The 142,647-nt window shown below is 44.6% G+C and overlaps 10 protein-coding genes, 3 long non-coding RNA genes and 2 pseudogenes across 18 annotated transcripts in view; 6 read left to right on the forward strand and 9 right to left on the reverse strand.

The window, feature by feature from the left end:
* LOC120645314 (scarecrow-like protein 33) overlaps positions 1-3,194 on the forward strand; it is a 20,958-nt gene extending 17,764 nt beyond the window's left edge. For both annotated transcript variants that reach the window (XM_039922116.1, XM_039922117.1), the window contains 2 exons: positions 258-505; positions 1,131-3,194. In XM_039922116.1, coding sequence (XP_039778050.1) covers positions 1,191-2,960 — 1,770 coding nt within the window. In that variant the 5' untranslated portion in view covers positions 258-505; positions 1,131-1,190 and the 3' untranslated portion in view covers positions 2,961-3,194. The remainder of the gene's footprint in view (positions 1-257; positions 506-1,130) is intronic.
* LOC120646004 (scarecrow-like protein 14) lies at positions 3,193-4,715 on the forward strand. Its single transcript, XM_039922703.1, has 3 exons — positions 3,193-3,489; positions 3,571-3,717; positions 3,804-4,715. Exons 1-3 carry the CDS (start codon positions 3,193-3,195, stop codon positions 4,713-4,715), a joined length of 1,356 nt encoding a protein of 451 aa, XP_039778637.1.
* Positions 4,716-35,531: 30,816 nt separating this feature from the next.
* LOC120645315 (UPF0161 protein At3g09310-like) lies at positions 35,532-37,095 on the reverse strand. Of its 2 annotated transcripts, none has more exons than XM_039922119.1 (5): positions 36,917-37,095; positions 36,740-36,814; positions 36,127-36,183; positions 35,881-36,021; positions 35,532-35,771 (listed from the first exon to the last, which is right to left on the reverse strand). In XM_039922119.1, the coding sequence occupies exons 1-5, from the start codon at positions 36,990-36,992 to the stop codon at positions 35,713-35,715; spliced, it is 408 nt and encodes a 135-aa protein (XP_039778053.1). In that variant the 5' UTR covers positions 36,993-37,095; the 3' UTR covers positions 35,532-35,712. The 2 variants fall into 2 exon arrangements, with proteins under 2 accessions (XP_039778053.1, XP_039778052.1); XM_039922118.1 differs by having other exon boundaries at positions 36,127-36,186; positions 36,917-37,092.
* Positions 37,096-55,884: 18,789 nt separating this feature from the next.
* LOC120646427 (mRNA-binding protein puf3-like) lies at positions 55,885-56,675 on the forward strand. Its single transcript, XM_039922998.1, has 2 exons — positions 55,885-56,339; positions 56,437-56,675. Exons 1-2 carry the CDS (start codon positions 56,090-56,092, stop codon positions 56,487-56,489), a joined length of 303 nt encoding a protein of 100 aa, XP_039778932.1. The 5' UTR covers positions 55,885-56,089; the 3' UTR covers positions 56,490-56,675.
* On the reverse strand, positions 56,630-57,646 carry LOC120646426 (thaumatin-like protein). The gene has a single exon (XM_039922996.1). The coding sequence runs from the start codon at positions 57,524-57,526 to the stop codon at positions 56,735-56,737; it is 792 nt and encodes a 263-aa protein (XP_039778930.1). The 5' UTR covers positions 57,527-57,646; the 3' UTR covers positions 56,630-56,734.
* Positions 57,647-64,882: 7,236 nt separating this feature from the next.
* On the reverse strand, positions 64,883-73,011 carry LOC120646005 (annotated as a pseudogene).
* Positions 73,012-76,132: 3,121 nt separating this feature from the next.
* LOC120645318 lies at positions 76,133-80,475 on the forward strand. The gene is made up of 3 exons (XR_005664228.1): positions 76,133-76,239; positions 76,350-76,529; positions 80,213-80,475. It is a non-coding gene; the product is annotated as an uncharacterized LOC120645318 (long non-coding RNA).
* LOC120645317 (ribulose bisphosphate carboxylase/oxygenase activase, chloroplastic) lies at positions 77,500-79,565 on the reverse strand. Its single transcript, XM_039922120.1, has 4 exons — positions 79,347-79,565; positions 78,812-79,225; positions 78,573-78,658; positions 77,500-78,465 (listed from the first exon to the last, which is right to left on the reverse strand). The coding sequence occupies exons 1-4, from the start codon at positions 79,380-79,382 to the stop codon at positions 77,706-77,708; spliced, it is 1,296 nt and encodes a 431-aa protein (XP_039778054.1). The 5' UTR covers positions 79,383-79,565; the 3' UTR covers positions 77,500-77,705.
* A 3,648-nt stretch (positions 80,476-84,123) lies between the features above and the next one.
* Positions 84,124-85,086, reverse strand: LOC120646428. Its single transcript, XR_005664426.1, has 2 exons — positions 84,590-85,086; positions 84,124-84,354 (listed from the first exon to the last, which is right to left on the reverse strand). It is a non-coding gene; the product is annotated as an uncharacterized LOC120646428 (long non-coding RNA).
* A 311-nt stretch (positions 85,087-85,397) lies between these two features.
* Positions 85,398-87,018, reverse strand: LOC120645319 (ribulose bisphosphate carboxylase/oxygenase activase B, chloroplastic-like). Its single transcript, XM_039922121.1, has one exon. It carries the CDS (start codon positions 86,886-86,888, stop codon positions 85,488-85,490), a length of 1,401 nt encoding a protein of 466 aa, XP_039778055.1. The 5' UTR covers positions 86,889-87,018; the 3' UTR covers positions 85,398-85,487.
* A 182-nt stretch (positions 87,019-87,200) lies between these two features.
* LOC120645321 lies at positions 87,201-113,972 on the reverse strand. Its single transcript, XM_039922124.1, has 2 exons — positions 112,812-113,972; positions 87,201-87,464 (listed from the first exon to the last, which is right to left on the reverse strand). Exons 1-2 carry the CDS (start codon positions 113,571-113,573, stop codon positions 87,357-87,359), a joined length of 870 nt encoding a protein of 289 aa, XP_039778058.1. The 5' UTR covers positions 113,574-113,972; the 3' UTR covers positions 87,201-87,356.
* Positions 113,973-125,984: 12,012 nt separating this feature from the next.
* Positions 125,985-128,911, reverse strand: LOC120645322 (very-long-chain aldehyde decarbonylase GL1-11-like). 2 transcript variants are annotated; one of them, XM_039922125.1, is made up of 7 exons: positions 128,593-128,911; positions 128,379-128,516; positions 127,219-127,364; positions 126,976-127,095; positions 126,631-126,843; positions 126,423-126,503; positions 125,985-126,355 (listed from the first exon to the last, which is right to left on the reverse strand). In XM_039922125.1, the coding sequence occupies exons 1-7, from the start codon at positions 128,620-128,622 to the stop codon at positions 126,283-126,285; spliced, it is 801 nt and encodes a 266-aa protein (XP_039778059.1). In that variant the 5' UTR covers positions 128,623-128,911; the 3' UTR covers positions 125,985-126,282. The 2 variants fall into 2 exon arrangements, with proteins under 2 accessions (XP_039778059.1, XP_039778060.1); XM_039922126.1 differs by lacking the exon at positions 126,423-126,503 and having other exon boundaries at positions 126,004-126,355; positions 128,593-128,832.
* A 576-nt stretch (positions 128,912-129,487) lies between these two features.
* LOC120645324 lies at positions 129,488-136,442 on the reverse strand (annotated as a pseudogene).
* On the forward strand, positions 131,904-135,296 carry LOC120645325. Of its 3 annotated transcripts, XR_005664231.1 has the most exons (5): positions 131,904-134,039; positions 134,410-134,521; positions 134,611-134,789; positions 134,884-134,989; positions 135,120-135,296. It is a non-coding gene; the product is annotated as an uncharacterized LOC120645325 (long non-coding RNA). The 3 variants fall into 3 exon arrangements; XR_005664230.1 differs by having other exon boundaries at positions 131,906-134,039; positions 134,884-135,296; XR_005664229.1 differs by having other exon boundaries at positions 131,908-134,039; positions 134,611-135,296.
* A 999-nt stretch (positions 136,443-137,441) lies between the features above and the next one.
* LOC120645320 (mitochondrial uncoupling protein 1-like) lies at positions 137,442-140,576 on the forward strand. The gene is made up of 9 exons (XM_039922123.1): positions 137,442-137,639; positions 137,777-138,001; positions 138,195-138,273; positions 138,376-138,509; positions 138,607-138,705; positions 138,801-138,905; positions 139,249-139,326; positions 139,886-139,972; positions 140,115-140,576. The coding sequence occupies exons 1-9, from the start codon at positions 137,559-137,561 to the stop codon at positions 140,148-140,150; spliced, it is 924 nt and encodes a 307-aa protein (XP_039778057.1). The 5' UTR covers positions 137,442-137,558; the 3' UTR covers positions 140,151-140,576.
* The last annotated feature ends 2,071 nt before the right edge of the window (positions 140,577-142,647 follow it).

Raw genomic sequence — 142,647 nt, forward strand, 5'->3', positions numbered from 1 at the left:
AGAGTTCAGAAAAATTATCAGAAGTAGGTTCTTGCACGCTGCATGAGTTATTGCACTTGTAACAAATTGAAAAGTGACTTCTTTTTTCAAAAGTCAAGATATACGGGTATATTTGCTACCAGCGAAAAACATTGGCAATTTCTAGAAAAGAAAAACATTTTCAAGGTTTTTCTGGACCCCTTTATGAATGGAACAGACAAAATCCTAAGATCAGTCGTATAAAATTGTTCAAACCATAATCTTGCTGCTTTTGATAGGACAATGGCCAAAGGATGGCTCCAACACCAAGATAAATGGGATGGTGCCTCGTTGTCTCTATTTTTGTCAATATCTTTTCTTTGTCCTTGTGTGCAAGCAACCTCTTGACATGTCAAGCTTTGGTGGTGATTCCAATACCCAGTAATTTGGATCAGTGGAGAGCAAATCAGAAATAATAATATCTTCACTTGGGACAACACATATTCAGGCAGCGTAGATATGTTGCAGCTAATGAGCTAAAGTTCTGGTAAGACACATACTGCTTGCCGTGAAACTCTTCTTTATTATGTGTTTCTGATCATCAATACCTTATACTAGTCTAAGCTTATTTAAGAAATAAATCTCAGTTACTCCCCCGTAAGTATGGCCAAAGTCTATATAAATCCATAAACTATTTCTTGGTTCAACTTACTCCTACAACTATATCAATTTGTCTAATTGACCCCTTAAGAAGATTTGTCTTTTTACCCTCTATACACAAGTGGAGCTCCTGCGCGTTCAAGAAAAAGAAAAGAAGTGGAGCTTTAAGTAAAATGTTTTTGAGATGATAGTGGACCATAACTTATGTCAAAAAAAAACAATCATGTATCCCAAGAATTAATTTACATTTAAATGCGCTTAGCATCTCAAGAATAGGTAGAAGAATATATTAGTATCTTTCCTCTGCGTGTGTGTTGGGTTGTTTTATAGATTTTGGTTTTCTTGTTCTTAACTACTTATCCTTTTATTCCTTGATAAAATCGTCCCAGCCTAAGAAAAAGATACTAGTATCTTTGTTTGTTATGTGCAGTAGCCAGCTATTATCTCCTCTATATCCAAGCAACATTCAGACCATTAAACACTTGCACCTAACAAGGTCTGTTCTTCTACAGCTTGAGCATCACCACCACCACGGACGAATTCTTTCTGAGGGTCTCACAATCTTGTCACCAATGGACACTGATGATAGTCAGGATTCACTCTTCCCTGATGACATGGTCCTCTCCTACATCTCGCGTTTTCTCATGGAGGATGATACTGAAGACAAAATCTTGCGCGGAAACTCTGATCACCCTGCACTTCTCCAGGTGCAGGAGCCCTTTGCCCAAATCCTCTTCTCCCCTTCCATCAGTGCAAACAGTGACAACACCACACACAAGTGCAACATGGAGGGGGCCAATAATTTATTGCAGGGTCGCAACGGCAATCAGTGCACTCTCAGCTCAGCCTTCTCCAAGGGTGAGGATGCAGCGGGCGCATTCTTGAAGAGCATTGAAGAGGCAAGCAGGTTTTTGCCAAAAGACAATGGCATTAGAAAGGACCAGCTGGTGAACCAAGAATGTGTCAATCATAGGGTAATCAAGAAGAGGTATAACAGGGACGAGCATCATGAGAGGGAGGTTTGCAGGGCCAGCAAAGCTATGATGATGATGGAAGAGCTTGAAGAGATGTTCGATAAAATGATGCTGCGCGGGTACGAAACATGCATCAAGGACATGGAGAAGCTGCGCAGCGCCAAGGCCGATGAGGCAATGAATGATAAGAAGAGTGGTAGCAAGATGAGGACTGATGTGGTGGACCTATGCACATTGTTGATTCGTTGTGCGCAGGCGATGGCTGCGGGCAGTGTCATGACCGCGCAGGAGCTACTAAAGCAGATAAAGCAGAATGCATCATCAACAGGGGATGACACACAACGGCTGGCTCAATGTTTCTCCAAGGGGCTGGAGGCACGTCTAGCAGGCACAGGGAGCCAACTTTGGCAATTGCTGACGGCAGAGGGGCCCTTGGTCATAGAGTACCTACAGGCCTACAAGTTTTACTTGGCAGCCTGCTGCTTCAACAGGGTGGCCCTCTTTTTCAACATTATGACCATTGAGCATGCCATGGCGGGGAAGAGCAAGCTTCACATTGTAGACTACGGTCCCCATCATGGGTTCCAGTGGGCAGGCTTGCTCCGCTGGATGGCAAATAGGGAAGGTGGCCCACCAGAGGTGAAGATAACTGCTATAAGCCGCCTCCAGCCGAGGTCCTGTCCATCTGAGGGGATTGAGGATACGGGGCACCGGCTTGGCAAGTGTGCACGTGAGTTTGGTGTGCCATTCAAGTTCCATTCCATCACCGCAAGGTGGGAGACAATTTGCACCGACAACTTGAAAACGGATGCTGATGAGGTGCTTGTCGTGATTGACCTCTTTAATTTCAGTATCTTGATGGATGAGAGTATCTACTTTGATAACCCGAGCCCCCGGGATACTGTCCTCAATAACATCAGGAAGATGCGACCTGATGTCTTCATCCAGGGTGTTGTCAATAGCTCATATGGCACCTCCTTCTTAGCACGTTTTCGGGAGGCTCTGTTCTATTACAGTGCACTTTTTGACATGTTGGATGCAACCATCCCAAGGGAGTGTAAACTGCGGTCAGTGCTCGAACAGGGCATGTTGGGGCACTCTGTGCTGAATGTCATTGCCTGTGAGGGTGTGGACCTGGTGAACCGTCCTGAGAAGTATAGACAATGGCAGGTGAGGAACCAGCGGGCAGGCCTGAGGCAGCTGCCACTGAAACCAAACATAGTTAAGGTACTGAAAGAGAAGGTGATGAAGGACCATCATAGGGACTTTTTTGTCGGCGAGGATGGCCAGTGGTTGCTGCAAGGGTGGAAGGGGCGCATCCTCTATGCCCACTCTACATGGGTTGCTGAAGACGCCATTTCTGAATGAATGAATACTGAGTGATACCCTTTCTCAGATCCCTGTGAAGTAAATAATACTGCAGGGGCGCTGAAAAGCATTTAATGCTGATATATCATAGATATTCTGGTATGGTGGTAATCAGGACCTACAGTGACAACTGCCAGGTGCTACTCTCCATGTATTTGTGGTTCCCTCTTTGCAAATCCCCGAAGACCAAATGATGCAGCGTGCCTCAGGAGGAAGACGGAACGCTGTTGCCATGGAGGCCGCCGGAGCACAACACCGTGTGCGTATCAGCAGCACGGACCTGCTGAACATGGCGTTCCTCAGGGGCAGGGAGGAAGCCAGCAAGCTGTTGCCCAGAGACGACAGGCTCGTCATCAGCCCGGAGCCTCATCACATGGAGATCACCGGCAGAGCAAGCAAGCTGATGGCGATGGCCGCGCCAGCAGACGACGAAATGGTCGCCAGGATGACGGCCAGCGACTGTGAGCTGCCCAAGGAAGAGATGGAGCACCTGCGCGCCGCCATGGCGGACGAGGCGGCCGCCAGGGATGCGTGGCGGCGGCGGAGGAAGACGAAGCAGCAGCAGCAGCAGCAGGTGGACATGCTCACGCTGCTGGTCCGCTGCGCGCAGGTGGTGGACGACGACCGCCGCGGCGCGCGCGAGCTGCTCCGGCAGGTGAAGCAGCACGCGTCGCCCACGGGGGACGCCACGCAGCGCCTGGCGCACTGCCTCGCCGCGGCGCTGGAGGCGCGTCTCGCCGGCGCGGGGACGGGGACGGCGAGCCCGCCGCCGCCGCTCATGACGGCGGCGGCGAGCCGCGCCGAGTTCCTCAACGCCTACCGACTCTTCGTGGCCACCTGCAGCTTCGAGAAGGTGGCCTTCACGTTCGCCAACCAAACCATCCGCCGCGCCGCCGCCGGGAGCCCCCGGCTGCACGTCGTGGACTACGGCCTCCACCTGGGGCTCCAGTGGCCGGGCCTGCTGCGGCGGCTGGCGGCCAGGGATGCGGCCCGCCGGAGGTGATCATCACCTTCGTCGACCTGCCCCAGCTGGGGTTCCGGCCAGCCAGCCGCATCGAGGAGACCGGGCGCAGCCTGAGCGCATACGCCCGCGGCATCGGCGTGCCGTTCAAGTCCCACGCGGTAGCGGCGGCGAGATGGGACGCCATCGGCGCCGACCAGCTGGGCATTGCCGTCGACGACCCCGGCGCGGTGGTCGTCGTGAACAGCCTCTTCAAGCTCGAGACGCTGGCCGACGACAGCGTGGTGGTGGACGGCGGCCCGAGCCCCAGGGACCGGGTCCTCGCCAGCATCCGCGGGATGCGGCCGTCCGTCTTCACCCACGGCGTCGTCAACGGCTTCGCCGGCAACTCCTTCCCGACGAGGTTCCGGAAGGCGCTCTTCTACTTCTCGGCCGTGTTCGACGTGCTGGAGGCGACGATGCCGAGGGCCAGCGAGCGGCGGCGAGTGCTGGAGCGCGACGTGCTGGGGCCGTGCGCGCTCAACGTCGTCGCCTGCGAGGGCCGCCACCGGACCGACCGCTTCGACTCGTACAGGCAATGGCAGCTCCGGAGCCGACGCGCCGGCCTCCGGCAGCTGCCCTTGGACAGGGAGGTCGTCGGCGAGGTTAGGGACGAGGTCGGAAAGCACGGGTACCACAGGGACTTCGTAATCAGCGAGGACCACGGGTGGCTGCTGCAGGGGTGGAAGGGACGCATCCTCTACGCTCACGCAAACTGGGTTGCAGATGACGACGACGACGCATCTCGTCCCTGACTATACTCTACTACTAGCCCTTTTCAAGAGAAAACTGAATCAAGTTTTTTTTAAAAAATATGCACATTTTATTTGCTTCTCGATTACATTTCCAAAAATTCATGTAATTAGCACCCGTTCAAGCAACATATATAAGTAATATAATGAGCTACACCTAAAGGAGATGTGATACAAATCGGACTGATAGTTCTTCTATATATGCTTTAGATTTTCATCACAAACTTCTAATACTACTCATATCTCACATTAAAATACTCTTAATATTACCCGCAAAAAAAGTACTCTTAATATTGCTGGGCAGTGGGCAGTGTAAGAGCCCATGTTGATGGGTTAGTTGAGATAGCGGATTCGGTGTACTTTTTTTTTCCATTCTCTGCTTTAATTTTGAGATCATTGGCACCTTATGTTAGCATGTAAAGCTTATTAAAATATGTAGAGTTTCGAGTAAAGTTCATCACCGGTTCCTAAATTGATACCACTGTGTCATCCATGTCCCTAAACTTGCAAATCAACGTTTAGGTTATCAAACTTATACATTTGGGTTATCTCGGTCCTCAAACTTATTTGGATGTATCATCTCGAATCTTAAACTTAAAAGTCACCCGTTTAGATTCTCAAACTTGTTCAGTTGTATCATCCCGGGGCCTAAGCTTGATTTTGAGTCTCATCTAGGTCAAAGCAATACGATCTAAAAACTCTATATTAAAAAAGAATTCATAATTATTTTTTTCATATAAACTCGAATGAAGACAAACTTTATATCAAAATTATAGCCCTTGATGCGATCTACAACTCTCTAGTTGAAAAGTTTTTGAATTAAAACTGTTTAGGGTCCCAAACTATTGCCGTAAGTCTATAGATTTTGAAATTTAAAATCTAAAAATAAATTTTGGGCACTAAACAACTTCAAATAAAAAACTTTTCAACTACAAAGTTGTAGACCATGTCGAGGGCTATAATCTTTACATAAAATTTATCTTCACGCGAGTTCATATGAAAAAGTTATGAATTATTTTTTAATATAGAGTTTTTAGATCGCCATATTTTGATCTAGATGAGACTCAAAATCAAGTTTAGGACCAGGATGACACAATTGAACAAATTTGAGGGCTTAAACGAGTGATTTCTAAGTTTAGGGACCGGGATGATATAGTCGAACAAGCTTGAGGACCTAAACAATCGATTTGCGAGTTTAGGGATCGGGATGACACAACGGTGATGGAGTTTACTCAAATATGTATGCAAGTTATCTCCCTTTGTCGTCTTCAATAAGTAAAAGAAACGGGGTTTGTTTCAATGTCGTCTTTTCATAATATTATATGGGTGCTCTATGCAGTAGCTAGCTGGCAATCATTATCAAAAAGCATTGTGAATATAGTCAGCCATCGTCTCATTATGCAAGCAGCATTGGAGTTGAAAAAAGACATCGCATGCTTGATGAATCACCTGGTATTTTCTCAAACATTTTCTAAGGGGACACATTGCATTGTGACGAGGTCTGTTCTGTTCAATAATGCATATTAACCAAGGTCATGGACATCGGATCTGTACAATTGATCGACATGGCCATCACCCCCGGAGGAATTCTTCATGGAGGATCTCATAGAGCAGTCACCACCGTCCCCTTCCATCTTCCTTCAGGTTCCAATGAAGCCTGATGGCAGTGGTGAGGGCGACCACCATGCCCCTACAGACATGATTCTCCCTTACATCTCTCGCGTGCTGATGGAGGATGACATTGATGATAAGATTTCTGATCACCCTAGGCTACTCCAGGTGCAGCAGCCCTTGCTCAAATACTCTCATCCTCTTCCTTTGGGACTAACACTGACAACACAGCTAGCAGTAGTGGCGAAAGCACACTCGACTCAGCATTATCCAAGGGTGCAGATGTTGTGAGGGCATTCTTGAAGGGCATGGAAGAAGCCAACATGCTATTGCCCAAAGACAATGGGGTCAGAAGGGACGAGCTTGTGAATCAAATAAATGGTCAATGAAAGCAGCAGTAAGAGTGGATTATTCAAGAAGAGGTATAATAGCGATGAACATCTAGAGGAGGAGGAGGAGGTAAGAAGGACTAGGAAATCTCTTATGATGATCAAGGAGCCTAATGATATCTGTGCCCATGAGATGTTAGAAGATATGATGTTGCATAGCCATGACACATGCATCAGTGGCATGGAGAAGCTACGCATTGCCATGGCCAAAGAAGTAGAGAAAAGTAGCAGGACGAAGGGCGTTAGAAAGGCGGTGAGGAATGTGCTGGACATACACGAATTGCTGACCCTTTGTGCGCAAGCAGTGGCGACAAACGATCGCAGGAGAGCACATGAGCTGCTTAAGCAGATCAAGCAACACGCTTCAGAAACCGGGGATGCCACGGGCCACGCAGCGGCTAGGTCAATGTTTTGCCAAGGGGCTGGAGGCAAGGTTAGTGTGCACGGGAAGCCAGCTTTCGCAGTTGCTCATGGAAGATCGCCTCTCAATAGCGGACTTCCTCCACAACATCAGGAGGATGAGGTCACATGTCTTCATCCAGAGCATTTTGAACTGCTCATACGGTTCCTCCTACTTATCACGGTTTCGTGAAGTGTTGTTCTATTGCAGGGCAATATTTGACATGTTTGATGCAACCATGCCACGGGAGAGTAAATCACGAGTGGTGTTGGAGCAGGGCTTGTTTGGACGGTATGCGCTGAATGCCATTGCTTGTTAGGGTGCGGACCTGGTGGAGCGTCCTGAAAAGTATAGACAGTGGCAGGCAAGAAACCAGCGGGCTGGACTGAGGAAGTTGCCACTAGAACCAACCATTGTAAGGTACTGAAGGACAAGGTTAGGAGATGCCACAAGGACTTTTTTATTTGTGAAGATGATCAATGGCTGCTGCAAGGGTGGATGGGGCGCATCCTCTTTGCCCAGTCGACATGGGTAGCTGAAGGCGCCTCTTTGGGATAAAGATTTTGTTATTTTGGTACTGAATGATACCACGGCTGCTTTCAATGACTGTTTTGTTACATTACAGACGATGCATCTGGTATACGTGCATTTATGAATTACATCTGTCTATGAATTGTGATTTTCTATTTTTCAAGTGTCCCCGTATAGTATAGCCACCAACTGATATCTTTTTGGTCGTGGTTTCAATCAGTATGTGCATACAGTAAGTGTGATTTACACGATCTTATCCGCATGATTTGATTTAACCAAAATAATATGAGTGTTTGCATCAACCCAATCATTTATGTGCTATATTGTACAAAACCACCTTGCACTATACTTGATTCTTGTTTTCTTGATGTGATAAAAGAACACTGGTCTATTTTCATGTGCGTTGAGGTTGTCTTTTCTGCCATTCACCACGATGTCTCCAAAAGAGAAACACTGTGCACGACCATCAAACAAGCAGCTGTGGAACAGCAAGCACCAATGCATGTCCACTAATGCATAGTGTTCTTTGAATATAATAACAACACTATGCATGCATATGGAAGGCACTATATAAATGCTTGTTTAATTTATTTAATTAGCTGTGCATCCTATAATCACTTATTCAACGCAGTGAGGAGAGTATTTCAACCTAATAATTCCCACTTCTTTATTCTATCAAGCATCACACTCATATATTTTATAATAATACTAATACTAATAATAATACTTATTATTATTATTATTATTATTATTATTATTATTATTATTATTATTATTATTTCGACAATTTCCATGGGCCACTTTGTCCCACAGGAGGAAGATGCACTGTTCATAAGTAAAGTATCTCATATACGGCAAATTATTACACGTCTTATTACTGGAAAATTTCGCATGTACATGTTAGAATAATATTCACAGTTTAGACTTTTTGAACTCTGAAAAAGAAAGAAAATGGTAAAAACTGTATAGGTATCTAGTTGAACCATAGGGGCTAGTTTGGTAGAGGTTCACCCTCTTCTGATTTTCTATGGAAACTGATTCTCTAAGAGAAGTGACTCTTCATAATTCTCTATGATGAATTTTATGAAAAACATATCATGTGTGAGGATTGAATTAGGAGAAACTACTTTTTTTTTCAGCTTACAACCACTTAGTTCATTTCAAAGAACCGCTACACAAAATCAGCATAGAATCAATTCTCCTTGAAAACCTGTTTAGCATAGCTCCTCCTGACCTCCTGGATTCGAGAAGCTGCTTTGGGAGCTATGTCAAATGTGATGTGACATGTGCAGATCTAGCTAGAATGATATATCTTAAGTTTTGTGCAAATTAGCAAAAAATGAAGGTTAATTTTTTTTAATTACCTAATTCAGCTCTTTCCTCACTTATCACTTAGGCTACGAGCACCGATTCCTTTTAAGCTATTTTTTTGGTGCAAGACAGCTTAAATACGGGAGCTTGGGTCCACAATCTGACGCAGCTAGTGGCCCTGTTTGGGGGAGCTGCAGCTTCTCCAAAAGCTCTATTAGGAAAGCTCCAATTGCTTTTCCAAGAAGCTGCTTTTCAGAGAAGCGAACTATGTTTGTTTGGGGGAGCTTATGAAAATGCGCTTATCAGCACAAGAGGGAGCTCGGGCGGCATGGCCGTTAAGGCCTCAGGGGAGGGAGCTCCAGCCGGCCACGAGCCTCGGCCGCGCCGCCTGTGGCAGAACCGCCTAAATTATCCCGGCTCAAGTGCGTAAACCATCACCATAAAGGCAACATTAGCTTAAACGCACTTCAAACGGAACAATTTTTGGTCTGTCGGGTAACGTCCCGATACAACCACCGATTCTCGGATCGAACAAGCATACCTCGCACGAAGGCGAGTCCAGAGATATTACAACCACAAATTTTACAACACAGGCAAGTTCAGTAGTGATTACAAAATAGTTCAAACCATTATTACAAAACCAACTTAAGTAAAACAGTTCTACAAAACATAATTATAAGTTCAGAGTCTAAACAGCGGAAGATGAAACACGATTTCTACAACACGTCGCCAAAAGTATACCAAGCTAGCCCAAGCCGGGTATCACTCGTCATAGTCATTGCCGGCCGAAGACGTATCCCATTCTACGGACCAGCCAGGAGGCAAAGCGCAAGGATAGGTCAAGCTAGCGATCTGATCCTCAAAACTCATACCTGAAAAAGGATTTCAACAGCAAGGCTGAGTATTCTAATACTCAGCAAGACTTAACCGACAACGGGTATAAGTAGCCCACCTTAGCTAGACTATGCAAGGCATTTGTAAGGCTCTGGTTTTCCTTTGCTGAAAAGCAATAAAGAGTAGGTCCTTACTTTCAAGTTTTAGCTTCAAGATTCTAGTTGATTAACCATTCTATGTAAGCATCTACTAACCAAACATGGTGGAACTTCTAAGCAAGCATCAAGATTAATAAGAATATTGTTGCTCTTATTACTCTGTGTGGCAAAGAGATCAAGCAGTCTCATTTCATCGTGAGAGGCGGACGATTCTGAATCGAAATTCAACCTTGCAAGGGTAACCTAGCACACACGTCTGGAATACCGTCGGGTCATTCCCAAACAACCGTTAACCTTTCTTTCCGGCTTGTGGATAGTGCCACTCTCCCCGACTACAGGGCTCCAAGGCCGAACCTTGTCCCTAGAAGTCGTAGTGTTGCGCAACATAAAATAAAACCTATCCCTACTGAGAGAGTGGGAGGTATATACACTCCCCGGTCCAATCGGCTACTAGGCTTGCCGCGTACCATATTTACGGCATGTGACTAGTACTTTCAAAAACTTAACCAGCACTACCACACACCGCGACCTTAGCAAGTTTATCAACACAGACGGGGTATCACATAAGGTCATGATATCGAGCACAACCCTGTCCGTAGTCCTTATATTGATAACAGAAAGTAAACAGGAAATTCCTATAAAGCTCGCGAGTGACAGGCGATCACTCGACTTTTACCGTTCCTATAAGCTTAGCAATTACTCGAACTCAAGTCTAGTGTTCAGTACATTGGTTCCTAGGATCATGCATCTAGGTTTTCAATTCAACTCCTATGAACTGTAAATGCACAAGTAAAATAATACAGTAAATGAAATTAATTTGAAGTATAGGTTATGTCCGGGGCTTGCCTTCTCGGTAATTGCTAACCATTTCAGCGCTAGGCTCTTCCGAACTTTGGTTCGGGGCTTCAGTTAGTTCCGCAGTGTTCACTTGAGCTTCGAGATCACCTCCGTCAGATTCCGGAATCAACTCGTACGTCCCGTCTGACAAAGTAGTCGTATCTATATGTAATGCAAGAACAACATTATAAATAAACATGGGCAATCGTTTATAGAGTAGTTAAATAACAAATTTAACTACACAAGGCATCATGATCAACAGCACAAAAGAAGTTGACTAACTTAATAAACAAGTGGGGGTGATTTCCTATACCATTAAGTCATGGTTTACAAATAAAACAACAACTCAGAGTACAAATAGTAATAAAATCTACCAAAATTACACTAAACAGAACATGAACAAAGTAATCTACCCTGTAAAATTCATGCCAAGACATTTAACCATTTAAACACAATAAATCATTTACTCAGATAACATCTAGAACAAGCAAGAATTACACAGGTCAAACTAAAGAAGATCAGAAGCTCAAAATTTAACATGAGATCTACACAGGGATGATCTAGCTACTGTGAATTTTTCATGATTTTATATACACGGAATTAATTCAGATAAATTAAACAAAACAGACACCAGTTTAACAAGATTCAATTTTAACTCCTATTCTAGCCATGAACTGAAGCTTAAACTTCCTGGACAAACTAAACTACTCAAAAAGAACATGTCAAAATAAAATCATGATTTATTACAAACAGAAACTATTTACCATAAATAAAGTGTACTAAACAAAGATTAAAACAAATAAATAGCTACACAAGAGAACTGACCATGAAATTTTTATAGAAAAGCTAGTGTTACATAAGTAAACTACCACCAAAATTTCATAGCAATATCAGCTTTCAAGCACCAGATAAGAAAAAGATTAAACATCTAGTATTTCTTTATCTAGTGACACAAAACCATTTATACAGCAAAAACTTGCAACAAACACCTACCATATTATGGTTCTACTGCATAGAGCTCTTCAAAAGGATTCCAAAACATCAAGATTTGCTATTTTACGAATTTTCTATGAATTGATCTAGAATTTCAAAGTTCACTGAAAATATTACAAAGCAGCCCCTACTGGCACTATTCATCTGAGTCTAGGCCTATGCAAATAACCCCCTGGGTTTTCTTTCCTTTCAACCCGAGGTCCCTGGGCCGGGTCAGAGAGGGGAGGCGGCGGTTGACCGGCCGTTTCCCGGCGAGGGGCTCACCGGCGGCGAGAGGGGAGGGGTGCGTGAGCTTCACGGGTGCAAGGCGCACCTCTGGGTGGCCTAGGGTTGCGCGGAGGGGCTCGGAAGCGGCGGCTCGGCGGAGCAGGGCGGGTCGGCGGCGGAGGCAAGCGACGGCGAGGGTGCTCCGGTGAGGTTCAGGCGAGGGGAAGTGGCCTGGGAGCTGCGCGAGGTCGAGGCGGTGCTAAAGGTGGGGGCTGTAGGGGTAGAGCGGGTCTGGGGTGGCGGCTCCGCGGCGGGGTGAAGCTTGCCGGCGTTCGGGGTGAGCGGCGGCGGCGTTCTGGGGCGTGGGGTTAGGGAACTGGCTAAAAGAGGAGGGGAATAGAGCGCGGGGCTTCTTGTAGTGCTCAGGCGCGCGAAAGATCGAGAGCTGGGCCTCGGGTTTGGGCTCTCCACGGCGGCGTCGCGGTGGCGGCCGCCGGGGAGGTTCTGGGCTCGGCGGGGGCGCGTGGCGAGGGGTGGGGGCTCCAGCGCGAGGCAACAGGAGGGGGAGGAGCTCGCCGGCGACGCGTGGGAGCCAGCGCACGGCGAATTGATGGCCGGGAAAGCCGGGAAGGCGTCGGCGGGCGGCGCTGTCGGTGGCCGGCGGCGAGAAGCAGAGCAGAGAGGGGGAGATGGTCATAAGGGCGATTTTGCAATTTCCAAAAGTTCCAGGGACCTTTCTGTAAACAAGCAATAACTTTTAAACCAAAGCTCAAATGGAAAAGTGCCCAACATGAAAGTTGTTCAACTTTTCAAGATCTACAACTTTTATGTTGTGCAAAAATTTATTTGACCAAAGATTCAAGAGTTAAAATTAAAAATCGTTGAAGGATTTTTGAATTCCAGGAATTTTGTCTTTTTCAAAGCAATTTCACTTCAAATGTAGACCTTTAAGCAAAATTGACTACCATGCATTAAATGCACTGAAATTTTGCACAAACACCCTCCACTAAAACTATAATTACACAACCTATTCAACACAACTGCAGAAAGGACCTTGCATAAAATCATAATTACACATATACCCTTTCATAATTACAAAAAGATCCTTTTTAAGCATTTCAAGCACATGATGCAAAGCAAACCTACACCATTACTGTGCGGACACTTATTTAATTACTGTGCAAACACCCGGGGTGTTACAGCCTTCCCCCCTAAAAAGGAATCTCGTCCCGAGATTACAGGAAGAAAAGGGTGCAAAGAATTGGTACCTGGATTGGTTCTAAGAAAGTCGGGAAAGTTTCTTTGAAGAAAATTTTCAGTTTCCCAAGTAGCTTCTTCTACCGTATGCTGATTCCACTGGATTTTGTACATTTTAACTTTCTCCCTTCTAGTACTTCTTTCTTTTGTGTCAAGAATCTTGATTGGATACTCCGTATAAGATAGATCGGATTCAATTTCGATATCTTGTGGTTCAAGGATTTCAGTAGGTACCCTGGTGCACTTCCGAAGTTGTGAGACATGGAAGACATCATGAACGGCGGCCAACTGAGATGAAAGACGAAGTCGGTAGGCAACGGGTCCACAAGTTTCGATAATTTCAAATGGTCCAATGTATCGGGGTGCTAATTTTCCTTTTAAGCCAAAGCGTTGAACACCTTTAGTAGGAGATACTCGCAAATATACAAAGTCTCCTACCTCGAATTGTAAAGGATCTCTCCTTTTGTCTGCATAACTTTTCTGTCTTGATTGAGCTGCTTTAAGATTAACCTGGATAATTCTGACTTGCTCCTCTGCCTCCGAAACTAAATCTGGCCCAAAAATTTTGCGTTCTCCAGCTTGTGACCAATTCAAAGGAGTTCAACACCTTCGACCGTATAATGCTTCAAATGGTGCCATTTGCAAGCTGGATTGATAGCTGTTATTGTATGAAAACTCTGCCAGTGCTAGGCACTTAACCCAATTCTTGCCGTATTGAATAACACATGCTCTCAACATGTCTTCAAGGATTTGATTGATTCGTTCAGTTTGCCCATCTGTTTGTGGATGATAAGCCGAACTACGAATCAATTTTGTTCCAAGGGATTCCTGCATTTGCTCCCAGAAACGTGCTATAAACTGAGGCCCACGATCAGAAATAATCGTCTTTGGAATGCCATGTAAACGAACAATCTGATCGAGATAAATCTCTGCGTACTTCTTGGCAGAATAAGTGGTGTGTACTGGAATAAAATGAGCGGTCTTGGTGAGTCTATCAACGATTACCCAAACAGAATCATGCCTATGAGGAGTAATGGGTAAACCAACGATAAAATCCATACTGATGTCCTCCCATTTCCAGGATGGAATAGATAAAGGTTGGAGAGTACCAGCTATTTTCAAGTGACTAGCTTTAACTCTTTGACAGACATCACACTCAGAAACATATTTAGCGATCTCTCTTTTCATTCGAGTCCACCAGAAATTTTGTTTGAGATCATGGTACATCTTGGTACCACCGGGATGAATCGAGAATTTCGAAAGATGTGCTTCATCAAGGATTTGCTTTCTAAGCTGATGATCCTTAGGTACCACCAGTCGGGATTCAAACCATAGAACTCCCCTATGATCCACTCTGAAACATTTATACTTTGCTTCTCCTTGTGATAACTTTTCCTTGATGACCTTGATACCCTCATCATGTAATTGCCCCATGATGATGCTATCATGAAGTGTAGGCTCAAGGGATATATGGTTCAAACTTCCTTGAGATACCATTTCTAGGTTTAACTTCATCATTTCCTGGCATAGAGTTTCATTGAATGGTTCTACAGATAGACAGTGGCATTGTGACTTGCGGCTGAGTGCATCCGCAACCACATTAGCCTTTCCTGGATGATAGTGCACTTCTAGATCATAATCCTTTATCAACTCTAGCCAGCGTCTCTGCCTCATGTTGAGATCAGCTTGAGTAAAGATATATTTGAGGCTCTTATGGTCAGTGTAAATATTACAGTGAGTTCCCATAAGATGATGTCTCCACATCTTAAGAGCGTGAATAACAGCTGCTAATTCCAGATCATGGGTCGGATAATTCTTCTCATGATCCCGGAGAGCTCTTGATGCATAAGAAATAACCCGGTTGTCCTGCATAAGCACACAACCAAGTCCCGTACCCGACGCATCACAATAGACATCAAAAGGTTTAGTACTGTCCGGTGTAGACAATACTGGAGCGGTAGTTAATCTTGCTTTAAGAGTTTGGAAAGCTTCTTCACACTTATCATTCCAAACGAACTTCACTCCCTTCTTTAATAACTCCGTCATAGGCTTGGCTATTCTGGAGAAATCAGTAATAAACCGACGATAATATCCAGCTAAACCAAGAAAACTGCGAATTTGATGAACTGAAATAGGACATTCCCAATCCATCACTTCTTGTACTTTAGTTGGATCAACAGATATACCATCACTGGAGATAGTGTGACCTAAGAATTTCACACTGTCCAACCAAAATTCACACTTGGAGAATTTGGCATAAAGATGATGATCTCGTAATCGTTGGAGAACGATACGCAAATGTTCAGCATGATCTTCTTCATTCTTGGAGTAGATCAAGATATCGTCAATGAAAACCACGACGAATTTATCCAGCTCCGGCATGAAGACTGAATTCATCAAGTACATAAAATATGCTGGGGCGTTGGTAAGACCAAAAGACATAACCAAATATTCATATAGTCCATATCTGGTAGAGAAAGCAGTCTTTGGAATATCACAAGGCTTGATCTTTATTTGATGGTAGCCAGAACGAAGATCAATCTTAGAGAAAACCTTAGCTCCAGCTAACTGATCAAACAGAATATCAATGCGGGGAAGAGGATACTTGTTTTTAATAGTGACCGCATTGAGTGGTCGATAATCAACACATAGCCTCAAACTATTGTCTTTCTTCTTCACAAACAGGGCTGGACATCCCCAGGGTGAAGAACTGGGACGTATAAAACCTTTGTCAAGAAGGTCTTGGAGTTGGACTTTCAATTCTGCTAATTCATTTGGAGGCATTCGGTACGACCTCTTAGAAATAGGGGCGGTACCGGGTTGAAGTTCGATAACAAACTCGATGTCTCTATCAGGAGGCATTCCAGGTAAATCATCTGGAAATACATCCGCATACTCCCACACAATAGGGATATCTTCAAGTTTAATTCCTTTTGCGGCATAAGCACAAGAGTTAATATACTCTCGTTGGGGTAGATAGAGTATGGTGGCTCCTTGATGTGGTGAATCTATCTCGACAGCCCGGGAAGAGATATCTAATAGCACTTTATGTGTAGTCATCCAATTCACGCCTAGAATAACATCCATGCCTTCTAAATTTAGCAAGATCAAGTCTGTCTTTATCAATTTGCTACCCAGCTTAATTGGCACACATCTAGTGATTTGATTGGAAGCTATCTTCCCACCAGGGGTTGTTATCATAAAAGATCCCTTAGTATGACAAAAATCCAATCCTAATCTTGCTCCAAATTTGGCACTTATAAAACTATGCGTTGCACCAGAATCAAATAATATGACTGCGGGTTTATTGTGGATAGAGAAAGTACCCGTCATTACTGGTGCTCCTGCTGGAAGGTCTGCAAGAGTAGTGAAATTAACTCGCCCTTGCCGGACTTGCACCATTTGCCTCTTGCCCTTGCCCTTGTTGTTGTTGTTGTTGTTGTTGTTCTGATTAGGGTTTTGCCCTGGATTATTCCTTCTGGGTTGTGGACAATTCTTGGCAAAATGAGAAGCACTGCCGCAGTTGAAACATCGATTATTACTATTCCCACTATTGAACTGTGGGGCATTCGGCCTTGGGCTAAACTGCTGCTGTTGCTGTTGCTGAGGCACTGGAGGTCTGAATCCTCCTTGTTGCTGAGGCGGCCTAAAGACAAACCTACCCACTGGGGCATTTCTTTGTGGAGGCCTAGGTGGAGTATTTTGCACCAGGCGATACCTCGGTGGCTGGGCACTCGAGGGTCCCGTTGGTGCCTTCCGCTTTTTCTCAGCACGATGTGCAGCAATACAATCTTCCTGTGTAATGGCCATATTAACCAGCTCATTATAGGTATTGGGCTGAACCAAGTTTAAACGTTCTTTGAGCTTAGTATTGAGGCCACGACGGAAACGATCACGTTTCTTGGCATCAGTATCAGCATGATGACCCGCATATTGGCACAGATGATTGAAGGTCTGTGCATATTGAAGAACAGTGCGGGTTCCCTGATCTAGAGCCAAGAATTCATTCAACTTTCTTTCCATTAGTCCATCCGGAATATGATGTGATCTGAATGCAGTTCTGAATTCCTCCCAAGATATGATATGTTCAGCAGGCTGCATTTCACAATAATTATCCCACCATATACGTGCAGGACCGCGAAGCTGTTGGGCGGCAAAGGGGGCCTTGTTCGCATCAATACATGGTACCGCTAACAAAGCAAACTTGGAATTGATTGTACGAAGCCATGCATCGGCATCCAATGGGTCATCAGCTTTGCTGAAAAGTGGAGGTTGGGTACCAAAGAATTCCTGGTAACCCGCTGGTTGTGCCTCCCTTCCTCCATACTGTTGGCGTGGCTGATTTTGTTGCCCTTGGACTAGCTGGCGAAGCAGCTCTGTTTGCATGGCCATTAACTCGGCCAGATTCGACGGGGGTGGCGGTGGTTGCTGAGATCCACTGCCAGTTTCACAACCAAAGCCATCAGGCGTTCCGCGTGTATGACCAACCATCTGTAATCATGGAAGACATCCATTAGATACATATTTCTCGCTTCCAAAATCAATGGTACATGCAATGATCATACATTTGGATAAAACAACATCAGCAAAAATGTAACTAGATGCGGTGTAGCACAATGTGCACAACACATAAATGTGCAACCCACAAAAATTAAAACTGATCAGCTGCTAGATAGCTTCATGCTCCATCGTATAAAGACTCAATGCTGAGAGCAAAGGGTAAAGGAAATAATCTATCAATTCGCTCTTCCTTGCTATGTGCTATGTTGCTAAACAACAGAGATCATAGAAGGGGTTGGACTAAAATTTAGTCTCACAGATTCAACATGCTAACATTTGATGAACACATATGCCACAAAAATTTGCAACCTCTTGTATTCATCAAAGGGCGTGAAAAATGCACAAATAAAGAGATTTGCTAAGTAGAAGATTATTATTTCCAAACTGGTAGTCGCTACTTATATTACATCCAAAGCAGCCTTGTTCTTACAACCTAACATCGCTTAACCTTACCACATATAATACAACAAGTGGTACTCCTCCCTAAGGCTATTTTACAATAACATCTTCCCTATATACATATGCTACAACAAGAGAACACAACTATCTAGGACAAGTCTAAGACGCCTAGAAGTCGTCGAGGTTGCCCACAGAAGAGGCACTGCCGGAAGAAGAGTCGTCCGGCTGAGGGTTAGGCTCAGCAAGTGCGTGCTCTGAATCTAAGTCAGATACTCCCTCAATCTCCTCTGGGTCCTCCTCTGCTGCTGCAGGCTCAGCTGGGGCATCTAGTTGCTCCTGGAGCATACCAACATGTGCTAAAGCATCAGCCCAATCTGCTTGCAGCTCATTCACCTGTGCCTGAAGAAATCCGATAACTGTGTTGCGCTGCTCTATCTCAGCACCATACTCCACAGCCTGATGCTCAAACTGTGCAATAGCAGTGTCCCTCCCAGCAACGGCATCCTGAAGTCCCCCAATCTGAATATCCTTCAGACGAAGACCTCGCTGAAAACTCTGGGCCAAGTCTATCACCTGGTCCATGTGTCGCTGCTGAAGTATCTGGTAGTGAGACTGGGCATTCATATATCTGACTACTGCCTCGATAGTCTCATCCGCTACATCTCCAATCAAGTGCCCAAAGTGTGTGACCCTGAACAGCCACTCTGCATCGCCAGTACGGACTGCTGGAAACAAACCAATAGGATATGCTGCTACCTCCTCGGGGTGGTGCTCACAAAAAGTGGTGATAGCGTTGAGAGCTGCTTTCTCAAACGCATCCACAAGACGATACCCAATCACCTCAATCTCAATCGGTGGCCACTCCAAGGTGGGGTGCTGAGGAATGGTCATCTTAACTCTGTTCTTCTTAATTCCATCCTCCGAAAACTGGCGTCCCGTGTACTGGGGTGGATCTGGGTAGTGGAAGATATGAAGTGAATCCCAAAGAATCCTCGGAAAACCCTCCCAGTACAGACAATCGGTATGAGCATTTCCCTCCTCATCCCAAAAGATTTGGGAACAAGTCGCCATCTGAATCAAAAAGGATTCAAATGTGAGTAATGCAATTATCTCAAGACTTCTCAAATAAAGCTTTAAGAAGACTGCGGTAAAACAAATGTGATTCTAATTCACAAGATGATATGATTCCAACTCAAAGAATAATAAACCACAATTGGTACTGGTTCATCATTTGAGATTCTAAGGAATGAAAAGATCCTTATAACAACAAGATGGGGCTTAGGAGGAAGGCATGACTCGAAACCATATTTTTCATCCAAGGAAACCTATGCATTTTACAAGTATGCTTCTAAAATCAGAGTTTCACTCACTCATGGTTTAAGCACATTAACACTTATCTTATAAGGATTCATACTAGAAATTCCTTAACAAGCTCATGTAGCAACTGCAAATATTATGAACCAATTAAACATCAACCAAATATGTATGCACTTCCTAACCGTCCTCACAAGATAGACAATTGCCCACTATGGTTGGGCTTACGGGGTTAGCACGGTGGTATACATAAATACGGCTCTCCCTATATAGCTAGTCGATACATTCTAACCGTTCTTATCTTAACAAATCGCGGTTAGTGTTCCTGCAGAAGATTGACAGAACATAAATATATATCCCCAATGAACCTTTCATGCCAGCACTCATGAAAGCGTTCCCAGACATTACCGCTCACTATAGAAGCGGCAGCCATACAATTTCCGCCGTATGGCCAACGTTAACATACGCTACTTAGTGGCGTATTCACTTGTTCCTTTACTCCCAATATAGTCGACCGAGATCGGTATATTGGCAGCAGCTCAAGTAAGTCACTGCTTGAGCGCAGCGTTCGGTTCGCATCACCGACGGGAAGGTCAGACTCCCTCAGCTGACTGAGTACACTTTACTCCCAATATAGTCAACTAATAGTCGGTATATTGGAAGCACCTCAAGTAAGCCACTGCTTGAGGGCAGCGTTCGGCTCGCATCACCGACGGGAAGGTCAGACTCCCTCAGCTGACTGAGGATCCTTACCATCTTACCTCACGTAGGTGCGTCGTTACAAGAATTAAGAGTTGCTTGTGAGTATGGTTTGACAAAATGTAAAGTGCTGGAAGTCAGATAACATAAACCATACAAAAAAATAACCACCTAGTAATTCCCATAAATTCCCTAGGACTTTACGTTCTAAACACAACTCTTAACGAATCCAACGTAGTTTTCCGAAATTCTTTATGGTTCCAATTTTATATGGAAAACGATTTTTAAGGTTCCAACACCTCTGGTATATGCTTGTAGCTCTGATGCCAGCTGTGGCAGAACCGCCTAAATTATCCCGGCTCAAGTGCGTAAACCATCACCATAAAGGCAACATTAGCTTAAACGCACTTCAAACGGAACAATTTTTGGTCTGTCGGGTAACGTCCCGATACAACCACCGATTCTCGGATCGAACAAGCATACCTCGCACGAAGGCGAGTCCAGAGATATTACAACCACAAATTTTACAACACAGGCAAGTTCAGTAGTGATTACAAAATAGTTCAAACCATTATTACAAAACCAACTTAAGTAAAACAGTTCTACAAAACATAATTATAAGTTCAGAGTCTAAACAGCGGAAGATGAAACACGATTTCTACAACACGTCGCCAAAAGTATACCAAGCTAGCCCAAGCCGGGTATCACTCGTCATAGTCATTGCCGGCCGAAGACGTATCCCATTCTACGGACCAGCCAGGAGGCAAAGCGCAAGGATAGGTCAAGCTAGCGATCTGATCCTCAAAACTCATACCTGAAAAAGGATTTCAACAGCAAGGCTGAGTATTCTAATACTCAGCAAGACTTAACCGACAACGGGTATAAGTAGCCCACCTTAGCTAGACTATGCAAGGCATTTGTAAGGCTCTGGTTTTCCTTTGCTGAAAAGCAATAAAGAGTAGGTCCTTACTTTCAAGTTTTAGCTTCAAGATTCTAGTTGATTAACCATTCTATGTAAGCATCTACTAACCAAACATGGTGGAACTTCTAAGCAAGCATCAAGATTAATAAGAATATTGTTGCTCTTATTACTCTGTGTGGCAAAGAGATCAAGCAGTCTCATTTCATCGTGAGAGGCGGACGATTCTGAATCGAAATTCAACCTTGCAAGGGTAACCTAGCACACACGTCTGGAATACCGTCGGGTCATTCCCAAACAACCGTTAACCTTTCTTTCCGGCTTGTGGATAGTGCCACTCTCCCCGACTACAGGGCTCCAAGGCCGAACCTTGTCCCTAGAAGTCGTAGTGTTGCGCAACATAAAATAAAACCTATCCCTACTGAGAGAGTGGGAGGTATATCCACTCCCCGGTCCAATCGGCTACTAGGCTTGCCGCGTACCATATTTACGGCATGTGACTAGTACTTTCAAAAACTTAACCAGCACTACCACACACCGCGACCTTAGCAAGTTTATCAACACAGACGGGGTATCACATAAGGTCATGATATCGAGCACAACCCCGTCCGTAGTCCTTATATTGATAACAGAAAGTAAACAGGAAATTCCTATAAAGCTCGCGAGTGACAGGCGATCACTCGACTTTTACCGTTCCTATAAGCTTAGCAATTACTCGAACTCAAGTCTAGTGTTCAGTACATTGGTTCCTAGGATCATGCATCTAGGTTTTCAATTCAACTCCTATGAACTGTAAATGCACAAGTAAAATAATACAGTAAATGAAATTAATTTGAAGTATAGGTTATGTCCGGGGCTTGCCTTCTCGGTAATTGCTAACCATTTCAGCGCTAGGCTCTTCCGAACTTTGGTTCGGGGCTTCAGTTAGTTCCGCAGTGTTCACTTGAGCTTCGAGATCACCTCCGTCAGATTCCGGAATCAACTCGTACGTCCCGTCTGACAAAGTAGTCGTATCTATATGTAATGCAAGAACAACATTATAAATAAACATGGGCAATCGTTTATAGAGTAGTTAAATAACAAATTTAACTACACAAGGCATCATGATCAACAGCACAAAAGAAGTTGACTAACTTAATAAACAAGTGGGGGTGATTTCCTATACCATTAAGTCATGGTTTACAAATAAAACAACAACTCAGAGTACAAATAGTAATAAAATCTACCAAAATTACACTAAACAGAACATGAACAAAGTAATCTACCCTGTAAAATTCATGCCAAGACATTTAACCATTTAAACACAATAAATCATTTACTCAGATAACATCTAGAACAAGCAAGAATTACACAGGTCAAACTAAAGAAGATCAGAAGCTCAAAATTTAACATGAGATCTACACAGGGATGATCTAGCTACTGTGAATTTTTCATGATTTTATATACACGGAATTAATTCAGATAAATTAAACAAAACAGACACCAGTTTAACAAGATTCAATTTTAACTCCTATTCTAGCCATGAACTGAAGCTTAAACTTCCTGGACAAACTAAACTACTCAAAAAGAACATGTCAAAATAAAATCATGATTTATTACAAACAGAAACTATTTACCATAAATAAAGTGTACTAAACAAAGATTAAAACAAATAAATAGCTACACAAGAGAACTGACCATGAAATTTTTATAGAAAAGCTAGTGTTACATAAGTAAACTACCACCAAAATTTCATAGCAATATCAGCTTTCAAGCACCAGATAAGAAAAAGATTAAACATCTAGTATTTCTTTATCTAGTGACACAAAACCATTTATACAGCAAAAACTTGCAACAAACACCTACCATATTATGGTTCTACTGCATAGAGCTCTTCAAAAGGATTCCAAAACATCAAGATTTGCTATTTTACGAATTTTCTATGAATTGATCTAGAATTTCAAAGTTCACTGAAAATATTACAAAGCAGCCCCTACTGGCACTATTCATCTGAGTCTAGGCCTATGCAAATAACCCCCTGGGTTTTCTTTCCTTTCAACCCGAGGTCCCTGGGCCGGGTCAGAGAGGGGAGGCGGCGGTTGACCGGCCGTTTCCCGGCGAGGGGCTCACCGGCGGCGAGAGGGGAGGGGTGCGTGAGCTTCACGGGTGCAAGGCGCACCTCTGGGTGGCCTAGGGTTGCGCGGAGGGGCTCGGAAGCGGCGGCTCGGCAGAGCAGGGCGGGTCGGCGGCGGAGGCAAGCGACGGCGAGGGTGCTCCGGTGAGGTTCAGGCGAGGGGAAGTGGCCTGGGAGCTGCGCGAGGTCGAGGCGGTGCTAAAGGTGGGGGCTGTAGGGGTAGAGCGGGTCTGGGGTGGCGGCTCCGCGGCGGGGTGAAGCTCGCCGGCGTTCGGGGTGAGCGGCGGTGGCGTTCTGGGGCGTGGGGTTAGGGAACTGGCTAAAAGAGGAGGGGAATAGAGCGCGGGGCTTCTTGTAGTGCTCAGGCGCGCGAAAGATCGAGAGCTGGGCCTCGGGTTTGGGCTCTCCACGGCGGCGTCGCGGTGGCGGCCGCCGGGGAGGTTCTGGGCTCGGCGGGGGCGCGTGGCGAGGGGTGGGGGCTCCAGCGCGAGGCAACAGGAGGGGGAGGAGCTCGCCGGCGACGCGTGGGAGCCAGCGCACGGCGAATTGATGGCCGGGAAAGCCGGGAAGGCGTCGGCGGGCGGCGCTGTCGGTGGCCGGCGGCGAGAAGCAGAGCAGAGAGGGGGAGATGGTCATAAGGGCGATTTTGCAATTTCCAAAAGTTCCAGGGACCTTTCTGTAAACAAGCAATAACTTTTAAACCAAAGCTCAAATGGAAAAGTGCCCAACATGAAAGTTGTTCAACTTTTCAAGATCTACAACTTTTATGTTGTGCAAAAATTTATTTGACCAAAGATTCAAGAGTTAAAATTAAAAATCGTTGAAGGATTTTTGAATTCCAGGAATTTTGTCTTTTTCAAAGCAATTTCACTTCAAATGTAGACCTTTAAGCAAAATTGACTACCATGCATTAAATGCACTGAAATTTTGCACAAACACCCTCCACTAAAACTATAATTACACAACCTATTCAACACAACTGCAGAAAGGACCTTGCATAAAATCATAATTACACATATACCCTTTCATAATTACAAAAAGATCCTTTTTAAGCATTTCAAGCACATGATGCAAAGCAAACCTACACCATTACTGTGCGGACACTTATTTAATTACTGTGCAAACACCCGGGGTGTTACACCGCCTAGGGGAGCTCGCCCCGCCAGGTCAGAGCCCCGGCCGTGCCGCACAGGGGAGCGCGCCCCACCGGCCCCGAGAAGCGGCCGTCTCCACCCAGGGGAGGGAGGACGTGGCGGCCGCGGCGACGGCGGCAAGCGAGGGAGGATGCGGCGGCCGGCCGGCCGCCGCAGGCGAGGGAGGATGCGGCGGCAGCAACTCGGGGCCAGGGAAGATGCGGCGGCCGCGGCTCGGGGCGAGGGAGCGCCGCCCAGGGGAGCTCGCCCCCGCCGCCGCCGAACCTCGGCCGCGCCGCCCGGGGGAGCTCGCCCCCGCCGTCAGGGGAGGGAGCTCCGGCCGCGCCGCCCTGGGAGTTCGCCCCCGCCGCCGCCGGGCCCCGACCGCGCGCCCAGGGGAGCTCGTCCTCCTCCGCGCTGGCAGGAGCTAGTTCTCCTCTGCGCCGGTGGCTGAAGCGTCCCCTCATAAGTAGAGACAAAATGTGATACAAATACAGTCCCAGGAGGCTGATAACACATTTATTCAACAGATGGTTCAGTCACCGTACAAACCTCCGAGGAGGCGGACACTCGATACAAACGATAATAAGAAGTAAAACAGCTACGGTGGTAAACCAAAGCACGACCCAGACAGTTTCCAGCTCGGGCTCAGAGTAATGTGCTAGCAGAAGCATCTTGCAAAGGGCCAACACCACTGGCAAGGTTGGGTGCGGACGCAACCTCTACTCAACGTCTTCAACAACGAAGTCTGGATCTTCTTCTGAAGAAAAACCACAAATATATATTGGGTGAGTACAAAAATACTCAACAAGTCTAACCCTATCCACGGAGGGGGATAACACAGATATGCACAGGATAATTCAAGGATAAGGCTGAGGTTCATTTGCAGTAAAGCTAGATTTTACACATGCAAGGATTTATTTTTGAAAAAGAGTTTTCTCAAACTGATTCTTTACTAACCGAGTAATAAACGAGGTTGATCCTACACAAAGAATCCAAGTTTTAATGCTACCAGACTCCTCATCCGCAGTAGCTCACGGCACAACTGCCGGACACTCTTCCCAAAACACTCATGCCAACCCAACCCAATCCCAGAAGAAGTGCTAGTTGTGTGACCAAACTGTAACTCGCCCAATACCTTAGTGTCGGTGCAGATCCCAACAAAGTCATTATCCACCTTAGCTAGACCTGACTAGCCAACATGGATTCCACCAAGGGGCCATTGGCCTAACACTGAGGTTTAACCGGGGCATAAGTCACTACGACCTTATCCCTTCTCCTTGGTCACCTGCTGCTCTCAGCTCTCCTGATGGCTATCAGACTAACTAGTGGGGTTTATGCTAAGCCGTTGCCACACACAACGATCGAGTAGTTTGCACGATAGTTGAGTTAGGCAAGATAACACATCAACTCGGTCTTTAATTGTGACAGGATGGATATCTCCCAACCCTCTTGCTCTACCACAACGGTACGAGCCTCCAATGTATGACAATCCACCTAGGGAATGCCATTCATCCATTCCATCTTAACATCCTTTTCTTTAGTTTCCAAAAATTCCACATTTTCCTTTCCCACACACTCACTCGTTTTCCTTTTATAAAACCAGTTGTACCACGTTCGTTGTGTCGTAATTTAAACGCAAGTTTCTAAGCATTCTAGCAGCGATTAACATCCAAATAGAATAAATCATATTTAGACATCAATCTAGGTGGTCAAGGAATGGTTATAACAAATCAAGGGGTGGCTATCCAACCGCATTTTCAGCAGTAAAAGCATATGCAATTTTGTAAAACAGGCCAATAGGTTGTGTTTATAAAACTGGGTCGAAATATGCAATCAAAGGATGAGATTGAACTTGCCGTCTTCAAAGCCTTCCGGGAGTTCCTGCTCGCGGTACGGTTCTTCAGGCTCCGGCTCGCGGTACTGCTCGGCGAACTCCTCGACGGGTTCTCTCTCGTTCACACCGGTATCTATGGCGCACACGAACAAACACACAATAAATAAAAAAAATAAAGGTTTTATCATCGAGCTCGAATCAAAAGAATTTGGGTTATGGAGGTAGGAATAATATTTTTGGGAGATTTTCTAATGGCACGGCTGAAAGTATATTAGAAATGGCGTGGTAAAGTGTCGGGGTGATTGAAGGATTTTTGGCGCATGAGATGATAGGCTTAACGAGGTGTTTAGGGGCTAACTAAGGATCCAGGGGCTTATTTGTAATTAGTTTTGAGAGTGAAAGGACTTGATTATAATTTTGGAAAACATCCGGCCTACTCTGGAAATGTGCAGGGACCGATTGGTAATTATCTTGAATGGGGGAAGGGTTGATTTGGAATAATTAAAGATGGAGGGGGTTTCTTTTAAAAGGGAAAAAATAGAGAGAGAGAGGGGGGCTCTTAATAGAATAGAAAGGGAGGGAGGGGCCTAATGGCAAATCTGCCCTCTTCTTCCTCCTCTCTCCCGTGTTCCTCCCGTGAAACAGAGGAGGGCAAGGAGGGGGGGCGCCCCATGGGATCCGGTGCTTCGTGGCACGGCGGCGGCCGGGAAGAGGGGGAAAACGAAGAGGAGGCTGAGGGGGTTCGATTTTGGAGACTCCGGGCATGAGAAACGAAGGGAAAGGGGGTCCGCCCCGAGCAGCCATGGCTGCGGCCATGGGAGCTCGTGGGGAGCTCAGCTCAGGCAGGGAGAGGGCTGGCGCGAGTTGGGGCAGGTAGAGGAAGGCGTAAAGCTACTTACCCTGGAAGGAATCGAACCAAGACGGCTCGACGAGGCATATCGATGGGTAGTCTGTCCTTTTTTTCGAATCGAGGCTATGCCCCATTTCCATTGGCAAATGGAAATATAGAAGGTTCACTCCAGAAGGAGATACAAGAAAGAGGGGCAAAGAAGCCGACCGAAACGCACAAGAGTTCTAAAGATTGAACGCAAGTCTAGGAGGATAACGGTCCCAGGATTCCTAGGATCCAGAGAGTCGAACAAGGTTCTTATTACAGCCACAGAACAGGACTAAAGGACTGGAGAGCTCAAAAGAGAAGAGCCACTAGAAGACGTCGAACACCAAGCTCCAGAGATCAGCAACTGCAACAGATCAAAACCAACGTCTTCATTCATTCTTCTGCTTCCTCATCGTCAACAGGGTCTTCCGCTGGAGCAAGAAGTTGAAGCTCTGTTTTGCTGCATGACTCTATGAGCTCAAGATATCAACATCTGCACACCTTCCAACAATTTCTCCTGAAACTCTGTTTTGTATAGACCTGTCCAATATTTCATATATGCACAAGCTTGTATTAGAATCTTAATCGGGTTCTTAACCATTTTTTTTATCAAAACACGCTCTGTTTCTACTTTCCCAAATGGCCCAGCAAATCGCTGCTAGCCCAAAGGTATAAACAGGGCTCCCATCAGGTAGCCAATTCTTAATCCAATTATAGTATTGACCCAAATCTCGTGGAATGTTAGTAGCACCCAGGAAAGTACCAAAGATACCCCAAACCACTTTGGAGATTGGGCATTGAAAAAAAAGATGATCGCGAGACTCAGAATAAGAGCAAAAGTAACATGCTGGGTCACCCAGCTAGTTTCTTCTAAGCAAATTGTCCTTTGTTAGGACAGCATTTTGTTCTAATAACCACATGAATATTTTGATCTTGTATGGAAGTTTAGCCTTCCAAATGTGCTTGAAGCCTGGCCCCTCATCCCCTTGAGAGAGCCAATCATAAGTGGATTTTGTGGAGAAAATGCCATGTTTCTTATTCCACCTCCAGCAGACCTTATCAACCTCATCAGTAAAAGGGTAAGAGTATATCAAGTTTATAGTCTCCAACCATTGTTCAAAAAGAAGGTTTGAAAGCCATCTCCGAAAGAGGATATGACCTTTTTTCAGTAGGAAGTCTTGTACAGAAATATCTTTCTCAGAACATAGGTCAAACAGGATGGGTTGCACAGTGCAAAGAGGCCTGGATCCAACCCAAGTATCTTTCCATAAGGAAGTCTGAGCACCATTGCCAGTTCTGATTGATCTCCCCTTCAAGTAGATATGTCTTACTTGAAGAAGATCCTTCCAAACTGGAGAATCATTCAATTTCCATTTTATATTACTAATGATACCAGAAGTCATGTATTTAGCCTTCACAATATCCTGCCAGATACCATTCTCCATTTCCAGTCTCCACCACCATTTACACAGCAAACTAACATTCATGTTTGAGATATTCTTTATACCCAAACCACCTCTTTTCTTGCTTTTACAGATTGTTGTCCATCTAATCAGATGGTATTTTCTTTTCCTTCCACCTCCTTGCCAGAGAAAGCTTCTTCTTTGTTTATCTAAAGCTTTTATAATTGTTTTGGGTAGAAGGTACATAGACATGTGATAAATAAAAGTAGTTGACAAGGTTGAATTAATAAGGGTCACTCTACCAGCAATGGACATGGAGTTACCTTTCCATGTGGCAAGCTTTTTCTCATTTTTTTCGACTAGAGGAAGCTAGTCTTTGGTGTGTAATCTTCCAGGGCTGACAGGCACCCCTAAGTATTTTAGAGGAAAGCTGCCTATTTGGCAATTAAACAACTCTGCATATTGAATCTCAAGGAAATCATCTCCATGGATGAGGATTATTTCACTTTTAGAGAAATTGATCTTGAGTCCAGACATCAATTCAAAGAAATAGAGTAGCAATTTCATATTCTGTGCCTTAGTAATATCATCTTGTAAGCACACAATAGTATCATCGGCGTACTGTAGTAGAATCACTCCCCCAGGTATCAAATTGTCGGCTAGGCCAGTTATCAGGTTTGCCCTTTGGGCTTTCCTAACCATCCTGGCCAAGCAATCTGCTGCAAAATTGAAGAGAATGGGGGGAGAGGGGGTCTCCTTGTCGAACTCCTTTGGAACTAACAAAATAGGGGCCCACTTTTTCATTAAGTTTGACACTCACAGTGCCTCCAGTAACCACTTTCTGAATCCAGGAGCACCACAGTGGAGAGAAGCCACTCAGCCTTAGAACTTCAAATAAGAAGGCCCAGTTTACTTTATCATAAGCCTTTTCAATGTCTAATTTCAACACTACCCCTTTTTTCTTGTTTCTCTTGGTTTCATGAAGGACCTCATGAAGAGCTAACACCCCATTCATAATATTCCTATCCTTTAGGAAGGCTGATTGAGTATTAAGGATTATCCTGGCAGCCACTTTTTCTAATATGAGAGTAAGAACTTTGGTAATGAGTTTATATAAGCAGTTCAACAGACAGATTGGTCTGAACTGTTGAATTTTCTCAGCTTCTTGAATTTTGGGTAAGAGAGTAATAATGCCATAATTGATCCTGCTAACATTCAAGGAGGCCTGATAAAATTCTTTAAAGATCTCCATAATGTCAGCCTTCACTATATCCCAACAATGTTGATAAAATTCAATCGGGATGGAATCAGGGCCAGCAGTTTTATTTCTCTCCATCTGATCATTTCTCTCCATCTGATCAAGAGCTGCTTTAACTTCAGCTACAGTAAAAGGTTTTGTCAATTCCTCATTTTCCTCAGTGGTCACTGTTTCACCTTCCCCCCATAAGTCAGGGTCGATTTGAAAGACATTACCTATGTCTAGGCCAAAAAACCTTTGTAGTATTTAGTTGCATGTTTGATCAAACTATCAACCCCTTCAATTATAGTAGAGCCATCTTTAAGAGACAGAATTGTGTTCTTCCTTTTCCTTGCATTTGCAATCCTTTGAAAGTATTTTGTATTAATATCACCTTCATGAAGCCATTTTTCATGTGATCTCTTATACCAGTACAATTCTTCCTGTTCCAGGATTGACAGCATTTCACTTTTCAAAAGCATCACCTGTTGTAATTGGTCTGTGGAAAGGAATCCACCCTCCTCAACCAATTCAAGGGATAGAAGTTCCTCCTGAATATCATTCTTTCTTTTCCTTTGCTGCCCTCGAGCATTAAAGCCCCAGCCTTTGAAATATTGTTTAAACATTTTCAATTTGCTTTGAACCATCCCTAGAGCAGACTCAACAAAACAGGGTTGATCCCAAATTTCATGTACTTTTGGTAGGAAATCAGGGTGTTTGAGCCAAGAAAGCTCGAACCTAAAGGAAAGATTGTTCATGTGTTTATTGTCACCAGTAGTTAGTATCAGTGGGTTATGATCAGAGACATCTCTTGGTAATTCAAAGATAATAGTTCTGGGATACATATCTTCCCAATCTTTGCTTATCAAGAATCTGTCAAGTTTTTCCAAGGTTGGATCATCTTGATTGTTTGACCAGGTGAATTTTCCACCTGACAACTTGATGTCAATCAACTCTTGGGCCGAAATGATAGAATTAAAGACATGAGAATGTCTATGTAGCACACCACTCTTATTTTTCTCAAAAGCATATCTGATGATATTGAAATCACCAGCACACACATAAGGCTCCTGATTTTTACTGCAAAAGCTAGCTAATTCTGCCAAAAACTCCATTTTATTTTCTTCATGTGGAGCCCCATAGACATTGAGGAAGTTCTATTTCATTCTTTTTTCCTTATCATACAAGTTTAATTGCAGAATATATTTGCCCTTATGAAAGGAGCCCACATCAAATCTATCTGTGTTAATCCCACTCAAAATTCCTCCAGATCTTCCTTTTGAAGGAATCCATTTCCAAAGATATAAACCAGCTGGATCTATGAGTCTAAGAGTCCTATCATCAATATTAGATTGCATTGTCTCTTGTAGGCCTATGAAATGGAAGTCATATTTAGAAATCAAATATCTGAGAAATGCAGAGACACCATATTTTTTAATGCCTCTGCAGTTCCAAATTAGACCTTTCATTTATTTGTTCTTTTCTTATTTTTTGGGTGAGTAGGAGAAACCAAAATTGGGCTTCCCAACTTGGCCTCCCCTTTTTTGGGAAGCTTGCAAGGATTTTCCTTGCTCCCCTTCTTCTGATTCCTTTTTCCAGATAAAGTCAACCGTCTCACAGATTTTCTGTGCCTTTTAGGTGTGACTAAAGTGAAATCATCATCTTCAGATTTTTCTGCCTCCAACCACTCTAACAGAATTTGCTCACTATCCTGGATTTCCTGATGGGAATCAACTTCTTTTTCAGTATTTAACTCAGAAGAAGTAGATAATCTAGTTTTTTCTTGAAGAGAAAGTCTAGCAATTTCAAGGTCCTTCAACATATTAATAGATTCAAAATCAGTTGCATCCATATGAACACCCATTTGTGTACCTTTACTCATAATGATATCATCATCAAGAACAGAGAAAGATTGGAGAAGTTAGTAGATGTACCTTCATTGTTTCTTTTATTTGTAGACTTGTTGTTCTTCCAAGCTTCCATCATATTCTTCTGAATTCTCTCACTAGTCCTCCTTTCATCTCTTTCCTTCCTGAGCATCTCACAAGGATTCATCACCACCTTAGCAGCCTGGTTTAATGGGTTCTGAGCACCCAGAGTGGTATCCACTGTCCCAGTGTGTGTTCCTTTGATTTCAGAGATTTGAATGGTAGATTTCTGTCTCTTTGCATTGTCAAAGATATGCTGATTCACCATATCAACCTCCTGGCCTGATAAGTTAGTGGCCATCCATTGGGCTTCCTTGTGTTTAGAAGACTCTCCTTCATTGCCAAACATCTTGTTCACTTGTTCAACAAAGCCTTCACTTTCATCACTATGTTCCATGTCTCCTTCTCATTGTCATTTTGTGGTTCATAGATTGCAGCAGGAATGATCTCCTCTTCTGAGAACAATGGGAAACAGTTGTTTTCCACATTGGTCATAGCACAACCTTTGTCTTTTGTTGCCACTGTCTTGAGAGAAACTGATGGAAATAAGTTACCAGGAGTAGAGCCAACTTTCTTGGATAAGTAATCCACATGTCCACATGTGTTTCCACCTTTACCACTACCTCTTGGAGTACCAGCAGATTCATGTCCTTTCTGTGCTTCAGGCCTCATGGAGTCTTCAGTCCTCATCTTTTTCTGACTAGGTTGGCTTTCATGATCCCCAACCTTGGTAGCAACATTCTGTGTGTTATGACCAAGTTGATCACTAGCCTCCAGGTCAAAGAAAAAGTCATAGATGAAAAGACCCAGATTACATTCAGCTGAGGAAGGGACTTTTGTGATATCCCTACATGCAATTTTCACTCTGACAAACTCTGGTTTAAATCTGGTCTGCTCATCTATAGCCATAGTTTTGCCCCCTAGACCTCCCACCTTTGAAATTGTACGAAGACTTCTCTGATCAATAGGGATGCCACTGACCTTGAACCACACTTGTTGTAGTTGTCCCTTAGCACCCATGGATGAATTCCAAGGTTCTATGATCATCAATTCATCACCTTCTTTCACCCCTAACTTGAATCTGCTATAGTCATGCACCATCTTGGCATTTGGAAACCTCATGTCATATTTGTTCTTTGCTATTGCTCTTGCTGACCATTTCCAATACTCATGACTGATGATACTACAGAATTCATCCTCAATTTGCTTAGCAGTCAGTTCACCCTTAACCACAAATATTATGGCAGTGCTGGATTTGTCCTTGGATGTCTTCATATCAATGTGTTCATCTATATAAAAGAAACTCTGGTCTGGAACTTGCGCAGCACACAGCTCCGGGCCCATATTCCATAGGGGTTCTTTCTTGCAATCTAGGGTACCATGATTAGCAAAACCGCACATCTCACAAAATTCTCTCCTCCTACAATCCTCAGATGTATGATTCTTCAAGCCGCACACAGAGCAACCGGATTTCAATAGGGGATTTCTGTTGGTATGTACCTCGGAAGTAGCAGATTTCCCTTCGTCTCTGGTTTTGCCGGCCTCCATCTTTCTTTCGTCTTTGGATCCGAGTTGCTCAGCAGCGCGCTCCCAGGCTGAAGATGAAGAATCGCCACGGAAAGCTTCCTCCTCATCGGACTTAGGGTTACCTTTGCTACCATCAGAACCACCACGAACATCCTCCCGTTGGTTCATCCGATCGCCAAGCTCTTGTCCCGCTTCATCTGGTCTGCGCCCGTCACGCCCTTGCCCTTGCCCTTGGATCCGCTGCCAAACATTGCCTCTAGCAGCATCTCTGCCCGCTCCTCGACCAAACCGGTCTCTGCCGAACCCACCCCGTTGATTCATCTCAGGTTGAGACTGAAGAACTTGGGCGTAAGATTTGGGGGGTGAACTAGAAGGAGATTTCTGAGAGGAGTTGCGAAAGTACCCGACGAATTTGGCAATACAACTCGAATCGAAAGAAGGGGGGACTGGATCGGGGTTGCTTCTATCCCTCTGATTCAGAAGGATGTCGACATCGGGCTGGATTCCAGCACCGCCCCCGAAACCCTCATCCTTGTTCACGATCTCGCCGCGTGTCCCTCTCCTTGGATCAACGCCCAACACACCCTCCCGAATCGGGCATGGCGGTGGTAATCTGACCCTCATCGTAACCGGATTCCTTCCGAATCCTGTCTTGTGGGGATCCACTGTCAGAGGAAAACGAACCTCAACCGGAGCAGGTTTCCCGCCCAGCGAAGTCGCCGCCGCATCCTTCGGATCTCCGGCCGATTTCCAGCGAAAATGAATCGGAACATGCCTCAAGGTCACCGAGGATCTCTCAAGCTTCTCGAGAGGGAAACTTGCCTCTGATTTCGCTCTGCTAAAAGCTCGCGAGGATGAATCAACAGGGAAGGAGAAGTTCCCCTAGAGAGAGCGCCCCGGAGGAGGCACCCGAAACATCTTCCTCCAGTTTGCTCGGGCGATCGGAGCGGCGGGGATCGACGGCGGCCCATGGGTAGTCTGTCCTATGTACGAAAACTGGGGAAACCGAAATTGGAGCGAGGGGGAGGATGGGCGGCGTGGCTGGACAGCTCGGCGAGCTCGATAGTGGCGAGGAGCTGCACGAGGGCCTATTTATAGGCGCGGCAAGGCGGTGGAGGGAGGGAACGCGGTGGCCGGCCGTCTGGCGGGCATCACGCGGCCATTAATGGCGCTCGGAGCGTCGCAGAGTGGCGGAGAGGCGGCACAGGGTGACGGGACAGCTCGGGCAGGCGCGAGCGGCGCGGCGGGCATCCGGGGTGCGTGGAGCAGTGCCTCGCGTGCTGCGCCTGAGTGTAGGGGGCTGTGTGTGGTCAGCGTAGGAACACAGGGAAGGAGAGGAGGAGGAAGGAAAGGAGAAGGGAAAAAGAAAAGGAGAAAATGAGAAAAGGGAAAACAGGAAAAAAGAGGAAAAAAGGGGTGCCGTTGGGATTCGCGGCGACAGTCGCGAGCCGGTCATGGCGTCAACGAGAAGCGATGCGCACGAGAAACAAGAAGAACAGGGAAGTTAGACGGTGACTGATCTCGGTGTCGGGATGGAGAATTGCTGGAAAAGATTTGAGCTCGGCGACGAAAATATTTTGAAACACATTTTTAGCGAGTGATTTACTCGGGTGAATTTTCGGGATGTTACAGTGGCCAGCGTGGATGGGAGGTGAGGAGCGGCGGTGGCTGGAGCAGAGGGGAGGGGAGGGGCGCGGAGGGAGAGGAGGGGCAGCGATGGCCGGCGTGGAGGGGAGGTGAGGGGTGGCGGTGGTCGGCGCGAAGGGGAAAAAGAAACAGGGAAGGAGGCGGACGACGGGACGAGCAAAAGCTTGGGAAGCGACTCCAGACTTGCTTCTCCGCTTGCAGCGTTGGACCATATTATGTTCACGTGTGTGCTAGCCCGTTTCATTTGGACGTGCCTCAAAGAAGCCTTAGGATGGGTTAGGATACCAAATAACTTGGGAGACTTTTTGGAAATTTGGCTTCCAACGGGGACAAGAGACTACCAGCTCAAACTTTGTCTTTTCCTTTTTGTTTTGGGGGCTTTGGACGACAAGAAACAAAAGCTCCATCGATCGGGTCTTCCCAAAATCACCTACTGAGACTTTGTTTAAAATTCTTTCCTTTCTACAGAAATGGAGGCCGGTACTGAAAGAGCACGATCGCAAGAAGCTTGAAGTGCAGACCCAGCGGGTGGTGAACTGGTTGGGGGAATTCACAAGTATCCCGAGGAGCACGGGGGCTGAAGACCTGCTTTGATTTGCTTCTCTCTTTCAGTTTTGTACCTCTCTGGAAAATTGTGTAAACTGGTATCCCCAGTTTTTTTATTTTCAGCACTTCTTGCTTGTAGCGACTTTATATGCTTTCTATAAAAGCAGGGTGAACCCTTTCTCTAAAAAAAAATGCTACTTGACAGAATTACATAGATAATCCAGATCCTTATACTTTCAACTGTGGCATGGGTTTAATTTCAGTTATGTACAGAAAATCTACTGAAGGTCTGCAACTGAAAAATTGAACCGCGTATGTTGCAAATACCAGGCATCATTGCAGAGGTAGATCTTCCTCACCAAACCACCTTGGAGGATCATACCCATAACCGCCTGCATGTACATCAGATAACACAGGGCTGAAGTCCCACAAATATGATATGATGCAGACCTGAAAATGTTGAACAAATAGTAATAACTAAGCACCAATAGAACATCATACCAAGCGGATTACAGCGGCACAGACGCCAAGCAGTCAAGATGGTACCCTTCACAACACCATATCTTTTGTACGCCTGCATAGAGTACTCACTGCAAGTTGGCACATAGCGGCAGCTTGAAGGCAGTAAAGGCGATATTTCCCCTGTTCACATAGAGCTGGGCTGATGAGCAATCCATACAGAGATGTAATTGATCTTAAATCAAGCAGAGGACACAATCAGACTGCAAGCTGCAAATATGAGCTTACGTTTGTAAAACTTTAGCATGGATAGTGCCACATTGACTCCCAAATCCTTGACTTCCTCTGCTGAGAATCACGTGCACAGAATGTAGTCAATCAGGCCTGTTATGCAGTTCTACAACAGAAACACAACTAATTTTCTAAGAAACAATGTCCAATGTGTCATCTTCGAAGTGTCCTTTATCTGGGCGTGCTCCCAGTCCTAAATTCATGTTTCAGAAGAGCATACATGTCCCGCAAATTTAGGCAGCATTTTTTTGTCAGTGATTTACATCAGATGAGATCTTAAAGCATATTAACTTCCTCCTCATTCTGTGCTCCTTGCAACTGATTCACTTGGGGAGAAACCCCAAGTAAAAATAGTGGAGCCAAGTTCCAAGCAATACACCTAACGCATCCACACGAAACTACAGGCTGGAAATGAATTGAACTACAGTGCTGGTCTAGAATGGAATAATGGAGGCCTGTGCAAGACAAGCTAGTATTGACTAATTAACTAATCTCAAGATAAGAAATTGAAATTGTGACCAAAAGGAAACACCAAGTACTACTGAAGTACTCTGTAAAACCATCAGATAACGATTCCTGGGATTCCCCAATCAGATGCCACTATACTGACCTTCGTCGTCAGCAGCACAGCAGACTCTCCACTCCGGAATCTTTCTCCTCTTCTGGTACGAAGCACCGAAAGAAACTAGAAGCAGGCATGAGATTATTAGTTAGGGGAATAATAAAAAGGAGAAAAAACCGAATAAATCTTTAACTCGAGCGACCAGAGTGGGACGAGGAGGTTCACCGGTGCTTCCGGCGAGAGGTCGCGCAGCCGAAACAGGCAAGAGGGAGGCGGAGGTGGAGGGGACAGCGGCGGCCATGGCGATGGCGGCGGCGCGCCGGGGCGGAAACGCAGGCGAAGGTGATTGGTGAGTTTTTTTTTCACAGATTTTCCTTTTCTCTTTCTCGTTGGCTCTGTTATTACTGGATGTCGGATGGATATAGACTTGTTCGCAGGGTTTGGGCTTGATGATGTTTCTAGTTACATGGGCCTCACTTTGGGCCAACTTCGTTAGCTAGACGCTCTTCATTGTCAAAAGTCTATTTTACCTCCTCCAACTATTACCAAAGTTTGATTTTCCTCCTACAACTATAAAATCGGGTATTTCACCTCCCTCAACTTTTCAAACCATCCATTTTACCTCCCCCGAGCGGTTTTGAAGACTGTTTGCTACAGTAACTGTAGTTTTGTCTTTTTCTTTTTTTTAAAAAAAATCAGTTGAATCTTTGAAAAATCATAGTAAATCACAAAAAAAATTATAAAATAGAAAATCCAATTTTGTTGGACTCCACATGAGTAGATATACGCAGTGAATATATTATATGGTATACTTTCGTACAATTTTTTTACTGTAACTTTAGATATATACTTTTCTGTAATTAATTTATAGCTACAGTTTTCGTCGTCCCACTATGGTGAAATTTTTATGGTGAGCTAATCATTATATGATTGAGCTGTAGTAAAAATTTTATGATTATTAGATCATGTTTGACTGATCTATAGATTTATCTATATAAACTAGATAAATCTATAGAAAAATCTAGACGAATCTATAGATAAATCTATAACTCAGTCATACATGATCTAATAATCATAAAATTTTTACTATAGCTCAATCATATAATGATTAGCCTACCATAAAAATTTCACCATAATGGGACGACGAAAACTGTAGCTATAAATTAATTACAGAAAAATATATATCTAAAGTTACAGTAAAAAAATTGTACTAAAGTATACCATATAATATATTCACTGCGTATATCTACTCATGTGGAGTCCAACAAAATTGGATTTTCTATTTTATGATTTTTTTGTGATTTACTATGATTTTTCAAAGATTCAACTGAAATTTTTTTAAAAAAGAAAAAGACAAAACTACTGTTACTGTAGCAAACAGTCTTCAAAACCGCTCGAGGGAGGTAAAATGGACGGTTTGAAAAGTTGAGGGAGGTGAAATACCCGGTTTTATAGTTGTAGGAGGAAAACCAAACTTTGGTGATAGTTGGAGGAGGTAAAATAGACTTTTGCCCTCTTCATTTAACTAACTTTAGGGTGTTTTTGGTTGGACTTTTGACCCAAAGAGCTCAAAAGTAGTCAGATGTGCTTTTGCCCCCAAAGAAGCTTTTTCGTAAATTGGTCAGCCGATACGGCTGTCAGGTTAGCAGTGTGTGCATGCATGTGAGGGGCAAGAAGAAAACGAAAAGCGCATGCATGCACATAATTTCAAAATAAAAAAGATCATATTTTTAAAATCAAGCATCAAAATCCAAAATCCGATTGCACATGCGTGTTTGTTTCAATAAAAGCTTTAAAATAAGATCTCACACCACTATGTTTTAGTGTTATAATTTTTTGAGAGAAAAATATTTTTTTCGCGTATTCTAATTTGCTTACGATATTTGTAAAAGTTGCTTATGGGATTACATAATGTTACTTTTGCCTGCCTGAGTTTAGTTAAGTGGATATTGGTGTTCATATTGATATTGTGAAGATAGACTGTTTAGTATCCATAGCGGATAAGGATAAACAATTTTGTTAGGTAGGTGAATGTTGATTGCATGATCAATAGTGGGCAACTTTAGCAGATTGGTTGAGTATTTTAACTAATTTACTTTGGCATTTTTTCTTGTACATAAAGTAATTTATGGGTATTGAAAAATATTGTCGAAATATATTCAAGTGGGATCTTGTTTTGAAGATCTCCTAAAAAAATGTACAATTGTGCAGTCGGAATTTGAATTTGATGGATCGTTTAAGAACTACAATTTTTTTAGTTTTAAAATTGCTTGCATGTGGCGCTATACCGTGGTAGTAGAGGGTGAATTTAGTCTGCCGTACAATAGCGCTAACGCACGACCGGCCGTAATAAAGTCATTGCCAAAAAAATTACCCACCTACCACTGATTATAAAGATACCAGTTCGCATTCTATTTTTCTCGTCCTTCCTCTCACGACCCTGCGCCTGCTCGCCGCCGCAAGCTCGCTTTGTCGCCTCGTCGCTGTCGTGAGCTCCCGCCGCCGCCTCCACGCCGCCACCTCGAGCTCGCCCCTCCACTTCCTCGTTGTCGCCCCGTCCCTCCGCCGCTGCGAGCTCGCTCCGCCGCCGCGAGCTTCCCCACCGCCAAAAGCTAGCTCGTCAGCCACCGCCGAAGAGGGCAAAGGCGAGCTCCGCTGCGCGCACTAGTCGCGGGCACGGGCTCCGCCCCTAGGCGAGCTCGGCGGCGCGATCTCCTCTTCGAGGGTCGAGCTCCGCCGCGCGGGTTCCTCCCCTGGGGACGAGCTCCACCGTGCGTAGCCAGCTTCGGTGAGAGAGGGGAAGAGATAGGAGAGAGAGGAAGAAGAAGATGATGAGGTGAGAGAGAGAAAGATGTAATCGGTTTCTATGACATGTGGGGTCTACTTGGAAGTGAAAGAAACTTTACCCGTAGCCATAGCTGTTCAACCAAACACAACATCTCACGGCAGCTGTTCCAAAAATCACAGTCCACAATAGCTTTTCCAAAAGCCGCAGCCCAACCAAACGCAAATATACTCCCGGTAGCGCGCGCGGCTCCATGCTGACCGATCGCAGAAGCGGCCTCGTGCGTGTGGGCCCACTCGTTTTATTTTTTCGCCCGTCTATTGGTGGTTATATAAGATCCAATTTTGCTAATTATTTTCTTTTTTTCCTTTTCTTCTAGAAGTTTGCGATCCAATATTTTTTCCATTTGTTCTAATGAAATAATTCGTTCCACTGGAACATTTTTTTTCCTCCCAATGGTAAGATTGAATCCAATTGATAATATTTTTTTAATTTTTGTTTTGATGGAACGTTTTTATTTGAATGGAACAATTTGTTCCAGTCAAAGGGGCTGGGAGCCGGCAGCCCGAGAAGAATTAGCGGCCTACCAAAATTTAATCCCCCCTCTGTTCCATTATTAAATTTTCATTCTAATGCACAAGATTGAGTTTATGCATATAATTGCTAATAAATAAAGCAAATCATTTTCACCGTGAAGGAAACAACACACATTTTACTCAATATGGAAACTTTTTTAAAAAATAAAATAGTAAATAGGACTATAGTGGTGATTATGCTTATGCATGTGCTGCAAATTGAAGAGTTTGGACTTTCGAAGTGGACAAAGTGACAGTTGGGCAACTTTTTCATCTCTCTCCATCATCAAGCTAGCCAACCTACAATACTTAGGACTCGTTTAGTTCCCAAAAAAATTTCTACAGTACCCGTCACATCGAATATTTGTACACATACATAGAATATTAAATGTAGTTGAAAAAATAACTAATTACATAGTCTAACTGATTAGCATGAGATAAATCTTTTAAACCTAATTAGTCTATAATTAGACATTAATTATCAAATAACAACGAAAGTGCTACAGTGTCAAAACCTAAAAATTTCGCAAACTAAACAGGGCCTTATCTTCATTTGTCCCTCTGTACTGCCAGGAACTGTCAAAGTACTTAACTACTAAAAGAGTAAAAGTTATCAATTAGGATGCATTTAGGTACCAAATTAATATAAGGTTACATTATATATAGGACCTTGTTTTTTTTTAAAAAAAAGTATATACATTCGCTTTTGACGTAATCTAAGTCAGCATGCATGCACCTTTCTGCTGGCTAGGATCACATGGTTGTCACATTGTTTCCAACTAACAAACTCACATGCTAATTAATGTATGATAACATGATCAGAAATTAAAAATAGGGTACGTACATAGTCAAATGAGTCATCATATTCTCTCAATATTTTAGTTGTGGGTCGTCTATTGACACAGACACTCATCTCATATAGTATTATACTATTACACGCTTGAATTCACCCGACAAATTAAGTATCTGATGAATAATAATAATTCTCAATTAAATCCATGCATCTCTGGCACCGGTCAAACCGGCCGGCCGCCAGTCATCGTCTGACAAAAAAATTTGTCGGTGTCTAAATAAAATATACTGATCCTGAATTAATTTGATTTGAATGTGCGTGCTCATGTATGCTCAAATGATCAGTGTCAATCGTAACAACTAAGCCGGTGAACGTACACATGGCAGACAGCCCATTCAGATTATAGTACTTTTCCGAAAAAATATGACAAATTGAATGTTTTAAGTTGAATGTTTTGCACGGATTTCCTTGATTATATATATAGGTTAATTACACTACCACGGTCGCGAAAAAGGTTAATTACACTACCACACATAGCATATACATATATCTCCTTTTAAGTTGAATGTTTTGCACGGATTTTTAATTGAATATTTTGCATTTATTTATGAAAATATTAATATAAGTGAAACCAAGGGCATGCGCATTTTTTGTTTTAGCACATTGATTAATTAATCTAATCACTCTCCTGATTCCTCAAAAATTAAATAATCTAAGCGCTGTTGTAGGAGGCAGGCATGGCGTGTGTGCAATATATACAACGCTGCAGGGTGCACATCACATGAATTTACTATCTTGGAGTTTAATAATTAGTTGACGTTGAAGCTTAATTCAAAAAAAGCATGCATATATATATGCACATCTAAACCATAGATGCCTGGTTCACTGAATCCTGCAGAGATCAATATATAGAATGTAATATACAATGATAATGCTGCTTTCTAGGTTCATGTTCCTAATCTCCTAGCTAGCAGATGGAGAGCTAGGCAACGCCACTTGCAAAAGAAAAAAAATAGTACTAGCTCGATCGATCTCAATGCAACCAGCAACTACGAAAACCATTCAGTTTTGAACTCACAACTAATAAAACCGACAGTTCCCTTTATAATCTTGGCTCTCTAGTATTTAAGCTGAGTTTTTTTTTTGAAGAAATTTGCAGGAGCACTGCACTGTCATTCAAGAAGCTAGGATGAAGCAAGTCAAGGAGTCTTACAAGATTGATATTACATAAATGATAAGACACTCAAGCACCGAAACTAGGAAACAAAAAAGAAAAGGAGAGCTAATCGATCATTAAGGAAACTACTTTAGATGAGTTTGGTGTGATGTATACAAGGACAAAATTAGTTTCGCATTTTAATTTATAGGCAAATTTATAAAGAAAACTGACTTTTTTGCTCACACTCACACTCACACTCACACTATGGAGTACGTAGCATATACGACAATTAAGTATATTGTTACAATTTCTTTACCTTCAGGAGGCCGTGGATTAATTACATACACATGACCCATGCATGGCCATGAGAAGCAGCCATGTGCTCCCACAGTATACATCGATCGATAGCGTCCTTGATCATGTATTGTAATCTAATAGCAGTGAGCTGAGCCAGCGATGAGATGCTGCATCACCGGCAGGTAATGTTAATTTTAGTTTTAATTAGGAGGCCTGCCTGCTGGTTAGCTTTCTTGCTTGAAGATGCATGCATATGCTGCATAATTAACTCTGCAGATTCTTCTTCTTTTTTTTTCTTTTTCTTTTTTGATAGAGAGAAGACATGCAATGGGTGGCAACTGCAAAGGCCGGGGTCTCCATATGCATTCATCAGCTAGCTGTGGAGAAGACATCCAGGCCTGTCCGGCTATAAATAGAGAGCTCGCTGCCGCCTGCGGGTGCTGGTGGCACCAGGATTATTCCATCCAAGCCGCCAATGCAAATCATCCCCTAGCCTGCCTCTCCTGCTCTGGTAGCTACTTGTTGCGCGTGTGAGGAATTGAAGGATCGATCTGATCTGATTCTGAGGAGGAGGAAGAAGATGTACGGCGGCGGCGGCGGCGGCGGCGGCAGTTGCAGTCGTTCCAGGAGTTGGGACGACGACAGTAAGACGATGTGGACGACGACGACGAAGCTGCCGAAGCCCAAGGGGGGAGGAGGAGGAGGAGGAGCAAGTACTGGGCGGAGGGGCGGCGGCGGCGGCGAGGAGGCGAAAGGCAATAAGCTGCGGCGGTCGGTGTCGATGGGCGGGCGGCTGGCGAGCGCGGCGCGGGAGCAGCGGGCGCGGCTCTACATCATGCGCCGCTGCGTCTCCATGCTCGTGCGCTGGAAGGACTAACAGCTAACACAGCTGGTTGCATGGTTGTGTGTTTGGGCCAGGCCAGGCCCAGTTAGTACTTTCCTTCCCGTTGCTACTTTCATTTCATTTCCGAGAGATGGGCCTCCGATCAGGCCGTTAGTTATTTGTTGCCTTACAAAGGCAGGCAGGCCATCCCGCTTGTTGTGTGTGTAATGTTTAAGGTTTTAAATCTCCGGCTATAGCTTTCGCTATCTCCAGCTATAACTGTTTGAGAGAGATTTAGCTAAGATTTTTTATATACAATTTAGCTCTTAGCTACCGCTATAGCTATAGCCCGCTATAGCCGGCTATAGCTCGTTTTTAGACACAGATAGTTAAATGACTTAGCCCGCTATTTAAAACATTGGTAATGTTTTGTTGGTTCTTGGTTGGTTGTACTCCCTGTTAAACAAAACCAAGGAAGAAGAACAAGGCTCCGTCCCAATTCCATGGTCATCAGATGCTGTCGTTTGCGCAACGGAAATGCATACAGCCATGGCTCATCTCCACGATACACCATCAGTTACAGAAATAAAGGTTGTGGCTATGGTGGGCGCGTGTCTCATCTCTGATCTGGCCGCATCTGCTGGCTGCTGCTACACACTCCACTCCACTGCACTCCACTTGTATGTGGCCTGGGACGACGATGCTACAAAGCCATGGCCAGGCACATCGGTTACTAGTTACTACGGACGAGCAGGAGCGCCTTCGCAAGGCCGGAGGAAGCTTCGTCGCTGCGTCGTTGCCCGGCCAGGGACGCCTCCGGTGCAGTGCTCGCCTTCCAATGGCAGTAGTGGTAACTGGCCTCGGCCTTTCGGCGATGCAGGCCGCGCGGCTCAAGCAGCCCCGCCCGGGATGCCTGCACTGCAGTTACTGTGTGCTCTGGTGTCTGCTAGTGATCGACGACTACTACTGAATTATATTGATGCATCCAACTGGATCAGTGTATATATCTTCAGTCAGTGTAGAGACTAGCTAGAGACCCTGGCCGGGGCAGCCTCTCTGCCTGAAACCACCGTTACATGCATTTCTCCATCTCATCATTCTCATCAGAGAATCGAAACCAGCAGCTAGCTAGCAGGAGGAGGGGATTTCTCTACTCGATCCGCCATCGTTCTAGGTGCGTTAGTTCCCGGCCGAATTAATCATGCATGCATCTCTCTCCCTCCGTCTATCTTATTGCAAATCATCATCTGCTTCTGATCTATTACCGATCCGGTGCAGTGGCTGTGCAGTCAGTCTCCCTCCAATCAAAATTCATTCATATATTGTTTGTTTACATGCATGAACCAAAAAAATTGCTTTTTTGGCGTGTGTGACGTACTCGTGCACGGTTAATTATGTTGTTTAGTTTACAGCAATAAGCGAAGCAGCTAATGGATCCATACAACCAGCAAGGAGGTTCGTCTTCCTCCAACAGGAGGGCTGCTGGGGCCGATGGTGGCGGACGACGTAACAACAACAAGCACAAGCAGGCGGTGGTGAAGCCGGAGGAGCAGCAGCCCAACACTTACCGCTTGTTCCCGGAGGAGGACTCCGGCCTCCACCTCCATCGTTTCTTCGCCGCAGATCAGTGGCAGCATCCACCTCCCTTTTCCCTTTAGAATGGGGATTTCCCTTCTCTTGATTCCTTCCCTCGTCCCAAGCTCTTGATTCCCATCGTCGGGCACCAGGCTACACGCTCGCTGTTAGTCCAGGGGCACTGTCTCTGCTGAGGCCACACGTGCCATGTGTGGGCCCACCGACACCGTTGGTTCACAAGTGTGTGACGTGGTGGTCCGCACCTCTAGACACCTCGTCACCCATGTGCCGCGCCACCTCACTGCATCATGGACAACCTCACCATCCATATTGCCATTTGTGCCACTAAGTCCCCAAAGTTCAAAATTGATTGCCTACAAGAAGAGGAGCTCATATATGGTATTCGAGGAGGTTGGGATCCCTTAAAGGCAACGACGGTGGGTGGCCTTCTATTGACATGGTGTTCTACCAACGTGACAGAAGAAAGAGACAGGATCGGAAGAAGAAGAGAAGAATCGATTATCCCACTTACACATGGGCCCCATGAGTTAGGAAAGGTACGTAGAAAGGGAAAAGGAAAAGGGATTTGCTGGAGCATTAATCCCTAATATACTGAAATTGTGAAAGGGGATTCCCCTATAACCTAAAAAAGGGAAAGGGGATATATTGGAGTTGCTTTAACAACTCTTCCCACTATTACAAAAAACTTAACCGAGGCGGGCAAAAGGCATTAACCGAAGCGGTTTTTGCAACCGCCTCGGAGCCATCATCACAGTTAATCGTGATATTAATGGAGGCGGTTTCCATGCTTGCCTCGGTTAATCAAATACAACAACAACAACAACAACAACAACAACAACAACAACAACAAAGCCTTTTGTCCCAAGCGAGTTGGGGTAGGCTAGAGATGAAACCCAAAAGACACAAAGGTCATGGTTCAGGCACGTTGATAGCTAGTCTCCAAGCGCTCCTATAAAAAGGTAGCTCCTCAGAGATATCCCAATCTTTAAGGTCTCTCTTAACTGACTCGTCCCAAGTCAGCTTAGGTCTATCTCTACCCCTCTTTACCTTATCAACATGCTTTAGCACCCCACTACGCACCGGCGCCTCCGGAGGCCTCCGTTGGACATGTTCAAACCATCTCAACCGATGTTGGATAAGTTTCTCCTCAATTGGTGCCACCCCTACCCTTTCCCGAATAGCTTCGTTCCGGACTCTATCCCTCCTTGTGTGCCCACAAAACCACCGTAACATCTGCATCTCTTCTACACTCAGTTGCTGGACATGTCACCTTTTTGTAGGCCAACATTCAGCACCGTATAACATCGCCGGGCGAATCGTTGTCCTATAGAACTTACCTTTTAACTTTTGTGGCACCCTCCTGTCACAGAGGACACTAGAAGCTTGACGCCATTTCAACCAACCAGCTGAGATTCTATGGCTAACATCTTCATCAATGTCGCTATCCTTTTGTAGCATCGAACCTAAATACCAAAAAGTGTCCTTATGGGCCACCACTTGCCCATCGAGACTAACGTCACCACCCTCATGCCTAGATGCGCTGAAATCGCACATCATGTACTCGGTCTTGGTCCTACTAAGTCTAAACCCTTTTGACTCTAACGTGCGTCTCCACAGCTCTAACTTTCTATTTACCCCTGCTCTACTCTCATCCACTAGCACCACATCATCAGCAAAGAGCATACACCAAGGGATATCACCTTGTATGTCCCTTGTGACCTCATCCATCACCAAAGCAAATAAATAAGGGCTCAATGCCGACCCCTGATGAAGGCCTATGTTAATAGGAAAGTCAGTGGTGTCGCCACCACACGTCCGGACAAACGTCATCGCATTCTTGTACATATCTTTGATAAGGGTAATGTACTTAGTTGGGACTTTGTGCTTCTCCAAGGCCCACCACATGATATTTCTCGATACTTTGTCATACGCCTTCTCGAGGTCAATAAAGACTATGTGCAAGTCCTTCTTCTGCTCCCTATATCTCTCCATCAATTGTCGTATTAGGAAATTCACCTCCATGGTCGACCTTCCAGGCATGAACCCAAACTGGTTTTGGGTCACACTTGTCACTCTTCTTAGGCAGTGCTCGATAACCCTCTCCTAGAGCTTCATCATATGGCTCATCAGCTTAATCCCATGGTAGTTAGTACAACTATGAACATCTCTCTTGTTTTTGAAGATCGGTACTAATATACTTCTTCTCCATTCTTCAAGCATCTTGTTTGACTGAAAAATAAGGTTAAAAAGCTTAGTTAACCATACTATCGCTCTGTCACCTAGGCATCTCCACACCTCAATGGGAATACCATCAGGGCCCATCGCTTTACCGCCCTTCATCCTTCAAAGCCTTCCCGATCTCTGCCTCCTGAAATCTCCTCACAAAACGTCTGTTGGTATCATCAAAAGAGTCATCTAGCTCAAAGGTAGTGCCCTCATTCTCTCCATTAAACAGCTTGTCGAAGTACTCTCTCCATCTGCCCTTGATCTCGTCATTCTTCACTAGAAGTCGATCCGTCCCATCCATGATGCGTTTGATTTGGTTGATGTCCCGTGTCTTCCGCTCGCGGATCCTAGCCATCCTATAAATGTCCTTCTCCCCTTTCTTCGTGCCTAGTCGCTGATACAGGTCATCGTATGCCTTACCCTTTGCTACACTCACCGCTCGTTTTGCAGCCCTTTTCGCTAATTTATAGCCCTCCATGTTGGCTGCACTCTTGTCAAGGTGGAGGCGCTTGAAACATTCCTTCTTCTCCTTAATAGCCATTTGCACTTCGTCATTAGACCACCATGTGTCTTTCCCTTCCTGTTTACCTCCCCTACTCACGCCAAGTACCTCTGAGGCCACCTTCTGGACACATGTCACCATCTTTAACCACATGTCGTCAGCATCTTCTCCTTCTTCCCAAGGCCCCCCACCTAGCATCCTCTCCTTAAACGTTTGCGCCTCTTCCCCTCTAAACTTCCACCACTTCGTTCCCATAATCTTGGCACGTTTGTCCCGGTGGACACGTACCCGGAAATGAAAATCCGCCACCACAAGCTTGTGTTGAGGGACAATACACTCCCCAGGTATCACCCTACTATCTAAGCAATCCCATCTATCCTCCCTCCTAGCAAGGATAAAGTCTATCTGGCTCGAGTGTTGTCCACTCCGGAAGGTCACAAGATGGGATTCTCTCTTCCTAAAAAGGGTATTCGCTATCAACAAGTCATAGGCCAACGCGAAGTTAAAAACATCATCCCCTTCTTGACTCCTGCTACCATACCCAAAACCCCCGTGCACCTGCTCGAACCCTACATTAGTCGCACCCACATGACCGTTGAGATCTCCTCCTATGAGGAGTTTCTTGCTGACAGGTACGGTACTGACCATACTATCCAGATTTTCCCAGAACTGCTTCTTGGTGCTCTCACTAAGTCCTACATGAGGTGCATAGGCACTGATCACATTCACAGCCAAATCTCCAACTACTATCCGGACCAGGATAATCCGGTCGCCTCGCCTTCTAACATCTACAACTCCATCCTTAAGGCTCCTATCGATCAAGATTCCGACACCATTTCTACCTGATGTTTCCCCCATGTACCAAAGCTTGAAACCAGTACCCTCAACCTCCTTCACATTTTGGCCCTTCCATTTAGTCTTCTGAACGTAAAGAATATTTACACACCTCCTAATTGCTACATCAACAAGCTCCCGCAACTTACCCGTTAGGGACCCTACGTTCCAGCTATCTATATGAATCCTAGTTGGCTCGGCTAGCTTCCTTACCCTTCGCACCCGTCGAGGGAAGTGCGAAGACCCTTGCTCATTTATCACTATACCCGGGCGTAGATGTAGCGCGCCACTCAGTTGACGACCCGACCCTTGCTCACTTATCATCGTACCCAGGTCACGATACGACGTGCCATTGGTGGGGTGGCGGCCCGGCCCTTGCCCACATATCACCACACCCGGGTTCCGATGTGGCGCGTCGCTCAGAGGGCTACGCCCCAACGATGTTATTATGGGTTTCATATCCATTTGAGTGGCTATTTTTTACGCTGGTTCGCCAAACCTACCGCAACCCTCCTCCTTTACCCGGGCTTGGGACCGCCTATGTTGAGACGACTCGAGAAAGTCTTCTAGTCAACACAGGCGGAGTTCGGTTAATCAAATAAAATAATTAAAAAAAGAAAACCTAAAATAATTAAAAAAAGAAAAGCCCAGCGAGCCCATCTGAGCTGCGTCCACCGCCGGCCGCCACTTCCGACCACCGTATCCGCCGCCGGCCACCACAGCCCGCTGCTGCCCGCTGCATCCGCCATTGGGAGGTCGGATCCGGCCTCTGCGTCGCCGCCGAAGTTGAAGGTGGGGGCACCGCTGGATCTGAGGTGGGGGTTGGAGGGGCGCGTCCCCATGTTGTCCTTCGCTGCCGCAGGAGGGGTCGCGGCCCCCATGCCGACCCGGGCTGCCGCCGGAGTCGGAGTGCCTGTGCTCCCCACTTCTATTTCTTGTGTTTGCCTTTTTTTTACATGTATTTAACAGCCTTATCTTCAAGGGCGAACCTCCTAGTAGGGCAAGGTAGGGTAACTACCCTACCTAACTACGGTGGTGATGCACTGTTCCTCCTAGAACATGATGCCTTCCTAGAGTTGGAGAATGTGCTCCATTGCTGCCTACATAAGCTTGTCGAGCGACATCGTCATTTTAAAGAGAAGAAAGAATAGCAAAGGGTATTGGCCCAATACAGAATGATGTAATCTATGAGAAGTAAAGCCTAGGCCCAATGTCCAACAAGGAAATTTCTCCCCTATTGTGAACAATTTGGCCTTGCAATTTCTCTATGTATTCATTTGCGATATCTTCTTATGTATGTTGCATTTGCGAAGCATCACCACTCCCCAAACATAGAATGAATTGGCGGTGGAAGGCATGGATGGCCATTTGCCCAACCATTAGAGGAAAGTGTCTCTGCTGAGGAGGTTAACACCAATGCAGAATCTACAAGCACGATGCGTGAACGATGTTACTGGTCAAGCAAGGACAAGCACATCGTGTGGGCACCGGCAGTAGGAGAGGACCGGGGTTAGGTCTCCCCTACCTAAATCTTGGGGTTTATCTGCTACTACTCATCTTCTTGTCACGAGCTTGATATGGTGAGGTGGATTCACCATTGGATGTAAATGACAATGACATCAAATATTCTAACAAATCTTGTCATGGGTTCGAACTAACAATAACACAATGAAATCAAAATGAATCATAGTCGTACAATGCTTCTCACGCCCATATACACCATTCTGGCATGGGTGAGAAGCTGCTACATGGAAACACGAGCATGAAACTTACATCGATCTAATACTACGATTCTACCAACATTTTCGCATCAAGGGTTGGAACCTTATCATTTGTTTCTCATCAAGGTGTTACATTGTGATCACTCAAGGGTCTATTGAGCTAACAGAAGCCATATGTGGAACTAAATGTGTTAATTTATTTCTAGTATGGTATTATCAATTAGTGTTGGCACCACATCTTCAAAGGCAGACCTCCCAATAGGGGAACCACACTACCTACCGGCAACAATGATGCGTTATTCCTCCTGGAACATGATGCCTTGCTGGTGTTGGACAAGGAGCTTCATCGTCAATGTCTGCATCGTCAATGTTAGCAGAGGGCCAAGGTTAGGTCAGCTCGACCAAAATCTTGGGGTTACTCTGCCACTGCTCATCTTATTGCCATGAGCTCGCATTGCTGAGGTGTATTCACCACTAGATGTAAATGACTATGATATCAAATATTCTGACAAATCCTGTCATGAGCTCGGACTAACGATAACATGATGAAATCAAAATGAATCATAGTCGTACAATGCTTCCCACACCTACCCACACACCATTCCGGCATGGGTGAGAATTGAAGATGCTACAAGGCAACATGAGCATGAAACTTACATTGTCCTAATACTTCAATTCTACCAGCATTTTTGCATCAAGGGTTGGAACATTATCATTTGTTTCTCATCAAGGTGTTACAGTGTGATCACTCAAGGGTCTATTGAGCAAAATGAAGCCATATGTGGAAGTAAATGACTTAATTTAGTCATTTACTTCTAGTATGGTATTATCAATTAGTGTTGGCATCGCATCTTCAAAGGCAGATCTCCCAGTAGGGGAACCACGCTACCTACTGGTAACAATGATGCGTTATTCCTCTCAGAAGATGATGCCTTGCTGGTGTTGGACAAGGTACTCCATCGCCAATGTCTGCATGCATCGAGTGGTTTCATTTGAGAGAGAAGAAAGAATTACGAAGGGTATTGGCCCAATCTAGAATGATGTAATCTATGAGAAATAATCTTGGTGCAATGTCCAACAGGGAAATCGATCCCCTTATGACTGATTTGGCCATGTAATTTTTCTCCCCTTTCATTTGCGTTATCTTCCCATGTCTATTGCATCCACAAAGCACTTCCCAAACATAAAATCGGCGATGGTAGGCACATGCACCCATTTTCCCAACCATGGAGGAAACGTGTTTATGGAGGAGGTTGACACCAGGTGTGGAGTTCACAAGCACAACATGAGTTCTCGATCAAGCAAGGCCAAGCATGTTGCACGAGCACTGGCAGTAGCGGAGGGCCAAGGTTAGGTCAGCTCGACCAAAATCTTGGGGTTGCTCTGCGACTGCTCATCTTATTGCCATGAGCTCGCAATGCTGAGGTGGATTCACCACTAGATGTAAATGACTATGACATCAAATATTCTGATAAATCTTTTCATGAGCTCAGACTCATGATAACACGATGAAATCAAAATGAACTATAGTCAAACAATGTTCCTCACCCACCCACACACCATTCTGGCATAGGTGAGAATTGAAGCTGCTACAAGGCAACACGAGCATGAAACCCACTTCGTCCTAATACTTGGACTTCTAACTACACTTTTGCATCAAGGGTTGGGACCTTCATTTGTTTCTCCCTAAGGTGTTACTATGTGACCCCTCAAGGGGCTATGGAGCATAAGGAAACCATATGTGGAACTAAATATCTTCATTTTATGGTATTATTAATTCATGTTGATGTCTCATTTTCAAGGGTAGACCTCCCAGTAGAGCGACCACCCTACCTACCGCAAACCTTCTTGGAGGCATTGTTTTAGGTCTCTCCCCCTTCACAAGCACTGAAAGCTCCGAGCGAATCAACTTTGATTCTAGCAGATGATGGTGGTGGCGTTTCAATGTTGTGTGCCTACATGCAAGTGTAACTTTGGAGCTACCTTAACAGGAAATTTGCTACCACACTCATTGTTGTAGTGTGAGGACACAAGGGAGGTTGTCTGTTTGGTGAGTAAAAGCATCAGATTGCCGCTAAGAATGGACTGAGAGGCAATAATAGAAATTGCATATGATTTTTTCTTTCATTTGTGCACTCTTTCCTCTTTTATTTGTGCTCAACCATTGAATTGAATACATTGTAAGAACTTGGCTATGTGATTGAGGTCATAGAGACCGGTTATTTTTACATTTTCTAAAAAAATCTAGAAATCCACCCTATGTCTTCGTGGCAAGAGATCCTTCAAGGCATCGGCCCATGTGAATATTAATGAATGAGTCTCTCAGGGGTAGTGTTAGAGTGAGCATCGGAAATTAGCCCCCAACCCGCTATACCCACGAGCCGGCGCCCTACCAGGCCTACGTCCACCGGAGCCCAACCAACCAAGTTGTTAGAGTGTGCAACGGAATCCAGCCCGACCCGCTATACCCACGAGCTGGCGTCCTATCAGGCCTAGGTCCACCGGAGCCCAATCAACCAAGGCCTCGGGCCTAACTCAACCCAAAAGACTAGTCTGATGGGTGAGGACTGCCCCACCTTATATGTTGAGATCCCCCATCGTCAATTTCCGATGTGGGACTAAATCTAACAATTATCTCCCCCATCATACATTGGGCCCAACTCTTTCATCACATACAACCCACGTGATCTCCTGGAAGACGTTCTACCAGGCTCCATGTCCAACTCTCCAGTCACACACAACCCGTGTGACCTTCCGGAGACGTTCACGGGCTCCCCCGTCACCATATGACCCCGGAGATTATTCCAAATTTTTTAACCTTTAGCTCTGATATCACTTGTTAGAGTGCGCAGAATGCGGGCCGAATTCCGCTGCGCACTCTAACAGGTAGCCATCTAGATGATTCACCTTATCTAGTGGAAACCAAAATCATTGTCTGTCTATATTTACGCCTCTTATGATGGTATGTCTTCAAGCTCTTGCAGACGGATGGTTGTCATGCCCTTCTTCTGTGTCATCTCTTTTTTTAAAAAAATGGTTGCCATTACTACCTGACATGCATTGATAGAGAAGGATAAAGAATTAGTTGTACACAAAGGAAACAAAAAAGGAGGCCTAAGGCAACAAGAACAAGAAGAGACGGTCAATCCGACGGTCCAGGGGTGATGCCATTTCGCTCCCGCAGCACACCATGTTGTTGCCTCCTTTATCTTCACGGGAAGGCCTTCCATAGTTGTGAACTTGTGCCTGAAGATCCTCGCATTGCACTCATTCCATATCTCCCAAGCACCAAGTTAAATTAGCAATTGGAGTACCCATATTGGTAGGTTATCGGTATTGCCAACCGCACACCTTCAATGGGAGACTTCATCAAAATGCACCCACACCCCACAACATCCCTGAAGCGGCCTACTGTCCATTGTCGTACGCCCACCCAAATCTTCCTACTATAGTGGCAATAGGCAAAAAGATGTGTCATCTTACTCCTTAGAGGATAGGTATTCATGCCTGACCCATGTAAGATTGGGATATTTTCAAAAATAATCTTTATCAATTTGACGCACTCCAAGGATAGGTGCATGTCCGCCCCAACAGTAGTGATTGCATGTCTTTTATTTTTTTTTGAGAATACACGGAAGAAATGCATATATTTATAATAAGAATATAAATTATTCTAAAAAAGGTTGCAACACGAGCCAGCCCCTATAGGTGCTCTCCAAGTCAACAATACAATGTGAGGTGTACTCTATGAAAAAACTTAAACTGAGACTAGCAATAAGGTGATCCTGCTCCCAACTATTGCCACAATTCTTTTTTTCACCTGCAAAAAACTTTCTCGTTGCCTTGCCCACTCTGCGAGATATGTGGTTTATAGATGCAACCATCATATCTCCTAGAATATACTCCCTCCATTTTCGTTTATTAGACGTATGAGCATTTTGTGCTTTTCTTCCAATATAAGGCGTGCACCCTCGGGACTCCTCCGACTCCAATAATGATGGTGCTCGGTCCGAGCTGAATTAAATCGCGGAAGCCATGCAGGTTTTCACGGTGGGAAAAACAAGCTAGCTGCATGAGGCCATGCATGCTTTCCCTAGAATCCAAGCAACATTTGCATCCAGACATGCAAATCTCCACAGCATTAACACAAATCTTGGTCTCTGTGATCCTTCTTGGTACGCCTAATAAACGAAAACGGAGGGAGTATAACCTCTCCAAGGTTGAGCCTTGGAATTTGATCGGGATTGGTAAATACATTTCCAATGAACGGTGGCTCCGCCTTAGATCTTGTTACTTGTTGAGAGTCAATACTATATTTGAAGTATAGGGCATTGTATTTTTCTTTGCATGTGGTATGGTCCTGTGTTAGAAAAGGAGCGCGATATTTTTGAAGTATAGGGCATTTTATTATGGGAAAAACGTAGATCAATTTGTAGGAAAATTTACTTTGAGAAGCTTGCCGTTCGTTATATTATATTATATAGTACTAAACCGTTGCTATTATTTCCTCCTCAGGTCGATCCAATGACGTCCACAGCAGCTCAGGGCCAAATGAACAATGCTAAAATATACGCCGTGCCTACTCGTGGTCCTGTCGTCTTAGGGAGTCAGGTTTCAGGTGCCCAGCAGGGAAATGTTGATGAGCAAGACTTTGAAGAAGTTCCGCTGAGAGAGGAGGATACCATGAAGATACACGAACATTTAGTTAGGGTCCATTTGGAATGTTACTGTGCAGCGAACGACCTTGACAAGACCGCTTCTGCAGGACTCCTTCAGCAGGCTATTCAGGGCATGAAGACTCACTATGCTCCTGATGCTCTGGAGGAAAATTATGGGGAGACTGCAGCAGATGCAGATACTACTGCAATAGTTGTTGGACAACCAAGAGCTTCTTCTGTTTCCCCTCAAGTGCAGCATCATGTACGACACAGTCACCGGCAGCAGATTGTGACAGCTCCAGTGATGAACACTATCAGTCTCAGGAACATCGAGGGCCAAGTAGCAGATTATTGGTGCGCGCCCTTATTATTAATCACTCTTTAATTAATTGAATCCATTGCTGCGACTTGCGATTGGAGTACCTTACTGCATGCGACTTGTGCAGTGTTCATCCCAAGGGGAGCCGAATTGTACAGCAGGCAATTGAGGTGGCCACCCCGGAATGGTCTACAGGGAAATCACGCCACGTGTCCGTTCGCTGGCTGTCGATGTCTTCGGAAATTACGTGGTCCAAAAGGTTAATTTCTATTCATATAGTATACATTTAACTAGTATCATGCATCAGAGCGTGAACAACGACCAGATTCTTGAGTATGGACCGCAGTCCTTGAATTGAAGAGGAAGGCCATCAGCAATCTTGTGGAGCATGTGTTATCCCTAAGCTTTCACATGTACGGCTGCCGGGTCATACTATACAGAAGGTAAACTAATTAATAACCATGCAGCACAGTATGTATATACAAATTTCAGATTTCTAGATTGATATGTAGTCAGTTGTTTTGCATGCATTTGCTGTCCCTGTTTGATCATCAGGCCTTGGAAGTAGCAGAACTGGAGCAGAAGGTCGCGATGGTCACAAGCAGCAGGTGCGGAGATGTGTTCATGACCAGTTCGCCAACCATGTCATTCAGAAGTGCATAGAGTGTGTGCCTCCAAAGCATGTCAAGTTTATCTTCCGGAGCTTCTGCGGGAAGGCCAAGGACGTGTCCACAAACGTCTACGGCTGCCACGTGATTCAGGTATCGTTAATTGGTTGATTTAATAACTTAATTAATTTGTCAGCAGGTTCATCATCGACTATCAGTGCATTTGGTAATAATATTTGGTGCTAATTTGGATAGTCGATCTTGTATTGCAGTGTGGTGTGTGCCCAGAGAGTGCTAGGCTACTGCGACAACCCTGCACGTTGGCGGCGGAGATCATAGATCAGGCCGCTAACAATCTGTCTAAGCACGTGTATGCAAACTACGTGGTGCAGTACCTGATAGAGCACGGCACCCAAGCTCATCGGTCAGCCATGGTGGAGAAGTTTGCTGGCAGCGTGGTGCCCATGTGCTACCAGAAGTTCGCCTCCAATGTGATCGAGGCATGCCTGAGCTTCGGGACCACGAGGACCGGCAGGCCATCACTCGCGAGATCGTCGACAATGGAGGCGGCTGCTTGGACATGACGATCAATCCCTACGCCAACTACGTGATCCAGAGGATGGTGTTCATGGCGGAGGAGGAGCAGGTGCGCCTGCTGGTGGATGAGGCCAGCAGGAATGTGGCCTACCTGAGGAGGTACTCGCATGGCCAGCACGTCCTCGCCGCCATGGAGAGGTTCCTCAGCGCCAAGGGTACGTATACATACGCATCTTGAGTCCTGATGATGACCTGCTGTCGCCCTGTTCCTGACTGACATGCTGGCTGCTGCTGCTGGTGTTGTGGTTGCAGCGGGGAGGCAGGTGTTTCTGGTGCCTCGTCCACCACTCCTGACCCATCAGTGAAGAAGACGAGCTGATGAGCGATCGTCCATCGTATTCATCCATGTCGTTGGATACATCATCGATCGCTACTCATGATTTACTATGAATGATCAGGTTTATTTCAGACTTTGATCGCGTCTCAGTACTAGTGACTGTTACTGTGTGTATGCATGCCGCTATGGTAGGCAGGGCTATATTATTTATATTGGAACAGACAAGACAACAGACAAAGCAAAAATATTCTACTAATTAGTAAGTAGTAGCAGTTATTTCCTGGACGTTGGCGGCGGGCAGAAGGTGATGAGGTAGCGGGTGGCCTTGCATCGGTTGAGGGAGGTGGCGTCGTCGTAGGCGTAGCTGTAGGCCTTGGGGCAGACGGCCTTGAAGACGCGCGCGAACACGGTGGGCCGGCACCGCCCCGGCGACGCGTACTCCCCCGTGCAGCAGTAGCGGTCGCCGCCCATGGCCCCGCACGCGCTCCGGCACCCGGCCACCTTCCCCTCCCGGTCCCTCACCTCCAGCGCCGCCGGGCAGCAGGCGTTGAGGTCCGCCTGGCACCCGGCCACGCCGCACCCGGCGCCGCCGCCCACTGGGGACATGGACACCGGCGCGTTGAACCCGTCCACCAGCGACACGTCGTAGAAGTGCAGCGGCGACCTCGGGGTGCCCAGCGTCATCTCCACCACCGTGGCCGGCGCCGCGCCGGCGCGGCCGCCGCAGCGGAGCTCGCCGCTGCAGTCGCCCGTCGCGCAGCCGCCCCGCCCGCGGCCGTCGAAGGAGCAGCCGCGGCGCGGCCACACGCGGCCCGACCAGCCCAGGGGCACGTCGAAGGAGGTCTCGTCGCCCGGGGCCAGGTGGAAGCCGCCGGACTGCGGCGTCGGGTGGCCGGCGGTGCCCAGCAGGCCAGGCCAGATCGACTCGGCGCAGTTGTTCACCAGGATCAGCTGGACACTGCCGTTGCTGGCGCCGCCGCCGGTGACTAATGCCGCCATGGACATCAGGAAAACTAGGAGGGAGAGGAGTTGGAGGTTGGCCGCCATAGAGGCAGATGAGGCCATGATACGTGCCGCCTTGCCTGTATGTAGCTTCTGCTAATCGATCCATGAGACTGCAAATTAAGCTTAGCTATATGCATTCTGCGAGGATTTTTAATTTCCAAAAGGAAAAGAGAGAAAAGATGCCAACATGCAAAGCGTTGCGCCGGCCGGGCCGGGAGCTAGCTAGTTAAGTAGTAGTCGTTACCTTTGGCAACTAAAAATAAAGGTTTGATTGGCAACAAGCAGTGAATGATTCTTCTGTCAGAGTGTCGAGCCCACAGCTCTATCGATCATGCAGTTTAACTAGTGATACCAGATTGATTATAACACAAGCCACTTGCTGCACTGGTACTTTTGCCTCGCTCGCTCTAAAGCTTTATTCAGGTAATAATTAAAATCTGAACCAATTTAGTTGAATTATATATTCAGGGTTTTTAATTTTTCACCATTATACGACACCAACACAATTGCATGCAAGAATCAGTAACAGCTGCGACCAACACTGACTGGAGAACGAAATACTCTTCTGGGGATCGGATCGGAACTATATTAATCTTGGTCAGTTTCGTTCAGATCCAACTTCCTATACTGTCATGCAATGCAACCGACATAATATTGTACCTGGGACATAAAGGTCAGTCAGAGAAAGCAAAGGAGACTGCTGACATGATTAAAGCAGTATGTTGTGTGTGCTGCCCGGCCTCTTAACTTGGGATGGATCCTCATCTCCTTTACTTGGTTTGAATTGTTTTCCGGCCGGCCGGAAGAGCTCAGGATCTATTCCTTGCTTTGGACTGGGGTTACGTTACTCTTTGCTCCACACACACACACACACAAAAGTATTTGGACAACCAAAAGAAAGAATGAGTTGATAGACGCGGATCGGGCACTTTCCTCGGATCCCTGGAAGGAATATCTGTCTCTGTCTGCTGCTCCTCCATCCATCTCTTTTGCTTTTCCATCCCCATACTTTCGTCAAGGCAATCTTGCGAAAAGTGCTTGCGTTGCTTACAGATCTGATCCAAGCACCATGCATGCATGTATGCTCCTGTTATGGACCTCCACTGCTTAACTCGATACAATGAGCTTCTGGTATCTAGCTAGGATAGATATCATGGATCGGAGCAGCGAAGCAGAAGCAGCAGCAGAGAAGGCCAACGCCTTCCGCTTCTTGTCCTGTCCAATCTTCTCCTGCTTGCAAAAGCCCAATTCCAGCTTCTCCGGCCCACTGACAAATTTGGCCTCTCAATACTAGGCGGTTTTTTTCTTTTTTATATTTTTTAAAAATTAAAATTTCAAAAATATATGTCCGTTTTGAAATATTTCAAAAATATACCCCGGTCGCCCCCCAATAGGGCGACAGGCCTTAAGTGTAATTTTTTTTCAAATTCGCAATGAGGTCCCTGGAAAAAAAAGGCCCTGTCGCCCGTTGGGGGGGCGACAGGGGCCTGTCGCCCAGCCCACGGGCGACCGCCGCTGGGCCCGGCCCACAGGCGCGGCAGGGGGCCTGTCGCCACCCCCCCCCCCCCCCCCCGCGGGCGACCGGGGTACCCCCCTATAAAAGGGCTGACCCTCCCTTCCCTCCTCATTTGAGCCCGAAAATTCCACCAAAAATCCAGAAAAAAAGAGACGAGTGAGGAGAAGGAAAGCGGCGAAGCCCTGCCGGATTCAGCACTTGTGATCTGCAGGTTAGTACATTTAGTTTAAATATTGTTATATTTAAGTACTACGTATTTAAATATGAGTAATTTAAGTAGGTGTGAGTAATTTAATTTAATTACTGCTATAGTAGAACCATTTAAGTAGGAGTTCAATGATACTTTAGTTTGTAGTTACGTAGTAGTAAACTAGTTTAGAAAATTAGTTCTACGCATTTATTATTGCAATTGCAGTACTATTAGAGACGTGTTTATAAATTAATTATGATTTAGAATAGAATTTGGCATATGCAGTATAGAATTTGAGTGTCATCACGTAGTTATGAATAATTATACGTTGTAGTTGAATTTCATACTTAGTTTTTACGAATTATTGAATAAGGTAGTGAAGTAAAGAGTATAACTCGATAAGTATTATGTGATATACAGATATGTCGAGCAAGATGCAGTTTCAAGTATTTTATGGTGAATACAATATTATGTATGGGCCAAATGGAGTAGATATTTCTGCCTTTAAGCGCACATCTAGCGGCATAGATAAACCTTTGGAAATGAGTTTTGGTTCCATATGTAAGTGGCTGCAGCGTGGGTTCCATGTTGATCCGTTGACACATGTGATCACTGTCCAGTCTCTTGTTAATTGGGAGGTAGAAAATGAATTATGGGAATTAATGATGATACACAGCACTGATGACTGGCAGAAGTACATGCAAGCAGCTTTAGAGCGTGGGTGGCCTCTGGCCATTCTTGTTCAAATTCAGGAGAAGACACAAAATGAAATCCAACATTGTGCAGATCAAGGAACTCCGAGTATTCGAAGAGAGACCAATTATGTTGAGCAAGATGAGTCAGAAGAGACAGAGAACCAAAACATGGGACCACAGGGCCTTGCTGATGAGGGAGAGAGGATACATAGCATTGTGGACGAGATGGAGGCAGAAGACCAAATTGCAATAGAGATGGAAGAATATGAGGACTCATCTGATGACGAGCAGTACTCATTGCCAAAAGAGTGGAAAGAGCATGGTTTTGGCAGTCATGTCGCAGAAGATGTACGAAATCAGGAGTGGGAGTACAGAGGGAATGAGGTAGTGCAAGGTGCAACATATCCAAACATTGAAGCCGTAAAAGATGCTGTGAGACTATGGGCAATCTCATTGAAACGAGAATTCAGAGTCGTAAAGTCTGGCAGTAAAGAATATGAGGTGAAGTGTGTGAATGCTGGATGTCCATGGCGAGTACATGCATTCAAGGGAAAATGGAAGTCAACTGGAAATGTTCCATTGTGACAGAGCACGCTTGTTTGCTGTCAGAAGTTCTTCCCTCGCATCGCAATATATCATGTGACTTTGTTGCAAAGCAAATGTATGGGTTTATTATGGACAACCTAAATTATGAGCCAAAAATGATTGTTCGACACATTGAGCAGACTTACCAGTACACCATCAGTTATTTGAAGGCATGGAGGGCTAAACAAAGGGTGTTCGAGATGCGGTTCGGCACATACGAGGCATCATATGATAACCTACCTCGTATGTTATCACAGGTTGCTGCTAGAAATCCTGAAAGCATTTATGACACATACCTCGTACCAGCCGTGACCAGGGGACAAAGAATTATGCAACGAGCCTTCTTTTGCATAGGTGCTTGTGTTAGAGCATTTCAGTTTTCTCTTCTGGTGATCTGCATTGATGGCACATTTTTGACTGGAAGGTATAAAGGTCAGATACTCACCGCAATCGGTGTAGATTGCAACGACCAAATAGTTCCGCTCGCATTTGCATTTGTTGAGAATGAGAACATAGACAGTTGGTATTGGTTCCTTGAACGAGTGAAGATTCATGTTGTTGCGCACGCCCAGATGTGTGCCTTATTAGTGATAGGCATGCAGGTATCCTGCAATCAATACTGAAATTGCAACGTGGAACTGCGACAACGCCTCCATTGTGGCCCGATGTCCAAAATAGGTGGTGCATTAGGCATATGGGTGCAAACTTCTATGAGCACTTTAAGAACAAGGATCTTAAGAACCTGTTTAAGAGGTTGTGCACCCAAAATCAAAAGAGAAAATTCAATGCATTATGACAGATGCTTGATCAGTTGACTGCAGAGCTAGTGAAGGTAAGGGCATCAGGAGCAAGCACGAGTCTGTGACGGCTGCATGAAGACACATGGGAATGCTATCCTGTCAGGGTGCCCACTACTGCTACAGCTTTGGTCGTACGAGAGGCTAGCCGTTGGTCGGCCCTTTGTCAGCCACGAGCCTTACCACGGGGCATGTACGGCGACGAGAAGGAAGAGAGGCCCACTATGGGCACTATCTGGATCTAGCGTCAGGTACGTTCGCAACAAATCTAATTTTGTTATTCATTGTTACATGATGTATTAGCGCACTTTTAATTTTACTTATTCGGAATGCAGAGGTCCTGGGCACATGCGCGGGTTAGACGCGCATATCCTGAGTTTGTTTCGGAGCTCGACATGCTGACGCCCGAGGACGTTGTCTGGGAGCCTTACAGCCCAGAGGCTGTCGCTACCCATGCACCAGCAGGCCTGTCTTCGCACTGCTCCGCGAATGCGAGCCTGTGGCTTACTTCCGCTGTCCTGGTTTATGACATCGCGGTTGAGGCATATTGCCCCTGGAGAGTCAGGAGACAGTTTGGACAGCGCCAGGAGTTTCCGGTGCCCACCGCGTTGGAGCGTGTCAGTCGCCAGGACCACATGTAATTATGAATGAACTTGGCTCATACATTCGTGTCGAATCTAACGATTCTTCGTGGTCCACTTTGTAGGTTGTCAAGGAGTGGTTTGCCGTGCTCTGATGATTGGCTCACCAAGATCCAGCCGTGGGTGGACCAATGGGAACAGGCAGACGAGCTCTTGGTCCATCCAACAGGACCACACACAGACAGCTCCTTTAGGGCTTACCTCACCTGGTACTTACCCCGGACTCGGACTCGTCTGGTTTTTGTTGACACTCACCCGCAGCCACACCAGGCGAGGCCTCAGGATGGATATGGCCGGCACCACGTGGAGGCACTAGCTGGCGCGGTGAGTCTCTTAATCATATATATATATATATATATATATATATATATATATATATATATATATATATATATAATCATATTCATAAGATAATTCATGTGTTTGTAACTGTAACTTTACTGAATTGATGCAGCTTCGCCTTTGCAACATGATGGAGACGGACTGCTCGACTTACTTGACGAGGGTACGTGCCGGATCCCCAATGACCCAGTTTGAGCAGATAGAGGCATGGTCGAGGCAGCGTGATCAGTTGCGTCAGGTAGTGCATAACTTCGGAAGCCGTGTGTAGTACGAAGACAGCCACGGGTCGTCTCAGGCCTCGTCGTCGTTCCCGTGTCCGTCGACCATGCACGGGCCGACGTCGCAGTTCTTCCCAAGTGCAGGTAACGTACATATCTCTTTAAAATTACATCAAGTGTTCCTACATATTTACTAATATCACATACAGGATACGATCCAGCTACTGCGTTCGGCCATACTGGAATGTTTAGAGGGGCAGCACCAGTTGGCGGACCGTATCCAGGGATGGTACCGGGGCCACAGATACCGGCCTACACAGGTTAGTTTATGTTTCGTATTTCGGTTTCTACATGGCATGACAAAATATACGAGCTTACGCTAACATCCACATTTTTTTCCGTAGGATTCTACCCCGATGCGGGCGCCAGACCTTCTTCTTCCTCCTTTCAACCAGATAACGAGACCTTCACCTTAAACGACTTCGACAGCTTGAGTCCAGAAGAGCCTGCCGCGCAAGGTGACCCCGATGTCTTGGGGTATTCACAGCTAGGAGGAGCACCACTTGGGATCTCTCAGCAGCAGACACCGCAGCCCCTTGCGCGTCTTGAGCGACAGGTGAGGTCTCCGGATGTTCTCACCTACTCCGAGGGCCATGTCCGTGCCCAGCAGAGGGCTAAGAGGGTCCGACGCCCTAGGGGTGGTTAGATGTATCTGATGTTTATTTGTAATGAGATAGTTGTGGACCGCTTATTTGTATCCGATGTTTATGATTGTGGTAGGTTACTGGTCATTTGTTTCTATAGATATTATTGATGTGAACTTATTATGTTTGTGGGTTCCATAATGCTCGTGAAATAAGGGAAGTTCTTGCGATTTTTTCCTGTGATTTAATGAAGGACAAGTTACGTGCGGTAGGAGTTAGCGGCCGAGATCTTGCCGACGATGATGACGAATACACGCTCGAATAGCTCAAAATAGGTCCCTGGAAAAAAAAGGGGTGGGCGACAGGCCCCTGTCGCCCGTTGGGGGGGCGACAGGCCCCCCCTTTTTTTTCTCCAGGGATTTCGTTGCAAATTTGAAGAAAAAAAAATTACACTTTGGGCCTGTCGCCCTATGGGAGGGCGACCGGGGTATATATTTGAAATATTTCAAAACGGACATATATTTTTGAAATTTTAATTTTTAAAAAATATAAAAAAGAAAAAACCGCCAATACTAGAGTACTTTCGGCCCAAAGTCTAACCCTATGAATTTGTCGACTCCAAAGTACTTTGGCCCAAAGGGTGAGACAATAACCATTTTCTCCCCCATGTTATTGCTGATCTATAAAACAGCATGTGTCCGCCATTCCTAGACACTCTAGGGATACAAATAGGAGTTACAACCTTTCTGAATTTCAGAATATTATTAGCTGAACCTAGCTATTGCTGGTTGTATTTTACGTGGACTAGTTATTAGGTTTTCTAATTCGCGTGGAAATCAAAATAAATCACTATTATTGTTAGAGCGTAGTCCAAATAGGTATAGAGAGAAAAAAAATCCATTTTCAATAGTTCCTCATTTTTACTCCAAAAAATGAGAAGTTTTGGCCCCATTTTAACTCCGCAAAAGGCGCCGCCGTGGGGAGGCCGATCGGGAGTCGTGCACATCTTTTCGCACAAAGATGGGTAATATGTCAATTGTTAGGAGATGTGGAATTAGGATCGGAAACTATTGGAGAGAGTTTCTTTCCCTTTTTTAAAAAAAGGATGGGTAAGAGAAGTAAAGAACTATTAGTCGAGTGTTGTGCTTATGGAGCATGTCAATATCCAAAAGAATGTCACATTTTGATACCAGAGGGAACGCACATGGTCTCTCTAAACAATACTGACTAGCTATCTAGCTAGTCCTCTCATGAAAGAAAATCAATAAAAATGTGACGATATATATATATATATATTGATTTATTATGTAATTATAAGATTTATTAATCACACAATAGATTTATTATTAATAATCACCAACTTGTACAAATAATAAGATTAAGAGAAAAATAAAGATCGAAAGTGAGTAGCACGCACAACACAAATACATATGCGTGCTTCCGGTTGCATCACATTGTGTAGTAGAGGCAACCAATGCAAATTACAAACGAATGCAAATAACTAATTAGTGCAGTACGTAGTTCTACACACAAGTAACAGTAACTAATTGATGATTAATGTGCAGGTAATTAATTTGATTTGAGTGAGTAGTTAGAGTAAATAAAGGAACGGTAAAATTAAGTAATAATGTGGTTGTCGTTTGTGTGAGGCAGATGTGTCGCGATGTCCTGAATTAGCAGATCATCTCGATCGTGTGTGTATTTGGTTAATTTGGTGCGTCGTCATGGTTGATCCGGCGCCGATCGAACAAGCAGCGGCGACAGGCGGTAACTACTGATGCTGACCTGTTAGACCGCCGTAATATTAGTCGTGGCATCGTGGGTTTGGAAGGGAATCCCACCAGCTGGAACTGTGGAGTACTGCAGCTGCTCATCATCACTGATGTAGGGACGACAATGGCTACCGTTCAAATGATCCAAGCAGCAGGATTCATGGTCGTGGAGGAGTAGTGCTTGCATCATCTTGAAGCACTCGTCGTCATCATCATCCTTCTGCATGCATGCATGCATACAGTTCAGTCATTGTATATTAATAATTCACCATCCATGCATACTTTCTAGACATGTACTAGCAGGGTTCACCTTAACGCCGATAAATCGTCGATTATCGGTGATTTTACCGATACCGCTACTGAGCGGTATGCGGTTACCGGTCCGGTAAACGGTGTTTTCCGATTCAAAATTCAAAAATACAAAAGTCAAATTTTTTTTCAAAAAAACGGTTACTGCTACAGTAAAACGGTAAGGTGAACCCTGTGTACTAGTACTCATTTTGACCCAAAAAAATAAAAGAATGTGTACATCGATCTAGTAGCTGAAGGTACTGCATGTGCATGTTTAATTACCCACGTACCGTTTGTGGGCAATAATCTGCTGGACGACGGATCACAAGCAGCAGCATGCGGCTGATGATGACATCATCGCTGGAGGAATAATAATCCTGCTGCTGCTGCTGCAGACCCAGCTGCAGAGTAGAGCTGCGGATGGCAGAGGCGGCGATGATGGAGGGATGGAAGCGGAGGAGCAACGAGGGCTCCTGGAGGGAGCGGAGGAGGAGGCGAGTACGTGCAGCGAGCCGAGGCCGGTGATGATGGTGGTATAAGCAGGTGGAGGAAGGAGTAGGGCGTCACGCAGGCGAGCCGCCATTGGAGGGCCTTGAGCAGCGTCAGCTCCATGTCCCGGACCGTCGCCGACCGGAACGAGTGCCCCAGCACCTCCTCCATCTGCAAATGCATGTTTGCACAACCTCCATATTATTAGCTACATCCAGCTAGTACTATGCATGTACTAGTAACGAGCTAGTACTATGCATGCATGCATGTACCTGGAGATGGTGGAGTGATGGGATGTTGACTTGGTCCAGCTTGCATGCGACGGACAAGCAGGCAACGCTCACCAGCTCAACCATCCACGCCTCATCCCACCTCTGCTGGCATGCGCATGCATCAGTCAGTTGATGGATGGATACATGCATGATGAGCTGAGCTAGCTACTAGCTATTCCCATACACTCACTTATGAGTAGCAATATATATATATATATATATATATATATATATATATATATATATATATATATATATATATATATATATATATATATATATATATATAATTAATTACCAGATGGCAGTTGATGGAGAGGAATCTGTCGAGATAGTTGACCGCGTTAAAGGCCGTCGACGCCGCAAGCCCCAACTTGTTAACTACATAGATGATGTACTGGACTCCCCTGGAACGAGCGGCGGCCACACCGCCGCCATGACCACCACCACCAGCAGCGGCAGGCAGCAGATGGTGGAGGTAGTCGCTGCTGGGCGCGTAGCATCCCTGCCTGGCCACCATGTAACGCACTGCCTCTTTCGCTTCTGCTGCTGCTACTAATTCTTGTCGTCGTTGCTCCTGATGATGATCTTCTCCGGCGACGCACTACTAGAAAACGGGCCATGGAACCGGTTGGAAATGGCCTTAGACACCGGTTTTCCAACCGGTTCCCGCCAACCGAGACCAATAGCCTCGCCTTAGGACACCGGGTATTTAACCCGGTGACTTAGGCACCATTGGTACCGGTTGGAAAGTCCAACCGGTACCAAAGAGGCTGCCACGCTGACGCAAGGTGGCAGCCCCTTTGGTACCGGTTGGTCTTTCCAACCGGTACCAATGGCATTTTCTCTTTTTTTTCCAAATCCAATTTTGTTTGTTATATTTATTACTATTTATTCTTTTATAATTGCTAAACGCACTCAAGCTCTACAGTACTATACGTTCATTGGTCGTTCGTGTTCGTTTTCAGAGAATATTTGAAACTAACTAAAAGTGAAATGCGAGCATATAATTAAACTAATTAGATGAACTAATATATTTACAAATTTACAAACATCAAGACATAATGTTTAAAAATATTTACAAATGTACAAGTCATGTTTGTAGTCCAACTACTGGTCCCCTCAGGAGGTAGATGGAAGTCCTCTATGTATGTGACCGTCGTGGTAGAACTCGCCTCTAGGATCCAAGATCTCGTTCAAAATGAATCCGGCGAGCTGCTCGCACACGGCGTTGATCCGATCAGTAGAGTAACATTCATCCCCCATTTGAGACATCTATCATTTAGAAAAAAAGGATTAACATCATGTGCGTTAGTATAATTATGAAAATATACTAGTGAACGGTTTGGACGTACTCTCGTGTCTTCATTAGTAACCTTCCCGCATGGAGTCATGATGTGCAAGTAGTCACATACGTAGTACCCGCACCAATCAGTTCCTTGTTGTTGTCTCGCACACTTAAGGTGAAACAAATAAATTACTCAATTTACAACAATTTGGGATTATATACTTAACTAGACAAATCTTTATGAATCAACATACCGGATAATCCATGTTAACGTTCAGTTCGGGCCTCCATTGACCACGTCCTTTGTTATTTTTCACAAATTTTTTCCAAACTCTGCACTCAAAGTTAAGTTTGATATTCAGAAATTGTTATTAACAGAAAAAAGATTTGATTGTGCAAACTGAACTTACCTGTTCAAGGGGTCTATGATATGTTGGATTGCGGACTTTGGATTTCTCATTGAGTCAAAGACTATAAGATTGCCGGTCTCTACGGAAAGTATGAGTAAAATCCAATGATAACTGCGGATATAGATAGGATATATAAATACATGCATTAGATGACTTAGTATTTATTTAGTAATATAACAGAGGATTGAGTCAACCAAGGCTTACCCAAAGTTGTATGGTATGAATATATAGGATTTGTTTTCGTTGAGCACTTTCTGGTTGACTAGCAAAGGATACATGAAGCCGATCTGATGGTGCCATCCATGTTTTCGGCTTCTTTGGGTCTCCTGTCTAAACGATACAATAGAAATTTTATAATGCACACATATAATTATGTTCTTGTTAACAAAAAGTATTAATGTAGAGGTAAGTGATACTTACAAAACCCAAATGGTGATGATAGAGGCGTCGAGGGCTTGTCGATGCTAAATGTGATAGAAAATTTTCGAAGTACACCCAGAAGTCCTCCTCCCCGCGGAAGAAATCATGGTCACGATACTTGACTCCAAACATTTTCCCATGGTCCTTCGACATTCGCAGGTACCATCTATGCAAATTGAACATCTGCGTGCACAATAATTCTAATTACTACATAATAAATCATTTAGATGCACAATAATTCTAATTACTACATGATAAATCATTTAGATGCATAACTAATTATTTTAATTGCATAATAAATCAAATAATTGCATAATAAATCATTTAAATGCACAATAATTCTAATTACTATATAATAAATCATTTAGATGCATAACTAGTTATTTTAATTGCATAATAAATAAAATAATTGCATAATAAATCATTTAAATGCACAATAATTCTAATTACTACATGATAAATCATTTAGATGCATAACTAATTATTTTAATTGCATAATAAATCAAATAATTGCATAATAAATCATTTAAATGCACAATAATTCTAATTACTACATAATAAATCATTTAGGTGCATAACTAATTATTTTAATTGCATAATAAATCATTTAATTGTCCAATAAATCAATTCATTGCATAAGAAATCTAATAATGTTCACAGAAAATATTAAAAGATATAATCATTCAACTAAGTGAATATTAATGATGGTTCGCTTTACAATCGTCCCTTCATTATGATCATGACGTGCGTACGGAGCCTCCTCTTCGGCTAAAAGAATACTTGTGTCAACCTCCACTGCGAACGGAGTCATATCTTCAACCTTATTGTATTCTTCTTCATCCGTGACATTGTCGACTCCCATAATTTTCTTTTTTCCTGCCAGAACAATATGGCGCTTTGGCTAATCTCTGGCACCTACAAAACTTGATTTATTCCTGGACTTGTCCTTTCTTGGTTTGCTAGACATGTCCTGCACATAGAAAACTTGAGTGACATCTTTAGCTAGGATGAATGGTTCGTCTCGATAGCCAAGCTCTTTGAGGTCTACCGTTGTCATTCCGTACTCGTCGATATCGACACCTTTTCCTGTGAGTTTAACCCATTGACAACGAAATAGAGGTATTTTCAACGGCCCATAGTCAAGTTCCCAGATCTCTTCAATGTAACCAAAATATGAGTTCGTTTGGCCACTAGAGTCGGTGGCATCTATACGGACACCACTATTTTGATTGGTGCTCTTGTTATCTTGGGCTCTTGTATAAAATGTGTAACCATTAATTTCATATCCTCGGTACATCAAGATTGAATTTGCCGGACCCCAGGCCAGCCAAGCTAGCTGCTCATGAATTCGATCGTTAGCCATGACTTCCTTCTGCAACCAAGTGGCGAATGTATCGTTATGATGTTTTGTAATCCATGTCTCAGACTTCAAAGGGTATATGCTTCGCACAATTTGCATGTGCTCCTCTATGTATGGAGCCACCAAGGCTGATTGTTGCAGAACTGTGAGATGTGCTTTGCTCAACGTGGCATGATCTGTGGTATTTACTGATTTTCTTCCAAGTGTGCCCTTTCCAATCAGCCGCCCCTCATGACGTGATACTGGAATCCCAATTGGGCAGAGTTCTTCCACATAGTCAACACAAAACTCAGTGACCTCCTCTGTGACGTAACCCTTCGCAATGCTTCCTTCTGGACGAGCCCGATTACGAACGTATTTCTTTAGGACTGCAAAGTATCGTTCAAAAGGGAACATATTATGAAGGAAAATAGGATCGAGAATACCAATCTCTTTGACTAGGTGAACTAGAAGATGCGTCATAATATTGAAGAATGATGGAGGAAATATCATTTCAAGACTGACTAAACTTTGGACAACATCCTCTTGTAGCCTGCTTAAACTCGATGGATCGATTGCCTTCTGAGAAATTGTGTTGAGAAAGGCGCATAGCTTTATGATTGTTGCTCGAACATTAGCTGGTAGAATACCTCTAAGTGCAACTAGAATCAATTGCGTCATCAACACGTGGCAGTCATGGGACTTTACGTGTGCGAATTTCTTCTCTTTCAAGTTCAGTAGCCTCTTTATATTCGAAGAGTAGCCTGATGGGAACTTGATACTGTTCAAACAGTCGAACATACTTTGCTTCTCTTCCTTACTAAGAGTGTAGCACGCAAGACCTAGATAATGACGTCCTTTATCCCTTTTTTCTGGATGTAGGGTGGTCCATTGTTTCATACGTTGAAGATCTTGCCGCGCTTCCAATGTATCCTTTGCCTTACCGTAGACACCAAGGAAACTTAGAAGGTTCACACAAAGATTTTTTGTTAGGTGCATCACATCAATTGCGTGGCGGACGTCTAAGACTTCCCAATAAGGTAACTCCCAAAAAATATTCTTCTTCTTCCACATAGGTGCACGTCCGTCATCACTCTGCACTGATTTGCTGCTGGGTCCTTTTCCGAATACTACTTTTATATCTTTGACCATTTCAAACACCATTTTCCCACAACGATGCCTAGGCTTGGTACAATGATCTGCCTTTCCATCGTAGTGAGCATGCCTCCTCCTTAATGGGTGCTTGATCGGAAGAAAACGACGATGACCCATATACACGATCTTCCTACAGTGCTTGTGGTACATGCTGTCGGTTTCTTCTAAACAATGGGTGCATGCCCTATAACCCTTATTGGATTGTCCAGAGAGGTTTCTTAGTGCTGGCCAATCGTTGGTGGTCACGAAAAGCAATGCACGAAGGTTAAAATGATCATCTACGTGCGTATCCCACATACGAACACCCTCCTCTTTCCACAACAATAGAAGATCCTCAATCAGTGGTTTCAGATACACATCTATATCGTTACCGGGTTGCTTCGGGCCGGGGATATGCACCGGCATCATAATGAATTTCCGCTTCATACACAACCAGGGAGGAAGATTGTATATACAGAGTGTCACAGGCCAGGTACTATGGCCACTGCTCTGCTCACCGAAAGGATTCATGCCATCCGTACTTAAGCCGAATCTTATATTCCTCACATCATTTGCAAATGTTAGGAATGTTCTGTCCACTTTTCTCCACTGCGACCCATCAGGGGGGTGTATCAACATATTGTTTTGCTTACGTTCTTCTTTGTGCCATCGCATCAATTTAGCATTCGTTTTGTTCATGAACAAACGTTTCAGACGTGGTATTAGAGGAAAATACCACATCACCTTGGCAGGCACCCTCTTCTTGACACGCATCCCCTCAACGTCGCCTGGATCATCTCTAGAGATCTTATACCGGCATGCGTTGCATACAGGGCATGAATCCAAATTTTCATACTCACCTCGATATAGGATGCAGTCATTAGGACAAGCATGTATCTTCTGTGCCTCTAATCCTAAAGGACAAACAACTTTTTTTTGCCTCATATGTTGTCTCCGGCAAGGTGTTACCCTCAGGGAGTAAGTTTTTTATAAGTTTCAGGAACTCCTCGAATCCCTTGTCAGACAAACCATTTGATGCCTTCCATTGCAATAATTCCAATGTGGTACCCAACTTCTTTTGGTCTTGTTTGCAATCAGGGTACAACAATGTTCTGTAGTCCTCCAACATACGCTTCAGATCTCTCGATTCCTTTTCTGTTTCGCAACCTTCCTCAGCTTCGCGCAGCATCTGACCAAGATTATCTTCTACAATGTATCCTTCAGTATCTTCTTCAGATTCACCCATTGCAGTGTCATTGAAAAAGGAATTATAATTGGCTGCAAAGTCAGGAATCCTGTCCTCTTCTTCTACATTATTATCCAGCACAATTCCTCTTTCGCCATGCTTGATCCAAACATAGTAGTTCGGCATGAAACCACTATTGAACAAGTGACTATGGATGGTTCTTGATGATGAGTAATCCTTCTCATTCTTACAGAATTTGCATGGACAACGAACGAAACCACCATACTTGTGTTTCTCGGCCGCTTCTATGAATTCATGCACGTCATCCATGAACTCCTTTTAACGCCGGTCGACCATGTACATCCATTGCCGACTCATCTGGGTCCATAATACATTTATATACATCATTGTACTGTACAAATAGTTCATTCATACTACCAATTTATAACAATACATTTATATAATTGATAATGCATATAACTATAATAAATAGCTACTATTCACTTATCAAATAAATTGATAAAATATATAAATACAATAATTTGATAGTATTCAAATATCAAATAAATTGATAACGCATATAACTACAATAAGATGCTACAAATAAAAATAATTATCACATGTAAAAACTAAATCAAGTAATAATTGTTTCTAAAAATTAATTGCTAAGTTATAAAGAAAAAAAAACTAACCTTTTTTCAAAAAAAAATAAAAAATTCTCCTCCCCTCACCTCACTCAGCTGTCATGAACAGTGAGTTCACGGCAGCTCGAGGGGGGAGGGGCTGGGGTATTTATAGGCTCGGGCCAAAGGCACCGGTTGATTTCAATGACCCGGTGCTAAATTTTGTTCAATAGCACCGGGTCAAGGCACCAACCGGTGCCTTAGGCCCGAGCTCCTGGCAGCTGCCACGTTTCATCACCATAGAAACCGGTTATTACCATCAACCGGTGCCTATAGCGCCGCCTTCATTTGGTACCGGGTGGTGGTTCAAACCGGTGGCTATGCTGATGCATTGGAACCGGTTGGAACCACCACCCGGTGCCAATTGTCCTCCACTAGATTGGTCCAAGGCCAAAGGTATCAGCTGCTGTTGCAGCCAGTACCGATGGGGTACCTTTGGTCTGGACCGATGGCCCGTTTTCTAGTAGTGACGATCTCCTCCAGCGGCGGCGGCTGGGGTGGTGGTAGTACACCATAATGAGGCGGCGGTGGCCGAGGAGGAGGAGGCGGCGTGGAGACGAGGAGTGGCTCTTCGTGGCAGCAGAGACTGTTGACCGCCACCTGCAGGCTCCGGCGGTCGTCGTCGTCTTCCATATATATATGGCCGGGCCGGGGGATAGCTTCGCTCAGCTGGCTAGCTAGCTAGTACATATATGCATCACAAGGCTAGCTAGGATTATTGAAGCAGGAAGGGAGTGTAGTGTAGTTACCAATAATGGTAGACGACGAGCGTACTGGTCGGTCTTCTTCTACCTCTAGACTGAAACTAGCTATCTTAATTAATAACAATTAATTTCGGACAGAAATAAATTATGACAATTATTGGAAGCAGAGTACAGTAGAGGAAGAGCATGCATGGCGCGGCCTAGCTACTACGCGTTGATACGGATCACCGTATCAATGTACCCCGCATATATCCCTCCGACAAATTGGAAATGCTATTATCATGCATCCATTCAATACACATGATCGTCGTCGATCCATCCAATCTCATCTTCAGATTCCCTTAACTTTGCCCTGTGGGTTAAGTTCATACCTAAACTCACATGGGCCAATTTAGTCTCTCAATTTTTGTTTTTTTTGTCAAACTCGTCCTTATGCTGGTGTATCTATCCGAATTAGCATGAAACTAATAAAAAAAGTCCTTTTTACCCTCGACTCCTTCCATTTCTTAGAAATGCTAACCAACTCAAATTGCTTAGAATTTAAAATTAGATTGTCTAATTTGAGTACTAGAATTCCACTTTTTAAAAGAGATGGCCCAACTACTTGGGGCATTACATGTCCAAGTAAATTATGTCGTAAAAATTGAGGAGGCTAGGAAGGAGGTAGCACGCACAATTCCCGAAAAAAGAATCTTCAATGCATGGAGTACTAAACGAAGTTTATTTGCAAAACCTTTTCACGGATGGGTGTAACTTTTCACGACGAATCTAATGACAGTAATTAATCGATGATTGGCTACAGTGATGCTACAGTACCATCCTCTAATCGTGCGGTTAAAGGCCACATTAGGTTCGTCTCGCGAAGTAGTGCAGGATTGTGGAGTTAGTTTTGCAAATTGCTTTTATTTAGTACCTCTAATTATTGGTCAAAATTTTTGTACTACTCATGCTACTATAAACCAAACAGGGCCATGGAATGCAGCAGCAGCAAATGCTTCCAGACAGTAGTACTGCCATGGCAGGCGGGCAGTGTCAGTACGGCAGGCTCATCATCAGCATTTCATCATATAGCTGTGTTCACTTCCCACAAATTTTCCAAACTTTTCATCACATCTCCATCACATCGAAACATTAAATATATCAAATGACCCATGCATGGAGTACTAAATGTAGATAAATAAAAAAATTAATTATATAGTTTTGATGTACGTTGCGAGATGAATCTTTTGAGCCTAGTTAGGTCATAGTAGGACAATATTTACCACAAACAAACGAAAACGCTACAGTGTTTTTTCAGCTCTATAGTGTTTCTAAGATATATATTTATATTCGTAACATAATTCATGCGTTTCTAACTGTACCTTTACTGAATGGATACAGTTTCACCTTTGCAACATGATGGAGACGGACTGCTCCAATGACCCAGTTTGAGCAGACAGAGGCATGGTCGAGACAGCGTGATCAGTTGCGTCAGGTAGTGCACAACTTGGGAAGCCGTGTGCAGTACAAAGACAGCCACGGGTCGTCCCAGGCCTCGTCGTCGTTCCCGTGTCCATCGACTGTGCACGGGCCGACGTCGCAGTTCTTCCCAAGTGCAGGTAACGTACATATCTCTTCAAATTAGATCAAGTGTTTCTACATATTTACTAATATCACATACAGGATACGATCCAGCTACTGCGTTCGGCCATACTGGAATGTTTAGAGGGACAACACCAGTTGGCGGACCGTATCCAGGGATGGTACCGGGGCCACAGATACCGGTCTACACAGGTTAGTTTATGTTTCGTATTTCGGTTTCTACATGTCATTACGAAATATACGTACGCTAACATCCACATTTTTTGCGTAGGATTCTACCTTGATGCGGGCGCCAGACCTTCTTCTTCCTCCTTTCGACTAGATAACAAGAGCTTCACCTTAGACGACTTCGACAGCTTGACTCCAGAAGAGCCTGCCGCGCAAGGTGACCCCGATGTCTTGGGGTATTCACAGCTAGGAGGAGCACCACTTGGGATCTCTCAGCAGCAGACACCGCAGCCCCTTGCGCGTCCTGAGCGACAGGTGAGGTCTCCGGATGTTCTCACCTACTCCGAGGGCCATGTCCGTGCCCAGCAGAGGGCTAAGAGGGTCCGACGCCCTAGGGGTGGTTAGATATATCTGATATTTGTATCTCTGATGTTTATTTGTAATGAGATAGCTGCGGACCGCTTATTTGTATTCGATGTTTATGATTGTGCTAGTTTACTTGTCATTTGTTTCTATAGGTACCATTGATGTCAACTTGTTATGTTTGTGGGTTCCATAATGCTCGTGAAATAAGGGAAGTTCTTGCGATTTTTTTCTGTGATTTAATGAAGGACAAGTTACGTGCGGTAGGAGTTACCGGCCGAGATCCTGCCGACGTAGATGACGACTACACGCTCGAATAGCTCAAAATAGGAACCATAGTGTATCTAGCTACGAGTACGAGATCACAGGTTGCCACTACTCAGCACGGCGATCACGGGTTTCCCAAATGTCGCATTCTTTGCCCAGATATACGTGAGCCAATAGTAGTGCTCTTCCACCATTTCAAAAAGATGTGACAACACGGCAAGCACTCCAGCTTTTTTCCTGAATTTTTAGGCTTAAATGATAAAGGGAATGGCGGCATATGGCGGCCAGGGCTTATAAAAGGGGAGGGGACACTGTCGCCCCCCCAACGAGCGACAGGCCCCTGTCGCCCCAGGGGTGGGCGACAGGCCCCTGTCGCCCGTTGGGGGGCGACGGGCCCCCTTTTTTTCTCTCTAGGGACCTCGTTGCGAAGTTGAAGAAAAAAAATTACACTTTGGGCCTGTCGCCCTATGGGGGGCGACCGGGGGGTATTTTTGAAATATTGCAAAACGGACATATATTTTTGAAATTTTTATTTTTTTTAAATATAAAAAAAAACGCCCAGGCAACCAGCGCGTTTAAGTTGCAAGGCCGAACTTGTGGCCCAACTCAATAAATCAACCTACAATATGGTGGGCCGGGCTGCTCCTCTTCCTTTCTTTTTGGGCGGCGGCGGCTGCTGCTGCTAATATTTGGATTTGGGCACCGCGCCGCCGCCAATGCTAGCTGCTGCTGTCTTGCTCCGCCGCCTCCGGACATCACACTGGTCGTCCCGACTGCCGTACGTCCTCCTTCCTATCGCACGCATTCTGCCCGTATTCCTCCTCTCCTTCCTTCTTTCCTTCCTTCCAATAGCATGCACCTTAATTGCCTGGACCGTACTGTGCTCAGCAAGCAGGTCGAGGTCATCTGTGCTTGTTTTCAGAGATGAACGCTGGGTGTTCGTCAGAATGCCTGCGTGGCCTTTAGCTGGGACTCAGATAGAGAAGCATGCAGCAGCTCCCTCCCGGCGGTGGCCTGACTGCCTGCCGTCCCAGACCATACATTTTCATCTACTCCAAATGGTACACGGTACGCTTTCATCCCCCATAATAAGCTTGCTGCTTGCCCAGTTAACACTCATCATTTGTACGTGGAGCCCATTCTTTCATTATTCTATATACCCAGTCTGAAACACCCACTACGTATCCACTTCATTGCTCATTACACCATTATTATAATTTGTTGCATCATCATATCACTGGATTTGAACAAGCTAAGGGTGATGTTGTTTCGTTATAGTTATGTTTATTTGGCTTCAGAAATTCTCTCTGACGACTTCGGCAAGCAGAGTTCACACATATAAGGGTTATTTATTAGTCCTTGATTGAAAGGATATCTATAAAGTCCGGTTTACACCCTCCAACTATAGCAAAAGTCCGATTTTCAACTTTCAATTATGAAACCAGACAACATAGACCATCCAACTGTCAAAACCAATCAAATTTGGCCCCTGGGGTGGTTTTGAAGATTGTTTTTCTATTTTGTGAGAATTAAAAATATTCAATTTTACTCTAAAAATTTATAAGTAATTCATTTTTTAAGTCAAAAAATTATGAAATTGATATCAAAAGTTTTCTAAAAATGTAACTTATTTATTGTCACATGACTTGTGAGCTATTCAGATCTAATTTTTTTATGTTCATAATATTTGGTTGCTTGCAGTTATGCCTATTATTTTTAATAACTAAGATTCAAATGAAGCAATAATAGATAGGTTACATTTTTAGAAAAAAATTGGTACTAGTTTCATATTTTTCTGATTTAAAGTGAATTAGCTTTGATTTTTTAGATCAAATTAGGTTTATTTAATTTTTTTAGAAAATGCAAAACCACTTTCAAAACCACCCCAAGGGCCAAATTTTCCCGATTTTGACAGTTGGATGGCCTGTATTGTCCGATTTCGTAGTTGAAGATTGAAAATCAGACTTTTGCGATAGTTTGAGAGTGAAAATTGAACTCAGATTCTGCTGCTTCACTCTTTTGGACTCTGCACCATGTATAGTATACCAAATCGATATGTCGCCCACATATATAATATATTTTTATATATTATTGACAAAAATTTCCATCCCCAGCTATCGCTTGGCCAGATCCGGCCTTTAACTAGTACAATGAACAAGAGTAAAACAGCATCCATCTTGCAATGCAACCTTAATTGGCCGCCTAGCAATTCAATAGCAAGAGGCCGGTTGGTTTCCTAAATTTCTACTTGAAGAAGGCGCCGGTCTTCATGGCGTCCTCGTTAGCCTCGCCGAGCGCCGCCTCGCTGAGGTACTTGTCCGCAAGCTGCACGCGCTTGACGTTCTCCTGCTCCGCCTCCAGCATGTGCCCGTATTCCAGCAGCTTGGCGATCGTCATCTTGGGCTGCTCGAACTTGGGCGGGCCCTCCCGGGAGTTGACGAGCTTCCTGCCGATGTTCTCCACGCCCGTCTCGGCGACCCACTTGCGGACCTCGTCGTCGTACACCCGGGCACGCAGGGCGCCGAAGAAGTCGATGGACTGGCCGGGGAAGGTGTCCACGAGCTTCACCACGTCCTCCTCGGGGACGCCGTCGGTGCGGAAGATGCCCTTGCACACGCCGATCCGGTCCTCGCGGGTGGGCGCCCAGTAGAACTTCTCCATGCGGCCGTCGCGGATGAGCGGCGCGTAGAGCGTGGAGAAGTCGTTGCCGGTGACGACGATGGGCACCCGGGGGTTCTCCTCCTTGTTGTACATGCCGGGGAGCTGCACGTTGGTGGGGTTGTCGGCGATGTTCATCAGGGTGGCGTTCACCATCTGGTTGTTGACGGTGTACTGGGTGGTGCCGCCCATGCGACCCGCGCCGGCGTCGAGATCGTTGATGAAGAGGCAGCACATCTTGCCCTTCTTGATGATGTCGGCGGCCTCACGGTAACGCTGCCTGATGAGCTTGGCGGGCTCACCGGCGTTGCCGCTCTCAAGCTCGCCGGCGCTCATCATGATGGGGCTGCAATTATTGTACGTATGCTGCTGTCAGCTTGCATTATATATATACTTATACATGTATCTATCTATCTACAGTTCTAGACTCTAGAACAGAAATTAGTTACTTACGTGATGCCCATCTTGGCGAAGACAAGCTCACACTGGAAGGATTTTCCTTGACCCTTGCCTCCCCAGATACCCAGGATGAGGGGAACCTGATGAAGAAATCGAATCGAATTGGATTGATCAGTTGTTTGATCGATTGGCTAAATCGATCGATCTGAAATCTGATCAATCAAGCTAGCTGATGCATGGTATATATATAATTAATTAATAAATGAGCTAGCAGCCAGGGAAGACTTGAAGACCTTGATGTTTGGCAGTGTCATGAAGTTCTTTGAGAGGTGGACGACGAGCTTGTCCATGAAGGCCGGCGCGATGTAGAAGCCGTCCTTCATGTTGTCCCAGGCACTGTAGTCCCTGAGGCCCTGGCTCATGTACTCGTAGGAGCTGAGCACGGCCTCGTGGGTGCCGTCCCCCGTGGGCGCCTGGAAGAGGGAGTCGACCAGGCCCTTCCCCCTGGTGATGTCCTGCTGGTCGTCGGAGATGTCGTAGGCCAGGCCCTTCCACCTGTCGGTGTCGGTCTGCTTTGACTCGTCGATCTCCTTGGCCATGACCCTGAACCGGTTGGCGCCGGAGCTCTTGCCATGGTAGTTCACGGCGGCGGTCGCCTGCTGCTTCCTGCTGAGCTTGCTCCCGAGGAAGCTGGCCGGGGTGGAGGCCTGTGGTGTTTTTTTTTTTTAAATTTGGTCGTCGTCAATGATCGATCGATCGATCTAGATGGAATTACTATACTTGGATTGAAGCGTGCAATGCAAGCACTGAACAGCTGCTAGCACTCACCGGAGCTCCGACGGTGGAGGAGAAGGCAGCCGCCATCTCGATCGATCTGATCTGCCGCGCTAGCTGCAGCTTCGTCCTATAGCTAGCTGACCTTGCTTACCCAGAGTCAGAGTACTGAGGCTGAGCTCTGCGAGGAATTAAATAAGGGGCACGTGTGGTGGCCGTGCGTGTCCGCCGCCGCAGCGGCCGTGGCCTGTGGTCGGGAGGTTAGGGAAGGGCGGGGCTTGTGGATCAGCTGGCTCCCACAGCTCCCGGAGCCCGGAGGCCACACACTGAGGATGGGGTTCTGCAGACGTGGCCGCATCCCGGCCGGCCAATGGGATGGCTTGCTTGCACAGCATGACGACTGACGACGCCGACGGCGAGACCCCTCCTGGCTAGCTCCTCGCTCCCTTTTCAGCTTCAGCCATCTGCATACATCTTGGCTCCGATTGTCTTTTCTTCCATGACACTACATCACCAAAGAATCTACTAACCCACCATGTTTCCATTGTCGTTTCTTCCTTCTCGATCTTTTTTCTTTTCTGAGGAATCTTCCTAGCTTCCTTCTCCACCTTGGCCAAACGCTAGTATGTACTAGTAGTATGCATTAGGCCCGTCTCCAGGCCACAGAAAGGCCCTCCGATCCGCTTGCATTGCATGATGGATGAGCCATCCAAATTTTGTATCCTTCCTAGCTCATGTGTACCACACATATTAGTTCATTTCTTTTCTTCTTTTTTTCTTTGCGAAACTAGTTCATTTCTTTTTGGAAGAAAAGGGAACGTATGTATTTCTGTATGATGTATATAGTATACTGAATTACATTACATTATACCAAGTTTGGACGACTGTCACATCACACGTATATACTTCTTTCTTGTTAGGGACTGAAGGCTGGACATGCATGCAGTTTAATTTTAATTTTGCTAAATTATTTTGAGAGTTTGCTCACCAGGAGAAAAAAAAAGACTGCTAACTCCGTATGTAAGTATATCGCAGCTGCTCGGTGAGCCACATGCATGCAATGCCTGCAATAATGCTTTCATGTAATTTGTGGTGCCAAGAGCTTAGCGAGTTTATTTTTCTGGAACTTTCTAATTAATCTATTTGTGTTTAGATAAAGGGCTGCCGCCGGTAATAATTTACATGGCCCTTGTTTGCTGAAATAATGCAACCTTTGCCTGTGTTGGCTGCATGCTTGCTAGCTGCTACTAACTGATGATCCTTGCGCTTTCATTCAACTTGCTTAATAGTGGCTTGATGTGCCCTCCTATCAGAATGGGGCAGCAGATTAAGGATTCGCTTGCAATATAGCTGTTTTCTTCTAATGACCACTGCTTCTGTGTTTCTCTTTTTATTTGGTTAGTGCGGCGTAGATGCGTGGTTGAGGTTCTATGTATGTTTGCTTGATCTCCTTCCACCAGATTGCTACCTTGCTAGAGTGCGTGGCTATTTAATCTTTAAAAGATGAAACGTGACCCTGCTACCAGGCCAAACTCGAGCGCACATTAGTCCACGTCTTCAATAAAATATCATCCGTTTGATCACCAACTTATTTAATCGGATGGCCAGAAAGCTACTGCAGGAATTTGTTTTGAGTTCTAGACCATTCCACGGCACGGGCCGAGTTTACTCCGGTCTCAAGCTGTCACGTGGCATCATTAATCTTAGGAAAATTTTCCATTCCCATGGCCCGTTACTCGAGTCGCTCAGCTCAAAAAAAAAATGTCAAGAACTCTTCCCCTTCGGCAGTTGTAGTGATTTCTTTCTCCTACAATACTTAGGGCGGTCTCATATATAAAAATAATAGGTTGTCTTATAAGTTGTCTCATAATAAATACATAACTTTATAATTTGTATATAGAAAAAAATATTGTGAGTTACATGGCAACAACAATTCGTACAATGGTGATAGAATGGTCTTATAGTTCTAAATTTTAGCCTATAAAACAACCATCTTGTTCTCTCTCCCCCATCTTTTGTCATCCTGATGATCAAAAATCCTACGTGGACTTGCATGAAATGATCTGTAATACCGCTAATGTGTAGCAATGCACTTACCTTTATAACTTTTCATATTAAGTGAGGCTTAATATATCATCATTATTTGGAGCAGTAATTACGGTGATCAATTTGACAACAACAACCATATATATAGTAGGATTGTTCTGTTTACTTACCACTTACCATATGGTGCCCATTTGAATCGCTTAGGAGCAACGTGAATTAGGCAATCAATTTCATAAAATGAAGATCACAATAGATGATAGTGATAGGAAAAAAAATAACCCTCAGCGACACAAGCTATCTCATACGGAATAACTGGCAACTCATTTTCTTCTGCATTATTTTAGATCTGAGATGTCATGCAAAAGCTGGAGCTAGGGTCATGGTTTGCGACCAATATCTACCGCAGCAAAAGTAACTCCTTTCTTCCTCTAATATTACTTGCATTTCGTCACAACTTCATGCTAATTTAATACCAAATATTCTTTTCAATGGATTACAGTTTAAACTTCAGCTCCTTAAACTTTGGTGTACTTGTCCAATGAAGTATCAACTTTAAGTTTATTGTAGATAAACACACATACTTCAAACTTTAGATTAACTCCCCGTATCCCAATGAGAACGGAGTTCCAACATGCGTATGGTCATTAAAGCATAGATTTTCTCTACCGATACTCTCGCAATATGCCCTACCGCTATAGGTAAAATAAATAAACAATAGATTCAAAGTATAAAAGATTTTCTAACATAAAGAAACACCGTTTCTCTACCACACATGTTTAAACTCCGATTATATTCAATAAACAAATAAGTATAAAAGATTTTCTAACATAAAAACACCAGCTAAACTCCACGAAGGGTGCGCGGCAAAGCCGCGCCAGGTTTCTAGTTTGTTACTATACTTGCATCTTGCATCCAGACTATTTGGTAACTTAGAGTTGTGGTTTTTAGACAAAAAAAACATTATCACAGCCGTTGCATCAAACAAAGGATGCACAAAGGCACACAACAGCAGTGCTTTTCTCATACACTAAATCAGTATCAGCCACCAGCCAGCCGTATTTTTATCTCACAGTAAATTAGCACCAGTAACCAGTCATAGCTAGCCGAACAGAGTGGATACGAGTACTGGATCTGGTACTGTCAAATTTATGTTGTATATGCGCTATGAGAATGTGCAGTGTCCATAATGTTGTAGATGAATGCCGTTAAGAGAACTAGAATTTATAAGAACGTTGAATAAACACTATCGGAAAACCCCCTCTAACTAGGTGTATAGCCCGCACATTTGCGCGGCTAGTATTGAAAAATCAAAAATTTGTATGTTGTTGTATCCTTACTTAAAGGTTCTACTATTTTTTTACCATACATCATCCTGTTCATTATCGTAAATTATGTCTTATTATTGATTAAAACAATTCAACTATGATCTACCTATAATAAGAATTTGATTTGTTGAGCTTTAATAATATTATGCAGATAATTATTCTTATTTTCATTTTATTTTGATTGATTGTTGTTAGCTTTAGTTTTTATTAATAGTATATATTTATAACAGATACATAGCTAAATAGTATTTTATATTTAATTTTTCATAATGGTATTGGTGGGTGATTTTTAATTAGGCACAGAGGTATTTTAGGCTAATTTTTATCGTAATGGCAATGGTGGGTAATTTTTATTTTTCTATTTTTTCCGATTAATGTGAGAATTTCTAGACCTTGAGAGCGAACGCGGAGGCTCCGTTTGTTGGCCAAATAATAAGATAATAGATTAATAGTATAGATTTGTAACAGATACATAGCTAAATGATATTTTATATTTAATTTTTCATAATGGCATTGGTGGGTGATTTTTAATTAGGCACATGGGTATTTTAGGCTAATTTTTATCGTAATGGCAATGGTGGGTAATTTTTATTTTTCTATTTTTTTCCGATTAATGTGAGAATTTCTAGACCTTGACAGCGAACGTGGAGGCTCCGTTTGTTGGCCAAATAATAAGATAATAGATGATAATTTGCATCTTGTTCTTTATTTAGAGGAGAGATGGCTCATGCAAAGTGGGGGCGCTCTTGTAGCCCAGGTTGTTCAAGTGGCGTTTTCCTGCTTCAGTAAATAAATGAACACATCTTTGGAGTTGTGACAAAACGAGAAGGATCCACGTACATACATGAGAATAAGTCCATGAGTTATATATAAAAGAAACAAGTTCAATTTTCATCCTCGAACTAGTATGGTGATAGTTTGATTTCCAACCCTCAACAACAAAACTGGACAACGGCGGCTGTCCAACTATATTGAAATCAGCCAATTTTTGACCGTTTACGTGGTTCAAATATGGTAAGCTACCTGTGATTTGAATTTTATTTATTCAAAAATAATAGGCATGAATTCATAAGAATAAATTAGGAACATAAATAAATTGGATTCAAATACCTGAAAGTAGAGTACCAATAGATATATTACATTTTAAAAATATTAACACTCGTTTCATATTTTTTGATTTAAAATGAATTACTTGTGGATTTTTAAATTTAAAGTTGAATATTTTTTATTTCTATAAAAATGGAAAATTACCTTTTGAAACCATTGAATAGACAATATCTTTCTAGTTTCAACAGTTGGATTACCTTAGTTATTTAGTTTTGTAGTTGAAGATTAGAGCATCTCCAACAAAATTGATAAATTAAAACTGGATACCTAAACTTGCTTTTAGGTATAGGAGAGAGAGGATTTGCATATGACTTTTGTGCTCCTTTGCAGCAGATTTGGTAAAACTGGATACCTATAATTCATTTTGCTTCTTCTCTCATGCCATTTGCGTTAGCTAGATTTAATCACTTTGATGATTACAAACTAATTCAACACAAGCACAATACGTACAAAACAAAATTCAAACTTAATGATTACAAATTAAGTTTCCTTTGCTTATTTCGCTCCATATCGAGCAGCATGTGAATGGCTACCTACTCCTCTAAGGATAACTCTTCAAAGAATTCTTGCACAAGCAAATTCATCTGCAAAAAAAAAACATGGTTTGACAAATTTATCTTTTGTCCTCAAACACTACCAACCACAATAACCTATGCATCTGCACACAGGAAGCGAAGAAGTAGATACAATGCTATTCCAATATATTTTTCAATAAAGTTAGTGCAATTTCAGATTGATTTGAATCCAATTTTGATCAACTAGCATACTTATAGCCATGGCTTCAAATCAATTGAGAAAAGTGGAAAAAAAAATCCTCACATTGGGTCTTGGTATCGGCAAAGGATGGCAGTAACGGGAGGATCCAAGCGGCGCACTGATCTCCCACAGCTATGGTGGGGAGTGTGGGGGCCGCAGGTTGCAGCACAGGAGCTGCGCCGTCGGCGCCTGCGGCAGGGAGAAGCATAGGCGGTAACGCTTGGGGGAGGAGTCGGTGCTCGGCGGTGTTGAGCGTGGCAGATCTCCCCCCTCCTCCATGATGAAGCACAAGGCGGGTCGAGGCGGGAAGGTGGGGGCGGAGGACCACTAGAGGGAGATGGTGGCACTACGGTGCCCGAGCCACTGCTAGACGATGACCGGTGATGGAGAAGATGGACCGCGGCGGATCTCCCTCATGGTGAGGCAACAGGCAGGTAGTGGCTGTCAAGTGGGGGTAGAGGGAGCTGGTGAGGCATGGCGGTGCCCGGACAGAGGTTGGTGGCAGCATCGGCGGGGGGATACGGTGGCAGGGGATGGGAGGAGCGATCGGAAATGTCCCAGCCCGGCCGTTTCCTTCTCCTGCGCGTGAAAAGTAAATTTAGCAATCTTGCTTTTGCTTTGGTATATTTGGGTCAAGGAGAGGGAGAGAGAAGTTTATGTAATTTGCTCAAAAAAAAAAATTAGGGATAACAATTCTTATACCAAATCTATTGGAGCTGTTTTTTTTATGAATTTTAGGTATCTTGATAGGTTTTTAGGGATGTGTATCCATTATACCAAATCTGATGGAGATGCTCTTATTGACAATCAAACTTTTATGGTAATTTGAGGATGTAATGTGGATTTTTCGTAATAGAGAATAAACCCTTTGATCGCATCCAAACATTATATTAACCATTGATACTTCATAGAAACTAGTAGTACAATAATGATAATTTGAGAGATTAATTCATCAGTTGGATCAGTTGTAGACGCAGGTGCCGTCGTCGCTCCTGGCTGTGGGATCGAAGTTGCCGGCCTTGGGGTCGGTGCATCCCTGGGGGACGGGCACGCCCACCTGCTGCGCCGCCTTGCCGTAGAACGGCATGTCGTCGGCGTCGCCGAGCGCCGCCTCGCTGAGGTACTTGTCCGCCAGCTGCACGCGCTTGACGTTCTCCTGCTCCGCCTCAAGCATGTGCCCGTACTCCAGCAGCCTGCCGATCGTCATCTTGGGCTGCTCAAACTTGGGAGGCCCCTCCTTGGAGTTAACGAGCTTCCTGCCGATGTTCTCCACGCCGGTCTCGGCGACCCACCGGCGCACCTCGTCGTCGTACACCCGGGCGCGCAGCGCGCCGAAGAAGTCGATGGACTGGCCGGGGAAGGTGTCCACGAGCTTCACCACGTCCTCGTCGGGGACGCCGTTGGTGCGGAAGATGCCCTTGCACACGCCGATCCGGTCCTCGCGGGTGGGCGCCCAGTAGAACTTCTCCATGCGGCCGTCGCGGATGAGCGGCGCGTAGAGCGTGGAGAAGTCGTTGCCGGTGACAACGATGGGTACCCGGGGGTTCTCCTCCTTGTTGTACATGCCGGGGAGCTGCACGTTGGTGGGGTTATCGGCGATGTTCATCAGGGTGGCGTTCACCATTTGGTTGTTCACCGTGTACTGGGTGGCGCCGCCCATGCGCCCGGCGCCGGCGTCGAGGTCGTTGATGAAGAGCACGCACATCTTGCCCTTGGCAACGATGTCGGCCGCCTCGCGGTAGCGCTGGCGAATGAGTTTGGCGGGCTCGCCGGCGTTCCCGCTCTCGAGCTCGCCGGCGCTCATCACGATGGGGTTGATGCCCATCTTGGCGAACACCAGCTCGCACTGGAAGGACTTGCCCTGGCCCTTGCCGCCCCAGATGCCCAGGATGAGGGGCACCTTGATGTTGGGCAGGGCCATGAAGTTCTTGGCGATGTGGACGACGAGCTTGTCCATGAAGGCCGGCGCGATGTAGTAGCCGTCCATGGTGTTGTCGAAGCTGTAGTGCCTGAGGCCCTGGCTGATGTACTCGTAGGAGCTGAGTACGGCCTCGTGGGTGCCGTCCCCCATGGGCGCCTGGAAGAGGGAGTCGACGAGGCCCTTGCCCCTGGTGATGTCCTGCTGGTCGTCGGACATGTCGTAGGCCAGGCCTCTCCACCTGTCGGAGTGGGTCTGCTTCGACTCGTCCACGTCCTGCTTAGTGGCGAACACTCTGCTACTGCTGCTGCTGCTCAACCCCCTGCTGCCATGGCCACGGCGGCAGCTCCTGATGAGCTTCTTCTTCCCGAGGAAGATGCTCGGTGTCGAGGCCGGCGCTGCGACAGAGGTGGCGGAGGAGAAAGCAGCTGCGGCGGCGGACATGGATATGGATCGTTGTGGTCGTGGTAACGTCGTTCCCTAATCAATCAGCGGACGTAGATCTGGGGCGTTTGACAGCAGCTAGCTAGCTTGCTCAGAATCAATTACTACAATGGCGATGATGATTGAACGAACTCAGCAGCCTGTTATATAGAGTACTTAAGGCAGGGCACCTGCAAGTGAATTAGCTGAGCAGCAGCCAGTAGTATGCTCCGGATCCTTCCCGATTAGAGAGAGGTTGTATCCATTCACTCCAGTACAATGCATCATCTATCAGCAGTGCCAATGTGGCACAACACAATGCAGTGCAAATGAAGCAGATAGCTAGTAGACGATCGACATGAATGATGAGTGAATATTCTAGAGCAACACCGAACGATCCATCCATCATGTCTTAGCTGTTCGTCGTCGTCTGATGAAGAATTAATTTAATTGCTCCACCGCAGAAGCGAGCAAACCACACGCTGTGGCTCAGATGGGCCACCCACAAACACAAGAGGCCCACCCTTCAGTCCTCCTGCCTCTGCAGCTGCAGCCCACGACAAGTGGGAAGAATCCAAGCCTTCCGCCGCACAATCTCTGTAATTAAACAAGAGCATTAGTCAAATTTGCAATTAACTTCTGTAATTGGACCTTGACCCTCTTGGGTTTTATCGGCCTGTTCATCTTTTATTTCTGCGAAACAGATACGAACCAACATGGTGATATTTCCATCTATGCCATCAATTGTATAAATGTCATTATGCATCACATTAGGATGTGTTCCTTTTGTTATTGGGTGGGATGATGGGACTCCTGCTCGAGTTAAATCAAAGTGGGAGAACACATGGTATTTTATTCCTATGTAGTTCTGCAGTTGCATAGACTTAGCGTCAAATGGACCATTTCCTACTTATGTGATTGTCCTACATGATCTGCTTTGTATACATTTGTGTAGACCTATTATATATTGTTCATTGATGGTAAAATTATAAATACTAAATTAACACACTTTAGGCTGTCCGCACTTGGGGACGTTAAACCGTCCTCCAGTAGCCTTCACCGTTTCGATTCGCTACAGCTGGGTACGCTAAAGCGTACGTGGTGGTAGCGCACGGAGGATTTCCCCCCAAATCTAGTGGGAATAGCGGGGAAACGCTACGCCCGTGCTAGCCCACCTTGCCTCCGCGGCCGTTGATTCCCTGCGACCGTCCGCCGCTGCTCGTGTGCGCCAACGCGCTATGGGAGAGTGAGGGAGGAGGGGGCGGTGGATCCGGCCGACAGCTCCATGGACCCGCCAGGGCCGCTGCCGCCATGGCCCCATGGAGGCCTCCGCCAGTGCCAGCGCCAGCGCCATGGGAGTTGGAGGTAGGAGGTGGGAGGGGGCGGCGGATCCGGCTGCCGGCGCTATGGACCTGCCATGGCTGCTGCTGCCATGGCGCCGCAGAGGCCTCCTCCAGCGCCGCTGCCACGGGAACTGAAGGCAGGAGGGAGGGGGGGCGGCGGATCCGGCCGCCAGTGCTATGGCTCCGCCATGGCCACCACCACCATGGCCCCACAAAGGTCTCCTCCAGCGCCGCCGCCGGGAGAGGGAGGGAGAAGGAGGGAGAAGGGGGCGGTGGAGCTCGAATAGGCTCGCGTCCTCATCGTTGTCGCACATCCGGCGAGAGAAGGGGGCCGGGGCACTCAATCCACTGTCGACGCCGCGCGTGGGCCTATACCGCCGGGACTCTGCTCGTCCGAGTCGCCACCGCCGTGCTGGGCCACTGCTCAACCAGCGCGGTGAGGGAGGAGGGAGGAGGGGCGCTCGCAAGGAAGGGAGGCGCCGCCGGCGAGGGAGGGAGGGAGGGAGCGTCAAGGTTAGATGAGAGAACCCCAATGTTGGTAGTTGGTATAGAGTAGGAAATATAGAGGATAACGGGTGCAGGGAAACTGGATATAGATAAGAGAATTTCGATGACTAGACAAAAATATTTCTTTTAGGGGATGAAAATAGAGGACGATGAGTGTGGATAGCCTTAGGGACCTATAGTGGGGTGAATGAATGAGGGATATTTCTAGTTAATAATTTTAGATGGGCAGGGACCTAGTACTACTGGAACCTGAATTTCTGAGGTTTCCAGTTCTATAGAGTGGGTAAATATGAGTGGATTGTGGTATGTGTGGTATGTGCATGCCTTTTCAATTCTGACATGTTGATTGCTGAGGTTCATGTTGTGTTGGTAAGCAGCATACTGTCCACAAAAATTGCCATGTTCATATTATCTAGAAACAACACACAGCTTCAAATTTCAAATTCATAACATGATGGACTTGGACACTGAATTTCTTAAATGTGATGTAATCACATTGTGGCGCCAATAAAATTAAATAAGCAGCACTTAGGCGTATAACAAGTGAATCATAAGCTTGCACACGAATCTAGACTAGCTGCCAATGTATTTTTTACTTTACTATCACAGGCAATTGAATTAGAACTTGGAGGATGGGAATGTGCCTGAAGAGAGAACAATGTGGCAAATCACACCCTGTTAATTACCAGGTGTATCCAATTTCCAGTTATTTAAATTTACCTTTCAGCTATATTTTTTGCTCTTGTGATTGTTTCATATTATTGTGCTTACCTTGAGTACTATAATTCATTTCATTGTAGTTCTGAATTGTGCTAATGGTTGATGGGGTTAGCCACTTTATCCCTACGCGTAAAGGAGGTCGTTTTGGATAGCGACACGGTCTCCAAAACACAACTTTGTCTTCTTGGTTTTATAAAAATATTTATCAAAAAGTGATATAAGTATACTTTTATGAAAGTATTTTTCAAGATAAATCTATTCATGTGAATTTCACATTGTCAAACTCAACAACTTGAGAGTTATTCATGATTTATATTTCCAGGGGTTGACTCAATCTTTTCCTAAACGATTTCCTTTACGAGTACGAGGGAGTACTTACAAAGGATATTTTGCATGAGTTTTTGTAGAGGTTAGGTCTCCTATTTAGACAGATCTACCTTATTGGACTATACTTATTTATATCCCCTTTATTTCTAACATGGTAGTTTGAGTGTGTAGAGAGAAGATTGGATCAACCACGCTTTGTATTGACCACATAAATGGTATATATACTTGTACAACATGGGCTCTTGGAGCCGGTACATGGGCGCGGCCGGGGCGCGATGGACGCGGGCGACGCGGTGCGCACCCGGCACGGGACATGGGCGCGTGGAGAGCGTCGTGTGCGACGTGAGGAGTGAGTCATCCGGGCTTGAGCGGTTAGCGATCCGGAGCCGTTTAGCCATGCCAACAGAGTGTAATGAGATACTAGGATATTTGGCCTGTAATACCTTTTCACAATTTTTTCCCTAGAGTTATTAACATCTGGTGTTTCACTTTCAGATGAACGCTGAACCGAAGGGTATAATTTCTCGTAGAGCCTTGGCATTGCAGAACAGCTCCAACTTGATCTTGTGTGGTTACATGATTGGAATATTTAATTCAAATTGAAGAATTGGGCATCAGTGGCCTTGCATTGATGTTCCACCAGTGCACTGTCGTATAGAAACTACTGCATGGTTAATCATATCATTGTGGATGATCATAGATGAGCCGCGGAGATTGTAGGCTATATATAACTTTTTAAGTGGAAATATAAGGCTCAGCATTGACTGGACAACGTGACTTAGTAGGGTTTGTAGATTCGGACAACATTTAATATAGGTATAACTTGTAGAGTTTGTAGATTCGGACAATACATAATCTAGGTACAACTTGTGGCCCAATAGGATATGTGGGCTTTAGTACAGCCCAACTGTGCTAACCTATAACCCACAAGTGGCTCTTGTCATCAAAGTTGAAATCTGGTAAGTAGCGTGTAACAACGCATCGGTTGAATCAACTAGCCTCAAAAATGGATAGTGCTAAAGCGCGCAGCCCACTCCATCTTTTCGTGAGCACCATGCCCTGATGAGTAGGAAGGTTTTGGTGGCGGCTGCAAAACTCGGGGCGCGAGCCTGGGCGGAGCTGCTATCGGTGCAGATCTTGGTGGTAGGAGTAGCAAATATTCAAATGAGAACTTTGAAGGTCGAAAAAGAGAAAGGTTTCATGTGAATGACATTTGCACATGGGTAAGCTGGTCCTAAGGCATGGGGTAACCTTGATAGACAATGCGCGCAGCTTGAAAGGGAATCGGGTTGATTTCACGAGCGGGATGTGGTGGTTGACGGCGATATTAGGAAGGTTGACGGTCGGAAGGGTAGCGCATGTCACGCGGTGCCTGGTGTAAGCATCTAGGCCCTCAAGGTTTGTTTCGGTGATTAATCACAACCATTATTGTGACTAATGAGTTTGTGCAGCTTAATAGATCATTATCGCTCATTTGGTCATATGTCAAAAGAGGCCCCTCAATTTCATTATTCAAAAAGGCGATCTCGGTATTCAACTCAATTATATGTCAAGACTAAGGATCTTTCTAGTCCTAAGTGTCATAAGGTTGAGAAGGACACTTAGGTTAGTATAGGTTTTATAGTTTTGTAGTGATCGCACTATTAAGAGGGGTTAAGGCCGAGTAACTTTAGCATGGACATGGTCAATCAAAAATGGATACACACTATGGTCACTCAGGTTCCTAGAAGTTCAAATAAGTGGTTTTCAACTTATATCTCAAGAATATTTGAATTTCATTCAAGACTCAAATCAGAAAAGGCAAAATCAGAAAAAGTCTTTAACACCGGTTTAACCGACGCTTTCTTTTTTTCTATACGTCGGTTAAACGAAGTCAGCAGAGTCTGGACAAGTCAATACACCGGTTAAACCGACGTGTTTGAATTTAACGTCGGTGCATTAGTTCAGAGTTGGTTTTTCCAGGGTGTTTCAAGGTTCTATACACCGGTTAAACCGACGCTGTTTGAATTGAGACGTCGGTGCAATTGACCAGTGAGATGGTTTTTCCAGGGATTTCTGAAGTTGTACTCACCGGTTAAACCGACGATGGTTTTGAGTTAACGTTGGTGCAGTTGTCCAGAGACTTGGTTTTTCAGTTGATCAGTGGACAACTACACCCACCGGTTAAACCGATGATACGTCGGTTAATCTGCCCAAGTTGTAACGGCTAGTTTTCAGAAGGGGCAGTTTACATTCATTGGTTAAACCGACGCTGGCTATTGGAGGATCGTCGGATTAACCGGCGCTACGCAGTTTTCTGGCAGCTTTTCTCCAATGGCTCTATTCGTGTGAGCTGCCTATATATACCCCTCCAATGGGTCATTTTGCACTCTCTTAACACCAGGCTACATTCATACACTCATACATTGTTGAGAGCCACCTTGAGCTTCAACTTTCACATGTTCATTCAATCATTCAAGAAGCAAGATTAAGGACTTGAGTAGAGAGAAGCTTGTGTGCATCCGTTATTGGTGATCGGTTCTTGCTCAAGTGAAGGCCTTAGCTTGTTACTCTTGATGATTGGCAGCACCTAGGCGATCTTGGTGATTGAAGGTGTTTCTTCTGGAGCTTGCCAACGATTGTGGGAGCCCGAAGAAGTTTGTACGTGGCTTGAGCTCCACCACGTCGGGATGGTGAACGGAGACTCTTAGTGAGCGCCCTCGTCTCGGTGACTTGGGAGGTGACAAGACTCTTAGTGAGTGTCACAACGTGGATTAGGGGTGTGTGCCAACACATCGACACCACGGGAAAAAATCCGGTTGTCTCTTGGCCACTCTTTACTTTCAAGCACTTACTTTCATGCAATTATTCATGTGCTTGACCTTAGAGATCATAGCTTAGCTCTACTTCGCTTAGTTTCATATCTAGTTGTATCTTTGTAAGCTTGTGTAGTTTGCTTAGCTAGCCGGTTGGTGAATTGAGCCTTACTAGTACTGCATAGGTTAAGGTTGCTTTACCTTGTTTTAGAAATTTGAAAAAGGCCCAATTCACCCCCCCCTCTTGGTCCATCGATCCTTACAATTGGTATCAGAGCCTCGTTGCTCTTTTGGATCATTAGGCTTCACCGCCTAGAGCTATGGCCAAGATGGGTGGTTCGCCGCCTCACTTCGAGGGCAAGAACTTCGCTTATTGGAAAGTTCGCATGGCCGCATACCTTGATGCGATTGCCCCCGAAGTGTGGTTGGCAACTAAGACCCGGTTCACCGGAACTCCCACCACAGAACAATTAAAATGGAATGCAAAGGCTAGAAATGCAATTTTCGAAGCCATTAGTGAGGAAGTCTTTGCTAGAGTAAATGGCATGGACTTAGCAAGTGATATTTGGAAAGAGCTAATTGAAATTCATAAAGGCTCTACAAAAGTTCGTGAGCAAAAGTATCACTTGTTTAGAGCTAAATATGATTCCTTTAAGATGCTAGCTCATGAAAATTGCAATGATATGTATTCTCGCTTGAATGTCATTGTCAAGGACATTAATGCTCTTGAGATTTCTAAAATTGACAGTGGCTCCATCAACCGCAAGATTCTCATGCTCCTACCAAAGCCCAAATACAACATCATAAATGCTATGCTTCAAAAAGAGAATCTTGATACAATGTAAGTGGGAGAGCTTGTGGGTGAAATTCGTGCTCATGAAATGGGGATCCTTGGTATGTCCGAAGAGCCAACTACAAGCAAAACAATTGCTCTCAAAACCAAGGCTAACAAGCACCGCAAGCTCAAGATGGTCAAGCAAGAATCAACCTCAAGCAATGAAGAAGAAGATCATCATGAAAGCTCATCCGATGAAGAAGATGATGGAGAACTTGCTCTCATGATGAGAAAGTTCACACGCTTGAATGATAAGATCAACAAGAAGGGTTTCAACTTTGACCCTAAAAGATGAATGTTCCGGCCATGGGGAGATGTCAAGAACAAAAATTGCTACAATTGTGGAGAAAAAAGTCACATTGCTCCAAATTGCCCCAAGCCGGACAAGAGAAAGAAGGACAACAAGAGCAAGCATCGCCATGATTCAAGCGATGATGATGAAAATGAGAAGAAGAACAAAAACAAGAAACTTGGGAAGAAGAAGAACCATGACAAGAAGACCAAGCTCTTCCCAAAGAAAAAGGGCAACACCAAGAGAAGCTTCTTGGTAGAAAAACAAGAGTGGGTGACCGATGTCTCATCAAGCGAAGAGTCAAGTGATGAGGAAGAAGATATCATCACCATCGCCCTCATCAATGAAGAATCATCGCTACCTCCACCTCCCATGTGTCTCATGGAAAAAGGTAAAACAAAGGTATGTGAGGTGGATAGTGACAATGATAGTGATGAAGAGCTTGACTCTTATGAATTCACTAACCTCATTAATGAGTATACATCTGTCATCAAGAGGGAAAAGGGCAAACTCAAGATTCTTGAGAGCACTCATGCCAAGTTAGAGTTTGCCCACTCCGATTTGCTTAGCAAGTATAATGACTTGCTCAAAAGGCACAATGAGTCAATTGTACTTGCTAAGCAAGTTGAAGAGAGCCACAAAAAGCTTAAACAAGAGCATAGGGAGTTGGCTCACAAGTATCAAGAACTTGAATTTGCCGATGAAGCAATTGACCCAAGTCTTGAGAACTTTGTCAATGAAACTATTGAAAAGGTCAATGCTTCTACCTCATGTGATGACCTACTCATTAATGCAAATGCCACTAATATTGTGCCCGAGCTTGCTCCTTCTAGGGAAAAGGAATTGATGGATCAAGTGGCAAGCCTCAAGAGTAGTGTGGAGAAGCTCTCAAGAGGAGAATACATCCACAAAGAAATTCTCTTCAACAATGCACGTGACTATGGCAAGAGAGGTCTTGGTTCATTTCCGGAGCCAAATCAAGGCACCACTCCTTCTCCGGAGATCAAGACTAGCTTCATCAAGGAAGTTGGTGCATATTGCCAACATTGCCAAGTCACCGGGCACCACACTAGGGAATGCACCTTACCATCACGCCCTCTTCCCACTTTACCAAAGAATTACTCAACAATGTTTCAAAATAACCATTTTCTCTTGAGTAAAGTGAAGGGCAAGGTGAAGGCCAAATTCATTGGCAAAATTGCTAAGGAGTCAAAGAAGAAGCTCCCCAAGCAACTTTGGGTCCCAAAAGCTCTTGTGAATTCTCATGTGTGTAGGTGAACTACAAAGCTGGTGGAAAACATTGGGTACTTGATAGCGGTTGCTCTCAACACATGACCGGCAATGATAGCATGTTCACCTCTCTTGAAGACCCCGGCGATCATGAACATGTCACCTATGGTGATAACTCAAGGGGAAAAGTTTTAGGTTTGGGTAGAATAGCAATTTCAAAAGATTCATCTATCTCTAATGTCTTGTTTGTAGAAGCACTTAGTTTTAATCTTATTTCAATTGCTCAATTGTGTGATCTTGGACTAACGTGTACCTTTGACAAGAATGGTGTTGTAGTAACTCTTGAAGAAGACAAGTCATTGGTATTCACGGGGTTTAGGCATGGCAACATTTACTTGGTGGATTTCTCATCAAAGCAAACAAGCTCCATGACATGCCTCTTCACCAAGTCGTCTCTTTGGTGACTTTGGCGTAGAAGAATTGCTCATATTGGCATGAGCAACCTCAAGAAAGCCTACAAGAGAGGGATGATCACCGGTTTGAAGGACGTCACATTTGACAAGAATAAGTTATGCAAAGCATGTCAAGCCGGAAAGCAAGTTGCAACACATCATCCCATCAAGACGATGTTGTCTACCTCCAAGCCGCTCGAGCTACTACACATGGATCTCTTTGGTCCAACTACATACAAGTGCATTGGTGGTAACCTCTATTGCCTAGTAATCGTTGATGATTTTTCACGTTATACTTGAGTCATGTTTCTAGGCGATAAGGGTGAAACTCCGGAAATCTTCAAGACATTTGCAAGAAGAGCTCAAAGGGAGTACAACTCCCCAATTGTGAAGATCCGGAGTGACAACGGCACCGAGTTCAAGAATATGAAGATTGAAGAAAGGTGCGATGAAGAGGGCATCAAGCATGAGTTCTCCGCCACCTACACGCCTCAACAAAATGGAGTGGTGGAAAAAAAGAACAAAACACTAATCACTCTAGCAAGGGCAATGTTGGATGATTATGGCACGTCCGAGAAGTTTTGGGCGGAAGCAATCAACACGGCGTGTCATGCATCCAACCGAGTATATCCCCACCGACTCCTCAAGAAAACTCCATATGAGCTCATCACCAGGAAGAAACCAAATATATCCTACTTTCGAGTTTTTGGTTGCAAAAGCTTCATCTATAAGAAGAAAAGGCTCGGTAAGTTTGACAGTAGATGTGATGAAGGTTTCTTTCTTGGTTATGCATCAAACTCCAAAGCATATAGAGTATTCAATCAAACCTCTGGGTTAGTTGAAGAAACATGTGATGTGGAGTTTGATGAATCTAATGGCTCCCAAGAGGAGGTTGTTGGCTATGACAATGTAGATGATGAGGAGATTGATGAAGCTTTGAAGAATATGTCCATTGGGGGTATCAAGCCGGAAGAGGTGCATGAAGGCAATGATCCAGGGGGAGAACCTTCCTCGTCTACATCAACTACCTCCATGGCACCCCAAGTGGATGAAGATCAAGAAAAAGATGATCCACTACCTCAAGAAAATGTGCCAACGCCAACACCCCAAGTCCAAGAACAAGAAGAGCAAAATATTCCACCACAAGCACAAGTCACTCATGATCCACCCCAACAAACATCCACGCATGAACCGCTAGTGAAGCACGGTCGCATCTCCAAGGATCATCCAATGGATCAAATCATTGGTAGTCCTTCCAAGGGAGTAAGAACTCACTCCAAGCATGCTTCATTTTGCGAATATTACTCGTTTGTTTCTTGTATTAAACCCACTAGTATAGAGGAGGCACTTGAGGACTCGGATTGGGTGATGGCCATGCAAGAAGAATTGAACAACTTCACCCGCAATGAAGTTTGGGTCCTCGAAGCTCCTCCAAAAGATAAGAACATCATCGGCACTAAGTGGGTCTTTCGGAACAAACAAGATGAACATGGGGTGGTGATACGCAACAAAGCAAGACTTGTGGCAAAAGGGTTCTCTTAAGTCGAAGGTTTGGATTTTGGTGAAACTTTTACTCCGGTCGCAAGACTTGAAGCTATCCGCATCCTTCTTGCTTACTCTTCACATCACAATATTAAGTTATATCAAATGGATGTGAAAAGTACTTTCTTAAATGGCGTAATTAACGAACTTGTTTATGTTGAGCAACCTCCCGGGTTTGAAGATCCGAGGAATACTAACCATGTTTATAGGTTGCACAAGGCACTCTATGGGCTCAAACAAGCTCCAAGGGCTTGGTATGAGAGGCTTCGTGACTTCCTAATCATGCAAGGTTTCAAGATCGGGAGGGTGGACACCACGTTGTTCACAAAAGACGTCAACGGGGATCTTTTCATTTGTCAAATTTATGTTGACGATATTATCTTTGGCTCAACTAATGATTCACTAAGCCATGAGTTTGCTACCATGATGTCTAGGGAATTCGAGATGTCCATGATTGGCGAATTGACCTTCTTCCTTGGTTTTCAAGTCAAACAATTGAAGGAAGGGACATTCATCCATCAGGAAAAGTGTACTAAAGATATCTTGAAGAAGTTCAAGATGGATGAGTGCAAGCCAATCAAGACACCCATGGCAACCAATGGGCATCTCGACTTGGATGTGGACGGTAAACCGGATAATCAATCCCTCTATCGTTCTATGATAGGGTCTTTGCTTTACCTTACCGCATCTAGGCCCGATATAATGTTTAGTGTGTGCTTGTGTGCCCGCTTTCAAGCAAACCCAAAGGAATCACACCTCTCGGCTGTGAATAGGATCCTTCGGTATCTCAAGCACACCCCAAGCATAGGCTTGTGGTACCCCAAAGGAGCTAGCTTAGATCTCTTGGGATACTCGGATTCGGATTTTGTCGGAAGCCGTGTGGATTGCAAGAGTACCTCCGGGGGTTGCCACTTGCTTGGGCGTTCTCTAGTTTCTTGGTCGAGTAAGAAGCAAAATTCCGTAGCTTTGTCCACCGCGGAAGCGGAATATATAGCGGCCGGTGCATGTTGTGCCCAAATCCTATATATGAAGCAAACCCTTTTGGACTTTGGTGTGAAACTAGATAGGATACCACTTCTTTGTGACAATGAAAGTGTCGTAAAAATTGCCAAAAATCCGGTTCAACACTCTCGCACAAAGCGCATTGATATTCGCCATCACTTCTCGCGTGATCACGAAGCCAAAGGAGACATATCTCTTCAAGGTGTGAGATCCGAGGAGCAATTGGCGGATATTTTCACAAAACCATTAGACGAGAGTACTTTTGTTTGGCTAAGGAATGAGCTTAATGTGTTAGATGCGGCAAACATCATGTAAGTTGCCATGTCATATAGAAAAATGCATACATATAGGACACTTGTCTAACCATGGTAAGATAGTGATGAGCAAGAGTTTAGCTAGAGGTGGTGGTCCACTTGTTTTCCTCTAGGCTTGTAGAAAGGCTCATCATGAAGAAGCTTCCCGTGGGTTCAAACTTGACAAGTAGAATTTAAATTCGTGTTATGCATTCCTTGTTATATAGATGTGCACTTCATGTTTACTCTTCTTTCGCATGTGGTTGTAGTTTGCATTATCGTTGCATGCGTAAGGGTCACAAAGGAGATCACTTGATGAAAATGAGACTTGTTTCATATACAAGATCTTAATTCATGAAAAGTGAAAAGAGCAAAGTGTTAGGTGCGTTATTGCCTAGTGAGTCATGTCATGATGAGTTTGAATCTCTCTATCTTCAATATTCCTATGACAAGGCTCATACATTTTATTTGGCGCTTTGTCTCGCTTTGCGGCTTTTCCTTGTGTTTAAAAAGAAAATTATTTAAGCTAGTGTGCTATCCTATTTATTTTGAGGGGTAAAGTCGCCTATGCAAGTCCATTAACTTGAGTTTAGTTAAATTTTATAAGTTTATTGGACTTAGCATAGAAGAGTGAGCTAAGTGAGGGGTTTTTGGGTTCACCGGTTAAACCGACGCTCAATGGTTTTTAACTCATCGGTTTAACCGGCGTTACTAAGTTTCAGCCTCAGCTCAGTCAAAACAGGCGTTCAACCGGCGTATACAAATTTCGGAGCATCGGATCAACCGGTGAACATAACTCAGATCTGACCCAGCAATCAACCGGTGTTAGCAGCGTTTAACCGGCGAGTTCAAAATGCATTACGTCGGATCAACCGGTGCTCAGATGAATTTTGCTAGAGTCTCGGGTGAACTGAACCGATGCAATCAACCGGCGCTCTAAACCTAAGCATCGGTTTAACCGGCGTCAAGGAAAAACGCGGGGCCCACCTATCATATATGACTCTTGCCCGCACCGTCGGCCCCTGTTTTCTTTTCACCCTTCACGCCGCCGCCGCTCCGCACCCGACTCGATCCCGCGCCGCTGCTCGACTGCACGCCGCTGTCGCCGACCCGCAACTGCGCCTCCACGCACAGCCCGCGCCACCGCATCACTCCACTCCAGCGCCGGCCATACACCACCGCCGCCTACGCCGCCCAAGCGCCTCCGCGCCGCCACCACTGCTACGCCGCACCACCGCCGCGTCTGAGCCGCAGTTCCCGCACGTCGTGCCACCCACGCAGCCGCGCCTCCACGCCGTCCACGCCACAACCGCAGCCACTCTGCGCTCACCAGGTGTTCGAGGTTTTGCCTGACCGACATGGGTCGCGAGAAGAGGAAGGGAAAGGAAGTCGTGGTCGAGAAGCCCGTCCGCAAGCGGACTCGTGCAGAGAGAGAGGCCGAGAGGGCCGAGATGGTGGCCAAGGCCGCCGAGGAGCAGGCATCAGGCTGTGCTCGCCCGTTCGCGATCAGAGAGCAGCCAGCTAGGGGCAGGGGCAGCGGTCGAGGCATGGGCAGGGTCAGAGGTGCCAGGGCCACTAGGGCCACTACACAGCTGACCGAGGGTGATACGTCTGAGGGGGAGCCGACAGCTGCAGAGTCAGATCACTCAGTTTCAGATGCAGATTCAGATGCAGCGCAGTCCGAGCAGACTCAGGGGCACAACACACAGGGGTCACCGACTCTACGACGTTCTGGCCACACTCGGCAGACATCCCCAGCAGGAGAGTCTTCACCAGCGACCGAGCATCGCACTGGACCGAGGACACGAGGAGGTCACCAGCCACAGGAGCCTCGCAGTTCCGCAGCAGCAGCAGCTCGTAGAGCCGAGGCCCTAAAGGCCAATGCGGCAAAGGTCAAGAGGCTCAGGTGGAGTGGTGGGGAGGAGGACTGGTTCCCCGTGACCCGTGACAGCAGGGTCGACCGTAGGTTCTGGACACTACTTCAGGCCAGCTTCTACGAGACCTACCAGAGGAGGGGCCACAGGATCTTCCCGCACAGAGTGCTTGACTGGGTGTCACTTAGGACAGCCGCAGGGGGAGCAGACGTCAGAGAGAACTTCGCTCACTTCAGAGGCCTGCCCAGGTTACTTCAGATAGAGTAGAACAGATATATCAAGGACAGGGTCAAAGTGTTCTATGCCACAGCTTGGATAGCTCCAGAGCGCAAAGTAGTACACTTCGTGTTTGGAGGCCAGGTCTTTGGTCTGTCCAGGGCAACTATAGCAGGGATTCTTGGAGTTGACTTGGTCGACGTCTCCCTGCACGAGATGGTATACGGAGATGCAGATCCACCGCGCAGAGCCATGATTGGCGGGATTGCACCTTCTCACGAGGCGATCTCTCAGTGCTTCCGCCAGCCGTTCCCAGCTTCGTACGCCAGAGTCCCCAGCCTGCTGACCCCAGAGGCGTACGCTGTTCACATGGCACTCCGGAGGACTCTGTTACCGAGGAGTGGCTACCCAGAGGGGTTTACAGGTCTGCAGCAGTTGCTACTACTTCACATCCTCACTCACGAGCCGTTTGATATAGTTGACTTCATTTTGGCTGAGATCAAGGATGTTATCACTGACGGGATGGGGGTCGTGAGGCAGTTTCCGTATGCTCACTGGATCAGCTATATCTGTTCTATGATTGTGCAGCTGAGTCACCCGTCAGTGCAGTCTACCGTCAGGACGAGGCTCCCCGGTTCCCAGTTTACCGTCCGACAGCTCCCCAGGACCGGAGGAGAGGCAGACAGGCAGAGAGAGCTGCCATGGCACAGTTGTCGCCTGAGGCACAGGCCCGAGTGGCACAGGAGGATGAGGCACTGCTAGATGCCGAGGCACAGCTTCCCGGAGGAGATGATGAGATACACTGGTCTGAGCTTGAGTCAGACTCCTCCGAGGACGTCGAGTACTTTCCTGCAGCAGCCCCAGCTAGTCACGACCACGAGGCAGGGGGGTCTAGAGAGCCAGCTCCAGAGTCACCAGCACCTGCCACTGTCACAGAGTCCTAGGTGACTCAGCCGTCCGAGCTCACCTCTCTTCTTCAGCAGCTTGTTACTCAGCAGAGAGAGGATCAGATCGCTCAGGAGGAGGCCAGGAGAGCCCATGAGGCTCAGGTTACAGCGATACAGAGGGAGGCCGCCCGAGAGCGTACTGCAGCGGAGGAGCGTTTTGTCGGGCTCATTGACAGAGTTTCACAGAGGACAAACGCTCAGTTCCAGCAGATGCAGCAGGGCATGATGGCGATGTTCGGGATGATTACACAGCTTTACACTCACACCGGACTCACCCCACAGCAGCCAGGACAGCCAGGTCTTCAGGGTGTTGGAGCACCTCAGCTTGCAGTCACTCCAGCTCCAGCCCCTACTGCAGCTCCAGCTACTACGGCGACACCAGAGACCACGTTCTCGATGTCCGCACTTCTTGGGTCTGCCGGTCGTCCACTCTTCTCACCACTGCCAGCGACTTCACTCTTCCAGGACTCTCCATCGGCAGTTCAGTCAGTCGCCCTCCCCGTCGTACCACAGACACTACCTTCAGGGGGAGGAGGAGAGGGTTCTTTACTTCAGCAGTCGACACAGCCAGCAGCTTCAGCACTTACTACTTCAGATGTTGACACATCTTCTGCTGAGCCGGTTACCACGTCTACGGACCCTCTTCCAGGCAGTGCTAGCACGAGAGCCTCGACGACAGCTACACCCCCAGTCAGTTCATATCCAGCAGGCAGTTCTGACCAGCAGCTCCCGTCCGTCGCCGAGGGTTCACCGTCCGACGACGACGACGACGATGACGACCCGGATCGCTTCCTTGCCGTACCGCGACAGCCGGACCAGTAGCTCGCATTTTTGGTGCTTTGACGCCAAAGGGGGAGAGAGTCAGGGAGAGGAAGGGGGTGTTGGTAAGCAGCATACTGTCCACAAAAATTGCCATGTTCATGTTATCTAGAAACAACACACAGCTTCAAATTTCAAATTCATAACATGATGGACTTGGACACTGAATTTCTTAAATGTGATGTAATCACATTGTGGCGCCAATAAAATTAAATAAGCAGCACTTAGGCGTATAACAAGTGAATCATAAGCTTGCACACGAATCTAGACTAGCTGCCAATGTATTTTTTACATTACTATCACAGGCAATTGAATTAGAACTTGGAGGATGGGAATGTGCCTGAAGAGAGAACAATGTGGCAAATCACACCCTGTTAATTACCAGGTGTATCCAATTTCCAGTTATTTAAATTTACCTTTCAGCTATATTTTTTGCTCTTGTGATTGTTTCATATTATTGTGCTTACCTTGAGTACTATAATTCATTTCATTGTAGTTCTGAATTGTGCTAATGGTTGATGGGGTTAGCCACTTTATCCCTACGCGTAAAGGAGGTCGTTTTGGATAGCGACACGGTCTCCAAAACACAACTTTGTCTTCTTGGTTTTATAAAAATATTTATCAAAAAGTGATATAAGTATACTTTTATGAAAGTATTTTTCAAGATAAATCTATTCATGTGAATTTCACATTGTCAAACTCAACAACTTGAGAGTTATTCATGATTTATATTTCCAGGGGTTGACTCAATCTTTTCCTAAACGATTTCCTTTACGAGTACGAGGGAGTACTTACAAAGGATATTTTGCATGAGTTTTTGTAGAGGTTAGGTCTCCTATTTAGACAGATCTACCTTATTGGACTATACTTATTTATATCCCCTTTATTTCTAACATGGTAGTTTGAGTGTGTAGAGAGAAGATTGGATCAACCACGCTTTGTATTGACCACATAAATGGTATATATACTTGTACAACATGGGCTCTTGGAGCCGGTACATGGGCGCGGCCGGGGCGCGATGGACGCGGGCGACGCGGTGCGCACCCGGCACGGGACATGGGCGCGTGGAGAGCGTCGTGTGCGACGTGAGGAGTGAGTCATCCGGGCTTGAGCGGTTAGCGATCCGGAGCCGTTTAGCCATGCCAACAGAGTGTAATGAGATACTAGGATATTTGGCCTGTAATACCTTTTCACAATTTTTTCCCTAGAGTTATTAACATCTGGTGTTTCACTTTCAGATGAACGCTGAACCGAAGGGTATAATTTCTCGTAGAGCCTTGGCATTGCAGAACAGCTCCAACTTGATCTTGTGTGGTTACATGATTGGAATATTTAATTCAAATTGAAGAATTGGGCATCAGTGGCCTTGCATTGATGTTCCACCAGTGCACTGTCGTATAGAAACTACTGCATGGTTAATCATATCATTGTGGATGATCATAGATGAGCCGCGGAGATTGTAGGCTATATATAACTTTTTAAGTGGAAATATAAGGCTCAGCATTGACTGGACAACGTGACTTAGTAGGGTTTGTAGATTCGGACAACATTTAATATAGGTATAACTTGTAGAGTTTGTAGATTCGGACAATACATAATCTAGGTACAACTTGTGGCCCAATAGGATATGTGGGCTTTAGTACAGCCCAACTGTGCTAACCTATAACCCACAAGTGGCTCTTGTCATCAAAGTTGAAATCTGGTAAGTAGCGTGTAACAACGCATCGGTTGAATCAACTAGCCTCAAAAATGGATAGTGCTAAAGCGCGCAGCCCACTCCATCTTTTCGTGAGCACCATGCCCTGATGAGTAGGAAGGTTTTGGTGGCGGCTGCAAAACTCGGGGCGCGAGCCTGGGCGGAGCTGCTATCGGTGCAGATCTTGGTGGTAGGAGTAGCAAATATTCAAATGAGAACTTTGAAGGTCGAAAAAGAGAAAGGTTTCATGTGAATGACATTTGCACATGGGTAAGCTGGTCCTAAGGCATGGGGTAACCTTGATAGACAATGCGCGCAGCTTGAAAGGGAATCGGGTTGATTTCACGAGCGGGATGTGGTGGTTGACGGCGATATTAGGAAGGTTGGAGATGTCGGCAGGGGCCTCAGAAAGATTTATTATCTCTGCTTAACGGCCTACCACCCTTTGAAACAACTTAGCTGTAGGCAGGGTGCAACGGTCGGAAGGGTAGCGCATGTCGCGCGGTGCCTGGTGTAAGCATCTAGGCCCTCAAGGTTTGTTTCGGTGATTAATGATAACCATTATTGTGACTAATGAATTTGTGCAGCTTAATAGATCATTATCGCTCATTTGGTCATATGTCAAAAGAGGCCCCTCAATTTCATTATTCAAAAAGGCGATCTCGGTATTCAACTCAATTATATGTCAAGACTAAGGATCTTTCTAGTCCTAAGTGTCATAAGGTTGAGAAGGACACTTAGGTTAGTATAGGTTTTATAGTTTTGTAGTGATCGCACTATTAAGAGGGGTTAAGGCCGAGTAACTTGAGCATGGACATGGTCAATCAAAAATGGATGCACACTATGGTCACTCAGGTTCCTAGAAGTTCAAATAAGTGGTTTTCAACTTATATCTCAAGAATATTTGGATTTCATTCAAGACTCAAATCAGAAAAGGCAAAATCAGAAAAAGTCTTTAACACCGGTTTAACCGACGCTTTCTTTTTTTCTATACGTCGGTTAAATGAAGTCAGCAGAGTCTGGACAAGTCAATACACCGGTTAAACCGACGTGTTTGAATTTAACGTCGGTGCATTAGTCCAGAGTTGGTTTTTCCAGGGTGTTTCAAGGTTCTATACACCGGTTAAACCGACGCTGTTTGAATTGAGACGTCGGTGCAATTGACCAGTGAGATGGTTTTTCCAGGGATTTCTGAAGTTGTACTCACCGATTAAACCGACGATGGTTTTGAGTTAACGTCGGTGCAGTTGTCCAGAGACATGGTTTTTCAATTGATCAGTGGACAACTACACTCACCGGTTAAACCGATGATACGTCGGTTAATCTGCCCAAGTTGTAACGGCTAGTTTTCAGAAGGGGCAGTTTACATTCATCGGTTAAACCGACGCTGGCTATTGGAGGATCGTCGGATTAACCGGCGCTACGCAGTTTTCTGGCAGCTTTTCTCTAATGGCTCTATTCGTGTGAGCTGCCTATATATACCCCTCCAATGGGTCATTTTGCACTCTCTTAACACCAGGCTACATTCATACACTAATACATTGTTGAGAGCCACCTTGAGCTTCATCTTTCACATACTTGTTCATTCAATCATTCAAGAAGCAAGATTAAGGACTTGAGTAGAGAGAAGCTTGTGTGAATCCATTCTTGGTGATCGGTTCTTACTCAAGTGAAGGCCTTAGCTTGTTACTCTTGGTGATTGGCAGCACCTAGGCGATCTTGGTGATTGAAGGTGTTTCTTCTGGAGCTTGCCAACGATTGTGGGAGCCCGAAGAAGTTTGTACGTGGCTTGAGCTCCACCACGCCGGGATGGTGAATGGAGACTCTTAGTGAGCGCCCTCGTCTCGGTGACTTGGGAGGTGACAAGCCTCTTAGTGAGTGTCACAACATGGATTAGGGGTGTGTGCCAACACATTGACACCACGGGAAAAAATCCGATTGTCTCTTGCCCACTCTTTACTTTCAAGCACTTACTTTCATGCAATTATTCATGTGCTTGACCTTAGAGATCATAGCTTAGCTCTACCTTGCTTAGTTTCATATCTAGTTGTATCTTTGTAAGCTTGTGTAGTTTGCTTAGCTAGCCGGTTGGTGAATTGAGCCTTACTAGTATTGCATAGGTTAAGGTTGCTTTACCTTGTTTTAGAAATTTGAAAAAGGCCCAATTCACCCCCCCCTCTTGGTCCATCGATCCTTACACCTGGTGCGACCTCAGCGGCCCATGAGAATTTGAAGGATCAAGTACCTTCCATGCTCAGTCGTACTTATAATCGCGCCATGTCTTCATAACCTCCTGCCAATGGAACAATGTAGGCAAGGAAAGTTAGCAAAATACATTTGTAATTTTAGGAAAAGGATTGGCTCTGAGGGTTGGGCTCGAGGATCCCGACCTTGAACTCGTCGGTTGCTGGTGGATTGCTCAGGTTGCTCCCGCTGTGAGAGCGGGCCGCCACGTGATTGTCGGGGGATGGATCATGAATGACCCTATTGGGGGGCTTCTCTAGGCTTCAAACAACCGACTCAGAACTGATATGGATAAGGGAAATTTGATGTTTAATTAAAACAAAGCATTGCCATGGTCCTGCTGATGATGACCCAATATGATTTGTACCTAGTACTCTAAATGATAGGTGAAAAATTCAACCAAGCTTGGGTAAATGGCCTCGAGTGAAAATGATAGAAAATAGTGTGCCATATATAGCTCACGGAAGCCTAGAAATGGACCGATGGGTGCTCAGAATGAAATGGCCTGTATTAGTGGAAACCGTTTAAAATGGCACCCACAAATAGAATCATGTTCAAACGGGTGAAAACTGAGCATGAAGGATGAAAATGGCTCCAAGTAAAAATGGCCAAAAATCATGTAGTTCACGGAAGGTCAAGAATGGCTAATAGGTGCCCGAAGCGAAATTGGCTGATTTCGATGGTAACAGTTTGAAATGGCACCGACATATGGTATCATATTGAAACGGGTGGGAACTAATCGTGGAGGGATGACAAGGGCGTTGAGTGAAAAGGGTCAAAAATCATGTGCTAGCTCATGGAAGGTCAAAATTGGCTGAAGTGCCCAAAACCTCCGTTATTCGTGGAAATAGTTAGAAATAGAACCCACGCATGAAATCATGTTTAAATGTGTGGAAACTGATCGTGGAGTGTTGAAAATGGCCTTGGGTGAAGATAGCTCGTGCAAAGCTAAAAACGAGCCGATGGGTGGCCGGAGCGAAAAAAAAAGACGACTTCGGTGGAAACAGTTATTAGAAATGGCACCAACACATCGTATCAAGTTCAAATGGGTGGAAACAGATCGTGGAGGGATGAAAACGGCCCTAGCTGAAAACAGCCAAAAATCGTGTGCTATAGGTCACAAAAGGCAAAAAATAAGCCAATGGGTGCCTAGCGTGAAAATGGTTAATTTTGTGAAAATAGTTAGAAATGGCACCCACATATGGTATCATATTCAAACGGTTGCAAACGGATCATTGAGGGATGAAAACGGCTCAGAGTGAAAACGCCCAAAAATCGTGTGCTATAGCTCACCGGAGTTAAAAGTAGGCTTATGGGTGAACGAAAATGGCCGATTACCGTGGAAGCGCTTAGAAATGGCACCCACAAATAGAATCATGTTCAAACTGGTGGAAATGAGGCCTCAGAAGAAAGTGACAAGAAAATCATGTGCTATATATGTAGGTCAAGGAAGGCTGAAAGGGCAAAATGGTCGATTTCGGTGGTAACAATTAGATATGGCACCCGTACATAGTATCATGTTCAAACGGATGCAAATAGGTCATGGAGGGATGAAAACGGCTATAAATTGTGTGCTATATATATAGCTCATCTAAGTCCAAAAATGGGCTGATGGGTGTCCGCAATGAAATCGACCTATTTTAGTAGATATATATAGTTTAAAACTGCCCACCCACATATGGAATCATGTTTAAATGGGTGAAAATTTATCGCGAAGGGAAGAAAACGGCCCCAAGTTACGGCCAAAAATCATATGCTATATAACTCGGAAGGTAAAAAACGGGCTAATATGTGGCCAGAACAAAAACGGACGATTTTGGTGGAAACAGTTAGAAACAGCACCCACATATGTAATCATATTTAAACGTGTGGAAACTTATTGTGGAGGGATGAAAATGGGGGCTTGGGTGAAAATGATGAAAATCATGTGCAATAGTTCACGGAAAGCAAAAAAAAAGGGACAGTGGGTGCTCAAAACAAAAACCGACGATTTTGGTGAAAACAGTTAAATACGGTACCCACATGGTGGAAACGGGATGTGGAGGGATGGAAATGGCCCAAAATCGTATGCTATAGTATCAGCATTTTTATTACCACCAATCTATCGAAGGTATACCCTAAGGTAGGAGATTGTTCGGTGGGGAATCGCATGACCTGGAGCTTGTAGGTAAAAGTGAGGACAGAAAACGCATATTTAGATAGGTTCGAACGCTAGAGTAGCATAATACCCTAAGTCATGTTTTGGGTATATTGCTTGCGTCCTATGGTTGAGTGTTGGGTTAATCTATTGAGTCTGCCGATCTAGGTATCCCTACCCTCGTTTATATATCCTAGCGGGCGGGTGGGTGTCAGGAATGATGGGTATCCGCAACAAAACTGCTTTTGGTGGAAATGGTTAGAAACAGCACCCACATGTGGATGAAAATCAACTGTGAAGGGATGAAAACGGCCCTGAGTGAAAAGATCTAAAAATTGAGTGCGATACCTCACGGAAGGCCAAAAATGTGATGATGTGTGCCAGGAATGAAAATGGCCGATTTCGATAGAAACGGCATCCACACATGGAATCATATTTAAACAGGTAGAAACTGATCGTGGTGGGATGAACACGGCCATGGTTAAAAATGACAAAAACCGTGTTCGGTAGCTCACAAAAATTGCGTACACCCTTTCACAAAAACCAGTGAATGCGCCATCACAGTTAGTAGATAGGTACCCATTTTTTAAAAAAAAAAACATATACAAAGGAAACTTAGAAAAAAATTGGTCCCAAACATAACCGATAGGTTCTTATTAGAATACTCGTATAGAGATTTGTATAAGGCATATATATGCATTAGCTAATAACAGTTGAATTCAGTGCAAGATATAATCATGCTCATGCATGGACAATGGCCAATGCATGGATCGACCATCAGCTGCAGCTGCAATAATATAATCAAGCCACATGCATGCTGGACTTGGGCGTAAATATTCTCTGCAAGCATGCAACAACAGTACATAGCAGGAATCTGATATATATGCATGCAGTAGCACAGTGTTTTGAATTATTCCATGGCAGCATCGATTAGGTCAGATGCATGCAGCAGTCAGCAGGGCAGTGTAGTACGTATACATGTGGCTGATATATATATATATATATATATATATATATATATATATATATATATATATATATATATATATATATATATATATTGTATATATTATATATTAATCAGCTGCTAGCTTTGCTTTTGGAATTCATTGCAGGTACTCTTTCAGTTCACTACGACTACGTACCCACACGACAAGCAAGCTAAGGCATCAAGCCATAAATAAATAAGGCTTACTTCCTACACTTCATTCTTTCTAACACAACATATATAGGGATGTATTATGTATATGTAGATGTCATCTAATTGCGTAACAATGTATATATGTTTTATACTTATTTCACTACAATGCTATAGCTAAACAATATCTGTAAGGATATATATATATATATAGGAATATCACAATATATGTAAGTGGCATCTTTATTTGGCAACCCCGGCCCACTACATATATTTGAGGCACAACACCATACCTATGATGAGAACGCAATTTTAACTAGCTCTGCTGGCCTGAATCATTACCCGCACGCCCACAGGACATGTCACACCTTTCCCTTCCTCCTCTGCCTAATGACTGCATGCCCTCCATGGCGGCGCAACACCCACCCCTTCTTATGGCCCCTCTACTCTAGCCGTTGGGTCTCCACCTAGGTCATAGTGGCCCACTAGTCACTTTGAGTGCCCATGGCCAATGCCCAAAGGCTACATATATCTAGTTGCTCCATCCATCAATAATTTACAAATCCTGATGCTTTAAGAAAGCAAAGAATTCTTAATGGAACGATATTAAAATCAAGTTCATGGTAAAAAAATTCACCCAATTGTGGTTTATCAAAGCAAAAGCTTTATGTGAGAGTAGAAGCTTCAAAATGTGGAATATGAATACTAATAGGAGATTATAGTCTTTTTCTGTTGAGATATATAGAAATTCGTCCATAATTTGCAATTTTTCCTACACTAGTTTAAAAAGTTTATAATTTCTTGACCCTTTTACACTAGTTAAAAAAGTTTATAATTTCTTGACCCTTTACTATCTTCTCCATCAATCGTTTCCCTAAAAGGATGTAGCTCTCCCTACCTCCTCCAACCCTTGCCCAAATGTGTTCCTCCACTACCACAGGCAATGGTGTGGTGCCTCCCTCTCATCGACCTCTATAGACTATAGAACCTCCACCACAAAACCCTAATCCAAATGGTGACAGCCAACCATTATGCTAGATGGCTACAACCTCCCACGGACATGGATGAAGTAGCTTGCAACCATGGTCAACATGCGGCATGCTGATATAAGGGATGCTTCGCAAAAATTATTACTAGAGACCTGTGTTGTAAAGATGTCCAGGACCTAGCTCACCTTGGTCAACAGCCACACCTTATTACCCAGGCGCCGTCTAGGCATCCAGGCATACCCGTCTTTAGAATAATGCTAGAAGATAACCAGTAAAAGGTGATTATTCCCTACAAGACTTCTAACGTATCCTAACACTATTTTTTTTTACAAATGACCAACTTTTTTTAGTATACCTGTATGACTACCTATCATAACTGCAGGGAATCATAAGTTTGTTAAGAATGGTGATTTAATAAAACCATTTGCAAAGGTGCAAATATACTACAAATATTGTCAAGCACTTGAGGAAAAATAATAAAAGACACCAAAACTATTTCCAATTCATACAAAATTGTTGGCAAATATAATATATCTAGTATTGATTTGTTGCTTTTTATAATATGGATACTATGAATTTTTGTCTGATGAGTAATTCATGTTTTTCTATAATCCAGATCAACCAGCATGGCAGATCCCATCAATCAGCTGACTGATATGTTTTTGTCAAAGTATAAATTTATTAGCAGTCACAAAAGTTTATATTAGCTTAGATTTAAGGGAATTGGGACCAGGGAATTGATAGATATCAAACGTGTTTCTATGGTAGAAGGAAATTGGCAAAGAAAAGAAGCAAGTGTAGCTTGCATTTCTTTTCTAAGAGCCATGAAAGGAAGTACAGCTTATACTCCCGATCTCTCCCTAGAATAAATTCATTATGTGATTCAAAAGTTGTACCATAATTCTTGCCATTGTTACCCCGGCCCCCTTTGAGTACGTATATGTGCATGCAATAGTCAATTAGCGTAGATGTAGCTAGTACATTAGTGCAACTTCACCTCACTTTGAAATTAATAAAAGTTCCCTTTTCCAAAAAAAACATAGGTGCAACTGTGCAAGCAAGTCATTATGTATGGAGTATGTATGTAAAGAGGCTGGGAAGGGTCGAGAGATGTACGCAAATAATTATTTAATTTAGAATGTGTACCTGGAATTACAATTTGATATGATATAATAATTAATTTATATGTGAATGAGCTGCATTGCCCCTCACATGATGAGTATTGGAAGTACATAGGAAAACAACATGACCACTCCGTCGGTTCGTCCTCTCTACTGTCTGCTTGTGATCTTGATTATTAGCTCAAGCAAACCAACCTAACCTTTCTAATCAAGATTGTATTCGCAGAGTATATAATATGAAGGTATATATACGTTGGCACCAGATTTAAATGCAAATAACTTTTTTTATTTGGACTTCGATGAAATGCCTCAGCTTGGGAAAAAATGGGGAGCTTGCTTATTTATTTTTGTATAGACGGCCAACTGCATCAAGTTCCAGATACATGCATTAACCAAAAATGATTCCAGGGATAAAACTGTAGCAAAAAAGTTCATGGTGAACAAACCAAAAATAAAATGAAAACAAAAAGTAAACAAGCTAGTGAGGAAAACTAAAAATAAGTTGAAGGTATGCATGTTAAGAGGCACAATAAGAAGCATAAGTTGATCAAGTATTAAGTATCTAAGAGTATCTACAACAAATTACTCATTTCTCTCTCCAATACCAAAAAAACTATTCTTTTGATAATGGGAGGTGTTCTAGCAGATTACCAATTCCATCTCTAACACCAAAATATTTTTGTTGATTACCAAAATACATTCCCTCTTACTCAAATGTAGGGGGATTTCTTCCCCTACCCTATCCTTTGAGTAATATGCTACAACATTATTGACTTCCAAAAGTGTTATTGGTGTTGAAACCAAAAAAATATTTAGGGTATGAGAGATGAGTAATATGCTAGAGATGCTCTGAAAACAACAATTGAGGAACATCTCCAACATGTGTATATCATGCTTGGTTGACAATAATTGCTCATGCATTGAAACAAGAACAATAGTTGAGATTGAAAGAGAGAAACCTTTATGTCAAATAGCTCTTTGGCCAAAAATGTACGATCTGATAGCACAAGAAAGGAATTGGGGAAAAGGAGGAGAGAAAATTAACAGGACTGGGGAACGAAGCAATCAACAATCCAGCAGGAATAGTGATAAATTAAAACAACAACAACATAGCCTTTTTTCCCAAGCAAGTTGGGGTAGGCTAGAGATGAAACCCGAAAGAAATAAGTTCAAGGTTCAGGCACATTGATAGCTAGTCTCCAAGCGCTCCTATCCAAAGCTATCTCTTTAGAAATATTAATAGTGATATATTAAAAAGACCAAACAAATTGATCTCCTTTAATTTGCACGCAGAAGTATGTACTAGCTCTCTGTGTATCATCTAACTTTTGGAGTGGTCCCAAGCCTTAGCTCTAGATCTACTTCGTCGTGTTGATCAACAAGAGGGGAACTAGAGTTAGGGCTTGGGATTGTTGTTTGTGGTACCTTTGCATAATGATCAAGTCCTTGTAACGCCTGTGATGATTCACCTCCTCCTGTGACCTCAGTAGCCGCCGCCAAAGGCTTCACAAAGATCAGAAGTGCCGCCGCCGAAGGATGATTCAAACGCCTCCTCTTTGTCGTCCTTGCTGACTCCTCGCCGTCGCTGTCCCCATGATCGCACTGATGTATGGCCTGACGGTCATCTCTCATCTCTATGGAGGCTGGCATCGACATGAGGAGCGTGTTCTTTCTCTCCTTGATAATGGTTGATAAGTAGGAAGTAGGAGTAGTAGTGGTGTCCTGCGCATCCCCTTTAAATTTGGCTGCTGAGCCGGCAGTAGTACCTGCCGCAGTAGTCGCCGTCATGGTGCTAGGGTTATTAGAAGCTGCCCTGTAGAGGAAAGACCCTTGCTGTGGCTGATCATTGGGGGCGTGCACGTCTTCGGGGGACGAGACCCCTTGCCGGAGAAGAGCTCGGTCACGGCGGTGGACGTTCATGTGGCCACCGAGCGCCTGCGCCGACCGGAACTCGCGCTGGCAGAAGGTGCACGAGTAGGAGCGCGGCGGCCACACGCAGCCGCCGAGGTGCGCTGCCGCATCGCGCGCAAAAGCCTGTTCCTCCCACGACGGCTCGCTACCGGCCGCCGCCGCCGCCGCCTCCGCCCAAGCAGGGATGGGGCTCGCGGTGCTGCTGCTGCCGCCGCTTCTCCTTGCACCCCACATGCCCCAGTACTTGCCTATTTGATCCATGGCGGTGGAGTTCATGCGCACTAGCTGCTGGTGATTGAGCTATATATATCTGCTTGTTGTTGCAAGCTTGCAATCAAGGCCTGCAACTAGTAGATCACAGACCAAGAAGATGGCATATTGCCATGTGTGTATGTATTGCTATATATGTGCAGGAATCAACAAAGCAAATTGGAACTGGAACAGTGAAGAAGAAAAGGAAAAGGAGGAAGAGGGGGGAGACAGAGAGAGAGAGAAGTAGGGAGGACGACGCTGGGGACGGATTGGAGATGGGTAATTTGTATGATTAGCTAGATGACTATAGTCCTCTCTCAAAGACTGCTGTTTAGGTATTAGTGGGTGGGTGTGCCATTTTGTTTTCTTCCATCTCTCTCTAATTCTCTCTCAAAGAATATGGACAAGAATAATGACGTACTAATTGATCTAGAGGCCGGAGTGGTCTTAGACAAGAGGTCCTTGGAAGACTGGGCTGACATATTAGTAATAATAACATTAAAGAAGCCACTCGCACACATCGCCTACCACTGAAAGAGTAAATAACCGTACAAGTGCTGAGCCGGAGACTCAACCCGGTGGGGGGCTCCATCAAAGAACCCAATTCGCGGACCTACGCCCTCAGAAAACAAACGCAGACCTCACAACAGATTGATGGGGGCTCCGATCGATCGGTTAGCGCTTGGAGTGAATCCAACCGGATTATTCCAGCATATGCATTCGATCTGTGTTTGACTAAGAGTTGAAGCCTCTGGCATTTTTTCAGTGATGTTCTCCATCATATCATTTATTTGGAAATCTATCAATCACACACATAAACAAGTATCAGTGGTGGATCGGAGGAGATAACCAAGATGCATGCACACACATCACTGATGTAACATGTGGAATGATTGTGTCAATTAATCATCTCATCATGCTTTGCCGTGTCTCCACCTCTGACAGAAACTAGCTAGTTTCAGTTCAGTATATATTCGTATCCAATCATGCCCCTGCTTAGCTAATTTCTAGGAGAATCTCGATAACAAACTTCACCATAATATATATTACTACCAATTAAATTTAGCACATTGATGTGCACTCATCCGATCCATAATATATAGGGTCATATTTTAGATAAATTTAAGTGCATAAATGTTTAGTTGGACACTGCTACTATTTATGTGTTCTCCAAGCTCTCAGGGATGGCAGACCAGTAGGAGTGTCTTTTGAAAAATTAATAAGATCTTGAGAATTGGCCTGCAGTACTCTAGTTTGGTAAATGATAAGACACTAGTAGATCGAAAAGGGCTATTGGTCCACCCAAAAAGTACCAGTGTGAACTAGATCCGGTACAAGCATTAGTACCGGTGGCCTAATTCATACCGATACTTTTGGGAGTGGACCGAAGGATCTTGAGGTTTTAGGGTCTCGTTTGGTATTTTAAGTAGCTATCATATCAAATATTCGGATGTCAATTCGAATGTTCGGATGCCAACTTAATATAAAACTAATTACATAAATTGCAATTAAGGTTTTAGATGAATCTATTAAATATAATTAATGCATGATTAGTGGAGGATGGTTACTGTAGCAATTAGCGGTCAAATTATGGACTAATTAGGCTTAATAGATTCACCTCATGTAAGTCGCGACTTATGAAATTAGTTTTATAATAAGTCTATATTTAGTATTCTTAATTGATGTTTAAACATGCAATGTGACGGGACTTATGTCTTAAACTGATAAAAAACTAAACGAGGCCTAAAAGGGATCTTTTAATACCGGGCGGGTATTATCACCCGGTACTAAAGGGTCATCCATGGGTTAATTCAAATAGAAAATATCTCTTTTTGCATCACAAGTGTTGTGTAGGTGAGATGATAAGGGATGTATGCATGAGACAAGAGATCACGGGTTTGAATCCTGGCATCGCATGTGCGTACTTCGCCTCTCCCTATATTTAGTATATTTTTTATAAACATACTTTGGTACAGAGTGGAACTTTCATCCAGTACTAAAGAGAAATATTGATACCTGATGTTTTACCCGGTGACGAAGACGCGAGAGATACATCTGGTCTGGCGAGTGAGTTTACCCGGTGACGAAGACGCGAGAGATACATCTGGTCTGGCGAGCGAGACTTGCACTACTCAACCACCGGTAGTACTACGCACGTTGGCCGGCTATATTTAATTTCTTTTTAAAAAAAATTGAGGGCATCAGCAGGGAGCGAGACACTTAACTATTTTTTAAATTTATTTAATTTGTTGCTTGGAGTGTACTGATTATTGCATCGGTGTCCTTCATTCTCTTCCTGGGGTTGCTAATAACAATAACAAGCAATGATCAGATCAGTCGCCATACATGCATTTAATAACTAATTAGTACGTAGATTCTTCAAGGACTGCTAATACTCTAAGCTAGCTAGCTAGTCGCTCTGGCCGGCTGGAGTCATGCGGGCATAATAAAGCTGACGCTTGTGCGATTTGTGTTTGTCACTTTGCCCCTGCTGGCCGGATGCATCCACATGCATGTGAGTGACTGACTGACTGCTAGCAGCAGCTAGCAAATAAACTTTTCAATTCGTGTCTTTTCGCTTACCACTTTTATCGATGGATCGATCTGCGTGTTCATCAGATACATTAGCATGCTAAGTTCCCTGCTAGCTGCTTGCCTGCTTAATATGCTCCAGTTAAGTACAACCTCTGCTAGCTAATGCCTGTAGTTAATCGATCTCTTCACCATGCCTGGAGTGAGGTCATCAGCACGTCGTACACATTATATATTCGCTGTCAGATCAGCTAGCTGCTGTTCATCAGGTCATGTACTGCAGTGCAGGATGCTGTTCAATTCCTGTATGTCTCATTATATTATTGCATTATGCATGCTGGATCATACATGCGATCGAGCTGTAAGTACTGTATGTTAGTCGTGTATGTGTGCATGCATACAGTACATGCTGGCGACAGTACGTGCTGTATACACTGTAAATTTGTTTTGCCTCAGCCCTATACATGCATGCATGCATCCATTGCTAGCTGCAGCATCTGCTGACCGACAGACAAATTTGCAGGAGCATCGAAGCATATCATCAGATCCTTTTCTGCACCACTAGCTACTCGCTAGCCAGTGTCATTTGAACTGGGATATTTAATTTGTTTGGATCGATCTGTACATATAAATGTTCATCATCTGAGACTATGACAGATTGCTTCGTTCTTGTTGTGCTTGTTTCTTTCTTAATCGATCGATCAGAGTGCTGGTGGCTGGACATGGATCATATCACATGAGCCGGCCAGCAAAGATTCTTGCTTGCTTGTCTCATCCTCTATCACACACGCCACCCATCACCACCATGTCGTCCTTAGCTTGTACGTAGCTGCTGGCATAATGACCCTACAATGCATACGCATATACGTACGTAAACTCGACAGCACATGCATATACGTACTGTGAAATGAAAGCTACTTTACACTGGGAGGTTATTATTGATTGTTCGTGTTCATGTGAACGCTCAGCACAGGGCGCAGCTGTACATGTACTTTAGATGAGTGTCTAATTAACAAAGCACAAGAATAATGGCAGGCATTCTTTCACATATTGATCCTAAAATAGCCTTACCGAATTTAGTTGTTTACCCCCCCCCCAAAAAAAAACTTTAGATGAGTGTCTAATTAACAAAGCACAAGAATAATGGCAGGCATTCTTTCACATATTGATCCTAAAATAGCCTTACCGAATTTAGTTGTTTACCCTCCCCCCCCCCCCCAAACACTTGCCAATTTAGTTAAACTCTTGATATAAAATGTGGCGGGTAATCAAACATTTCTATGTAGAAGGTAGCAATGCAGTACACGACAGCCTCCCCATCTTGAGAAGGAGGCAGGGCTCCAACCCAGGTCTCTAAGGCTAGTCAAAAAACTCGCAGTTCCCTATCTCGTTCAGGTCGGCTCGTTGAAACATATTACCAAGCCAAGGTAAGATTTTAGCTCGGTTCATTAATGAGCCAGCTCAAGCTGGCTGGCGAGCCAAACGAGCTAAAGGTCGCCTTACACTTTAATCCAAAATAGATTTAGCATGTGTTCATCAGCCCATTTTAGCCAATTGTATAAAATGCATCTCTCTCTCTCTCTCTCTCTCTCTCTCTCTCTCTCTCTCTCTCTCTCTCGCCCCCCCTACTTCCAAACCTCCTCTGCCTTCCGACTCCCCTGTCCCTAAGCTAGCTGCTAGCGGTGCCAAACCCGACCTTAGAGCCTATCGCCTCCAGCACTACCCAGCCAACTAGCCATGCAGGCGGGCTGGCGGCCTAGCTCCGTGCGCGCCACCCTCGCCCTAAGGCTCCGCGGCAGGCCCTGCCCCCATGGCTAGAGCGCCGCACCGTGGCCTGCGGGCTCGTGCGTGCCACCGCCCTACCCTAATCTCCGCCGCCCTGCCCTAATCTCCATGTCGCGCCTCGCGGTCAGCACGTGACACCACAGCCCCTGCCCAATCTACACACCGGGCCACTGTGGTCGGCGGCCCCGCCCACCTCCCGCAAGCTCCGCGCCGCACCCTGCAGCCCTGCGCACTGCACCATGGCTGGTGGCTCAGAGTGGTGTACCTGCGGCTAGAGCACCACATCACGGCCGGCGGCTTGGCGCGCCGCCCGCACCTACCCCTATGCTCCGTGCCACTCTCCCCGTAGCCTGGCACCGCAGCGGGCAGCCTCACATGCTATTAGAGGTGTCAAAGTGTCTTAAAATTTTATTAGATAATCTAAGAGCCAATATTTAATCTTATACAATTTTGAGTTAAAAATACATAAAGGTTAAATTGGATTAGGAAGAGACTATTAGAGCCACAATTTGTTACCATCCCTACGTGCTATACCCGCCTCTAGCCATGTTTTGGAGTTGGTTCATGAGCTAGTCGAGCTAGCTCGAGCTAGCAAACGAGCCGAGCCGGTAACGAGCTAGCTCGAGGTAAGCCGAGCCGAGACGAGCCGAGATCACTAGATAGATAGCCTTACATGCCGTCAAGTTGAGAGTGAGCTCGACTAACCATAAGCCTGCGAGAGCACCTGCTTTTTAAGATAAAAGGGAGCTACGGAATCAAATTAAACTAAAAAATAATGTGTTTTTATTTATTATTTACTACTGCATCATATCTATCTATCACTACTAAAAAATAATTTGGTGCCCATTTTTTAAGGACCGCCCAAAGGTTAACCTGTTCGTACAAAAGGAGCGCGGTTACTCCAGCTATTCACCCATCCTGAAAGTGCATTTTTATGGGCGGATGATGGAATCACTCGCCCCTAAAAATTCTTTACTAGGGGTGGGTGATGGTGTCACTTGCCCCTAAAAATAATTTTCGGAGGAGATTGATGGTCTGAGCTAGGGTGTACATTGGTGACCGTTAGGATCCAAACCTCTTTAGTTCAAATATTTATCCTACTTCATAGTGAGACCCTATTTTGAAAAAATGTACAAATATTTGAACTAAAAGGGTTTGGAGGTGAACCTAAGGATCACTGACCCACCTCTAAAAATGGTCTCATGCAAATAAATTCATAATATTTTCATATGATATCGGATGAATTCAAACGTTATACCAAAATTGTAGAGCTTATTACGAGGCCTAAAATTTCATAGTAGATATCTTTTTTATTTAGGGTCACTTAATAGTCCAAAAAGTTATTTTAAGTTCTCTAAAATTTATAAGCATTATAGATATGGATTGTGCAATTATATAAAAGAGGTCCAAATATTTCGTAAATTGGCACGGCGTCATACTTTAAATGAAATTTTATCATCATAGAAGATTCAAAATATTATGCATAGAGTTCGATGTACATTCAATTTTATCATCATAGAAGATTCAAAATATTATGCATAGAGTTCGATGTACATTCAATTTTATCATCATAGAAGATTCAAAATATTATGCATAGAGTTCGATGTACATTCTACATGGACTCATCGACTCCTCACACTAGTATCTTATGCAACTGTTTTTTATTTTTAACCTATTTCTAAATTTTATCTTAAAAATAATCCACCAGAATAAATATTTGTAGATCTAACCTTTTTGTCACGCCAGTCCGCATGGCGTAATAAAAACAGGTTGTGGCACCACATGCATTCTTGTGAGAAACGTGTGTCACATTGGAGCGCGGAAGTGCCGGCGAATATTTTAAAATAGGTTATAAATAAAAAATTTCCAACTTTAACTCAAGCGAAATTGTGAGGTTTTCAGAATCTTAAAATTTTTATATATAACAAAATATGTTTGACACTTTTTTCTATATATATAGTTCACAATAATCATAAAGTAGAAGTTTTACTTTTTTATTTGTTTTGTAGAGAATCACTTTTAGGGACGGGTGGAGATGTATCCCGCCCATAAAAATGCATTTCTAGGAGCGGCTAGAGTATGACACGTCCTAGAAATCAATTTTATAGTTAATACAAAAGAATGGCATAGCTCATATAGTCACAAGTGACTGTGTAGTATGGTGGAGAGTAGAGTATATGCGAAACTTGAGGTAAGAGGTTCGAACCACCCAAGTGCAAGAGTAGAGGGGCTTGTGGTGGTGGTCGATTGGCTGCGGTATTCTTTTATTTTTTTTTATTTTTTTATTTTTTAGAAATTAATTTATAGGGACGGGCCATAGTCTAACCGTTCCTAAAAATTGATTTCTAGAGGCAGAGCCATTCCTACAAATACGTTTGCATGGGCGGGCACGTTATTTGCTCCAGAAAACAGTTATTTCTAGCTGCAGAAAGCATAAAAGAGTACTGAACCCGCTCCTACAAATACCTTTTCAACCGGCGTACAAACTCTTTTTTAAGTAGTGTATCTTTCTATCTTTCCACACACAGCTACCATGGCACGGGGGCTATACCTGTACGTACATACGTATATATGCACCTAGCTAGCTAATTTGCTATACATACTGTTATATCGTAAGTACCTAATCCCTCCGCCTCATAATATTTGCACTTCTAAGACTAGACATGCAAACCAATGCATAGTGTGAAATTACAAAAGTACCCCTTATCTTTTGTGAGAAGGATCCAGGTATTGTCTTGTTTTTTTAGAAGACTCCGGATACTCTTGTCTTTTATGGTAGTTGAGTTAAAGTAGCAATTTTTTGTGGGATAAATTTTAAACTCTAGATGTGCAATTATTTTGGTATGGAGAGAGTACAATACACTCAATAATCCAACGTGGGCCGTCCCTTGCTCCACTGGAAAATATCTTGACCACCGCATCACGTGAGTATACTGTAAGCACGTGATGCATACTGTCAGCACGTGATGTGATTGTCGAGGTATTTTAAGTGTGACAGGGTCATTCAGTGCATTCAACGCTAAGGTAATGCTGACACCAAAAAATGGTGATTCCTCTATATTTTTTGCTTGATTTTGTTAAGACCAACTCTAGTAGACCCTTTAAACATTCTTATCGCATATTTAGAGGGTTAAACAAAAAGGTGTATTCCAACATACTCTCTACCCTCTATTTTGGAGAGAGCTCCAAATTCCCTTATTCACCATCTATTCGAGTCTCTAGAGAACCCTCTGCTACAAGTTAGAATTGATGATTATTATTGTAGTTGAAGCAAATTTATTATAAACCTTTACAAAATAGAGACAGTCCCATTTAGCATTTGGAAGGTCCGATTTATGAGATATTGCTGGAGTTGCTTTAAAAGAATGGGAACGACAACATAACAATCGGGTGTTTATTTTTATGCATCTCAGTCAACTTTTTAAGCAATACAATCATGCCACGGAGCAGGTTCAGGGAAAGAAAAATCGAGTGAGGAGGTAGCTCAATGAAGCGCCCCGACCCGAAGATCAAGGTTAAACCATGTATTAATTACCGAATAAGGTCTCCGGCATAATACATGTTACATCAAGTGGAGTCCAGAGTCATACAGAGCTTTATTTAACACGTACATGAGGAGTAAAGTGACAACACAAAGCTACACAGAACAACCATAGGATGACAACTAGCATAGCGACATGCAGGACTAGCTCTTCGTCCATCATGGCTCCACTTGATCAGCTTGGGTGCGGACACGATCTACTCGTAGTCTTCTGGCACAAAGTCAGGATCCTCTGGAGAAAAATCAACAGGGGTGAGTACAAAAGTACTCAGCAAGCTCCACCTCACCCTACGGGAGGGGACTGACATGCACGACACATAATAAGCACATAATGCAACTAATGGTATGCAACTCTTTCCCGACACAACCCACAATAGGTAGCTCACTAGTTGTCAGGACCACACCGTAGCATGTCCATACCGTGGACACGGACCATTCGAATGGATTATACACTCTGCAGAGGTCGTACACTGTACCCACATGCTCGGCTGTCCGAACGGACAACCAACATAGCCGACACCCAGCCGTGGCTCAACCCCGACTAGTTGCCCCCAAACCCTCGGGTCTGGACCAATCCAGGTCTCACCCCAAAACATATCCACCTCGGACGACTACCAGGTTAGCCAGTGGGATTAGGCTAAGGTTTGCCCATACAAACTCATGTGGTCGTACTGAAAGTAAGCTAGGTGAGATGTCAAAACAACTCGGTCCTTATGGTTCATCAGGGCAGCAACCATCCCTCAACATGTCAACTCGAGCCTACCACCACGGTAGCACTCACCTGCCAGTCTACCACCACGGTAGCGCCGGCTCCAGCATACCCAGCTGCCCTGGTCTTAGCCAGATCCCTTCGTATCCTATTCTCAGTTCTGGATATGCATGACTACTCAGATGCATGCATGAGCACACTCAATCACTCAAGTACTGGTATATGTAATCGATCCTAGACCCAGGCTACAGCTAAACGTCCTCACATGGATGCAACCGCTCACGTAGGTGTCGGTGAAACTTGCCTTCGCTTGCGTACGCGTCGTCGGCGGCGGCTTCCTGCTCGTGGTACGGGTCTTCTGGCTCCTTGGCGGGCTCCTCCTCGGTCACTCCGTGATCTACGGGCGAGAACGGCACAACCGGCAAACAAACACAAGCAAGCAATAAGCTCAAATGGAGATGAAAATAGGAGGAAAAAGAGTTACGTGAAAAGGAGTTGATATGAAGGAGATTTTGAGTTTACAGTATTGATTGGTAGAATGATTTGGATTAAGTGCTCACGGCCTGGGGGTGTTTTGGGCCTTTATTAGTGGAGTTAATGGTCGGGGGAGCTGCCTGCCATCTCACCTTGGCGTGGAACAGCTCGAGGAAGAGGATCAATTATTGGAGCTTCGTTTCGTGAGTGAGCTGGGCTCGGGAGGAGTGGTTCAGCTGGTGGAGCGAAGCGGCTCGGTGCGCTTGGGCTGGTGACGGGGCTCGTCACGGCCTTGCTCCTTTTATAGGCGAGGAGAGCAGCAGCGGCGTCGCGCAAGGACGGCGACGGCGTGGGCTGCGGTAGCTCGCCGTCAACGCGAACAGTGGCAGCACTGAAGGCGTGAGCGCCGAGGCGGCAAAGCCGGCGAGGACGCTGCAGCGGCGTGGGCGAGGTGGGGACGAGGGAGTGGGCGGCACGGCGTGGTGCCGGCGGTAGTGTGTGGTCCCGTCGTGGGGCCGGCGTGTCGCGCGTGCGCGAGCGAGAGCGAGCGGGTGAGGCGGTTCGGCAGAAAAAAATCTTGGCCGGCACTGTGCGTGGCGACCCCGATTTTTAGCGAGGTGGGTGCTGCCATGACGGGTCTTTTCAAGGTCAATGGTGTGGGTACTCTGTGGCTTCCAGGGAATGATGAAGTTATGGCAAAGGAGGTAGGCGCTGTCATGATTGTCTGGGAATTATGGCATGGTACGGTGACTCGAGAGGCTTTTATGGAAAGAGACGAGATGATTTTTGTCATAGGTGCAAGCATGTGTATGTTGGTTACTGGAGGGAACGAATGTACTAACGCAAGGCAAGAGTATAAAATAGTTTACCTAGTAGTTATGTAATACCACGTATGACGTTAGTATTATTTTACGTTACTAGTTTAATTGCAACATAAGTTTTATTTTAGTGATTGTTGGAAATTGAGGCAGCCCTACTAAGTTGAGGATCTACACCAACTCACTTCAGAGTCGGTCAGCTTCTAGTTACTTAGTGTACCGGGTCCTTTTGACGGCAGAGCCGCCTTTTGCTTCCGGGAGGCAGAGCCTACCAACAGATGAAGCTGGCTTCCGGGTGGCAGAGCCAACCTTCGATGAAGCCCAGACCCTTTTTGATCCTGGGTGGCAGAGCCAACCTTCGATGGATCACAACTTATACACTAAGTACTTAAATTTAACCGGGAGACTAACACTTATAAAGACGCTTACCTTAATGAAGCAACAAAGGAACACACACCTAGCACACTCTACCTATGCTCACTTCTACCATGCCCTTGGATGTGTGTGGGATGGAGTGGAGCATGGCAAGGGGTGACACCCTCCTTATATAGGCACTCATACCCTCTTGGATGAGTGACACATGTCACACTCTAGGAGGTTCCCTACAAATATCTAAGTTCCCTACAAATATCTAATTCTAGAAAATTCTAAATTTTACCATGGCAAGAAAATATCCAAGCTTCTTGTCTTCTCATGATTCTTGTGGAACATTCTAGAACCTTGTCATGGTGAACAAAATTACGCCATGGTTTATCCTTATTTTTATAGAACCTTCTAGAAGTTAAATTTCAACACTCCCCCTTAATCATGATAAAAACTGGGATGTTACACTCAAGAGGTTATTTGGTTTCAGAGGCTAAACTTTAGTCCATATCAAATCAAAAAGAATCTTAGTATTTAGAAGTATTAAATAAAAGTTAATTATAAAACTAACTGCAGAACCCCGGAGCTAAATTGGGAGACGAATCTAATGAGATACATTAATCCATGATTAGCGAATGGTTACTGTAGCATCAATATAGCAAATTATGAATTAATTAGGGTCATTAGATTCGTCTCGTAAATTAGTACTCAGGTGTAAAAAAATTTATAAACAGATTTTATTTGATACTCCTAAATCTATATAGTAAGGTTCCTTTTGATGTGACAGGGACTAAAACAAACAGAGTCTAATTCACTCGATTTTCTAAGCGGAAGCAATAAAAAATTGATAAAAATAGAAAAGTCTAAAAACAATATGCATAAACAAATTTTTGAGAGAAAAACTGAAAACAACATAACCATCGAGAATGCCGGACAAGAACAGACAGTGTGAAACACACACAAAAAAGTAGTAAAATCAATTGTTTGAGAGCTTGAACACTTCTTTGAAAAAAAGAAAGCTTGAACAATTGTTCTAGAGATGAAGTCCTAAAACCTGAAATCAAAGTTCTGAAATCAATTGCTCTGTAGATGAAAATCAGTTCGATTCCTGTGGAAATTGGGGGAAAATCACCACATTACAACACAAGACAACCCGAAGAATGAGGAAGCAGCCGTAGGTAGCGTAGGGCGGCGCAGGGCACAGGCGGTGCTGAGCAGCGGTGAAGAGCGCAGGCGGTGGGGTCGCCCAGGCGGCGTCGGGCACATGCGGTGTACGGGAGAGAGGATAGGAAGGTTGAAGAGAGAGGAAGCTAGCATTTGAAATCGTAAACACCGAAAGGTGAAAAAAAATCTTCCAAAAAATATATGGAATTGGCGAGCCCACCTGCCCTGCCGGCTGCCGCTCGTCCTTCGGACTGCTGCAACACCACCAACTGGAACTGAAGGGCCAGCTTGATTGAGAAAACAACACACGATCCAAGATAAAACAAATGGCCCGTGACCAACTGCAGGAGGAAAAAAAAGAATTGAGTGATGATGACGACAGCATCTTACAAAAAGACACTCGAGTAAGAGTAATTCCGTTATGTGAAAGACACGAGAAGTGCTTGGCCAACGCAAGCTCCTCCAGATGACGCCATGCACGACGTCAAAACCATCGTCAAATCCAAGGTCGTCGTTCTCATTGTAAATTAAACAATGGTGATAGATCTATCGGACGTAGTGCCCGGAGATTATTACTAAGAAGAAAAGGGACAAGAGACGGAGTATATCCATCGGAGGCGCGCTCTAGCTAGGATCATATCGGATTTCCTTATTATTATATATATCTATCTATCTGTCTGTCTCCTCAAATCGCATGATCACTAGCTAGCTCGGCCGATCGAGCCCTCCGAATTGAACTACCGAGCCACTATTCATGGCGGCGGCAAAGGAATTACGGTGGAGCCTGGCCGGCAAGACGGCGCTTGTCACCGGAGGAACCAGAGGGATAGGGTATATATGTGTTTAATTTGGCAGCATATATATATATATATATATATATATATATATATATATATATATATATATATATATATATATAGATGACTGCTCCAGCAGGCCGGCCGGAGTCAAGCTTTGCTTTATATTAGTATTTGCAGTCATCGATCCATCATGAGTTATTATTGCAAATAATTAATGCAAATTAAAACCTGCCTCTGTACTCTGTGTTATGCAGCTGAACAGGCCGGCTATATATAGTTTTTGCTTTATTAATTTGTTGACATTATTATTAGTTCATCACGCAAGCAAACTAAACGTCACATTATTAACCTCATCGATCATCTTGCTACTAGCTCCGATCCAAATGGTTCACGCCATCCCATCCCATGTATATACATCCAATCCCGCCCAAACAAATTAAAGCAGGAACTAACACAAATCCCCAGGATTACGTACGATTGTAGTACACAGTACGTGCTGCTAATAGCCTCCTGTCTTCATTATTCGCAGCTCTCATGCATGCATGATCTACATATCCTTGTTCCCTTCCTTCTCCTCCATGGCCTTCACCTTGCGGTAATCCTTGTCCGTCCCAAACAACCTACAAGTTTTATATATAAAAAAAGGGCTCTGCATGATGGAATAATGCCAATATATTAATTTCTCACCAGTCCATGTACACAAAAGTCGAGGAATAGTTCCCTGACTTGGTGTAGAGCACACGGTGATGGTAGTCATGGAAGTCCGAGCTACATTATTCATGATGAAATTCAGTTCCCTGACTTGGTGTAGAGCCATGATGAAATCCATATACCATGGCCACGGCCACTTTCATTTCAGGTGAAAGTGAAACAACAATTAATAATCATTACTTACCCGCCATACAGTGGCAGGAAATTTGAGGGGCTCCATGGGAAGTGGTAGCCGCTGTGAGCTTCAACTGTCTCCAATACCCTCAACACCACCCAAAGCCACAGGGTCAACAAATGAGGGCCAGTAAGAGCAGGGCCAACAACTGTGGCGAATCCCAGGAACAAAATTTCCGCAGGGTGGGCGTATTCAGAAGTTAACCCAAAGGGTGTAGCATATCTGCACCACGGATTTGCATTATTACTGTGTGTGTCAATCATCATAGACGACCGACAACTAGAACGGTTCAAAAACGATGCATGCATTGTGTAAAGACAGCTAGATCATATATAAAGAGATGCAGTCAAGTACTCGTGGTGGACGCTGTGGACATGCTTGTATAGCCATTTGGTGTGCAGTGCCCGGTGCCCCCAATAGAATACAAAATCCTCCAGTACAAAGTAGAATAGAATTTGAGATACGACAACCGTCCTGCGGAAAATACAGCAGATAGCATCTCAAACATTTTTCTTCCAGTGAAGCTAGATTATCTTTGCATGATACATAAAGTGGGCTGAGTAAAATTAAAGGAGAAGGAAGGAAGCGAACCGATACCAGTGTGGCAGAGGAAGAGAGCTCCTAAGGCCCATGAATTTGAAGGCAGGGTAGGAGAAAATCACGACAGGCAAGTTCACACAGACATGGTAGAGAATGAGGCGCAGGACACATCTGTTTTGATAAGCAGAGGTGTTGCTCTTCTTCTGCAAAGATGCATGCACAGATTTGGTTTTTGGGGTTAATGTAACAAAATAGATATAGTAGCAAGATAAGTATAGGTAGGTGCTCATTGAATTATTACTTAAGCTCTGGCAGATAAAGTATTGTATCACAAAAAAGAGGGATAGGGAAAAGGATTATCAGCCAATTTTTACTTGAACTACACTAGAAACAGGGGACAAAATCCTTAGCAGGAGTGTTCTATTTCACAGGGGGGGTGCAGGCATCGCATTCTAGAGTAAATTTAAAAGTAAGTAGGTAGCATGTACGAAGAAGAAAATAGGCACAGCATGCAATTGTTGTTGCAAAAGAGTCAATCCTGGGTGGGTGGCAGTCATTTTCTTAGGGAACAATGAGCTCAACGGCAATCCCGTATTAGGGAAAGCAAAATTAGATTTGTGAAGAGCTGGCACAATAAAATACTATTGCAAGGCGAAGAAGCAAGTGCCCAAGGTGGTGACCTGCCATAGTGATGACAATTTTAAAGATGGTCAATTCTTGTCATACTTGCCTTCCTTTTGATTTGGATACTGTACGATAGCAGCAGGATCTGGAGCCCAGAATGGTTGCGTGGGAGGATGAAAGAAGAAGAATGCGAAAGGTTGCCTAGCTAGCCTTGTTTTGGGCCATACTAGAAGCCAAAACAACAAGAAGCATCTGATCTATCGCTGTCATAATCTTTCCGGGCCTTTGCTCACCGAATCCTTGACTGACAGGTAAAAAGAAAGAAAAACTGGTTGCCTGCCTTTCTCGACATTATCTCCAGTTGTCTTAATTATTGTCCTATATATTATATACATTCTTTTACAGCATACTAGGCAATACATACAGTAGTATTTCCTTGACGGAGAAAAGGAAACATTCACCAGAAATTAAACACAGCACCAGCAGGGGTGACTAGTGAGCAGAGCACTACTGATAATCTATCGACGAATGAACTGAATCAGATCAGATAGATTGGCGTTGGCTGAAGAGGAACTAAACGTCGGCAAACGTACCTGAATCTTGTACTTGGCGAAGAGCCCGAATCGCTCGAAGAGGAGGGAGGGGAGGCCGGAGAGGAAGAAGGCGGCCTCGTGGATCAGGAAGGTGAAGACGGTGGCGAGCTGGAACTCGGTGAAGTTGGCAGTCAGGGCCTGTGCGCGACATTCCAATTACATGCATCAGAGGGAGAGATCGATGATGCTGGAGAGTGAGAAGGAGAGGACGCACCTGCCAGCCAGACTCGAGGGCCGCCGCCATTGTAGGCAGGGCTCTCTCTGTTTCTGTGATGGGGGTGGAGTGGTGGTGGTGGTGGTCTGGTCTCCTCTCCTCTCCTCTCCTCTCCTCCCGACCGGGGGCGTCCTCTTCTTCTTGTGTTTAAGCTGTAGCTGTCTCGTGTTCCACGTGCGACGGCTACTTGAGGACCGCCGCCAACGAACCACACGGAGGGAGACGGGATGATGGCGTGGGGACTGGTATGGTCGATCTCTCCCCAGATCCTGCGATGCGAGGAGAGGAGAATCCTTTCCTTTGCTTCCCTTTCCTATTCCTACGACGAGAGGAATCATTTCTTCTAGTTAAGACTAGATATACAATGCAATTGAAATAAATGTCCTCGATCTTCCAGCTCCAAAAACTCCAGAGTATTTCTTCAAAAAAAAAACTCCAGAGTGGTAGTGGTACCAATACACAAGTGGAGGGAGCGAGGGAGGAGGATTCACAGCAAAACATGGTGCTACGTACAGATTATTTTTGTATTTGCCTTGTCTTGGCACCAGCACCCACGCACAACTACTAGTGTCTAGTGGATTAGAAAAATACTTGCACGCACGTTACATGTCTCATCCCATGTTTACACTTCTTCATTAAGCCCCCGTTTGGTTGCGCGTTGTAAATATTTTAAAAAAACATCTTTCTACATTTGAAGTAGACTAATCACAAAAATAATTATAAAACTCATCTGTAAATCGCGAGACGAATCTAATGAGACTAATTAATCCGCCATTAGAGATTATTTACTGTAGCATTACTGTAGTAATTTAGCATCTAATTACAACCTAATTAGGTTCATTAGATTCGTCTCGCCATTTACAGACAGCAGTCGCAATGCGTTTTTTATTTCGTCTAGATTTAAGTCTTTGTCGGAAAAAAAATGGAATTTAGAATTTTGCATCCAAACACGGCCTAAGCTACACCTACACCTACACCGGGTCAGGTCAGGTCAGTCAGATCAGATCGGATCGCATCTACGGATAATAAATATCCCAGTCCAGCCGGTGGATGCTAGATAGATGTAGACATGAATGAGAGAAAGAGGGACGACGATTCCACTCATTCATAATAATACACCTAAAACTGCAGCACAACCACCACCTCCTCCTCCTCAAGTGTCCAGGTAGTTTGCGGCCATCATCAGCTCCAGTGTTGTATCGAGATCAATTGCAAACTCCGACGACTCGGTCCCACTGCACAGCCACACCAAACCAAAACAAATCATTCAATCTGCGGTACGAGCAACTCAAAGGAACTGCTGCAGATCATACTAGCATCCATTCTTTCTTGCCCCACTTATGCAGCAACTTCTGCTTTACATATATTTCAATAGTATAGGCAGCAAGACTCACATCAAAGTTTCTTTCTACTACACACAAGGTAACACACAGGGGCGGGCATAAACTTAAATCTCCTCTGCTCTGCTCAGTGTAAGGACCACCAAAATCTCAACAAGTTTGTTCATCAAGCCCCTCACGCCTTCATGAACAAACTGCAGATGATATAACACAACCGAAGTGCTAAACACAACGACTACCTGCCTTCAAACTCGAGGATGCCAAGTTTCGATTGACGAGGTTTAAAAACAGCAAAGACTACATTATCAACATGATGCAGTACAACACTACCAACTTTCCGTTAAAACAGCAGCACGGTTACGGCTTCAATTGATGCTCTCCTAAATGGGTATTAAGTCTTAACTCTTTACTGGGAAAGGGGATGACAAGCCGAACCAGCCAACTAATTAGGGCAACTTACGACACGTGAGGTTCTACACAGCTTAAGCTTTACCTTCCCAGAACCAAACTATACATTCAGGCTCAGGTTCAATCGATTCTTACGGCAGGTCAATCGTACCACCAGTAAATTAGAACAAATTCGTATGACCAAGCTAAGTAATGTAAAATAAAAGCAGGGCAATACAGTAGAAGGAAAAGGCATGACAAAATAGAATAGGGAATAAAATATGATAGCAGTGGATACTCTGTATTGAGCAAGCTAAGCTCTGTTTGGATGTTGTGGTTTTAGAAAACTATCATTATAAAAAAAACTGTAGTTTTATAAGACAAAGATATGCAAAACCAAGGTTTAGAAAAAAGAGGTCCTGGGTGGAGTTTCTAAAACTCCAAAAAGACTATAATTTTGATAGTACTACGGTTTTTAAAACCACAAAGTTTCTTGCATCAAAACAAGCAAACACCCATGAGCTTTTAAAAACCAAAGTATCTTGTAAAACCGTAGTATTTATTCAATACTTTAAAAATACTTTGGATAGCATAGATGTAGATGCTAAGCAACTCGTGGACCATTAGCCAGATGGATTTAAAAAAATTCATTTTTTCCTCGAACAAACATGAGCGGTGTGTATCATTGCATTACGAAGAAGGTGGAAATAAATATTCTAAAAAACATAATAAATTAGGTAACATAGCTAGAAGATAAAATTTCGAAAAATCACAAAAATACACAAGATTAAGTAATGCAAAAGACATATCCTGATTGGCCATGCCTCAAACTCAAATTCCGATGCCTGCCCATGCTGCCGGTTTCCACTAGATTAGATACAGGTTGATTGATTGTTTTATTGAAGTGAAAATTTACTTTGGTGATTTGAACCAATAATAAGTGAGAGAAATACTCCAACGCAGACCCTTTAGCTCGGGATATCAAGAAACTACTAGTTTCTTATATGTCATTCGCGCACCGCTCCGTGCGACCTCAGGATGGCCACGTCAGTGAAAAAAATTTACAGCGTCGGATGGTAAATCGATGGCCTGCATTCATCTCACCCGTGTGCACTGTAGCAGTAAATATTTTCACTTCACTTCCAGAGCTTTCTCGTCGTCCTCCGTGCGCCCGCAACCCTCCTCACAGAGGGCCCTGAAGACGGCGGCGGCGGCCATTGCGGTAGCAGCGTGCCGAGAAGACCGACGCCCGCGGCGGCGACGACACGCCGGCGGCCTTCGCCGCATCCTCACCTCGCCTCGCCGCCTCCCGCCGCACAGACAGCGCAGGGGCGCGGGCGCGGCCTCTGCTCTCCGCGCCGCCCGGACAACCGAATCCGCGCCCGGCCTCCTCCTCCACATGCCTCCTCGCCGTCCTCGTCCCCGTCCCCGTCCCCGTGCACCCGTGGCCGCCTGCCAGCCCACCTCATCCTCCACGCGCCTCCACGACGTCTTGTCGTCCCCGTCCCCGGCGCGCCCTCTGCTCCGCGCCGCCCGGACAGCCGGATCCGCCCACCGCCGGCGTACAGGCCAACTCCAACCACCATGATTGCTCCCACATCACCCGCTGCAGTGGCGCTGCTGCTGGGTCGGCCACCCTCTCCCTTCGGGCTCCCTCGTCAGGTGCCCCCCACCGCCGGATCCAAATCGGATTTGGAGTCGCAGATTGAACTCGCTCCAGCCTCCAGCCCAAATCTTATCCTTTTCCCTCGGATTGGACCTCTGATTCACTTTCTATCTACTTCCTCTTGCACATGGAATCCATCTCCCAAATCTGTTCTTCCCCACCAGATTATTTTTCTTTTTTCAGGTCCAATCCATGCCTCCCCAATTTCCTTCCTAGAATCAAAATGGGTGTAGCAGTATGCTCGAATCGCCATCGCAGTTTCTCTTCCCTTGCCGCCGTCCGTCTCAATAACTTATAATAACTTTGTCGTGGTTTTCTTCACCAACTCCGGCCCATGTCGCTGTTGTCAGCCATCTGACGTCTGTGAGCACCTCGTTATAAATTTCTGGTTATGCCTCTTGCGACGATAGTAACACCCATTTTCTAATTTTGGTTTCGCTCCCAGTCAGCATGCTGCATCTGGTCATTTCCTCCCGCTCTTTCTTGCAGTCAGCACTTGCTTTTGCCTTTTCCATATGATGCTGCTGAGTATGGCCATCACCCCTGTCCCTCTCTCTTATATTCCTCTTGCTTTTACTTCTTTGGTCCTCACCTTTCTTGCAGCGTCTACCACTTACCTGTGTAGCCTCCTGAGTATACAGATTGATTAATAAGATTTGTCTTTACCAATAGGAGGCTCTGCCTTTCAAACTGATTTGGTTCTCCCAGCTATTTCAATTTCAGACTGATTGTGCCTTCTGTTCTCTCTTTAGTGATTTATTAACAGATACTTTCAACACTTATTTGTTTCCATTCTTGCATTGTAGTTCCTGTAAGCTGAATGTTAAGAATTCAGTTTGCCTATCTACTTCACTCAAATGCACATTAAAAAACTGGTTACTACGTTTGCTCTTCAAGATTTCCTAATTTTTGTTCCCCTCCTCAGTTTATTTACGTTCAGGTAGCCCTGTGTCTCTCCATCAAGGTTCTGAATATGATCAGGTAGTCCCCTGTCTCTCTCTGTTTTTAGCAATATCCAGAGTTTTCTTTGGTACAAAATTTCTTTCCAGATGGTTCCTATTTTTTGTAGGCTGCAAAGTAAACTGAAGGACCATTCCAACTAATGTAGCATTGCTAAGTAAAATATGCTTATCAGGTATTGTACTTGGGTCATGTGAAGCTCTAACTTTTACTTCTCTTTCTGCATCTTCAGCAATTCTATCTGTACAACCATGTCATGATAGATTTTTGTTACCCTTATATGCTGTTTGTTTTCGTTTTTGTATAATCCTCAAAAGATATATGGTTGAAAGAGAGATCCTTGAACTTAACCTTACAAATATTGATATGATAATTCAGCATCCGCAAAGAATTGGTTAGGGACGTACCCAGCTGTGGTTATGTGCAGGTCATGGTTACTTTGATGTAGCAGTATACGGGTTCCTCCAGTTCATCCAATCCCTTTTTTTTTTTGCTGCTGCTTTGTTATTATTGTTATTGACCTGTAAACAATTGCATTTTCTGTTCCATTACAGAACATAATCGTCCTTTTCTACTTGACATTTCTGGAGGTTTTGCAAATATCAAATGATTTATGACCATTTCTGAGACCATTAGTATTCCGAGTTTTAGCAAATTGCTTCTTATCTTTTCATTTGTAACTGTTCAAATTGCACCAGTGGGGATAATGTCTTTCCATAGGTGAGGTCTGTGAAGCCCGTGTTAACAAGGCTTTTTTCAATGGTACTATAAGACAGGTGGATTTTCACCAAGCAACAAAGCAAGTAAATTCTCTTTCAGATTGCTGTCGGTAGCAGCTCATCCTCTAGCTGCTGCTACTCCAGCAAAGTTTTATAGTAATAATGTAGAACAAGAACAAACTTAATACAACATTCCCTCTTCATCAGCATAAGGTGGCAAATTGTAAAATGAACAGTGAAATGTCTAACTGAAATTTCTTTTGGGGGCACAGCTTGGTCCCTTTTGTTGGTAAAATCTGAAGCTTCTTCAAATGGTTATGACAATGGAACGACAAGGAACTCATGGGAGGAAATGCCTATATGGCTCAATCTGAGGTAAATAAAACCAATTGTTCCTCAGATATTCTGTTGCTAAGAATGTATAGTTGCGCCTTGAAAATATTCAGCACGGATCAGATCAGTTATGTTCTTCAATTTAAACAGCACCTTAGAAAATAGATATTTATTCAAATGATTATCCGACCATCTCAACTCTCATGCAAAGTATCTTTAACATATTTTTTCTTACAAAATCTTTTTCCAAGAAACATGTCCTACCTCAAGTAAATGCATGCCAGCCAGCGCAGCAGCAGGTTTTAAAAAAATACACAAACTGCAAGCTACATTTACATCAGAGCTAATCACAATTCACAATCCTAACATTTCTATCTACCTCTTCTTTTGCAATTGCATTTTCTCCATACAGGAAACAAAGTTGGAAGACCACTCACCAAATAAAGTCAAGGAGGAAACTCCAACCACTTGATATTGGCTTCTACCGATTAGTAATGTAGGCTCCTATGGCAGGACTCACCACGGTATGTAAAAAAACCTATACTTCTTGATATTCGTTCTATGGTTACAGTTTTTATCTTCTCTATAACCATCTTTTTACTTCATTTTTTAGGTTATGAGAAGCCATCAGCTTGATGTGAGTCAGCATGCTCAGTTTGGAATAAAGAAAATAGCTACGTTCTATTCTGGAATTTTGCAGCAGTTGATTATGGATTGGTTGCGTGCCAAGCATCGGTTCTTGCTCTAACCCATGAGCTTGCACAACAAATTGAGAAGGCCATGTACATCGAGGTTTGTTCTTCCCAACTCTGAGCATATTTTCTTCCAATATGCTTGCAGCAGTATGCTTGAATCTATGACAAATACCTGCTTGCTCCAAATCCAGAAACCAAATACATCAGTGCTCCAAACTCTTCATATAGCATGCTGTGCTCGAGCTTGCCAAGACGCCAACCCTTGCTCCAACTTCTCTTATACGGCTTTCTATGCGTGTGAGTGGCAAAAAAATTTCTTTTTCTGTTGTGCTTTTTTTTCAGATAGGGGATATTCTTCTTACAAGCAACACCGCCAGGCTTGCAGTATGGGTGGCACTGGTGCTAATTGGTTGCATTACTGTAGCAGGTATCAGCCGAGGGCTTAAGGGCAATAGTAGGAAGCCATGTTTTCTGTCACATCCTTTGATCAGTTCTATCACTTCGACACTTCGTACCGACGTGAAAAAATATGTGTATTTAGATTCCTATTAGAAGACTAAATAATAGCTCTGTAGATTACATGTTCCTTTATAAACAGGGGGGGGGGGGAAACAGGGCATGCTACTTCCAATGTAATGCGAGAAAGGGTTTACTCCCCGTCTTCATCGCAAACAAGACCAAAGCAAAACCATGTCAGTGCTTAGAGCACTAAGCCAGATTGGAAAAAGGTTGCCATCATTTGCATCTACCTCCATACCTTGCAATTGACATCAATTTATCGCTAATTCGAATTAAATCACAATGATTGCAGGTCAGGACTCAGGAGCAACACAACCATTCCAGGGACTTAACATTTAGCACTGCCTATGCCAGAAGATTTAATAGGCAGTAGCGCTTTTGTACTAATACGTAGTTGTGCATTGTATATGAGAAATAATTGTACTATCATATGTACCTACTAACATATGGCCATACTATGTTAATGACCTGTTTATATGTATTAATGATGTCCCACCTTAATCTGATGATGGCTAGGCGCGCCAAGGCGTGCGCAAAGTACTCGTAGAAGTTAATGAACATATGCAGAGCATACTGATACTTACAGGATGGGTAACGGGAGAACTGAAACACATACTGATACTATGCAGTATAGTAGATCCTAAATAATGCAGTGACAGATTGTAGCTGGGCCATCAATGAATCATTAATTAATGGTACGAAGGCCGTCAATCAATGAATCATGGCAGGTAGTGAGGACTGCCCACAAGCAAACACCCGAGAGCTTTAAGCACTAGTAGAAGCTGCAAGAGTAACCTGGAGTAGTGGAGCGACCAGTAGAAGTACCGGCAGATCTTCTCGAGGATGCGGGTGGAAATCTCCGGGAATCGGACCTCGCCCTGGCGCGTCTCGGAGAAGCCTCCTGGATGATTGGCAGCATGACGGAGATGGGGCGGAATCAGATGAGGTTAATGTGATGGCGGAGGAATCGGATCGAAAGGTAAAGCATGTAACTGTACCCGTGGATGTGAGCATGTTGCGCGCAGAGTGTTGGAGACCATGGCCGCCTTCTTGTCGACGACGAACTCGAAGCCCTCGGCGCTGATGAGCTTGACGACGCCTCCGGTGTCCTCCTCCTCGCCCTCGGGCTCGCGCGGAGCCGGGGCGTCTCCGTTGCCCACCATCCTGTGCGCTGCGGGCGATTAGATTTGGATTTGGATTTTTTGCCCCCCACTCGACGGGCGAACGAAACAGAGAGAGAGATGGATGGGGAAGACGACGATTAAGTGGGCCGGGTTGGGCTGAAGAAGGAAGATCCAGTGGGCCGAGAGAGAGATGGGTTGGGCCCAATGGCGCGCTTAAGTTGGGCTGGGCCCTCCTCCTGGGGGCAAAAGGTTTGACTAATTTTAATATGCCGGATTAGTTTTTTTTTTGGATAAAAAATATGCCGGATTAGTTAGTGGTGGACGCATACGCATAGCCGCATATACATATATAGTCATACCTGTCATAAATACATATAAGATTAAAATTTGTGGGGTGGGAGAGAGGAGAGAGGGTGAGTGGGCTCCACATCGTTGATGAGAATGAGCAAGCTGCTAATATATTCTGATGTGGTGGCCAGCTTGGACAGCATGCTCTCTCTTGGGATGAATAATATAAGTAAATTGGTTCTATTATTTTGTGATGAACACTGTAATGGTAATGTGTTTTTACTTTTTATTCCCTCCATTTCAAACTTATTTAAAAATAAAATGAGTGGTCAAAATTGAGATTTAAAAAGTCAAACGAGCTATAATTTTCCATTATACGAATGGAAATACCGGAAGAGTTTACAGATAACGAAGGAAGAGGATCGGGCACCATGAGAGCCCCTGACCTTAAGAGGCCTAGTAGTACCCTTGCCCCGATCGTCAAAATTAAAGATTCCCAGGACAAGTGCGCCCAAGACAGACAGCAGCAGTTTAACTTCCTCTAGAATTTTTGACATGGAGCTCCGAGCCATACATATCTGCCTGCCCAATAAGACATAAAAATGGCTGGCCTATTAGTTGATCATCACAATTCTTCTCACAAGAAAAAAGAAGCTCCTGAGTCATGGCCAGCCAGGATCTATCGGTCTATCTAGGTGTGTGTGATCTGGATTGCATTGCATTGCATTGCATTGCAGCAGATGCTGAGATGGATGGATGCAGAGTCTGAAGCAACCCAGTGCCGTTGCCGTCTCCTTCTTTTGCTTGTTGCCTAGTTGCTGACCCCCAACCGAGACCCGCATCTTCTTCTCTTGTCATTCCCATCAAGGAGGGGGGGTCTCGCCGCTTTCTCCTCCCTCCTCTTTGCTTCGCTGCTTCGACCTCGCCCACCAGCCATGCCGGCGGACGGCTCCAAGGGCGAAATTACCTTCGCCGGCCGCTTCACCGCCAGCGCCATCGCAGCATGCTTCGCCGAGGTACCGTGCCGTGCCGTATCGTATTCCTATCTCTCCCCTTCCTTCCTCCGGCGATGCCCACCCGCCCGCCCACGAATCTCATCGATCCGCTTCCTTCCCGAGAGATTAGGATTCGAGATGACTCTTGTCACTCGCAGATATGCACCATCCCCCTCGACACGGCCAAGGTCCGCCTCCAGCTGCAGAAGACCGTCGTGGGGGACGCAACAGCGCCGGCGGCGCTGCCCAAGTACCGCGGCCTGCTGGGCACCGCCGCCACTATAGCCAGGGAGGAAGGGGCCGCCGCGCTCTGGAAGGGGATCGTGCCGGGCCTCCACCGACAGTGCATCTACGGAGGACTACGCATTGGCCTCTACGAGCCCGTACGCCTTCTACTCCATCTCTTCCTGTTGCTGCATTTCGTCCAACACATTACATACTCTCTCTCTCTCTCTCTCTCTCTCTCTCTCTCTCTCTCTCTCTCTCTCTCTCTCTCTCTCTCTCTCTCTCTCTCTCTCTCTCTCTCATGAAAGAAAAGAAGAAACCACACATTACTTACATACTCGCTATGCACAGGTCAAGTCCTTCTACGTCGGCCAAGACCATGTCGGGGATGTGCCCCTCTCCAAGAAGATTGCCGCCGGCTTCACCACCGGTATGCTACCACTACCAGACCTCATCCAGCCTCTGCTTCAACCTCTGTCATACTCATAGACGCGTGCAACTCACACCGGCTACTGCTACTCGTCGTCGTCAGGTGCCATTGCAATTGCCGTTGCCAACCCCACTGACCTTGTCAAGGTCAGGCTCCAGGCTGAGGGCAAGCTTGCCCCAGGTGTGCCACGCCGCTATGCTGGCGCCATGGATGCCTATGCAAAGATCGCTAGGCAGGTCTGATCTTCTCCAGACTAACTCCCACTCATCGATTGCTCTGTTTGCCCCTCGATGAATTATCAGCTGCCTCGCACTCATACATATGTATCACCAGGAAGGGTTTACCGCTCTCTGGACCGGCCTAGGACCAAATGTAGCACGCAACGCTATCATCAACGCTGCTGAGTTGGCAAGTTATGATCAAGTCAAGCAGGTGCTCTGTGCCCCCCTTGTTTTCTTCTCTCTGATGAATTGCTCCATGGCTCCTTCCTTCAATTGCCCATACAAACTGTTTTTCTTTTGGCGCAGACAATTTTGAAACTCCCTGGATTCAAAGATGATGTGGTCACCCACCTCTTTTCTGGTCTCGGTGCTGGCTTCTTCGCTGTTTGTGTTGGTTCTCCGGTTGATGTGGTGAGATGTCCTCTGCTGCCGTATGCCACATTTTTCAGGAAACTCAGCTTAGGCTGTCACTGTATATCAGAATTTAGATACTACTAGTATTTTCCTTTGTTATTAGATCTGGGAGGTTCACACTTACAATTTCTACCAAATGTTTTTCACGAGCGCATCCTAATTTTTGGGAATGGATGCTGGTCGTGTTTCCAGAACCAGAAGTTCCCCCACTTTATTGTGTCCTGTAATATTGCCAACTATCAAAAATTGATTCTTAACTGAATTATTGGCTCCAAGTTCTCTCCCTACCTCCCCTGCCCCTCTAGTGTAACCAAGACTGATAAGAATCATCTTCTTGCAGGTTAAGTCAAGAATGATGGGTGACTCATCAGCCTACAAAAGCACGCTTGATTGTTTTGTGAAGACGCTAAAGAATGATGTATGTTCCACACTGCTACTCATGTCATGATTCTGGATTCAAATTTAGATGAGCTTGTAGGTAGAATATAACTTTTTTGCATCTCTTGGTGACAGCCACATATGGCGGGCCCCCAGTTAAACGTAACTCTAGCAGCAGTTAGTTTTGCTTCCCAGGGCTTTCTTAGGCAGGTTTTATGGTCGGTTGTTACCTTTTTGGACTAAACGAAAATTTGTCATTGTAACGAAGTGTGGGAGTAGAAGTGTAGAACAATAGCTTATGCCGTCATATGCCATCCATCTTTTTTTTGGCCCAGCAGGTCTGCGGGGTTCATCTTTTATGCTGATAGGAACTAAATTTTGAACTTTAGAGTACGTTGAAGGTTTGCTTCCCTTCATTACCAATTATACACCATTTAGAGCTGCTAAAAATTATTCTGAGCAGTGATTTGTCAAATTTAGTCTCAAAGACTGCTATCTGGAATCAGTTTATGTTTTAGCAACTCATTTGTACGGTACCTGGTTAATGTAAAATGAGCTCCAATGAGGTGCGTGTTAGCTAATAGCTGTTTACTCTGCAGGGACCTCTGGCATTTTACAAAGGCTTCCTCCCAAACTTTGCTAGATTGGGATCATGGAATGTGATTATGTTCTTGACGTTGGAGCAGGTAACGCAAACTGAATCCTTTTTCTTTTTCACTAGAATTTTTCTGTACATTTCATAGAAACAGGACTTCTCAGCATGTTAAAAGTTGCTTATAAGCAACATGCTGCATCGAATATAAACACTTTGTTTGTTGTCCTGGACAGGTTCAAAAGTTTTTTGTGAGGAAACCGGCAAGCTGAAGATGGAGAAGCTTTTGCTGTCGGGTGGGTGGCGTACAATGGTGCGCACATTTTTTTTCTTCTGCCAAAAAGGAAAAATTGATGACACCTTCCCCTTGAGGATTGGGTAATGAGGAGAAATCTGACACCTCAATTGCAAGAAGAAATAACAGGGGGCATTTGCATGATCCCGAAACAAATAAATTCAGAAATAGCAAACAGATGTCATAGTGTATTCCTTCAAACTGGTGAATGGAGGAACTTGAACACTGCAGTAGTTCAGTAATGAGCATCTGCAGAATGTCTAATGTTTTCTGTCGCCTCTGCGGCGATGTTTTTACTTTCACTGAAATGGCTGCTGGGCATGATGCTTGATTCTGTTGAGGATGAAACTGAGAGCCTTTTGCTTGATTGTTATGTGATGAGCTGAGAGCCTTGGCTTGTGTAGTTGTGTTTGCTTTAGTCTATACTATAAAAGTTGAAACAATTGAAAACAATTCTCACCTAAAGTGGACCACCATTATCCCTCACAGATGGCCCCACACCGCAGGTCCCAAGATGGTGGATAGACGAAAACAGCTATTTCTAAAATGTTTCCACTCAAAACCTCCAACTTTTCTCACAATAGCTCTCCTATGTACCCACCTATTGATCTCATATGGAATCACACGCATAGTAATGAAATCACACCATACTCGAAATTTACTTTCCACTGTAACATGGAATCACACTCATGTTTGTTGGGAGCAATAAATGATCCACCGTACTTAACTTTTCTTTGATACATGTAAATCCACCTATTTTTTTGGAAAGTAAATTGATCCCATAATTATGTTCCTCGGGCGTCTAGCTTTGGCCAATATTTCTATTTATACAGCGCTGATTACCTTTCTATTCATGCACTAATTACTTTCTCTATCGCTTGATGTGATCTCTCACGTTCGCATGCCCACCCAATGTTGCCGATTTAAATCTTGCGTACGCCCATCCTACTCCATGATCATTCTGGTCGTCAATCACGCTTGCATTGATCGTCCACCTTTCCTTTTTATTGATCGCCTCGCCGCCTACATCAAGCCTGCCAGCGAATAGATGCGTGCTCCTCTCCATTGCTGGTGGACTCATCGCTCCAATTCCAACCTCGATGTCTGGCTGGTGGGTGAGTGAATGAGCAACTTTGCTTCTCCATCTTCCTAATCTCCGGCGCTCCGGTGGCCGTGATACTGATCCAGCAGTGGCTGGGAAGGGTGCATTCGTTTTTTTTCTTTAGGGTAGTTGGTGCGTAATCTGAGAGCACAGGGGCGAAGATATGGCTGCAACAGCGGCGGTCGACATGTCGGTGACTGGGCGTGCTGCCACGCCGTGAAGGGGCCCAGGTACGCGCGACTCCGTCCGCTGGAGTATTTATTTTTAACCCATATATGCATTTAGGATGTTTGGCGGCATCTGACCACGCAGTTCGACCTTCCTAAACAATGCTGCAGGAGATCTATGGGAATCATCCGCACTAAAAGGTGATTTCAATAATATCATTAATTATGTTATATATATATATATTTTGTTGCAGATGATAGAATTAGTATATAGTACATACGAACCCTATGTTGTGTGATGGAATCAAATTTTTGCCGAATTTGCTTGGCGCTCGAGATGAGGAGCGAAAGAAGTTTTCCTATGCACCACACTTGGATTCTAAAGGAGGCAAAAATCTATAATGAAGTACTTGTATCATTATATGAGAGGCGGTTCAAGTCTTCTCAAAATAGTGTCTGCAACCTCGTGAGTCCGTCGATTCGACGATTTTAGATTAGATTGGGTTAGTATGATATACTAATAAATAAATTAAATTTAGAATTCTTGATGCAATCAAATCTATTATATTATTAAAGGAGTGTTAAAAGAAGCCACCACGTTCGCCGAGAGGGTCTAGAAATTCCCACATTAATCTAAAAAAGAGAAGAATTTGCACCGTTGGATTTTATGAAGATCTAACGGTTCAAACTAACACAAGAGTTCATATCAAATACGATTAATAAATAGCTAATTTCGGATTTAAAAAATTAAGAAAAATTAAGACATGGCAAAGAGTCCATGCTGAATACTATTAGTAAATAGTTTAATTTGGAATTAAAAAAATAAGGAAATTAGGGCTTAATCAAAGAGTCCATGTTGAATACAATTACTAAATAGGAAAATTCTGAATTATCAAATTAATATTCCCACATTAATCTAAAAAAGAGAAGAATTTGCACCGTTAGATTTTATGAAGATCTAACGGTTCAAACTAACACAAGAGTTCATATCAAATACGATTAATAAATAGCTAATTTCGGATTTAAAAAATTAAGGAAAATTAAGACATGGCAAAGAGTCCATGCTGAATACTATTAGTAAATAGTTTAATTCGGAATTAAAAAAATAAGGAAATTAGGGCTTAATCAAAGAGTCCATGTTGAATACAATTACTAAATAGGAAAATTCTGAATTATCAAATTAAAAAAATAGCATTACCACTAGA

The sequence above is a fragment of the Panicum virgatum genome, chromosome 8K, assembly GCF_016808335.1.
Source record: "Panicum virgatum strain AP13 chromosome 8K, P.virgatum_v5, whole genome shotgun sequence".
Lineage (NCBI taxonomy): Eukaryota > Viridiplantae > Streptophyta > Magnoliopsida > Poales > Poaceae > Panicum > Panicum virgatum.

Bases quoted from the DNA above. Each gene is read 5' to 3' on its own strand.
- LOC120646004 (XM_039922703.1), top strand. From the start codon at position 3,193: ATGGAGGCCGCCGGAGCACAACACCGTGTGCGTATCAGCAGCACGGAC. The intron at 3,490-3,570 runs GCGTGGCGGCGG...CGCTGCGCGCAG, and splicing joins ACGAGGCGGCCGCCAGGGAT to GTGGTGGACGACGACCGCCG. The intron at 3,718-3,803 runs GCGAGCCCGCCG...GGCCACCTGCAG, and splicing joins CCGGCGCGGGGACGGGGACG to CTTCGAGAAGGTGGCCTTCA.
- LOC120645315 (XM_039922118.1), bottom strand. From the start codon at position 36,992: ATGGCCGCCGCTGTCCCCTCCACCTCCGCCTCCCTCTTGCCTGTTTCG. The intron at 36,815-36,916 runs GTGAACCTCCTC...GCCTGCTTCTAG, and splicing joins ACCTCTCGCCGGAAGCACCG to TTTCTTTCGGTGCTTCGTAC. The intron at 36,022-36,126 runs GTAAGCTCATAT...CTATGTGAACAG, and splicing joins CATGCTAAAGTTTTACAAAC to GGGAAATATCGCCTTTACTG.
- LOC120646427 (XM_039922998.1), top strand. From the start codon at position 56,090: ATGCCTGAGCTTCGGGACCACGAGGACCGGCAGGCCATCACTCGCGAG. The intron at 56,340-56,436 runs GTACGTATACAT...TTGTGGTTGCAG, and splicing joins GAGGTTCCTCAGCGCCAAGG to CGGGGAGGCAGGTGTTTCTG.
- LOC120646426 (XM_039922996.1), bottom strand. From the start codon at position 57,526: ATGGCCTCATCTGCCTCTATGGCGGCCAACCTCCAACTCCTCTCCCTC.
- LOC120645317 (XM_039922120.1), bottom strand. From the start codon at position 79,382: ATGGCGGCTGCCTTCTCCTCCACCGTCGGAGCTCCG. The intron at 79,226-79,346 runs GTGAGTGCTAGC...AAAACACCACAG, and splicing joins CCTCCACCGTCGGAGCTCCG to GCCTCCACCCCGGCCAGCTT. The intron at 78,659-78,811 runs GTCTTCAAGTCT...TTTCTTCATCAG, and splicing joins TGACACTGCCAAACATCAAG to GTTCCCCTCATCCTGGGTAT.
- LOC120645319 (XM_039922121.1), bottom strand. From the start codon at position 86,888: ATGTCCGCCGCCGCAGCTGCTTTCTCCTCCGCCACCTCTGTCGCAGCG.
- LOC120645321 (XM_039922124.1), bottom strand. From the start codon at position 113,573: ATGAACTCCACCGCCATGGATCAAATAGGCAAGTACTGGGGCATGTGG. The intron at 87,465-112,811 runs GTACCACAAACA...GTTTAATTACAG, and splicing joins GACTTGATCATTATGCAAAG to AGATTGTGCGGCGGAAGGCT.
- LOC120645322 (XM_039922125.1), bottom strand. From the start codon at position 128,622: ATGGCGGCGGCCCTCGAGTCTGGCTGGCAG. The intron at 127,365-128,378 runs GTACGTTTGCCG...GCATCTTTGCAG, and splicing joins TCGCCAAGTACAAGATTCAG to AAGAAGAGCAACACCTCTGC. The intron at 127,096-127,218 runs GTATCGGTTCGC...TATTTTCCGCAG, and splicing joins TCTCTTCCTCTGCCACACTG to GACGGTTGTCGTATCTCAAA.
- LOC120645320 (XM_039922123.1), top strand. From the start codon at position 137,559: ATGCCGGCGGACGGCTCCAAGGGCGAAATTACCTTCGCCGGCCGCTTC. The intron at 138,706-138,800 runs GTGCTCTGTGCC...CTTTTGGCGCAG, and splicing joins GTTATGATCAAGTCAAGCAG to ACAATTTTGAAACTCCCTGG. The intron at 139,327-139,885 runs GTATGTTCCACA...TTTACTCTGCAG, and splicing joins TGAAGACGCTAAAGAATGAT to GGACCTCTGGCATTTTACAA.